A 118,128-nucleotide genomic window follows, 5' to 3' on the forward strand; every position below is an offset into this window, starting at 1 on the left:
TGGTACGGTTTCCCTGCGGTAAACACACACACACTGGTTCCCAGGCTTGACATGTGGCCCCCTCCTCCATCCCCCCCAGCCTCCTCCCTTGGTGTTCCCACACTCTGGGTCGCCGTGCCATAGACCCACCCTCATCACTCCTGCCTCACCCTCACCCATCACAGCACAGCGCTGCGTACACACACACAAACACACTCACACACACACACACACACAAACACACACTCAGAAACCTATAGTTTAGGCTTATTTGTCTTTCTTTAAAAGGTGATTGGAGATGCCAGACTCTGCATTTTAGATAGAGTGAGAGGAGGGGATGTTGTGACACGGGTCCCTAGGGCTACCCACTGAGCCGGGCCCCCAGGGACCAAATGGGGAACCAGGGGCTCCTGAAACCCACTGACAGGGCCATCCTTCATCGCCCTGACAACAACACATAAACAAACCACTAACCTAGTAACTAGGCCTAACTGTTTACAGCATAGAGGTATGGTCACAGTGTCATTAACATCAGAGACCTGGTGGGGTGGGGGTGGGGGTATAGAGAGACCCCCTTCTCTGACACAGTGGGTGAGGAGAGGGGATGGGCGACTCATACAGACGGGGGCGTTGATGGATGAGAGGGGCTCTCTCACTGTCACACTGCACCCGCAGAAACCAATATCTTACCAAATTTAAACATAAGCACACGTACACACATACACACACAGTGATGAAAGTTAGTTTTTTGCACATACCACACAAGCACAAAATATTACTGTTACAACGAGCATAAACTGAGATGACTGAGACAGACAAATACAGTAGCTTACCACTCTTTTCTGGGTTTCTTGCCTATTTCAACATCAACTCAAAGTACATTTTGGAAATGACCGATAAGACTGGTTTGTTCCCTGACATGTGTTTTCCCCAAAAAATGTTAAAAGGTTTTCCTTATGCAACCAAACCATTCAGCTCCCTCTTTGTCCCTAAAAGCCAGCCTACTAAATATGGTTGAGAATGAGAAAGGTCTACATTAAAATCAGGCCTACCTACCGTACGCATTTGGATGAAATATTTTGGCCTACGAATGAACAACTTAATGTATCCCATTTTAGACTTTAGGCCTATGCTTTCAGGAGCTGAAGCGGGAGATAATATAAACATATTATCGCCCACAGCGCACGTGAAAAATGACGAGCTGTGACGGTTCATTGCTCAGGGAGATACCGCACAATTGCTTACCGACGTTTGGATCTAAACGGAGCGGGAGCGCATGCAAAGAGCGCTGCGACAAGACAATGACTATTTAATAGGGTCTCTCAGATCGTGCCCACTCCCTCTCACCTTTTAAATGGTACGATACATTACCCCTTTTAATGAGGTCCGCCAGACAAACGTCAGACGCATGGCCCATTGCACAACGCAAGGAGGAAGCAATCATCGGCAAGGAGGAGGCGCTGACAGGCAGAATGCGCCACGCGCTTTCACACCAACACACACATGCACGTACGAGCGCAGAATTAAAGCCAATTTATGGGCGCGAGTTGATGGTAGGTGAGGGTGGTACGTCCTGTATAAACACAAACTCACTTCCTTGACAACTGTCTTTCACAATAGATCTGCTCCGCTCCGTAAGCGCAAGAAGTATGAAAGCCCTGACATCTGAGGAGGCTGCATTGCAATAAATGCTGTATGCCCACTTCAGACATAGGGTTGACCATGCAGCGCTTTTTACACTCTCTTAAGGGCGCTGCATGGTCAATCTGTCGTCTGCATTGGCCATACAGCATTTACGGTGATATGGCCTCTGCAGAAGTCAGGGCTTTTATACTTCTTGTGGTTCACTGAGCAGAGTAGAGCTGTTGTGAAGGAAGTTGTCAAGGAAGTACGTTTGTGTTTATACAGGACCTCCCACCCTCACCTATGTCAACCAATCATGTCAATACAGAGATATACAGAGCCCTCCGCATTGTTACAACATTTGAGAGGTGCACGAGCTCAATTTGGCCTCTGCGTGCCTCCAGAGGCGCCGCAATTGCGTCACACCATCCATACAGAGCCTCATTTTTGGATCAAGTTTAAATTGGCTTATAGGCCTGCCTACATGCACGCATGCACACACACACACACATAAACACACATATATACATACAGTGCATTCAAAAAGTATTCGTACCCCTTGACTTTTTCCACATTTTGCTACATTACAGCCTTATTTTAAAATGGATTAAATAGTTCCCCCCCTTATTAATCTACACACAATATTCCATAATGACAAACTAAAAACAGGTGTTTAGAAAGTTTTGCAAATGTATAATAAAACATTTAAAAATATCACATTTACATAAGTATTCTGACCCTTTACTCAGTATTTTGTTGAAGCACCTTTGGCAGCGATTACAGCCGCAAGTCTTTTTGGGTATGACGCTACAAGCTTGGCACACCTGTATTTGGGGAGTTTCTCCCATTCTTCTCTGCAGATCCTCTCAAGCTCTGTCAGGTTGGATGGGGAGCGTCGCTGCACCGTTATTTTCAGGTGTCTCCAGAGATGTTTGATCGGGTTCAAGTCCGGGATCTGGCAGGGCCACTCAAGGACATTCAGAGACTTGTCCTGAAGCTACTCCTGCGTTGTCTTGGCTGTGTGCTTAGTGTCATTGTCCTGTTGGAAGGTGAACCTTCGCCCAGTCTGACGTCCTGAGCACTCTGGAGCAGGTTTTCATCAAGGATCTCTCTGTACCTTTCTCTGTTCATCATTCCCTCGATCCTAACTAGTCTCCCAGTCCTTTCAGCTGAAAAGATCCCCACAGCATGATGCTGCCACCACCATGCTTCACTGTAGGGATGGTGCAAGGTTTTGTTCAGACATGGCGCTTGTCATTCATGCCAGAGAATCTTGTTTCTCATGGTCTGAGACTCCTTTAGGTTCCTTTTGGCAAACTCCAAGCGGGCTGTCATGTGCCTTTTACTGAGGAGTGGCTTCCGTCTGGCCACTCTACCATAAAGGCCTGATTGGTGGAGTGCTGCAGAGATGGTTGTCCTTCTGGAAGGTTCTCTTATCTCCACAGAGGAACTCTGGAGCTCTGTCAGAGTGACCATTAGGTTCTTGTTCACCTCCCAATTGAATTTACCACAGGTGGACTCCAATCAAGAATGCACCTGAGATCAATTTCAAGTCTCGTAGCAAAGGGTCTAAATATAAATGTAAAGTATTTCAATGTGTTATTTTTAATAAATGTGTAAACATTTCTAAAAATATGTTTTCACTTCGTCATAATGGGGTATTGTGTGTAGATTGATGAGGATTTTTATTTATTTAATCCATTTTAGAATAAGGCTACAACATAACAAAATGCGAAAAAGGGGAAGGGGTCTGAATACTTTCTGAATGCACTGTATATACACTGCTCAAAAAAATAAAGGGAACACCAAAATAACACATCCTAGATTTGAATGAATGAAATATTCTTATTAAATACTTTTTTCTTTACATAGTTGAATGTGCTGACAACAAAATCACACAAAAATTCTCAATGGAAATCAAATTTATCCACCCATGGAGGTCTGGATTTGGAGTCACACTCAAAATTAAAGTGGAAAACCACACTACAGGCTGATCCAACTTTGGTGTAATGTCCTTAAAACAAGTCAAAATGAGGCTCAGTAGTGTGTGTGGCCTCCACGTGCCTGTATGACCTCCCTACAACGCCTGGGCATGCTCCTGATGAGGTGGCGGATGGTCTTCTGAGGGATCTCCTCCCAGACCTGGACTAAAGCATCCGCCAACTCCTGGACAGTCTGTGGATGGAGCGAGACATGATGTCCCAGATGTGCTCAATTGGATTCAGGTCTGGGGAATGGGCGGGCCAGTCCATAGCATCAATGCCTTCCTCTTGCAGGAACTGCTGACACACTCCAGCCACATGAGGTCTAGCATTGTCTTGCATTAGGAGGAACCCAGGACCAACCGCACCCGCATATGGTCTCACAAGGGGTCTGAGGATCTCATCTCGGTACCTAATGGCAGTCAGGCTACCTCTGGCGGGCACATGGAGGGCTGTGCGGTCCCCCAAAGAAATGCCACCCCACACCATGACTGACCCACCGCCAAACCGGTCATGCTGGAGGATGTTGCAGGTAGCAGAACGTTCTCCACAGCGTCTCCAGACTCTGTCACGTCTGTCACGTGCTCAGTGTGAACCTGCTTTCATCTGTGAAGAGCACAGGGCGCCAGTGGCGAATTTGCCAATCTTGGTGTTCTCATGCCAAACGTCCTGCACGGTGTTGGGCACAACCCCCACCTGTGGACGCCGGGCCCTCATATACCACCCTCATGGAGTCTGTTTCTGACCGTTTGAGCAGACACATGCACATTTGTGGCCTGCTGGAGGTCATTTTGCAGGGCTCTGGCAGTGCTCCTCCTTGCACAAAGGCGGAGGTAGCGGTCCCGCTGCTGGGTTGTTGCCCTCCTACGGCCTCCTCCACGTCTCCTGATGTACTGGCCTGTCTCCTGGTAGCGCCTCCATGGTCTGGACACTACGCTGACAGACACAGCAAACCTTCTTGCCACAGCTCGCATTGATGTTCCATCCTGGATGAGCTGTACTACCTGAGCCACTTGTGTGGGTTGTAGACTCTGTCTCATGCTACCACTAGAGTGAAAGCACCGCCAGCATTCAAAAGTGACCAAAACATCAGCCAGGAAGCATAGGAACTGAGAAGTGGTCTGTGGTCCCACCTGCAGAACCACTCCTTTATTGGGGGTGTCTTGCTAATTGCCTATAATTTCCACCTGTTGTCTATTCCATTTGCACAACAGCATGTGAAATTTATTGTCAATCAGTGTTGCTTCCTAAGTGGACAGTTTCATTTCACAGAAGTGTGATTGACTTGGAGTTACATTGTGTTGTTTAAGTGTTCCCTTAATTATTTTGAGCAGTGTATATTAATATACACATACACACACTTTATATTGATGAGTAGGGCATACTGACTCAATTTCACATAGTTCTTTACAGCAAGTCCTCAACAGAGTTGACCTGCAGTCTTAAAATGATTATAGCTTATAATCAGCTTTAGCTAGACTTCACTCCTGCCTCTGAGGGAATACTAACCCACCAAAGCAATTTGGGAATCAAAAATAACATCATAATAATCATGTTTTTCTACATTTTTATTTAGAAATGTCAAATACATTTAATTTAATTTCAAATTCAGTGCATGGGTCTATGGCGAGAGCAATTGATTTATGGACTGTTCACATGAACTGACACACATTTGCAAGTGTTCAACTCTTGGTGTTAAGGTAAGACGTGTTGTGAGTGTTCTATCTGAGTGTTGATTCTAGTGGGGTTAACATCAGTGGGATTGAAATTGACACCACATGCGATGAATCAACGCAGTGTTATTTAATTCACATTGGAATCAACACTGCGTGGTGTTGTTGTTACTGGACTGCGTGAGTTCATTTATGTTTATTCTCTCAGTGAAAAAGATGTGGGAGGGGCCTCATTATCATTCTTCCCAGAATGCTTTGTTGCAGGTTGATGTTTAGAATAGTTTGTTTGAAAATCTATGTTTCTGCATGCACATTGATTGTTAAATTGATCTTATACTATACAACAATTAATAACTTAGGGTTCACACATTCACATAAGCAGTCACTTGGTGAAGGCTTTAGAACTAAAAATCAATGAACACAACTGTCACTAACAAACACAGTCATGGGTGGGTATTGCTCATGTTCACTTGAAAGGCACGCTGGGAAATATCCAAATAAGGCTTTACAAAACACTCTAGGGGTGCTAGTTTGTGAACACTTTGAAAAGTGTTAGTTTAACACTATTTTGGTGGGTCACACATCATTTCGAAGTGTTCAATTTAACACTGTGAGTGTTAAAAATGTTGATCTCAAATTTGCTGTGCACCTACGGGACAACAGGTGACTATAGGGTGAGCAGACTATGAGCAGACTATGAGCATGTCTAATATCCTCTCATTGTTTCAACCTATGTCTGAAAAGACACGTTCATATATGTGTGAATAAACCAAAAGTATGTTGTTTTAAATACAAGGGGTAGTGCATGAAAAAAATGGAATCCAATTCAGCATTCACATGAGTCTTATCTCTTCTTTTTGAGGACATTACAAGTGGTACACCAAGGGTCAGATATCTCACACTACCCCCTGAGCATTTAGTTGAGAGGCACATTGGTTACTAACGTTAGGCAGACAAGGAGTTAGCTTAGGCCTATAGTCCTAGCTGAAGTATGATATTAGGACAAATCATTTGTTTTATTTTTATTTTGTGTGTGTGTGTGTGGGGGGGGGACTCCCATATGACATCTGAACTAATCTTCCACCACCAATCCCACTTCTATTACCACCTCCCCACCTACCAACTCCCCCTCCATTAACTCACTCCACTGTGTTTTATCATCTGCCTGCCATGCGCACATCAATCGAGCTCGAGCACAAACACTCTCTGTGGCGCGAGGAGACCTACAGGACCAGCCTCTGAACAGAACTTATCAGGACAGGCCGCACACTGAACACATTTACCGGCAGACCTCTTATGGGGAGTCTGGGAATTTAAATATTCACTGTTGACATTGTGCAGTGTTGGCTACAGGCCAGAACGGCCCAGTTCCCTGGGGGAAACTGTGCCGAGCTATCAGAACATTCTCTCCCACTGACTTAATAGGTAGCCTAGAAATCTTCCTCTTACATCTTGAGTAAATAATAATGTTTAAATATACCTCAAATTAGCCCCCTATTCTCAGATTATAAGTAATGATTTAGAACTATGCCTGGAACTGGATGGGCAGACCGGCTGGTGCTGTAGCCTAGCGCATTCCTTCAAGGGACTGTTAATATTTAGGCAGATTGCAGCAGGCGCCAAAACCACTACTAAATGCACTACTAAACCATTATTGCTGTGTGTGTGTGTGTGTGTGCCCTTTGCCTTGTTAGTGATCACAGAATAATATGTATATCGTTTGCTTTTCACACATATTCTGTAAACACTGGGCCATGTTGCCATAAACAACAGTCTATAAGAGATCCTGATGAGAGCTGGCCGTCTGATGGGTTTATTTCATATCGTCACGAAAGATCCTCTGTGCCAAAGGCCAAAGGGCCTGCAATGACACCGAAGCTCATGAGACAAATCCATGAAGCACAGGAAATAAATAATTACAGTGTCCCTGTCTGTTTAACTCTTAAAGTTCTTCCAGACAAACTTTTCACATTAAAAGTAGGCCTATGGTTATAAAGCTCTTCGACTCGTATTGGTGCTGTCAATTCAATGTGATCCATTCAAGTTTATTTTGAACGTCAAATTTCCCTTCGGAAATGTATTTTGGTGAGCAATTTGAAACACACTGAATCTAATAGCCAACCCCCAAAAATAAAACGGATGTGAAAAATGCATCTCATTTGTAAAGTATCTTGCACAGAACAAAATCCACAAATACTTGCATAACCCCGGGGGGTGCTTGTACACAAAGGCAGCACACAACATGTAAACTGGATTTATTTCTACACGTATAACACCTTTATCTTTGTGTCAGGGCCTCCTTCCTCAGAGCCTTCGTAGCGTTGAGATCATCATTAGAACCATCTAACGATGTATTTTTAGTAGCTGAGGTGTTTCCCATAGCATTCGTTAGTAACCTTAAAAAACCTTTGCACATCTACGAGTGATCCAGACCACTCGTAGAGTGCATCAATATATGTTTTTTTGCCCTTCCACATCACTTTATTCACAAAAGATCTTCGCTAAACCTAGCCTAAACATCTTGATTCTATCTGTCTGACTGTGACTGCCAGGGCCGGCTCTAGGCGCGACATAAACGGTCGCTGTGGGCACCCGGCCTATAGTGCCCCAGACCCAAAAATGATTAAATATATATATTAGATATATATACTTTGGGGGGGAATTCAGTTGGGGTCTCAACTTACTGTTGAGAGTTATCTAGATGTCCATCAGAAGTTTCTCTCTTGTTATGTCAGTCACTGACAGTCACTCATTTAGCCTGTGTCAGCTAACAATTTTTAGATTGGTAAATTGAGTCTAGCCAGTTTCTAAACTTGTAGTAATAATGGTTGAATTATTGATTGGGCACAAAGGGCACTTGCTCAGGGGCCCTGACCTCCAGGGGGCCCCCATTGATTTTGTTAGTCACCCTCACTCAGATATCATATTAACATGGCATAAGTCATGTTAAAAAATAGCTTTAAAGCTGCACATTTTTCTCTCCACACCATGGCAAAATGAGTAGAATTGCAAGAAATGTTTTATAAAATGGTAAAATCTTCTCTCTGCCCCATGGCAAAATGTGTAGTATTGCAGCAAAGTTGCTTAAACTGCACCATTTTGTCTGCATCCCATGGCAAAATGTGTAGAATTGGAGGAAATTGAAACAACATTTCCCATAGGGCCCCCAAAAGGCTAGGGCCGGACCTGGTGACTGCGATAACTTCAGAATGAAGTTGACTACACATAAAAAGTTGCCAAAGTATTTGCAATTGCTACAAACAAGTGAAGGGTATAATTATGATTAAAATGAGAACTGAGATGACTGCATTAAAAGATACATAGGTTATAGGTTATATAGGCTAGTTCAATCATATTGAAATCAATTTCATGTACAATACATTTAGTTATATTTTGCGTCTAGGCTACTGTCTGTAATTTTTTGGCTCAATGTTTTTAATGTGTGACAACATGTGCTCAATGACGTGCCCAATCTGTGATTTAGTGCATTATTATTGGGAAAGCATAATTAGCCGCGTCAATAGCCTATTTGCAGCCATAGGTGGCAATATGTCTCTAGGAGCTGATCCATCGTCAGTATTATGGAATAACTTTTATGTTAAGGTATGATTTGAATGGAGAAAGCTGATCCGAGAGCAGCGCTGCTTTTCTTTCCATCCTATCAAGTATCGACAAATGGTCTAACAACTCATATAGCAAACGTCCTCTCTACGTGCTTGTTTGGGAAACACTTAAAAAGTTGGCTCGTAAATAACGATGCATCTGGTACGATTATCGTTAAGTTACATCACAAATGGGAAAAGATGCCCAGTATTGTTTGAACAAATAAAACACTCACAATTCGATTTCAAAATAACACTGCTGGTTGGATGACTGTCATCCACTGAGTTTGTAGGCCTAAATAATTAATATCCTAAAGAGGAAAGGGTTTAAGGTAATTTCTCATCTGTCTGAGCTCCAGAAAGGTCCAGAGAAATGATCAATTTGTAGCAGGAATATATGTTTAAGGCAGAAAGTTACACACACAATAACAAGACTGTCAGGTCTCTCAGACGTTTATTGAAAGAATAACACCCGCGATCCCTGGCTCCAGGATTGCAACCTACCGGTGTTGACCTGTGGCTACACTGTTGTCCAGACATGAGAAAACTATCATTCAAAATATTCAAATGATATGCTTAAAATTTGAAAATGTTTTTTTTTTGTTAATCTCAGAAAATGACTGCAAAAAAATAGCCTACTGGCTATACACATTCATAAAGGTTAAACACAATGGAAAATGTTACTGACTCAGAAAATGCAATTACATTGCAATAGGCCTATACACAATTTGAAATAATTATCGAAAACGTTTACTTCTGTAGCATAAACTACTTGAAGGATTGTACATAATTATTATAGCTATATCATCTGCTTGACTTTTTGATGTGAGAGATAGGCCTACATATTATATAAACATTGTGGTGCATTTTGGGAGATTGCCATAGATCACAATACAATTTTATTGGAGTAAACACCTTTTACCAAAATCAGTGTGTTGCTCCCTTGGGGGTTGAATTGCTTTCAGAAAGAACTCAGACGAATAATTTAACCGTTTCAATCAATTACAGAAATACTGTATTAGGCTACAGAATATTGGCGTTCAAAGCCTCGGTGCCCTTCAATGTGAAGTGGTAAAACACAAACATCATTACATTTCTGTATAACATAAAGATGTAAATACGTTTTGTACACAGACCGTAACATTAATTATATAACATAGATGCTGTACTTGTTGCACAAACGAAATACACCATAATAAAGCTACAATACAGCGTAATAACCCAAGGCTATAACGTAATGATAGGTAGAGCGAACACCCATACGCATTTATTCTAGGCTACATCTAACAAGGCAACAATATATATTTTGGACTTTTGTCAGCAATGGTACCTGATTATATTTAAAATGCATAAGTCCTTCATTCTGGATCTTTCATTTCCGAAGTCTGAATGAGGCAACCTGCCTTTTCAAAGTTGCTTCTGCAAATTGAAGTATACAGAAACCAAGCGCGTGCAACAACAGCGTCGCAGGACCGGACGAGAATTGGCCAACGCTGTAGCGCCCACTATACAAAGCACAACCCAATAACGATAGAAGTTCGTTCCCTGAGAAGTGCCTCTCCCGTTTGCACAACTTTTCATAACTTAAAACGCCAATTGTTTTTTTCTGAATTCGCGAAACGAACTGGCATTGACAGCATTAACTCGAAACCCTTGAACCAACTTCTTCTCCCAACTGTACTGTACCTCTGCTCAGTCGTGAGTGGGGGATATTTTCTACTGACACTCATGTAAGCAAGATACAATATATTGTACCTAATTTTTAGATGCGAAACAGCATTGATAACTGAGATATAGCTACACATTTACAAGATGGCAGTTTCAAAAGGCAAAGAAAGGGATATTGCACCTACTTGTGGCCAGTTTCCGTGCCCTGCCTTTGGACCTCATGATGCCAGTCCTTCGGCGTGGGTTTGTTAGATTTTTTCTTGGATCTTTTCCTCCTTTTTCTTTTTTCTCTGTCCTTTTCTCTGTGTTTCTCAATCCAGACTCGCTATCTCTCCAGCATTGTCAGTTTGGACACCTTCGCACATGCGCATAGCCAAACTGGCAGCACCGCCAAAAAAGTTTGGAACGATTTATCACTTGATATGACTGATCTAGTCAGATGGCAATCGCAGAGATCCCTTCGTGTAAGATCTTTAAAGATCACGGAATATGAAACAGAGCCGACACGACCTCGAATCTACGGAGAGCCGGAGACATTAATTATAATGAACTATTCTCAAACTCTCACCATGCATGCCTACCTTTTGTGTTAAAATGAAATCACATTCATCAATGTTCGGCTAAATTACTAATGTGAAACGTTTTCATTAAATGTTTTATAAGTTTTAATTGTGTTTTGACCATCACAGCGAACACTAGGAAATGAATGAATCCCTCCTCCTCTCCCCTGGCATGTGGGCAGTCGAACTGACAGCTCTAATATGAGGCTGTCCGAGGCTTTTTTGTGAAGTGGTGACAATTATAAATCTGTTTAATACTTTGAATTAAAACCCCTTTCTGCTGGCGTGCATGTATAAATTCCATCGCTTGCTTGCAAATTGATAACCAAAATCGATGTTGTTGAACTCGAATAGTCTATTTTAACTTTTGTGTAAAGCTGATGCACAATTGAACTGTTTTACTTTGTTTCACACTTATCGGATTTTGGGCACTACTGTATCAACTTACGATTGGTCCGATGAACCTAACAATGAAAACCCCAACAATCTTATTGGGCTATTGCACTATAGTCGTAGTGGAGAGATATTAACTGCAAGGTGTATTTGTTTATTAATTAAAACGCAGTATAATTAAGGTAATTGCTCATTAATTAGATCCGCATGAGGTCATGTTGATCTTGCACGTGAACCCTTTAATGGCTTGTGAACTCGATTTATTGATTCCAAAGTATGTTGAAATTGATTTAAGTAATGACATCATGTAAATTGTAAAGAACAAAAATAAGACATCCCTTTGGCCGATGTCCAATATACCTTTCAATACGGCAAGTATACGTCCATAGGTTGGACCCCATTTACGCTAAAATACCTCTCGGGAATATGAATTCAGGTTTAAAGGTGGTGGGTATGTTTTTGATAACTGTGGGCAATTGAGTCAGTACCACATTATCAATAGAACATGCGCGTGGGGTGTGTGTGTTATCCAATTCAGTCAAATACATTCGCTGTCAAACTATATGTTAAATTTTCATAAAGGTGTCATTAAGGAAAATACTATCTCAAGTTATTCATCCAACATACTTACAGTTTAGAGAAATCACCAAGTAAATTTAAGTCACCAAGTCAAGAAAGGTTAATATAGGGACTTTATTGTGGGTATACCTCAGCCTAGCCCCAAAGTAATGATATAAATGGTGCTATTAAGTACACCCGTGTGCTGGAGAGGGTGGCTTGCGGCGCAGGCAGGCATGCAGCCTTTCAGACCCACAGCTACAGCTCGAGGCAGCGCGCTCAATTAGCCTAAATGGAAACAGTTTTCATTCATTGCAATAACTCACTGTTCTCGAGACCACTTTCAGAATACATACTTTATTATGACACGCTGACCCGGAGGCGCGGAATGGCAGGACCAGGGAACGCTGGAGAGATGTGTAGCCCAGTGGGTTGTAATTATTAGACATTCATTGGGTTCAAGACCCTTTGCAAGTATAGCTAAATTATTTGCTTTCTTATGCTATAGTTCGAATTTAATTCCCATCAAAAAACGTGGTTGGGCAGTTCACAACGTTTGGATCCTATTTTAACCTAATTAGATGCGTTACCTTTGGTAATTTCTGCAGAAAATAAGAACTCACGTTAATATCTGGTAATTGATTGTTTATTTCAATGCATTTAGTTATGTTTGGGAGATTGTTTAGGGGTTAAAATAAATACATAATTTGTATAGGAGCTGTCGAAGCCAGACTAAAAGTGAGAAGGGAGCCTCCGGCACAAGGAAATTACCGCGCACCCGCGTGACCTTTGAGCAAGGTAATCAATCAAGTGATCAACAGGGATATTTTATCAATGCTTTGCCCAGCCAAGACGTTTCTGAAATAAAATAAGGAGATGGACAACGACGATAAAGCGTGTAGACTATACCACTAAATACAAATAATAATACGGTATAAATACTCCCATCACATTTGCAAAAACATTAAAATAATATATTGTCAAGTCAATTGTTGTATGTGCATTAGCAGTATTTTGCATGAGCAGTATATTGATTTATAAAACATATACTTTTTATTATAATAACACTAATAACAAAAGCATTTCAAATAGGCCTACAAATAAAACGTCTTTATAAATAAACCACACTAACAACAATAATAATAGCAACACATATTAACAACACCAATAACAATAATAATACTATTAATAATAATAATAATAATAGCCTAATAATAATAGTTATTATTATAACTTGTTTTATAACTCTTATATGTGCAACTGCTTTTGAATCTGATACTGGTGCCTAAACATTTTATGCTTTTGACATAAACGTGTGCTGGGTGTTAGAATCATCATGCCATACTGCTTGTGTTTTTACAACCATTCTTTCACCTTTAACTTCGAGAATATAATCATATTACCATAATTTCCTGCTCTTATTCAATTGTAATAATTAATATAATGCCTTCTGTGAAACATGTTCTAAGGAGTGTGAGCCGGCGAAAAGGACGGGAGTGGAGCACGCTAGTGCCCCGGTGAGCAGTGCCCCTCCGTGGAGAGAAGAGTATTTTATAACCTATACGGACCACTGGGCTCTGGTACCGACACCCATTCAACACAATCTACATTGCCAAAACACCACGGGGAACTCCAACTTTCTGCCTGACTTTTCCGTTCAGTAGAGATACGCAGAAATAATCTGAAACTGTTCGCTCCTGGATTTTTAACTACATCGAAAAGCATCCACTATACCCTTCTACTTTTCGATCAAAGTTAATATTAGGCTACACTGTTGTGGCTATTTGGATATTGAGGTGTTCATATTTCCACCGTTTGGTTATGGGCAGGAGTGTCATGCACCCCAAAAAACTGAGCAGGCACAAAGTATGTGACGATGGCTGGGGGGTGATCCTGGAGGAGGGCTATGCCCCCATCCATAAATTGGAGAATTTAGCATTTTTTGTTGTTGTTGTGTTTAATCCCTTTTTTTCTCCCCAATTGCGATCCAATCTCATCGCTGCAACACCCCAACGGGCTCGGGAGAGGCGAAGGTTGAGTCATTCGTCCTCCAAAACATGACCCACCAATCCGCGCTTCTTAACACCCGCCCACTTAACCTGGAAGCCAGCTGCACCAATGTGAGGAGGAAACACGTTCAACTGATGACCGAAGTCAGCCTGCAGGCGCCCGGCCAACCACAAGAGCGTGATGAGCCGAGTAAAGCCCCCCCGGCAAAAACCTTCTCTAACCCGGAGGGCATTGGGCCAATTGTGTGCCGCCCTATGGGACTTCTGGTCACGGCCGGTTGTGACACAGTCTGGGATCAAACCTGGGTCTTTAGTAACGCCTCAAGCACTGTAATGCAGTGCCTTAGACTGCTGCGCCACTCGGGAGGCCCAATGTAGCATTATTTCAAACTCCTGAAACAGCTTTTTCCTGTGATCTAGAGCCATAATCAGTTTGCTTAATTATATGTAAAGCAATAATGATAATAATTCTGCATGTCTAAGCAAACGTCTTGAGCTGTCTGTATCCTCCTGACAAAACTACATATGCTTCTCTGAATCTCTGCTCAAGGGTAAAATATTGTTATAGTTTTAACCATGTTTTGAGCCTAGTGCTTGTTTACAATTACATCATTTGTAAACAATAGAGTAAAAAATGCGTATATTTTGGGTTCTGAAGGGTTACGACAGTTGAACTAAGGTCATGAGGGATTTATAAATAATATATTTTTTAAATCAATTGGTATACAAATGGTATATTCACGGTCTCTCTCTTCAAGCAGATTTCAGTAAAAACTGTGACTGGGCCACTCAGGGACATTCACTGTCTTCTTGGTATGCAACTCCGATATAGATTTGGCCTTGTGTTTTAGATTATTGTCCTGCTGAAAGGTGAAGCCATCTCCCACTGGCCCCTACTACCATTACATATTTTGTCTTGCCTATTCACACCCGGAATGGTAGACATACACAATCCATGTCTCAATTGTCTTCTCCCCTCCATAATACATTGATGGAAGTAAGATTTAACAAATGACAACAATAGGGGATCTATGTCATGGAAAGAGCAGGTGTTTGTGATGTTTTGTACACTCAGTGTAGATTGAAAACCTAGACCTACAGCCATAGGGCCTGTATATATGCCCACTCCTTATACAAAGTCCACATTCAACCAATTCATTTCATCCTTTTTTTTAATCAGCAATAACCCAGTAACCTCTCCTCATGTGAAGTCAACATCTTTCCCCTGCAAAACCAATTTGTGCTGGAGAATGAAGTAGCTAATAAAGTATTAGTGACTGTGATTACATTAAGTCTTTACGCAAAGGCTTTCATTCGATGTCATGTGATTCAAGCAAGGAGTTCTTGGTTCAATTGAATACTTACTGGTTCAGTCGTGTTTAAGGCTAAATATATTTGATGAGCTTGGTAGAGCTTGGAAGAGCACAACCCTTGCATTTGAACAAATAATCCAAGTCTGCATCTTGGCGACACACTTGAGAAACCCGAAGAAAATGCACCAAGACAAGAGAATCATAACAACGCCCATGGCGCTGTGGAGAACATGTGAGCAAATACAATCTATCTAAGTTATAGTATCAACATATATAGATTCTCCTTTTTTCTACTGTATTATTGACTTGTTAATTGTTTACTCCATGTGTAACTCTGTGTTGTCTGTTCACACTGCTATGCTTTATCTTGGCCAGGTCGCAGTTGCATATGAGAACTTGTTCTCAACTAGCCTACCTAGTTAAATAAAGGTGAAATAAAAATAAAAAATATTTAAAAAATACCGTTGTGTGCTTCAACAAAATAATATGTCTTTGCTCATCAAAGTGTGCATCTCTGCATTAACAGCAAATCAACTAAGAGCTGCTAATAGTTTATAAAACTGCAACCAAATACTCTCCCCAAACCATTTGTCTGTTGACATTGTATTCATTTAATGTCCTTTAGTATTGGTTTCTTTGCAGCAATTCAACCATGAAGGTCTGATTCATGCAGTCGCCTCTGACCAGTTGATGTTGAGATGTGTCTGTTACTTGAACTCTGTGAAGAATTTATTTGGGCTGCAATTTCTGAGGCTGGTAACTCTAATGAACGTATCCTCTGCAGCAGAGGTAACTCTGGGTCTTCCTTTCCTGTGGCGGTCCTCATGAGAGCCAGTTTCATCATAGCGCTTGATGATTTTTGAGACTGCACTTGAAGCTTTCAAAGTTCTTGACATTTTCTGCATTGACTGGCCTTCATGTCTTAAAGTAATGATGGACTGTCATTTGTCTTTGCTTATTTGAGTTATTCTTGTCATAATATTCTTACTTTGAAGAATATCAAATATAAAATATATTTTGATTTTTTTAACACTTTTTTGTTTACTACATGATTTCATGTGTTATTTAATGGTTGATGTCTTCACTATTATTCCAAAATGTAGAAAATAGTCAAAATAAAGGTATTGCTATTTGTCAATCCTGATGCATATCTTTGGTTTGGAGGTGTTACATTTGTTAAAACGCTTTACAACAGCTATATTAAATTACACCCAACCAAACAAGTGGGTGCAGTGATGACAGAATCTTAGACTACAATATTTCTAACAATTGTTGCTCCATAATGTTGTACCGCCATCTAGTGCTCAATAAGCGGCACGGTTTACAATAACGCAATGAAACAAACTATTTTCTAAACGTACCCATAAAAAAATATATTCTACAACAGAGGTATAGATATGTAGATAACACTAGCAATACGATGATGGTAATGTACACATTCACTGCTGGTATTTCAGGAGCAAGCAAACTATTGACATCTTGGTGAGGCAGATAGTTGAGTGCATTTTAACAGTGATTCCCGGTAGACCTATCTAGGGGGCGGATTACTATGCACTCTCGAGACAATCTGGAGAAGTATTTATGGACATGGTGTGGCGGGGATGTCTACGGGCAGTCGTTTATCCTCGAACTCAGCAGCTCGATTAGGTCACAGACAGGGTACAGAGCCGTCCTCATCAATTCTGATTGACTTTTCCATTGCAAAAGTCTCTTCAACTAAGAGACCTGACAAGTAATCAATCCGTCATTCAATCAGCGTTATTTATCTGGGGTTTACCGTAAGGGCAGACTGGAGTGGGATGCTCGTCAGGTTCCCGGTTGCAGTGACATAATGGTTTCTGGAGACCATGCATAGGAATAAGGAATAAGACAGCTGTGTGTGCCACGGTCACACAAAAGTTCCAAAATCCATTCGTTTTTATTAGCACTGAATCAAACTATTTAATTTCAATACCAAACAAGAGCTCTTATTCCCATAGATCATTTTTTTTGTCTCAAATGTAAGCCTATGCCTGCCCTCTTCAGCCTAGGCTATATCCAAGTTATTTTGTGCCTTATCAAATGAACAGTTCATTCTCCTTGGGAAACATTTAGAAAAATACCTTTAATCAGAAGCAGTGTTTCATTGAATCGTCTCTGGTGAGCAGGCCAGGGAAAGGCATCAGACATGACTCAGAAGCACTTGTGATGGATCACGTTGGACCCAATCTCCTGGTACTCCAAGGCACTGATGCACATGTCTCCAAAGATGGAGAGAGAGGACAGAAGGGAGCCCCCCAACCAGGCAGTGTCCATCACAGGGACTTGCCCCACGCGGCATCCTGGCGGTGCCAGAGCCGAGGCCTCCTCCCTCAGTCTGTGGCCCATCCCGGGAAGGAGGCTGGAGCCCCCGGCAAGGACGGCGTTGTCTAGGAGCAGCTGCCACAGGTCTGCATCGCTCTCCAACACAGAGCTCACCAGGAGACTGGGAATGCCTTGTGTTACCATGCGGACAGTCTGAGGAGAGAAGAGGATTTCGGGTGCCCTGAACCTCTCACTGCCAACCCTCAGCATCTGTCCGTCGGGGAGCTGGTAGTCCGCATCGGTGCTGCCGATGATGGTTGTGGCTGTCTCTGAGGAGGGATCAGTGGATACATAACACATCTGCTCCTTGATGATGGTTACGGTGTCATGTTCCTGTGTGGCGCTGGAAAACTGAGCTCCGGACTCCTTCAGCAGCAGAGCCAGGTGGGCCGTGACATCCTGCCCTCCCAGGCCCAGCTGACGCACAGCGTGGGGGAGGCAATGGCCCTCGAAAACTGGGACGGTGTGGGTGACGTCGTAGCCACAGTCCACCACACAGCCGGTCACCCTGCCTGAAGACAGCAGGGCCAGGAGCGACTGAGGGGCCATGTACAATGCAGGGACACCCAGACCCTCGAACATCATCCTGCAGGTCTTTTCCCTGTCCGACTGGGTGGTCAAGGGGAACTCAGTCAGTAAAACCGGGCTCTCACATGAGGGGGTCTTCACGTGCCTGTTGAAAACATAGCTCCATATGGCCTCCATATCAGCCCATGACACCACCCTCCCACGCTTCATGGGACGAATCACAGACAAGTCGTCTCTCCTCCCCCATGCCTCATCTCCAAAGCAGAGCTCTCCTTCACTAGAGTTGCTCTCAGATCTGCCAGTGACATTTTTACAGATCAGACTAGGTTCTGTACTGCCTGAGGTCCCAACTCTCATCTGGTCAGTTCCATTGTCAATCACAATTGCAGTTGGCAAATGTGCCATTTCTCTCTCAATTCTAGCAGCAGAAAGTATGAAGAGAGTGCCCACAAATATGAAATAAAGTTATGCCTTATTTACAGTCCCCCCTTCTCTATTCCTATCACTTTGTGATACATTACCAAGTACCTCGGCAATGAACAAAATTCTGATTTCAGAACAGACTAGAACACTATTATGATGTCACAACCACTTTCTCCTCTAGTTATAATGTGAGTGTATCCGGATCGGTGACAATGGGTGAGTTCATTTTGCATCACCCGGTGTAATTGTCATATATCCTGATTTCGTGGCGCGAGTAAATAGTTGCATTTAACTCAGCAGATAAGATGAAATCGCGAGACTTCTGTTTGTGTCCTGCTTAGGTTTGCAATACTGACAGCATTGTGCGTAAACATTTTATTATTATTTTTGTATGTATTTTTATTCAAGTTTTACAGAATGTACATCAATGTAAGCAAAGATTTTACCATATCCCAACCACCCTCCTTACAACACATCCACCCAACCCCCCTAGTCCCCCCCTACCTCTCCGCCCTACCTCAGTCCACCTACCTCGATTCCCTCCCTCCCAACCACCCAACCCCCTCCCAACCACCCACACTGATCACCCCAAATAGCCAACCCATCCCACACCCTCAATTCGGTCCTAAAAAACAAAAATTCTACAGGGATATCACCAAAAATAAGCAATCAAGAATACAGTGGGGGTATACAAACAACTCAATACAGATTCAAAATACAAAAAAAAACAGAAATAAGTAAATGATCAGTAAACCTTAGACAAACGTGCTTGGACTGGATAGCATTATATTGATGACTGTACCTATTATGTAATGACTACTGGTAATTCCTGCTGGGAAACCTTGAAGCATCTCATCAGAAGAGAGCCTCTGCAAGCCATTAGAGTATAATATCAATGGTTGCTATCTTCTAACAATTGTGTCATTGGAACCCCTAAGAGAATACCTCATTTTCCTCAAGCTTTAGGAAGAACATTACATCGTTGAGCCATTGAGAAGTAGAAGAGGGCTGAGCAGACTTCCACTGGAAAATAATCCTACATCGAGCTAATAAGGATGTAAAAGCAACGATATGGGCATGTTTGGGGTCCAAGCAGAACAAGTCTTCTGGAATACCAAAAACGGCTATCAAGGGACAAGGCTGCAGGTTCATTTTAAGCATCACAGATAAAGTTTGAAAAATAGAATTCCAGTAACTTTGCAGTTTAGAGCATTGAATGAACATGTGACTCGGGTCACATGGTGAGACATGACATCTCTCACTCTCATCATTTACATTTGGATATATGTCAGACAATCTGGACATTTGGAAAAATGCACCCTATGTAAAACCTTAAATTGTATGAGACCAAGATGAGCACAAGATGTAGTGGAGTGTACTCAATCAACCGCATCATCCCACCACTCCTGTGTAAATTCAACACCCAGATTTGGCATGGATCCCCAGATCCTCAAAAGGTCCTACAGCTGCACCATCGAGAGCATCCTGACCGGATGCATCACCAGCTGGTATGGCAACTACTCGGCATCTGACCGTAAGGCACTACAGAGGGTAATGCGAACGGCCCCGTACATCATCAATCTTCCTGCCATCCAGGACCTATATAATAAGCGGTGTCAGAGGAAAACCCATAAAATTGTCAGAGACTCCAGTCACCCAAGTTATAGACTGTTTTCTCTGCTACCGCATGGCAAGCTGTACCGGAGTGCCAAGTCTAGGACCAAAAGCCATAAGATTGTTGAACAATTCATAAAATCGCCACCGAACAATTTACATTGACCCCCCCCCTCCCTTTTGTACACTGTTGATTTGTTACCTATGCATAGTCACTTTGCCCCCACCTACATGTACAGATTACCTCAACTAGCCTGTACCCCTGCACACTGACTCGGTACTGGTGCCCCCTGTATATTGCCTCGTTATGTTATTCTTATTGTATTACTTTTTATTTTAATATACTTGGTAAATATTTTCTTCTTCTTGAACTGCACTGTTGGTTTAAGGGCTTGTAAGTAAAGCATTTCACTGTAAAGTCTACACTTGTTGTATTTATTGTAACGGCGTTCGTCTGTTGAAGGAGAGTCGGACCAAAATGCAGTGTGGCTATTGCAATCCATGTTTATTAAATAATAAAGAAACACGAACTTACAAAAAACAATAAAACGTAATGTGAAAACCGAAACAGCCCTATCTGGTGCAAACACAAAGACAGGAACAATCACCCACAAAATACACAGTGAAACCCAGGCTACCTAAATATGGTTCCCAATCAGAGACAAGGAGAATCACCTGACTCTGATTGAGAACCGCCTCAGGCAGCCAAGCCTATGCTAGACACACCCCTAATCAGCCACAATCCCAATGCCTACAAAAACCCCAATACGACAGGAGGATCAGCGTGTCGGATATGTTGTTACCTACCCTTGCCAACTGGGGACGGCCTATCAGGAAGTCCAGGATCCACTTGCAGAGGGGGGTGTTTAGCCCCAGGGTCCTTATAGCTTATTGATGAGCTTTGAGGAATGAATAGCATTCTCACATAGGTGTTCCTTTTGTCCAGGTGGGAAAGGGCAGTGTGGAGTGCAATAAAGACTGCATCATCTGTGGATCTGTTGGGGCGGTATGCAAATTGGAGTGGGTCTAGGGTTTCTGGGATGATGGTGTTGATGTGAGCCATGACCAGCCTTTAAAAGCATTCTATGGCTACAGATGTGAGTGCTATGGGTCAGTAGTCATTTAGGCAGGTTACCCTAGTGTTCTTGGGCACAGGCACTATGGTGGTCTGCTTGAAACATGTTGATATTACAGACAGGGACAGGGAGAGGTTAAAAATGTGAATGAAGACACTTGTCAGTTGGTCAGCGCATGCTCGGAGTACATGTCCTGGTAATCCATCTAGCCCAGCGGCCTTGCGAATGTTGACCTGTTTAAAGGTCTTACTCACATCGGCTGCGGAGAGTGTAATCACACAGTCGTCCGGAACAGCTGGTGCTCTCATGCATGTTTCAGTGTTACTTGCCTCGAAGTAAGCATAGAAGTAGTTTAGCTCGTCCGGTAGGCTCGTGTCACAGGGCAGCTCTCGGCTGTGCTTCCCTTTGTGGTCCGTAATAGTTTGCAAGCCTTGCCACATAAGACGAGAGTCAGAGCCGTTGTAGTACGATTCGATATTTGTCCTGTATTGACGCTTTGTCTGTCTGATGGTTCGTCAGAGGGCATAGCCGGATTTCTTATAAGCTTCCGGGTTAGAGTTCCGCTCCTTGAAAGCGGCAGCTCTAGCCTTTAGCTCAGTGCGGATGCTGTCTGTAATCCATGGCTTCTGGTTGGGGTATGTACGTACGGTCACTGTGGGGACATCCTCGATCCACTTATTGATGTAGCCAATGACTGATGTGGTGTATTCCTCAATACCATCGGAAGAATCCCAGAACATATTCCAGTCTGTGCTAGCAAAACAGTCCTGTAGCTTAGCATCTGCGTCATCTGACCACTTTTTCAAAAATCTAGTCACTGGTGCTTCCTGCTTGAATTTTTGCTTGTAAGCAGGAATCAGCAGGATATAATTACTGCCAGATTTGTCAAATGGAGGGCGAGGGAGAGCTTTGTATGTGTCTCTGTGTGTGGAGTATAGGTGGTCCAGATGTCTTTTTCCTCTGGTTGCACATTAGGAATCATGTAGTAACCAAAATAATGTTAAACAAATCTAAATATATTTAATATTTTAGATTCTTCAAAGTAGCCACCCTTTGCAGTGACGACAGCTTTGCACACTCTAGACATTATCTCAACCGATCCCTCTCCTTCTTGGTCGAAAATCCCTTACACAGCCTGGAGGTGTGTTGAGTCATTGTCCTGTTGAAAAACTAATGATAGTCCCACTAAGCGCCAACCAGATGGGATGGCATATCGCTGCAGAATGCTGTGGTAGCCATGCTGGTTAAGTGTGCCTTGAATTCTAAATAAATCACAGACAGTTCACCAGCAAAGCACCCCCACATCATCACACCACCTCCTCCATGCTTTACGGTGGAAACCACACATGCGGAGATCATCAGTTCACTTACTCTGCATCTCACAAAGACACGGCGGTTGGAACCAAAAATCTCACATTTTTGACTCATCAGACCAAAGGACAAATTTCCACCGGTCTAATGTCCATGGCTCGTGTTTCTTGGCCCAAGCAAATCTCTTCTTCTTATTGGTGTCCTTTAGTAGTGGTTTCTTCGCAGCAATTTGACCATGAATGCCTGATTCATGCAGTCTCCTCTGAACAGTTGATGTTGATATGTGTCTGTTACTTGAACTCTGTTAAGCATTTATTTGGGCTGCAATTTGAGGCTGGTAACTCTAATGAACCTATCCTCTGCAGCAGAGGTAACTCTGGGTCTTCCTTCCCTGTGGCGGTCCTTATGAGCGCTTGATAGTTTTTGCGACTGCACTTGAAGAAACTTTCAAAGTTCTTGACATTTTCCGATTGACTGACCATGTCTTAAAGTAATGATGGACTGTTTTTTCTCTTTGCTTATTTGAGCTTTTCTTGCTATAATATGGTTGGTCTTTTGTATACCTGTATGCCAATCATACCCTGTCACAACACAACTGATTGGCTCAAATTAATTAAAAAGGAAATAAATTCCACAAATTAACTTTTAACAAGGCACACCTGTTAAAATAAATGCATTCCAGGTGACTACCTCGTGAAGCTGGTTGAGAGAATGCCAAGAGTGTGCAAAGCTTGTCATCAAGGCAAAGGATGGTTACTTTGAAGAATCTAAATTAGGAAATATATTCTGATTTGTTTAACACTTTTTGGTTTCTACATCATTCCATATGTGTTATTTCATAGTGTTAATGTCTTCACTATTATTCTATGAAGTAGAACATAGTAAAAAATAAATAAAAACCCTTGAATGAGTAGATGTGTCCAAATGTTTGACTGGTACTGTATGTATAATGATGTATAAATAAATAAAAAATGTACAGGGTGATGTGCGATAGGGGAAATATATAAAGTGGGCACCAAAATTATTAACACTCCTGATAAAGATGAGAAAAAATGGCTGTATAAAATAAATAACGTCAATACTATACTTGATAAAGGTGAGCCAAAAATGACTGTAAACAATAATTAAAATACTATATTGTATTTTTACTATACTGACATGAAGATAGAGCTCTATGGCCACGCACAAAAGTGATGGGTTTGGTGTCAAAATGAGAATGCAATTAGCAGAAAATAACTCTATACCTACTGTAAAATATGGTGGTGGATCTTTGATGTGATGGGGCTATTTTGCTTCCAATGTTCCTGGTGACCTTGTTAAGGTCAACGGCATCATGAAGTTGTTGCCTCGGCCAGGAGGCTGACATTTGGCCGCAAGTGTATCTTCCAGCAAGACAATAATCCCAAGCTTAGATCACAATCCACTAAGAAATGGTTCATTGGCCCCAAAATTAACATTTTGCATGGCCATCTCAGTCTCCAGACTTGAAACCCATTGAAAACCTGTGGTTTGAAGAGGGCAGACCATACGCGCAGACAAAGGATATCAAGGATCTGGAAGGATTCTAAGATTCTTCCCATTTTAGGAAAAGGCTCAGTGCCATTATCCTCACAAGGTGAGATATTGAAAGATATTGAAAAGGAGGGTGTCAGTAATCCTTACATTTGTTACATTTTTTCCCTCCCTTTTAAATACACAAAATATATTTCTCTGATCAAAAGAAAAGAGTGCATATCAGGATGTGCAGAAAATGCAAAGAGAAGTGTGCAGGGTGTACAGTCCGTGGATGGGTAGTGCAGGGTGTACAGTCCGTGGATGGGTAGTGCAGGGTGTACAGTCCGTGGATGGGTAGTGCAGGGTGTACAGTCCGTGGATGGGTAGTGCAGGGTGTACAGTCCGTGGATGGGTAGTGCAGGGTGTACAGTCCGTGGATGGGTAGTGCAGGGTGTACAGTCCGTGGATGGGTAGTGCAGGGTGCATAGTCCGTGAATGAGAAGATCATCGTCGACCAGGTGGCCGGTGGGTGAGGGCCACAGCCGGGGGAAGAAGCAGATCAGGTTTTGGTAGTGACTAACCAGAACCGTTTGCCAGAGGGGAGTCTTTGGAAGAGGTGGAAGTGGTGGAAGAGGTCGGTAAAGATCTTTCATGCATGCTTCCTTGCCCTGGGTTCATGCAGGACCTCGATGTAGGGCAGGTGGTAGTCGATGACCCTTTGTCTGCTCTGCTGAATCTGTTGCAGCTTGCCCTTTGACCAGGCAGACGCATTCCCTAACCAGACCAGTGATCTAGGAGATAAGGATGTAATAGATGATGGTTGTGTACAACCGAACTAGTATTGCCCGTGAGAGTTTACATTTCTACAGCTGACATAAGAAGTACATCCACTGGTGTGTCTTGTTGGTGATCACTGTGATGTTGTCCTCCCACTTGAGGTTGTGGGAGATGATGGTCCCCAGGATTTGAATATCTCAGCCGTGCTTACAGCTGAGCCATTGATTTCAAGACAGAGATGGCGAGGAACGCTTCCTGAAGTCAATCACCATATCCACAATGGTTTTAAACAATTTTAAACAACATAAAATATCAAAAGTAGCAGTAATTACACTCTATAAGTACTGTACATCAAATTTCCAGAGTGAGTGCTCTGCTACTTTTGAAGTTATGATACATTTTATGAACATCCCCAACACAGTGAATGGGAAAATGGATTCAAAGGGAACTCCCTCTGCTGGTGATTTGCTGAATGTGATTAGTTAATGACTTGTAATGTACATTTCTATATATAAAATGGGTCATATCTTCAAAAGTAGCAGAGCACCCACTGTAATTTGACGTGTTTAAAGAGTACTGTATATTATTCCAAACAATATGTCTAAAAATAAGCTAAAAAGGGTACTTTTGTGATAATCATATACATATTTTTTTACGTAGAATAAATTAATTTGTAAAATTGCATTTCAGAATCTAGACATGTGTTACGAATCCCTTTTGGCCCGACAGTCTAGGGGGGATGGTAATGAGACCCGTAACATAACTCATGCAAATTATAATTGTGACAAAGTAAAAGTGTGAACGAAATAACCACGACAACTGAAATTATACCGTCAAATAAAGGTTACACCTTTCACTGGCAACATAGGACGTACCCTCACTCTGAATGTTCCACTGATTAACTCAGTGTACTTTCACAAAGTGCAATGGCACTGGGACAAAACCCATTTCAATACCCTGCACTAACACACTGGAACCACAGTATGTATCGTCAGATAAGGGCAACACATCAGACAATATAAACGACTGCGCCGCACCAGGATCTAAGGATTTTAACCGGTCGCTGAGACGCTTCGTCATTCGTTACGGACACAAACCCCTCGAAAATGAATGGTTCATAACTGCGGTCGGGGACTGAGACTTTCAAACTGCAGTTACCCTGAGGCACCGGTTTTGTTGCAGACCCGTACGAATTAGAGCAACACCTGTTGGCGGCTTGGCACGAAGAGGCATCCCTTGTTTGCGTTTTAGCAGGAAACAATCATATGTCCCACTTTATGACAATAGAAACAGGGATGCTCATTCTTCTGGCGTGCTTGATATACTACTGCTGGTCGACTAGGGCTAAAAGTAGGAAACTCAGTGGCTCTACTCAGTTTGAGCCGAAAACACACTCGTGCGTCAACACAGACGCTTCTGCCAGGGAGGTTACTTTGTTCGTTTAGGTAAACTACAATGCGTTCGGGTAAGCAATTTTTAAACTCTTCCAACAAGATTAACTCCCGGAGAGAGTTGAAATCAGTTACCTTACTAGCAGCATGCCATTTATCAAACAGATTTCCCTTGTCTCTAGCAAATTCCACATAAGTCTTACTAGAAGACTTTTTATGAGACCTAAATCTCTGTCGGTATGCCTCAGGCACAAGCTCATAGGCACAAACAGTAGCTTTGACCACTTCATAATTCAAACTGTCCTCCAGAGGTAGCGCTGACAAAACCTCTTGGGCTTTACCAGTTAATTTACACTGAAGTAATAGGCACCATACCTCTTCAGGCCATTTCAATGCTACGGCTATACGCTCAAATACACAAAAATAGGAGTCAACCTCTGACTCTCTGAACAAAGGTACTAAGGCAATCTGCCTACTAATGTCAAACGTGTTTGACGACACAGCAGGTGAGGACGGCTCACAAACAGGCATAGTAGGACTGGAGGCTAGCCTCGCTGTCTCTGCCTCCAGTTCCATCTGGCGCATTTTAAACGTCATCTGCCGCTGTTCTCGTTCTTTTTCTGCCTCAATTTTACACATCTCCAAATCTAAATGCCGCTGTTCTCGTTCTGCCTCAATTTTACACATCTCCAACTGGAGAGTCTCTCGCCTAATTTGGGCTCTCTCTTCCGCCTCCAGTTGTAACTGTGCTATACGGACATCCCTCCTGGCATCACCATTTGACAGTGGGGAGAGTGGATCAAAATGGGACAATGTGGCTGGTGTTTTAGCCTCGCCCTCATTATCAGACACCAATGGGCTTACAGGAGCAGCAACATCCACTACAGGGGTAGTAGGCTCAGGCAGCGGTGCCACAAGCACCTGCTCTTCCAACAATACATTTAACACCAGCTGTTTAACCTCCGACTTAACTACATTCTGTGGAATCGATACTGAATAATGGTCAGCCAAGGTCATTAAATCAACTCTACGACATTTATCAAAAACCTCCCACGAAGGGTTATCCAAAAAGGATTTCAAATCAAAAGTAGCCATCTTAAACTACTTCACAAGAGCCAAAGAAAATAGCAAACACTAATGCTACTTCAGCTATGACGCTCAACACTGAACTATACCACTACAACAATCTACATGAGCGGCATGGGTGTTAGTTATGACAGATCCCGGACAGGCCCCCACTTATGTTACGAATCCCTTTTGGCCCGACAGTCTAGGATACTTGTATCCGTAACAACATGCCTCATATTTTAGAGCACACTATAAGGAGTATAATAGGTCTAAAAAGGGGCTAAAATGTCCATTTTCATTATGATTTTAAAAAACTTGTTATACAAATTTAAAAAGCAAAAAACATCCTTCCTCAAAATGAAGTGGAATTGCTCAGCATTCAGTCCAGGCTGCCTCACGATACAGAAACAATCAAACATATTTCTACAGCCCTTTCTACAGCCCTTTCTCACAAAGTCCTTATACAGACACCCAGTCTAACACCCCAAACAGCAATTAATGCAGATGTAAAAGCACCGTGGATAGGAGAAACTCCCTAGAAAGGCAGGAACCTAGGAAGAAACCTAGAGAGGAACCAGGCTCTGAGGGGTGGCCAGTCCTCTTCTGGCTGTGCCGGGTGGAGATTATAAAAGTACATGGCCATTAAGGCCAGATCAGAGAGAGACAGATACAGACATACACATTCTTCCATCTGTTATCATCATGGCCCCCTGAAGTTCTCATCTTTTTTCTTCCTCCATCTGTAATCATCATGGCCCCCTGTAGTTCTCATCTTTTTTCTTCCTCCATCCATCCTCATCTTTTTCTTCCTCCATCTGTTCATCTCATCTTTTTTCTTCCTCCATCTGTAATCATCATGGACCCCCCTGTAGTTCTCATCTTTTTTTCTTCCTCTGTAATCAACTGTTATCATCTGTATCATCATGGACCCCTGTAGTAATAATAAAGGCGTGGTTCTCTTTTATTTCTCATCAGGGAATGGGATCCTGGAAATCCACTCACTCTAAATTCCATCAACAAGGGGATATACTGATCAAACCCATAATGAGTCCTGGCTATAATCTCCATTATGAATTTCTCCTAATAATTTATTGAGCTAATGGTGTGGACAAGGCATGGAAAGATGTAGTTGAAAACACAAATCCATTTAAAGAAAGAGTAACAGAACAATCGAGAACAATCATATAGACCCACAAAACAGATACAATAGAGCCCTGTTGTTGACAACACAGCTCACTAAATATAATAACAAATATATCAAAACATATACAGAGAATTATGAACATGTGAGTATGATGTAAAAAACACTACTTTTAAAGAGCAGCAAAACTCCTCATGACCTAACAATAAGAAGAAAAAAACCACATCCGTATTGCATTGCTCTAGCTAGAACCACGTGAACATCGAAGACAGCCCTGAAATTTCCCACTTGAAATATTGCATTGAAAAAATAAACCTGTTGAACGGAGGAACTATCTTGGATCAGCCTGGTCTCACAGACTAGACGCAACATACTAAAACTAAATCCGGGACATGCAAATGAGTTTGATATGTTACGTTTGGTATGGGTACATAAGACATAAGGTTATTTAAGGTGAAAACTAAAGGAGAGTGGTTGGCCGGGGGGGATGGGTGGGAGTATAACTTAAAAGCTGCGTGTTCGAATCTCGTCACAGACAACTTCAGGATTTTAGCAACTTTGCAACCACTTACTACTTTTTAGATACTTTGCAACTACTTAGTATGTTAGCCAACACTTCACCTTACCCTTTAACCTAAATCCTAACCTTAACCTTAACCTCTAGCCAAGCTAACATTAGCCACCTAGATAACGTTAGTGTTAGCCACCTAGCTACAATACCAATAGCCACAACAAATAGGAATTTGTAAAATACTGTATCATAGGTATTGCAAATTCGTAACATATTGTATTTCATAATATACTAAAGGGAGCATTCATAAGCTGAACGTCATTTAAAGCGGGACCCACTTGCTTTGTAACTGTCACGGCCGAACAGGACCAAGGCGCAGCGTGGTGAGGGTACATACTTTTATTAGTAGATGTCTCCAACAAAACAATAAACATACAGAAACGACCGTGAAGCTCAAGGCTATAGTGCCAACAAACAAAGACAACTACCCACCAAGACAGGTGGGAAAAAGGGCTGCCAAAGTATGGTTCCCAATCAGAGACAACGATAGACAGCTGTCCCTGATTGAGAACCATACCCGCCCAAAACAAAGAAATACAAAACATAGAAAAATGAACATAGAATGCCCACCCAAATCACACCCTGACCAAACCAAAATAGAGACACAAAACTCTCTAAGGTCAGGGTGTGATAGTAACAATGTAAAGAAACAAGTTACTTTTTCCAAATTGGGTAACATTATTACAGCTGCTTTCTCAAGTAATACGTGCATTACCTTTACATTACTTTCAGAAAATATTTTCCCACCGGTGTAACGGCTTTCTTCCTGGGAAAGAGAGGACCAAAGTGCAGCGTGGTGAGTGTTCATCTTCTTTAATAATAAATCCCAACTGAACACTTCAAATTACAAAACAACAAATGTGAAAACCAAAAACAGTCCTATCTGGTGCATAGACACAAAGACAGGAACCAATCACCCACAAACCCTAACACAAAACAAGCTATCTAAATATGGTTTCCAATCAGAGACAATGACTAACACCTGCCTCTGATTGAGAACCATATCAGGCCAAACACAGAAGCAGACAAACTAGACACACAACATAGAATGCCCACCCAGCTCACGTCCTGACCAACACTAAAACAAGGAAAACACACATGGTCAGACTATGCTCAGAACATGACAGTACACCCCCCCCTCTGGGTGGGTCTGGGTGGGCATCTGTCTGCGGTGGCGGCTCTGGCGCTGGACGTGGACCCCACTCCATCATTGTCTTAGTCCACCTCCTTAGCGTCCTTTGAGTGGCGACCCTCGCCGCCGACCTTGGCCTAGGAACCCTAACAAAAGGGCCCCACTGGACTGAGGGTAGCTCAGGACTGAGGTAGCTCAGGACTGAGGGGTAGCTCAGGACTGAAGGGTAGCTCAGGACCGAAGGGTAGCTCAGGACCGAGGGGTAGCTCATTACCGAGGGGTAGCTCAGGACCGAGGGGTAGCTCAGGCCCGAGGGGTAGCTCGGGACTGAGAGGTAGCTCAGGACTGAGAGGTAGCTCAGGCTGGTTGATGGCTCTGGCAGCTTCTGGCTGACTGACGGCTCTGGCAGCTCCTGGCATGGCGGCTCTGGCGGAGCCTGGCTGACTGGCGGCTCTGGCGGATCCTGGCTGACTGGCGGCTCTGGCGGATCCTGGCTGACTGGCGGCTCTGGCGGATCCTGGCTGACTGGCGACTCTGGCGGATCCTGGCTGACTGGCGGCTCTGGCGGCTCCATGCTGACTGGTGGCTCTGGCGGCATCACTGCTGTACCTGGTTTGAATCCAGGCAGCAATACATCCAGCCATGATTGGGAGTCCCGTAGGGCAGTGCAAAATTGGCCCGGGTTTGGCCGGGGTAGGCCGTCATTGTAAATAAGATTTTTTTCTTAACTGACTTGCCTAGTTAAATAAAGGTTAAATAAAAAAAATATAAAAAATAAATTAGCACCTCAAATTTTGGACCCGTTAAAGGGGCAATCTGCTGTTCAAACACTGCTGGTCACCCCGCAACTGGGAAGGGGCTGGAGAAATTTAACCATACTCAAATGAATTAATAGAGCAATGGATACAAGCATTGACCATCCATAATATAAAGAACTTATTGTTTTAATCATGTTTTGAGGCTATAGAGTGTTTGTTTACAATTACATTGTTCACTAACAATGGAGTAAAACAAGCTTATATTTTGGTTTCTGATGAGGCATTTATAAATTAACTTCTTCAAGAATTATCATGAATAGGCTATCATTAATTAAAAATGTCCAAAATAGATGCATCAATCACAGATTTCCACTTCAACCCTTCTCCTATAATTTCCGCGGAATACATATGCACACACCACTTTTCTGATTTAAATTAAAATGTTATTTTTTTAAACAAGTTATTTTTTCATTTCACTTCACTAGTTTTGACTATTTTGTGTATGTCCATTATTTGAAATCCAAATTTTTAAAAAACGTTTCAATTACAGGTTGTAATGCAACAAAATATGAAAAATGCCAAGGGGGGTGAATACTTTTGAAAGGCAGGTAATCTCTCAGAAATCTCTCAAACACGTTTTGACTGTTTTTCCATGTATGAATCTGCTATTCAATGTGTTTCTATGGGCTAATAGCAGTAAGGACAGATTCAATATTTCTTCAAATATTTGTTTAAAATATTTGTTCTTAAATATTTTTTTGTATCTACAGTGGCCCTAAAATTCCAAATCAAATAGCTAAATGATCCTTGGTATGGCCATTTTAAGTTTGTAGAAACCCATCCCTGGGCCCTGAGACTTAACAGCGATTCCCGGTAGGCCTATCTGCAGCTCTATAAGGTCACACACACACTTACGTTACAGAATCGTCCTCATCAATTCTGATTGACTTTTACATTCCACGAGTCTCTTCAACGAAGAGACCTGACGAGTAATCAATCCGACACTCGATCAGCCGTTTTTATCTGGGATTTCCCGTAAGAGCAGAGTGGGATGCCCGTCAGTTTCCCGTGGTTCAGTGTGCTGAATAAAGGTTTCTGGAGACCATGCATAAAGGGATCGGACACCTGTGTGTGCCGTGGTCACATAAAAGTTCCACAACTATTTGCTATTATTAGCACTGAATAAAACCATTATTGAAACCTACAACATTTTATTTCAAAACCAAATAAGAGTTCTTATTCCCATAGACCTTTTCTCTCCGAAGTAAAAATGTACCTGCCCTCTTGCAGCCTATAGGCTATATCCAAGTATTTTTGCCTTGTCGAATGGACCTTTTATTTGCCTTGGTAAAAGTTTAGAAAAATACATTTAATCAAAAGCAGTGTTTTTCTGAACATATTGTCTCAGGTGAGCAGGCCATGGAAAGGCATCAGGGACCCACTTGTGACAGTCCCCAAAGATAGACAGAGAAGCCAGAAAGGGGAACACCTGGTCAGTTGTACAACTGAATGCATCTTTCACATTTAACCTAACCCCTCTCAACCAGAGGTGCGGGGGGCTGCCATAATTGACATCCACACCTTCAGCACCCGGGGAACAGTGGGTGAACTGCCTTGCTCAGGGACAGCTTGGGGACTCGATCCAGCAACCTTTAGGTAACTGGCCAATGCTCTAACCACTAGGCGACCTGCCAGCTAAGGGAGCCCCCCAGCCAGGCAGCATCCACCACAGGGACTGGCGCCACATGGGACCCTGGCAGGGTTTTGATGGCTCTACTACTCTCACAACAAGCATTCAACCTATGATATTCAACATTGTGGAGAGTGCAGAATGTGAAATAGCTGCTATGCACAAGTAGAAAATGTTCACATTGTAGGCTATTTTAACAATTGATGTGCACACCATGGCATGAATTTGGAATAAACATGTCAATGTACAGAGAGGTGGGGTGGAGGGGGGCACTATATTTTCATGTTGCCTGGAGAAAATATGACAGAGAATTAATGAAAGTCATAGTCTTAGATGCTATAGCATCTTTTTCTGCGATACAACTTTTGATTAGGATAGGTTGGGAGCAGGACTCTACTGCTACTAACCCTGAAATTCAATGCTTCCATAGTAGGAGTTGAGTTATTGATTTTTTTAACTAACCTGGTTTTGGCAATACTTTCTTCGTTCTCAATTCATTTTCTCTGTTTTTTGTAGAACCACCTGCAACTGGACATTAAAATTTATAAGAAACCCTTTTTATGAATCTAGAACGAAGAAAGTATCACAAAGACCAGGTTAGTTCAAAAATCTTTTACAAATGAAAGATTGATGGAGGCATTTTCCATTAACCAAGCAGTAACTCAGACTACGGAAGCATCACATATTGGAGTACCTAGCAGTAGTCAGAGTCAAGCAGAATCAGGTGCAAAATGATGGTACAGTTGAAGTCGGAAGTTTACATACACCTTAGCCAAATACATTTAAACTCAGTTTTTCACAATTCCTGACATTTAATCCTAGTAAAAAATCCCTGTCTTAGGTCAGTTAGGATCACCACTATATTTTATGAATGTGAAATGTCAGAACAATAGTAGAGAGAATGACTCATTTCAACTTCTATTTCTTTCATCACATTTCCAGTGGGTCAGAAGTTGACATACACTCAATTAGTATTTGGTAGCATTGCCTTTAAATGGTTTAACTTGGGTCAAACGTTTCGGGTAGCCTTCCACAAGCTTCCCACAATAAGTTGGGTGAATTTTGGCCCATTCCTCCTGACAGAGCTGGTGTAACTGAGTCAGGTTTGTAGGCCTCCTTGCTCGCACATGCTTTTCAGATCTGCCCATACATTTTCTAAAGGATTGAGGTCAGGGCTTTGTGATGGCCACTCCAATACCTTGACTTTGTTGTCCTTAAGCCATTTCACCACAACTTTGGAAGTATGCTTGGGGAAGACCCATTTGCGACCAAGCTTTAACTGACTGATGTCTTGAGATCAATATATCCACATAATTGTCCCTCCTCATGATGCCATCTATTTTGTTTAGTTCACCAGTCCCTCCTGCAGCAAAGCGCCCCCACAACATGATGCTGCCACCCCCGTGCTTCACGGTTGGGATGTGGTTCTTCGGCTTGCAAGCCTCCGCCTTTGTCCTCCAAACATAATGATGGTCATTATGGCCAAACGGTTCTATTTTTGTTTCATCAGACTAGAGGACATTTTTCCAAAAAGTACAATCTTTGTCCCCATGTGCAGTTGCAAAACATTGTCTGGCTTTTTTATGGCGGTTTTGGAGCAGTGGCTTCTTCCTTGCTGAGTGGCTTTTCAGGTTATGTCAATATAGAACTTGTTTTACTGTGGATATAGATACTTTTGTACCTGTTTCCTCCAGCATCTTCACAAGGTCCTTTGCTGTTGTTCTGGGATTGATTTGCACTTTTCGCACCAAAGTACGTTCATCTCTAGGAGACAGAAAGCATCTCCTTCCTGAGCAGTATGATGGCAGCGTGTTCCCATGGTGTTTATACTTGCTTGCTATTGATTGTACAGATGAACTTGGTACCTTCAGGTGTTTTGAAATTTCTCCCAAGGATGAACCAGACTGTGGAGGTCTACAATTGGTTTTCTGAGGTCTTGGCTGATTTCTTAAGATTTTCAAGCAAAGAGGCATTGAGTTTGAAGGTCAGCCTTGAAATACATCCACAGGTACACCTCCAATTAACTCAAATTATGTCAATTAGCCTATCAGAAGCTTTTAAAGCCATTACATAATTTTCTGGAATTTTCCAAGTTGTTTACAGGCACAGTCAACTTAGTGTATGTAGACTTCTGACCCACTGGAATTGTGATACAGTGAATTATAAATGAAATAATCTGTAAACATTTGTTGGAAAAATGACTTGTATCATGCATGGAGTAGATGTCCTAACTGACTTGCCAAAACTATAGTTTGTTAACAAGAAGTTTGTGGAGTGTTTGAAAAACGAGTTTTAATGACTCCAACCTAAGTGTATGTAAACTTTTGACTTCAACTGTACATGTATAGAAGGTGAATGAAGCTGCATCCAAAATGTATAGCCTAGGAGCCTACAAGACATTGTCGAACACTGACATAAGTAGACTATTTCGGAATAATTTCCTAAACAGATAAACTAAATAGCCTATTCACTATGTTTGTTTACGTTGGCTAATGCTAGACGAATCCTCTTGTTGATAAAACATTTAATAACCTGGATTGCATTTGCTACAGCCTATAAAAGATCACACCCGAGTAGAAATGTTAGGCATAACAATGTTATGTTTGTTTCTTACATGCGTATTGTCTTAACATGTTGCCTGGGGTAATCTGTGCACATTTCAGCATGTCTACATAATTTGGCGCATGCATTCCTTGAACTGAACAAAGCTATCCAGCTAGCAAAAGCAACCTGACAAATGGACACGATTGCACCTCAAAACAATTTCCCAAGTAATGTAACGTGTCGTTTGAAGGGTTTGACTGATAGAATGGATCCCTGCTCTATCACTGATGGCAGCGTGGATACTATATTCATGTATCGACAAAAACTGAAGGATCTGCACAGAAGATATTTCAAAGGTACGTAGCCTTTCGTTCTCTGTTTACCTCAAATAGCATGGTGTTTGTATGGTCGACTGTAAAAATGTTCCTTGCGTCATTAGCCTAAATATACATTTGTATTGGTGCTTTGTCCATCCATTACGGTCACTATGTCAGTGTATATCAATCTGTCTATCAATGAATATCAATGTCCTGAATATTTGCATGTCACCAAGAGATTCACTGGACGAATGGACTAAATTTACAAGTAAAGGCAGGCCTAAATGCATTTTCCTTTGCAGTTTGCTGGTTAGGCTACTTTTGAATCATGAGAATTGACAACATCGATTTGAATACATTATATTTATCAAGCTACAATATTTCTCATAATATTATTATTATTATATGTGTATGTCTGCGCATTGGAAGAATTGTAAAATCCATTGTGAAAGGCTATTTGCGTCGCAAATGATTCCAATGAAATGTGCAAATATATTGGTATTTTAGTGCCACCTATCAGTTGTTTCTCTGGATGCTACATCGGTCTATAGCTGAGCTGAGTTGAGCAGTGTGTCATTTGGTTGTAAATATGCCACCATCGAAGGCTATCGCTTGGTATTTACATTTGAAAATTGTTTGTCAATCTGGTTGTTGGAGCTACGGTATCTGTATGGTGATCTTGGGTTTCATCAAAGTTAATTTGTGAGTAAATCTGTCTTTTGATAATAGCCAGTGCTTACCCAGCCACCCACCTCACCGCACGTCACTGTAAATTATATGTAGTGTTTAAAAAACATATTAAAGGGGCAAACCGCAGTTGCTTCATCCATTTTTGGACTTCTGAATTAAATAAATGTACCCATTTATTCTTGAAGAATATAGCTTATAATTGAGCTTAGTTCAACTGTCGTATCCCATCAGAACCCAAAATATAATCTTGTTTCATTCAAGTTTGTAAAAAAATGTAAATGTAAACAAACACTATATAGCATCTAAACATGGATAAACTGTAATGTTGATATCATGGATGGTCAGTCCTTGCATCCATAGCTTTGTCTATGCATTTGAGTGGTTACATTTCTCCAACCCATTCCTCAACTTTTTTACCAAAACAGGGGTAAATCTATTGATTGCCGCTTTAGTAAATAGATTTTTTTATAAATGATGTGTTACATTCAACTGTCAAATGCTGCTATCGAGATCATTTCTTTAGTAGGTGACGTCAGAGGTCAGCATGTGGGATAAATCGGAGTTCAGGGATGAATGACGAGCTTCCCACTAGTAATTACACGTTGGTAAAACCCACCTTCCCACTCGGTTATGAATGCAGAATTAACCACAGGTCAGCGACCGCAGGTTAACTTCTAAATAAAAAATGCATGGTTCTCATTTGGGCAAAATATCTTCCTCTCCTCGACTCCTCCATGCTCTTGCCTCCATGACACGGAAACCAATAAGTGGTCAAGTGGGTAGTGTCAATTCGTTAGTAGGCGAACGAAAGAGTGTACTCCCCTCCTCGATAGCCACCTTTCGATGAGAATAGTCTATGTATCCTACCAGAGTGCTTCACAGAGGAGTTTTTATACAGTATGTGTCATACCCTCTTTGAATCAGCTGTTGTTTTGTCGGAGTAGAAAAGCATGCGCACATTTAAAAACGATATGATACTTATTGTTTTATCTATAAAATGTCTGCCACAACCATCACCATTTATTTTGACCACTTTGTGCATATATTTTGGGATTCTTCCTCTGTCAACGTCATTTGCCTGATGACGCGCTAGTGGACAAGGACCGTCTCATTTCATTCAAGCGCATTTGTTTCCACATTTCTGCATTTGTTTCCACATTTCTTCTCCTGCTCTCCTCAATTACCTTTTGATCTTTTTCAAAAGGAGGAGAGGACGGAGGACCGAGGAGTTAGCAAAACCAAATGAGGACCTCCCATTATTAACATTCCTACACACCTGTGACAAATACAATCCAAAAGGATTTAGCAACAGAATATGCTTGTGCATGCTAACAACATAAACAAACATCAGCAAACATTTGCAATCTGTGCAATGTCCAAAGTGACCGACATTCTTCAGTATGCAGGCCTATACCTACAGCTCTTTTCCTTTCAAGGGATGCTTTGGAATGTTGGCAATGAGCCCCTTTATCTACTTCCCTAGAGTCGGATCAACATGTGGATACCATTTGTATGTCTCTGTGTCCAGTTTGAAGGAAGTTAGAGGTAGTTCAACGGGCCAATGGTAACAAGCGTTAGCACAATGACTGGAAGTCTATGGGTATCTGCTGGCATGTGTGGAAGGACCACCAGAGGGCAGGCTGGGCTCATGGATAGTAGCCCAACAAGGCATGGGAGAGAAGGTAACCAGAGGCAATTAAGCACAGCTGACGGTACTAATGACATACTCTCCTTCCCCTATAAGAGAGAGAATGGAACCAGCAGAGAAGAGGGGAAACTATCTCTGGAAGATGGCCACCGAGAGAGAGGAGCTATCCAGGAAGAACCACTAAGATGGTGACAATCCCGTGACTTTTTGTTGTAGTTTAAAGATAATCCTATTGTGTTCCTGTTTCATCTGGAGAAGATGTATGTTTTTTCCTTAGAAGATTTTCATTGATTATGTTGGAGTGTTTGTGTTGACCAAATGCCCTCAATAGAGAACTGTGTTCAATCAAGAAAACCTACTCCTGACTCGTTTATTCCACCTTCCTGCTTTAGAGTGACGCCCAATTACTTGGTCCGCTCACACATGCTAGCAGATACCATAGACTTCCAGTCATTATGTTAACGCAAGTTAGAAACTCTCTTTAAACTGCACTCAGAGACACAAATGGTATCCACAAATGAATCTGACTCTGGGGAAGTAGGTAAAGGGCCTCGAAGTATGGCTTTAGTTATCTCTGGGTCTGTCCATAGGCTACCTTAGGGAAACTTCACCCCGGAGTATTTTTCCACATTTTGTTATGTTACAGCCTTATTCTCAAGAGGATTAAATTAAAACATTAATCAATCTACACACAATACCCCATAATGACAAAATGAAAACAGGTTTTTAGAAATCCATTATTTCCATAAGTATTCAGATCCTTTGCGATCAGACTCCAAATTGAGCTCAGGTGCATCCTGTTTCCATTGATCATCCTTGAGATGTTTTTACAACTTGATTGGAGTCCACCTGTGGTAAATTCTATTGATTGGACATGATTTGGAAAGGCACACACTGGTCTATGTAAGGTCCCACAGTTGACAGTGCATGTCAGAGCTAAAACCAAGCCATGAGGTTGAAGGAATTGTCTCAGAGATAGCTTTGAGACAGGTACCAAAACATTTCTGCAGCATTGATGATCCCCAAGAACACAGTGGCCTCCATCACTCTTTAAATGGAAGTTTGGAACCCCCAAGACTCTTCCTAGAGCTGAGCAATTGAGGGAAAAGGGCCTTGGTCAGGGAGGTGACCAAGAACCCAATTGACACTCTGACAGAGCTCCAGAGTTCCTCTGTGGAGGTGGGAGAACCTCCCAGAAGGACAACCATCTCTGCAGCACTCCACCAATCAGCCTGTGGCGAAGGATCACCTTCCAACAGGACAATGACCCAAACAATGACCTGGATGCTCCCCATCCAACCTGACAGAGCTTGAGAGGATCTGCATAGAAGAATGGGAGAAACTCCCCAAGTACAGGTGTGCCAATCTTGTAACATCATACCCAAGAAGACTCAAGGTTGTAATCGCTGCCAAAAGTGCTTCAACAAAGTCTTTGTTTTTTATGTTTAATACATTTGCATGAATTTCTGTGGGGTAATGTGTGTAGACTGATGAGGGGGAAAAACGACTTAATCCATTTTAGAATAAGGCTGTAATGTATCCAAAGCAACTCACAATAGCATACGTGATCCCCACAGGAATTGAACCCCCAACCTTGCTGTTGCTAGCAGCATGCTCTTACCAACAGCCACACAGGACCACAGTATAGTATTATATGTTATTGGTACATTAGTTCATCAGTGTGTTGTCCTCTGACTCCCTGACAGGCCCCTCAGGTGGAGAGTGCCAAAGTGCAAAACTTTAAGGTGGAGGTTCGAGGTGAAACGTTTCTATCGACAGAGGAGAGAAAGGTCATGATCAAACCCTACAGTCCGATGACATTCATCCAAACGGATAAACCAATCTACAACCCAGGACAAACAGGTAATTTTACACAGAGCCAGTGACCTACACAATTAGTCTCCTTGCTAAGAAACAGGACAATTAGGTGGGAGCATGTTTCTATGATGGTTTGCTCTGTCATCCCAGATACACTTGAAACAGCACCATCAGGTGCAGATAAAGAACAAATCCGCTGTGGGTTCACTCAGAATATGTACACTGGAACGGAGTTTGAACTGTCATACCATATGTTATAAGATGTTCCTCTCCTGGACATTATCACTGGATATTGATAGTGTAAATATTTTCAGCGAACTCGCAGTGCAGTTTTCCTTTATCTGCAATTGATTGAATTGGGGCCTTAGTACCAATGGTTGAAAATGTTATCGAGTACCTATAAATAGTTTGTCTTCTGAAATTCTCATTGAGTGCTTGTCTTCATTTTGTCATTGCCTTCTTACAGTGAAATTTAGGGTTATCACCTTGGATACCAATTTTAGCCCTGTCAATCAGCTGGTGAGTGTTGAAAATGTGCAACATTGAATATTGAAAACAATGACCTGTATTTGGTCATCCTTTAGATCAGTATCTCAACTACTTAAAAAAAAAGACAAATACAGAATAATCACAAGTATCCCAACATCACACTACTGTGATAGACCTAGCAATCAGGTCTGTATAGCATTGTCCAAACAACCCAGTTCCCTTGTGGTTTACAGTGCCTGCCCTGAGATTGGAAGGTTTTGTGTGGATACCAAAGACTCAAGAAATGAGACCCGATGTCTCACTGTTTGGCACTCACCATTCAGGGCATGGATTGAGGGTTAAACCCAATGATTACACCAGGGATGCCAGAAAATAATTAAAGTATTTCAGATTGTTCTGGTAATTCTAATCCTTGTCACACACAAACTTAATTGGAAGAAAGGACGTCTGATTTACATTTCTATCACATTTACCTCTTTTTTTAATCATGATCAAATGGACCATTTTAGGCCCTTAGGCCTATATGCCTCCTGAAAGGCCTTATGATCCGTGAACCGTACATGATACAGATAACATCTTGATGTCATTATACTCCTTTTAGTGTGCTCTGAAATATGGAGTATGTCTAGATTTTGAAATACACATGTTCACATTAATTTATTAATATCTCAAAAGCATACTTTAAATCACACCTTTATTCGCCAAATACATTTGTATGGACAGGAATGTGACTTGGTGAAATGGTGCTGCCACAATAAGAATATACAGACGATAAACAGTATACACAGACAACATATGTAGAAGAGATCAACATGCGGTACGCAAATCATAGTGTATGCACACTATGTACACCGTAAGCTAAGAACTACAAGTTTCACAATAAAAACTTAGCAACGTTAAAAATTATGTATGTAGAGACTTATAAAGAAAAATTTTACAGGATGATCTGAGTGGGGGGGATTTATGTACAGCGGGGCCCAAAATGAATTTACACCCTTGATAAAGATTAGCAAAAATGACTGCATAAAATACAGAATTCAAATACTATACTTGATAAAGATGAGCAAATATGACTGTATGATATAAATCATTGAAATACTATATTGCATTTATAATATACTGCCATGAAGATAGAGCTCTTTGGCCACATACACCAGTGGTGGGTTTGGCATCAAAATGAGAACGCATAAGCAGAAAAGAACCCCATAACTACTGTAAAATATGCTGGTGGATCTTTGATGTTATGGGGCTATTTTTCCTCCACTGAACCTGGGGCCCTTAAGGTCAACAGCATAGTGAACTTTACCCAGTACCAGGAAATTTCAGCCAAAACATGCAAGTGGAAGTGGATCTTCCAACAAGACAATAACCCCAAGCACACATCAAAATCCACAAAGAAATTGATCATTGGCCACAAAATCAACATTTTGCAATGGCCATCACAGTCTCCGGACTTGAAACCCATTGAAAACATGTGGTTTTAATTGTATAGGGCAGACCATATGCGCAGAGGAAGGATATCAAGGATCTGGAAGATTCTGTATGGAGGAATGGTCTCAGATTCCTCCCAATAAGTTCTTCAACTCATAAAACAAAACAACAAAAAATGTTCGGTGCCGATATCCTCACAAGGTATGGTGATGTTTTCAGACCTCACTGTATTTGAAAAGAATGACCCTTGGACCAGGCAGACACATTCCCACACCAGACAATGATCAAGGAGGTTGAGTATGGACTTTATGATGGTTGTGTAGAACTGAATCAGTATTATCCATGAGAGTTTGAATTTCTTCAGCTGACATAAGAAGTACATCTGCTGGTGTGTCTTATTGGTGATCACTGTGAAGTTGTCCTCCCACTTGAGGTTGTGGGAGATGATGGTCCCCAGGAATTTGAATATCTCTGCCGTGCTTACAGCTGAGCCATTGATTTCAAGGAGGAGAGATAGTGAGGGACGCTTCCTGAAGTCAATCTCCACCTCCATGAAGGTTTTACTTTTTTTTTTAAACAATATACTGTACTAGTAATATACATCAAAATTCCAGAGTGGGTGCACAGCTACTTTTGAAGTTATGATACATTTTATGAGCATCACCAACACAGTGAATGGCAAAAGGGATTTGAAGTGAACACTCTTTTTGCGTGTGATTTACTGAATGTAATCAGTTAATGACCTATAATGTCAATTTATATGTATAAAATGGGTAATATCTTCAAAAGTATCAGAGCAGCCACTGTAATTTAGACGTGTTTGAAGAGTATTTTGTTCCAAACAATATGTTTTTAAAAATGAGCTAAATCAAAAAGGATACTTTTGTGCTATTCATATAAATATTTTTAACGAAGAATAAATTAACAAGAAAAGTTGTACTTTAGAATCTAGACATGCTCCATAGAGCATACTATAGGGAGTATAATGTCACTAAGATGATGTCTTTATCATGTGCTGTTCACAGACGTACAAGCAGTGATGTAAAGTACTTACAGTTGAAGTCTGAAGTTTACATACACCTTAGCTAAATACATTTAAACTCAGTTTTTCACAATTCCTGACATTTAATCCTAGTTAGGATCACCACTTTATTTTAAGAATGTAAAATGTCAGAATAATAGTAGAGTGATTTATTTCAGCTTTAATTTCTTTCACCACATTTCCAGTGGGTCAGAAGCTTACGTACACTCAATTAGTATTTGGTAGCTGTTAGAGGAATTTAATTCCTATATGTTCATTAACCAATTCAATTATAACAAAGTAAAACACTGTCTGTTTCTAAGAATTTGTAAGGTTCTTATTTGCATAAAATAGACAAAGATCAGTCTCAAAATTAATCAATAGCGTTTATTCCCGAGAGCTCTGGTCATAATACCATTTACATTGGTTTATATACCTCACATTTCATCATAAATGTCCCTCCTCTCAGATACAATGGCAATATAGTTCACAAGCCTTCTCACATTGTCTGCCACCTGTTAAACAATCTACTACAAGCCCAAGGTCTCTCCTCCCCTTGGGTAGGGACAGAATGTCCTGTAAGGATCACTGTTGTTCTGGGATTGATTTGCACTTTTTGCACTAAAGCACATTCATCTCTAGGAGACAGAACTCGTCTCCTTCCTGAGTGGTATGACGGCTGTGTGGTCCCATGGTGTTTATACTTGCATACTATTGTCTGTACAGATGAATGTGGTACCTTCAGGCGTTTGGAAATTGCATACATCCACAGGTACACCTCCAATTGACTCAAATTATGTCAATTAGCCTATCAGAAGCTTCTAAAGCCATGACATAATTTTCTGGAATTTTCCAAGCTGTTTAAAGGCACAGTCAATTTAGTGTATGTAAACTTCTGACCCAATGGAATTGTGACTCAGTGAATTATAAGTGAAATAATTGGTCTGTAAACAATTGTTGGAAAAATTACCTGTGTCATGCACAAATTAGATGTCCTAACCGACTTGCCAAAACTATAGTTTGTTAACAAGAAATGTGTGGAGTGGTTGAAAAACGAGTTTTAATTACCCCATCCTAAGTGCATGTAAACTTCCGACTTCAACTTTAAGTAAAAATAGTACGAATTTTTGGGGGTATCTGTACTTTATATTTTGCCAAATTTTACTTTTACTTCACTATATTCCGAAAGAAAGTGCTGTACTTTTTACTCCATACTTTTCCCTGTCACCCAAAAGTACTCGTTACATTTTAACAGGAAATTGGTCCAATTCACACACTTATCAAGAGAACATCCCTGGTCATCCCTACTGCCTCTGATCTGGCGGACTCACTAAACACAAATGCTTTGTTTGTAAATTATGTCTGAGTGTTGGAGCGTGTCCCTGGCTATCTGACAATAAAATTGTGCCATCTGGTTTGCTTATTATAAGGAATTTGAAATGGTTTATACTTGTACTTTTACTTTTGATACTTAAGTACATTTTAAGTATATTTAAAACCAAATACTTTTAGACTTATACTAACATTTTATTTTACTGGTGACTTTCACTTTTACTTGAGTCATTTTCTATTATGGTATTTTTACTTTTACTCAAGTATGACAATTGAGCACTTTTTTCCACCACTCCGTACGAAAAGCATGTATAGGTCTAAAAAGGGCCTAAAATGGCCACTTTCAAAATGGTTTGCGATATAAATGTAAAAAGCATATTAAACATCCTTCCTCCCAATTAAGTTTCTATGTGAGGATGGCCAGAACATTCTGAGATACCAAAAACATTTTCGGACCTAGCTGGCGTGAAATCGCTCCCGGCTGTCCAGGCTGCCTCACGCAACAGAAACAGGAGATAGGCTCCTGCCCTATTGGCCACCCTGGTTCGGACAAGGATTGTTATGTACAGTATACTGTAAATGCTGTAAACTAGCCACCACATATCATACACGTCTCGTCAGTACTCAGTTGACGACAATACTTCTGGGAATGGGAATCTATTGGGCAAAATCCAAATCTCTGAAGGTATGATTTTTAGCATGTGACGTCTCTTTGATCAGACTACACAAACAGTTGAGACACAGACCTGTGAGTTGCAGCCCCCGTACGGACTCGATTCTGTAACTACCAATTGGATACCACGAAATTGGAGAGAAAAAGGATTTTACTTTTTTTGCCCCACTGTAAGTGTACATGATATACCTTTTACTTAAAAAAAAAAAACGTTTTCTGTAAGTCTTCACAAGGTTTTCACACACTGTTGCTGGTATTTTGGCCCATTCCTCCATGCAGATCTCCTCTAGAGCAGTGATGTTTTAGGGCTGTTGCTGGGCAACACAGACTTTCAACTCCCTCAAGATTTTCTATGGGGTTGAGATCTGGAGACTGGCTAGGCCACTCCAGGACCTTGAAATGCTTCTTACAAAGCCACTCCTTCATTTCCCGGGCGGTGTGTTTGGGATCATTGTCATGCTGAAAGACCCAGCCACGTTTCATCTTCAATGCCCTTGCTGATGGAAGGAGGTTTTCACTCAAAATCTCACGATACATGGCCCTATTCATTCTTTCATTTACACGGATCAGTCGTCCTTGTCCCTTTGCAGAAAAACAGCCCCAAAGCATGATGTTTCCACACCCATGCTTCACAGTAGGTATGGTGTTCTTTGGATGCAACTCAGCATTCTTTGTCCTCCAAACACAACGAGTTGAGTTTTTACCAAAAAGTTATATTTTGGTTTCATCTGACCATATGACATTCTCCCAATCTTCTTCTGGATCATCCAAATGCTCTCTAGCAAACTTCAGACGGGCCTGGACATGTCTCCCCCTGCTTAAGCCAGTACGTCTGGCACTGCAGGATTTGAGTCCCTGGTGGCGTAGTATGTTACTGATGGTAGGCTTTGTTACTTTGGTCCCAGCTCTCTGCAGGTCATTCACTAGGTCCCCCCGTGTGGTTCTGGAATTTCTTCTCACCGTTGTTGTGATCATTTTGACCCACCGGGGTGAGATCTTGCGTGGAGCCCCAGATCGAGGGAGATTATCAGTGGTCTTGTATGTCTTCCATTTCCTAATAATTCCATTTCCTAATAATTCCTAATAATAGTTTGGTCCGACTCTCCTTCACACCTAGAAAGCCGTAACAGAATCACCCACCACCAACGGACCAAGCAGCGTGTCAACAGGCAGGAGCAGCCCAAAGAGGAGATGGGAGGAAATCCTAAACGGAGAAGGACCCTGGGCTCAGCCTGGAGAATATCGCCACCCCAAAGAAGAACTGGAGGCGGCGAAAACGGAGAGGCGCCGGTATGAGGAGGCAGCACGGCGACTCGGAAGGAAGCCTGTGAGTCAGCCCCAAAAATGTCTTGGGGGGCTCAGGGAGAGTGTGGCAGAGTCAGGAGTCAGACCTGAGCCAACTCTCCCTGTTTATCGTGGGGAGCCAAGGAGGAGACCAGAACCAGAGCCGGTGTTGGAGGTGAGCGAAACCGAGACTGTGAAGGAGTTAATGGGGAAATTGGAGGAGAGAGAAATGAGGGAGTTGCTGTGTTGGTGCTTTTTGCATGGAATTCGCCCGACGGAACGTGTCGGGGATTTGATGGCACCTGGGTTAGCACTCCATACTTATCCTGAGGTGCGTGAAGTTGGTGCCAGCCTCACGCACCAGGCCTCCTGTGCACATCCCTAGCCTTGCACGTCCTGTGCCAGCACTGCTCTCAAGATCTCCAGTACGCCTTCACGGTCTAGCCCATCCTGTGCCACCTCCACACTCCAGCCCTCCGGTAGCAGCTCCCCGCACCAGGCTTCCTGTGCGTGTTCTCGGTTCAGTACCACCAGTACCAGCACCACACATCAGGCCTACAGTGCGCCTTGCCTCTCCAGCGCTGCCGGAGCCTTTCTCCTCTCCTGCGCTGCCGGAGTCTCCCGTCTGTTCAGCGCAGCCAGAGATGCCAGTCTGCATGGAGCAGCCAGAGCTGTCAGTCTGCATGGAGCAGCCAGAGCTGCCAGTCTGCAAGGAGCTGCCAGTCTGCAAGGAGCTGCCAGTCTGCAAGGAGCTGCCAGTCTGCAAGGAGCCGCCAGAGCTGTCAGCCTACATGGAGCCGCCAGTCTGCAAGGAGCCGCCAGTCTGCAAGGAGCCGCCAGTCTGCAAGGAGCCGCCAGAGCTGTCAGCCTACATGGAGCAGCCAGAGCCGCCAGTCAGCGTGGAGCCGCCAGTCAGCATGGAGCCGCCAGTCAGCATGGAGCAGCCAGATCTTTCAGTCTACCAGGATCTGCCAGTCAGCCAGACTCTTCCAGATCCGCCAGACTCTTCCAGATCCGCCAGACTCTTCCAGATCTGCCAGACTCTTCCAGACTCTTCCAGATCTGCCAGTCGGCCAGACTCTTCCAGATCTGCCAGTCGGCCAGGATCCGCCAGTCGGCCAGGATCCGCCAGGAACCGCCAGTCGGCCAGGATCTGCCAGTCGGCCAGGATCTGGTAGATCTACCTACCTGCCTGAGCTTTCTCTCACTCCCGAGCTTTCTCTCACTCCCGAGCTGCTCCTCAGTCCAGTGGGGTTCTGGGTGAGGACTACTAGGCCATGGTCGGCGGCGAGGTTGGACTATCCAGGGACGCGAGGAGAGGGGACTAAGACATTGACTGAGTGGGTTCCACGTCCCGCGCAGGAGCCGCCACCATGGACAGATGCCCACCCGGACCCTCCCTATTGTTTTGAGGTGCGTTCGGGAGTCCGCACCTTAGGGGGGGGGGGTTCTGTCACGCCCTGGTCTAAGTATTTTGTGTTTTTCTTCATGTATTGGGTCAGGCCAGGGTGTGGCATGGGGTTTTTGTATTGTGGTGTGTTTTGTCTTGGGGTTCTGGTGTGTATGTATTGGGATTGTAGCTAGTGGGGTTATCTAGCAAAGTCTATGGCTGTCTGGAGTGGTTCTCAATCAGAGGCAGGTGTTTATCGTTGTCTCTGATTGGGAACCATATTTAGGCAGCCATATTCTTTGAGTTTGTCGTGGGTGATTGTCCTTAGTGTCCTTGTTCCTGTCTATGTGTTAGGTTACACAAGTATAGGCTGTTTCGGTTTTCGTTACGTTTATTGTTTTTGTAGTGTTTGTTATTTGATTCGTGTTTTACGTTCGTTATTAAACATGGATTGCAATCTACACGCTGCAGTTTGGTCCGACTCTCCTTCACCACACCTAGAAAGCCGTAACACAGGTGTGTTTTATACTGATAACAAGTTCAAACAGGTGCCATTAATACAGGTAACGAGTGGAGGACAGCGGAGCCTCTTAAAGAAGAAGTTACCGGTCTATGAGAGCCAGAAATCTTGCTTGTTTGTAGGTGACCAAATACTTATTTTCCACCATAATTTGCAAATAAATTCATAAAAAATCCTACAATGTGATTTTCTGCATTTTTTTTCCTTCTCATTTTGTCTGTCATAGTTGAAATGTACCTATGATGATAATTACAGGCCTCATCTTTTTAAGTGGGAGAACTTGCACAATTGGTGGCTGACTAAATACTTTTTTGCCCCACTGTATGTATGTCCTGTGTACCAGGTGTTTGTGGAGTTCTCACCCTCAAAAGCAGTCCCAGGGGAGGAGAACACCCTGCAGCTCTCGGCCCAGCCCGGCTTCCTCTGTGGCCTCAGTGCTGTGGACAAGAGTGTTCACATCATGGAACCAGGGAAGAGGTTGGATGCTGACAAGGTAACAGAGCTCACTGAAGTGAATGTCAACAGTCATACCACCATATAAACAAGCTTTTGTGGTGCTGGCCACAACAACCAGATTCAGGGGACTTAGAAGTGACTACAGCAGACGTGGAGTGGGTCTGTTCACAGTGGGCCATTTGGTGTACTTTCATAGGTAATTGGCACTCATTCTCTTCAGTGAGATCCACTTTTTTATAGAATCTCAGTAACTGAAAAGCATATTGGTACTTAATGAGGTAATAGTCTAGGTTTTGTTTATTATTGCCATTTTAACCCTCCTACAGGGAACTCAGTAAAAGGCACATGACAGCCCTCTTGGAGTTTGTCAAAAGGCACCTAAAGACTCTCAAACCATGAGAAACATGATTTTCTTTGGCCTGAATGCCAAGCGTCAAGTCTGGCACCATCTGGCATCATCCCTACAGTGAAGCATGGTGGTGGCAGCATCATGCTGTGGGGATGTTTTTCAGCGAAATTACAGTTAATTAGCATATTCTGTAAAGCGAAAATATAAAATGTTCCCTTAAATAATTTGCTGCTTTTTTCCAATGTACTAAAAAGACAACTTACCATAACTTTATTTCAGCATCATTTCATTTTTAGAATTTTGAAGTAAATAGTACTTTTGTGATAACAACTGCCAGTTATAACCCTCTGAGGATATGTATAACTTTACATTATATCTCCAGAGAAACCTAGATTAAAATATTTTTTTTTTAGATTTGAAGTATTGAATAATCCATCTTTGGGATATGATCAAAAATATGCCTCAGGGGACAAATGGACCCGTTAGTACTATGAGGGTTAACAACGTTTAGCAATGGAAAACTAAATTGAACGTCCAAGTTGTCCTTCCCGATTTCAGTCTGTCTTCTGTTTGATGCCCAGTGAACAAGGTAATTTCACGTCTCCTTAATATCCCATTCCAGATATTTGATTCGTTACCAGTCAAGGAGAGAACATACATTCCCTACGCGCTTCAATACCCAGTAGCATGTTTACGTGTAAGACCAAGAAGATATGTAATGCCATACCCAAATGGACCATCCGAGGAGAAAAATCAACCTTATGAAGTTTTTCAGGTAACTTCTTCCTTGTTTTCTATTTACTTGAAACCTAATTTCTGCTCTTGTAAGAATCAGTCAACATACTGTCACCATCTTCTTAAATTATGAATTGCTAAAATACCCTGTTTGAGGCAACAACAAAAAAAATACATACAGAATAGAAACATAAAACTCAGAGGTATTAATTAATATTGAGCTCTCTTGTTTTTGATTCTGGTATTTCTAGAAACTGGGACTGAAGCTGGCAACTAACCTGGTTTTAAGAGTACCTTCCTGCCTCAGCTACAAGGGGCTGCAGTACCCTTTGCCCGAAGGTGGGATATCCTCCTTAACACCTCTTGCTCTCGTCATTGCCAGACGTATTCGGTGAATCTTGGGAAATGCATGGCTTTTAGTTTGACATGGCTGATGTTAACACCAGAATGACTGTTTTGTTTTATTAGTAGGCTACTATCCCTACCCTGTAACAATGACCAGATTTAACCCGGGTCCAGCGATTCTGGGTTTATGTCAAGCTGGACCTGGTGCAGTACCCGGTGATGGATTTAGTGCCGCTCCAGCTCCACCACCCATACAGACAGTCCGTACGTTCTTCCCCGAGACATGGATATGGGATCTTGTGGAAGAGCACTGCACAGTGAGGCTAACTTCAGGTGAAAGCCCTCTTATCTCTTGCCTAATATCAACACATGCAGTAGTTGTGTAGATTAGGAACCTGTACCTCCTTTAATAATTAAGGTGTATTGTAGGGGAGATTGGGGTAAGTTGAGACATTTTTTACATTCAGTATTACTTCAAAATTATAGTGTTCTTCCTAACAAGGATGTACATATATTTCAGGATGTTGTGTATCCCTGGAAATAATCAGAATTAATGTAAACATTACAGTTTTGAAAACAAAGCTTGTCCATAAAAAATGGTCTCTTGGCACAACTTACCCCACAGTACAGGGTAAGTAAGCTGCCTACAAATTTCTGTACTGAAGAAAATATTACCACTACCTATTTAAAACCATGTCTATATTTATTACTCAAACACAATTCAACACAATCACAATGGCTTATTTATTAAACATATTTTAACACACGCTTAACACCTGACAAAAACGTAGTACTTTTTTAAACACTTTTACCATAGATATTGCCTTGCTTTATGATAACACGTAAATTTCCTTAACTGGCTAAACTTACCCCAAGGCAAATGTTTTGAGTACATTCGCCCACACAGCTAAAAGGAAGCAAGGTCATGGTAGGTTTAGGACGTCAAGTTGAAGCTTATAGAGACCCCAACTGATGTTATGAACGATCTTTAGATACAAGCATCATGAAACCTCTAACACAATAAATTAATTTTTCTTGGTTTTTTGGAACTAAGTTGCTTACCACTTTTTCCATGTGCTTTCTTCCTTTACAGACTCCCATCAAATGATGACCTCTTCCTAAATAATTGGTCAAATTTAATCATTTTGTGTGTGGTTTCCTAGAAACAAAGGTGTCTAAAATTACTCCATTTGGCTCAACTTGCCCCACTCTCCCCTATGCCTGTTTTTTCATAGGGAAATGGTCCTCAGAGCTGTTTAGATTTAAGCTTAAATACATAAAAATACAAATAAATAGTGTTCAAAGAATTTGTAAAGTCATACTCCATTGTTCTCTATGGGACACTTAGATGCATTCTGTTTGAACTCTGACCTCTGTATTACAGGGAGTCTGGATCAGCAGACGTGCCCCTTACAGTCCCAGATACCATTACCATCTGGGAGACAGAGGCATTCTACCTGGCCCCTGGCGGCTTATGTCTGGCTCTTCCTGTGGAGATCACTGTCTTCCAGCCTTTCTTCCTAGAGCTCACCCTGCCCTACTCCATCATCCGTGGAGAGCATTTTGAGCTGAAGGCCACTGTGTTCAACTACCTGTCCAAGTGTATCATGGTACGGCACTGCATCATGATCGTTTCTTGAGTTGTTTCTCGATTGTATAAAATGTTGTGTCTTGTTGCAGTTTGCCTAGCCAGTGTATCAGTCTTGGGTTTTCCATGTTATCTTACAAGTGTTCCTCTTGGGCAGGTTTCTGTGACTCTGGCTCCTTCCTTAAACTACACTCTCACACCCCTGAATGATGTCCAGTATTCATCATGCTTGTGTGCCCGGCCAAACTGAGCAATTGGGGCAGAAGGCTTTGGTCAGGGAGGTGACCAAGCACCCGATGGTCACTCTGACAGAGCTCCGGAGTTTGTCTGTGGAGATGGGAGATACCTTCCAGAAGGACAACCATCTCTGCAGCACTCCTTGGCCTGAATGCCAAGCGTCACGTCTGGAGGAAACCTGGCACCATCCTTACGATGAAGCATGGTGGTGGCAGCATCATACTGTGGGGAAGTTTTTCAGCGGCAGGGACTGGGAGCCTAGTCAGGATTGAGGGAAAGATGAATGGAGAGAGATCCTTGATGAAAACCTGCTCCAGTGCGCTCAGACCTCCGACTAGGGGGAAGGTTCACCTTCCAACAGGACAATGACCCTAAGCACACAGCCAAGACAACGCAGGAGTGGCTTCGGGACAAGTCTCTGAGTCTCCTTCCAACCTGGCAGAGCTTGAGGGGATCTGCAGAGGAGAATGGGAGAAACTCACCAAATACAGGTGTGCCAAGCTTGTAGCATCATACCCAAGAAGATTCGAGGTTGTAATCGCTGCCAAAGGTGCTTCAACAAAGTTCTGAGGAAAGGATCTGAATACTTATGTAAATGTTTTTAATTTTAAAAAAATTGGAAAAACCTGATATTGCTTTGTTATTATAGGCCATTCTGTGTCGATTGATGATGGGGGAAAAAAACATTTAATCAATTTTAGAATAAGGCTATAACATAACAAAATGACAAATGTCAAGGGGTCTGAATACTTTTCGAATGCACTGTATACTCAGGAATGAAAGTAGATTAAATGTCTTCCCATTACGGGACCTGCTATGTACGCACGTGCTTATGGGCCAAATCAAGTGTCGTGTCTTTACTATCATTTAATTGAAGTTTTATATTTATCAAAGATTCTCTGTAATTAGTATTTACGCGATCAACTTATTAATCATTAACTGTAATTAACTAGGAAGTCGGCACCAAGGAAAAATATTCAGATTAAAGTTATCATTTCCTAAAATAACTTTTCAGATATTTTATCTGATCAATTAGTCTTCGAATTAATAAATTATTTACTTTACCTCACGTTAGACTCATTACAAACGTCGTAAATTGTTGGTTATCTGCACGAACCCAGCCTTCACTATGAGTCATCCATACATCAATTGTCTTAGTTAAATTATTTATTTATTACTAAGTAATTCACAGAAATGCATAAACAAACAGTAAATATGGTTACAAGAAATGATAGAATGTTAGACAAAAGGGGAAGTGGGGGTCGACTAAAGTCACTACAGAGTGATAATTATAACAATTGAAATGCTAATCCTTTGCACAAGAACACTCTTATTCGGGAACAATTGCAATCAATATATATATTTACGCTCAGTGTGTCGTCTTGATCGCTGGTGAAAAGTTTTTCTGTTGGAGAGTTTCGTTCTCTCTCTCTCTGTCTTGGTTAGAGGGTATTGTTCAGAGTGACATTAGTTATAGAAAGGATGTTTCGGCGGTTGTCGTTCTTCACGTTCAATGATACCGAATTCCTAGCTGCAGACTAGTAATTAATATCAAAGACTTGTTCTTATTCTGTCGGTATTGATAGTCTAAGAGTTTAACCACGTGGTATGGTTAAAAGATTCAGCAATGGGCTACAACCTTTGCCCTCTCCTAATGGAGAAAAACATGGTCTGGTTGATAATTTCTCAAATTTGGGTTTTATTCGGAATTGCACACAGGGCTGACCCAGGATGCCAGTGTAAAGGATGTGAAACGCTAGCTTAGTTAGCGGTGGTTCGCGCTAAATAGCGTTTCAATCGGTGACGTCACTTTCTCTGAGACCTTGTAGTAGTTACCCTTGCTCTGCTTAATTTCTGTCTGTAGGCAGGGATCAACAAAATGGAGTCGTGGTCAGCTTTTCCGAAAGGGGGGCGGGGAAAAGCTGATCCCTGCCTACAGACAGAAACTAAAACAAGAGGCTCCCACGCTGAGGTCTGTTCAACGCTGGTCTGACCAAGCTGACTCCACACTCCAAGACTGCTTCCATCACGTGGACTGGGAGATGTTTCGTATTGCGTCAGATAACAACATTGACGAATACGCTGATTCGGTGTGCGAGTTCATTAGAACGTGCGTTGAAGATGTCGTTCCCATAGCAACGATTAAAACATTCCCTAACCAGAAACTGTGGATTGATGGCAGCATTCGTGTGAAACTGAAAGCGCGAACCACTGCTTTTAATCAGGGCAAGGTGTCTGGTAACATGACTGAATACAAACAGTGCAGCTATTCCCTCCGCAAGGCTATTAAACAAGCTAAGCGTCAGTACAGAGACAAAGTAGAATCTCAATTCAACGGCTCAGACACAAGAGGCATGTGGCAGGGTCTACAGTCAATCACGGACTACAAGAAGAAATCCAGCCCAGTCACGGACCAGGATGTCTTGCTCCCAGGCAGACTAAATAACTTTTTTGCCCGCTTTGAGGACAATACAGTGCCACTGACACGGCCTGCAATGAAAACATGCTGTCTCTCCTTCACTGCAGCCGAGGTGAGTAAGACATTTAAACGTGTTAACCCTCGCAAGGCTGCAGGCCCAGACGGCATCCCCAGCCGCGCCCTCAGAGCATGCGCAGACCAGCTGGCCGGTGTGTTTACGGACATATTCAATCAATCCCTATACCAGTCTGCTGTTCCCACATGCTTCAAGAGGGCCACCATTGTTCCTGTTCCCAAGAAAGCTAAGATAACTGAGCTAAACGACTACCGCCCCGTAGCACTCACATCCGTCATCATGAAGTGCTTTGAGAGACTAGTCAAGGACCATATCACCTCCACCCTACCTGACACCCTAGACCCACTCCAATTTGCTTACCGCCCAAATAGGTCCACAGACGATGCAACCTCAACCACACTGCACACTGCCCTAACCCATCTGGACAAGAGGAATACCTATGTGAGAATGCTGTTCATCGACTACAGCTCGGCATTCAACACCATAGTACCCTCCAAGCTCGTCATCAAGCTCGAGACCCTGGGTCTCGACCCCGCCCTGTGCAACTGGGTACTGGACTTCCTGACGGGCCGCCCCAGGTGGTGAGGGTAGGCAACAACATCTCCTCCCCGCTGATCCTCAACACTGGGGCCCCACAAGGGTGCATTCTGAGCCCTCTCCTGAACTCCCTGTTCACCCACGACTGCGTGGCCACGCACGCCTCCAACTCAATCATCAAGTTTGCGGACGACACAACAGTGGTAGGCTTGATTACCAACAACGACGAGACGGCCTACAGGGAGGAGGTGAGGGCCCTCGGAGTGTGGTGTCAGGAAAATAACCTCACACTCAACGTCAACAAAACTAAGGAGATGATTGTGGACTTCAGGAAACAGCAGAGGGAACACCCCCCTATCCACATCGATGGAACAGTAGTGGAGAGGGTAGCAAGTTTTAAGTTCCTCGGCATACACATCACAGACAAACTGAATTGGTCCACTCACACAGACAGCATCGTGAAGAAGGCGCAGCAGCACCTCTTTAACCTCAGGAGGCTGAAGAAATTCGGCTTGTCACCAAAAGCACTCACAAACTTCTACAGATGCACAATCGAGAGCATCCTGGCGGGCTGTATCACCGCCTGGTACGGCAACTGCTCCGCCCACACCCGTAAGGCTCTCCAGAGGGTAGTGAGGTCTGCACAACGCATCACCGGGGGCAAACTACCTGCCCTCTAGGACACCTACACCACCCGATGTTACAGGAAGGCCATAAAGATCATCAAGGACATCAACCACCCGAGCCACTGCCTGTTCACCCCGCTATCATCCAGAAGGCGAGGTCAGTACAGGTGCATCAAAGCTGGGACCGAGAGACTGAAAAACAGCTTCTATCTCAAGGCCATCAGACTGTTAAACAGCCACCACTAACATTGAGTGGCTGCTGCCAACACACTGACACTGACACTGACAACTCCAGCCACTTTAATAATGGGAATTGATGGGAAATGATGTAAATATATCACTAGCCACTTTAAACAATGCTACCTTATATAATGTTTACATACCCTACATTATTCATCTCATATGCATACGTATATACTGTACTCTATATCATCGACTGCATCCTTATGTAATACATGTATCACTAGCCACTTTAACTACGCCACTTGGTTTACATACTCATTTCATATGTATATACTGTACTCGATATCAGCTACTGTATCTTGCCTATGCTCCTCTGTACCATCACTCATTCATATATCCTTATGTACATATTCTTTATCCCCTTACACTGTGTATAAGACAGTAGTTTTGGAATTGTTAGTTAGATTACTTGTTGGTTATTACTGCATTGTCGGAACTAGAAGCACAAGCATTTCGCTACACTCGCATTAACATCTGCTAACCATGTGTATGTGACAAATAAAATTTGATTTTAATTGATTTGGGTGGCGCTCGGCGGTCGTCGTCACCGGTCTACTAGCTATCGCCGATCCGTTGTTCTGTGTTCCTTTGGTTTTGTCTGATTGGTATCACCTGTTTCTTGTTTGGTTGTTAGGGTAGGGTTATATAAAGTTTGTTCAGCCCGCTTCTGTTTTGTGCGGGCTTGTTAGTCTGTTTTGTTGTTTGAGTGTATTTTGTTTGTATTTGGGTTTCACGCTGTCCGTTTATATTTCTGATCATTTGTTTTTCTACTTTTGGTTCATGTTATGTTTCCGGGACATTAAAGCGTGTTTTTTTCCCACATCTTTTGCTCTCTGCGCCTGACTCCACACCTCCTCACTCATTTATCGTAACACACCCATGTCACACCCTGACCTAACCAAAATAATAAAGAAAACAAAGAATACTAAGGTCAGGGCGTGACACATCTCTCTCACTAACTTTAAGCATGAGCTGTCAGAGCAGCTTACCGATCATTTTACCGGTACACAGCCCATCTGTAAATAGCCCACCCAACTACCTCATCCCCATATTGTTATTTTTTTTGTCGCTCTTTGCAACCCGGTATCTCTACTTGCTCATCATCTTCTGCACATCTATCACTCCAGTGTTAATGTTAAATTGAAATAATTTCACCAGTATGGCCTATTTATTGCCTTGCCTCCCTAATCTTACTACATTTGCACACACTGAATACAGATTTTTCTAGTGTGTTTTTGACTACGTTTGTTTATCCCATGTGTAACTCTGTTTGTGTCACACTGCTTTGCTTTATCTTGGCCATGTTGCACTGGCCTACTTGGTTAAATAAAGGTGAATTAAAAAGTCTGTTTACTTTACTCACTCTTGTCTCACATAGCCCTGTGCTATCCCACCCAGACCCAGCTACCTCACACTCTCACACTTTAATATTTAAACCCACACATACAAATGGTCTTACACAAACCAATACATACATACATATTTAACCTGAGTGTGTACTAGACAAATAATCACACACACATGTTTAGAATATACATATACAGTACATTATCAATCAACACTCACATTCTTGAGTAAATAAATATACTTTTCACATTCACCTGCTCCTCTATCTCCACCATACACATGTACATATATATCTATAACGTATATGTACGTACAGTTGAAGTCAGAAGTTTAAATGTATTTGGCTAAGGTGTATGTAAACTCAGTTTTTCACAATTCCTGACATTTAATCTTAGTAGAAATTCCGTGTCTTAGGTCAGTTAGGACCACTCTATTTTAAGAATGTGAAATGTCAGAATAATAGTAGAGAGGATGATTTATTTCAGCTTTTATTTCTTTCATCACATTCCCACTGGGTCAGAAGTTTACATACAGTGACACATGGACAGACAGTCATTAGGCCAATAGCTGCAAACAGTTTCTATTGGACAAATTCAGGTTTGTTTATCCCCTGTTTTGGTATGTTGATCCCAGTTTCGTTCCATTTGCTTTTGTTTAAAAAATGTTTTACAACAGAATCGGAGTAATGAATAAACCCCTGGTCACGTGTGAACACAGTTCACATTCATAGCAGCCATGTTATATTCCTTCTTGCATCTATGCGCTCTCCTCTCACCTTTTCCCTTAGTTTGTAGATTTCAATGCACAACAGATCAGCTGTATGTGACCAGGCGAAAAAAGCTTTCCAAGTCAAACCATGTCATAACCACTACACAGCCTACATCGTTGTCCCCATATTAGCTAAAGTAACGTCATAGTCAACATAGCTAATAGAACTAATGTGTTCGTAAACCCGCTACAATCATGCAGTAACTTTACAGTGTATAGTCAGTTATCAGTTCAGCAGTTACACCTGTGCGCTCAAGTGGCAATAAATTAGTAAAACCAAAAGCTTACCTCGACTTGGAAGAGTTCCAGTGTTGTGTTGGATAGTCATAGCCAGCTAGCTACCATAGCATCCCTCTGAGGGTGTTTTGAGTAGGCTATACTAGCTAGCTGCATTTGCTTGCTAAGTAAGTGAAACCTACTTGCTTCTCTTTCATTTGATTAAGTTAATTTCTTCAAAACTGTTCAACTATTGTCTCTCTCTCTCTCTTTAAGTCTCTGATCCTTTGGTTGGGTCGACAACATGTCAGTTCCTGCTGCAAGAGCTCTGATAGGTTGGAGGACGTCCTCTGGAAGTTGTCATAATTACGGTGTAAGTCTATGGAAGGGGGTGAGAACAATGAGCCACCAAGGTTTTGTATTGAAGTCAGTGTACCCAGATGAGGACGGAAGCAAGCTGTCCTGTTGAGGCAACTGTGGACCTTCATTGCAGAACAGTGTGTTTTAATACCTTATTTGGTGACGTGACTATATTTCGTAACATTTTATCTAAACAGGATAACTTTTGTAATGTTTTACCATTTTTATTTGTATGAAATTCCCCTTCCTCCTCTGGGGATTCGCCACTGGTGTATGCGACCTTTGACATTTAGGTCGTAAATCATGGTCATAAACCGTTCGTGTGTAGATTCTGTTACTACTACAGTGGTTCTAAACTTTTTTGTTAACTGTATCACCAATCACATATTGCACTGCCCATGAGTCTTCCCAAGTACCCCCTGTGGATAGGCCAGGTACCCTAGGATGAGACCCACTGTCTTACACAAAGCCTTTCACTATTCACCTTGTCTCCTGAGCCTGGACTTTGGAACTCATTGCTTGCCATAGTGTCACAAAACTGTCTGGAAAAAATGCTCAAGAATAGGGTTATAATGGAAAACTTTAATTCCAGTTACATATTTTACTTTAGATCTTGAAAGATATGTCAAGGTTCGCAGGTGTGACCTCTGTGAATGTCATGTTCTTCTTACATCTGAAGAGGAGTGAATATATACTGTACATGTAAGGAATGAATACTTTAACAAACTGACCAACTTTTTGGTAGAAGGAATATCAACATAGTTAAATCATGTATAGTACATGTATAGTATATGGATCAGTTATTTTAAATCTAATAATTCAACATCAATATTTTCACAATTAAAATAGCTCACCAGTTTGTAACCCCTACTTGCAAGGGAAGACATATTCTGTTTCTGCCTGGTCACCTGAATTAAACCATAAGACAGATAAGTCTCAGTAAATGAATACAAGTAACCAAATGTTACTAAAAAGGAAAAATACATATTGGGGAAGGTTAGATTTAAACTTACTCGGCTGGTAGTAGTCGTAGATCTTGACCACCGCTGGCTTTAGATTTTGTACTGGGAGCTCCTGTATGATGTCCAGGGTGTGTTTCAAAGGCAATAGTGATGGTAACTGTCGAGAGATTAAATTATTTATTTTTAAAACACGAAAAAAACATATTGGTCACAATTATTGAAATGCTCTAAGCAGAAGTTTCCGTTTCAGTAACACTCTACTTGACACCCAGCGTGTTAATAGTATTACCCACAAAACCTACCACATATGGCAAAACATTCCATTACACTATAGCCTCCATGTCAACTGCATGTTTATGTTATATACTTTTTAATTGACAGTATTATTGTAGTTGTAATTGCTCTGTTGCTGATAACTGGGATGAATGCAGGAGTAGGTTTCAAGAGCAAGTTATGTAAAATATGATAAAAGTGGAAGAATTCATTACAACAACAAAGGATTTAAGAAACAAACTTTAAAACGAAAGGAAACATCTTGGCAGGGAAAACACTAATGTGAATAAATGTGTAAGTGTATTCAGACCCTTTACTTGTTGAAGCACCTTTGACAGCGACTACTACCTTGAGTCTTCTTGGGTATGGCGCTACAAGCTTGGCGCACCTGTATTTGGGGAGTTTCTCCCAGCTCCTCTCTGCAGATCCTCTCAAGCCATGTCAGGTTGGATGGAGATCTGTGGCTGCACAGCTATTACCAAGTCTCTCCAGATATGTTTGATTGGCTCCAAGTCCGGGCTCTGGCTGGGCAACTCAAGGACATTCAGAGACTTGTCCCAAAGCCACTTGTCATGACGTTGGCCTCTTTGGGTATAGCAACCCCATCCCCCTCTCCCTGCCTCCTTCAACTAGGCTGCTGTGGTCAGAGGTTGTAAATTCCTGAGAGGATCTCCACATGGACACATAGTCGAGAGAGAGTAAACTTTCATAGAGAACAAAGGAAATCCTTCCACCTCACAGAACTTGAGGTACAAACAAATGTCATGTTCTGGAGAAAGTATAAAAGATCGGTGAAGAATCCAGCTACGAACTGGTCCGTTTGTCACAACTTGGGAAAGCTCATGGGAGATGGTGTGGCCACATTACCATAACGCTGTTTATATAATAGCCTCAGATATGAGGTTTACATCTAATTGTTGTATAAGATGAATGAGTGTGTATGATACTGTTTGTATAATTGTGTTGTATGATTTTGGACTGTTTAATGAAGAAAAATACAATTCCCTTTTGATTTGAACTAAATCAGAGGACCGCCCCTGAGCCCAGTTAGGGTCAGACATCCTGGGACAGCCTTTTCTGCCATTCCCAATAAAAACCCCACTCGGGTTTTCGATCAGCAGACCGAGCTTACCTCAATTACGAGATCGCTAAAGGTTGCAGACCATGTTTTTCTCCATTACGGGGGACAAAGGTTGTAGACCATTGCTGAATCTTTTAACCATACCACGTGGTTAAACTCTTAGACTATCGATACCGACAGAATAAGAACAAGTCTTTGATTTGAATTACTAGTCTGCAGCTAGGAATTCGGTATCATTGAACGTGAAGAACGACAACCGCCGAAACATCCATTCTATAACAAATGTCACTCTGAACAAGACCCTCTAACCACAAACGAAGAGAGAGAGAGAGAGAGAGAGAGAGAGAGATGGACAATTCTACAAAATAAATTAACTTTTCACCAGCAATCAAGACGACACACGTAGCGTAAATATATATATTGATTGCAATTGTTCCCGAATGAGTGAGCATTCATGTGCAAAGGATTAGCATTTCAATTGTTATATTTATCACTTTGTAGTGACTTCTTAGTCTTAGCCAAACAGTTCAATCTTGGTTTCATCAGACCAAAGAATCTTGTTTCTCATGGTCTGAGAGTCTTTAGGTGCCTTTTGGTAAACTCCAAGAGGGCTGAAATGTGCCTTTTACTGAGGAGTGGCTTCTGTCTGGCTACTACCATAAAAGCCTGATTGGTGGAGTGCTGCAGAGGAACTCTGGCGTTCTTTCAGAGTGACCATCGGTTTCTTGGTCACCCCCTGACCAAGGCCCTACTCCCCCGATTGTTCAGTTTGGCCAGGTGGCCAATTAAGAATGATGGAGGTCACTGTGTTCTTGGGGACCTTCAATGCTGCAGACATTTTTGGTACCCAAATCAAATCAAATTTTATTTGTCACATACACATGGTTAGCAGATGTTAATGCGAGTGTAGCGAAATGCTTGTGCTTCTAGTTCCGACAATGCAGTAATAACCAACAAGTAATCTAACTAACAATTCCAAAACTACTGTCTTATACACAGTGTAAGGGGATAAAGAATATGTACATAAGGATATATGAATGAGTGATGGTACAGAGGAGCATAGGCAAGATACAGTAGATGGTATCGAGTACAGTATATACATATGAAATGAGTATGTAAACAAAGTGGCATAGTTAAAGTGGCTAGTGATACATGTATTACATGAGGATGCAGTCGATGATATAGAGTACAGTATATACGTATGCATATGAGATGAATAATGTAGGGTAAGTAACATTATATAAGGTAGCATTGTTTAAAGTGGCTAGTGATATATTTACATCATTTCCCATCAATTCCCATTATTAAAGTGGCTGGAGTTGAGTCAGTGTCAGTGTCAGTGTGTTGGCAGCAGCCACTCAATGTTAGTGGTGGCTGTTTAACAGTCTGATGGCCTTGAGATAGAAGCTGTTTTTCAGTCTCTCGGTCCCAGCTTTGATGCACCTGTACTGACCTCGCCTTCTGGATGATAGCGGGGTGAACAGGCAGTGGCTCGGGTGGTTGATGTCCTTGATGATCTTTATGGCCTTCCTGTAACATCGGGTGGTGTAGGTGTCCTGGAGGGCAGGTAGTTTGCCCCCGGTGATGCGTTGTGCAGACCTCACTACCCTCTGGAGAGCCTTACGGTTGTGGGCGGAGCAGTTGCCGTACCAGGCGGTGATACAGCCCGCCAGGATGCTCTCGATTGTGCATCTGTAGAAGTTTGTGAGTGCTTTTGGTGACAAGCCGAATTTCTTCAGCCTCCTGAGGTTGAAGAGGCGCTGCTGCGCCTTCTTCACGATGCTGTCTGTGTGAGTGGACCAATTCAGTTTGTCTGTGATGTGTATGCCGAGGAACTTAAAACTTGCTACCCTCTCCACTACTGTTCCATCGATGTGGATAGCGGGGTGTTCCCTCTGCTGTTTCCTGAAGTCCACAATCATCTCCTTAGTTTTGTTGACGTTGAGTGTGAGGTTATTTTCCTGACACCACACTCCGAGGGCCCTCACCTCCTCCCTGTAGGCCGTCTCGTCGTTGTTGGTAATCAAGCCTACCACTGTTGTGTCGTCCGCAAACTTGATGATTGAGTTGGAGGCGTGCGTGGCCACGCAGTCGTGGGTGAACAGGGAGTACAGGAGAGGGCTCAGAACGCACCCTTGTGGGGCCCCAGTGTTGAGGATCAGCGGGGTGGAGATGTTGTTGCCTACCCTCACCACCTGGGGGCGGCCCGTCAGGAAGTCCAGTACCCAGTTGCACAGGGCGGGGTCGAGACCCAGGGTCTCGAGCTTGATGACGAGCTTGGAGGGTACTATGGTGTTGAATGCCAAGCTGTAGTCGATGAACAGCATTCTCACATAGGTATTCCTCTTGTCCAGATGGGTTAGGGCAGTGTGCAGTGTGGTTGAGATTGCATCGTCTGTGGACCTATTTGGGCGGTAAGCAAATTGGAGTGGGTCTAGGGTGTCAGGTAGGGTGGAGGTGATATGGTCCTTGACTAGTCTCTCAAAGCACTTCATGATGACGGAAGTGAGTGCTACGGGCGGTAGTCGTTTAGCTCAGTTACCTTAGCTTTCTTGGGAACAGGAACAATGGTGGCCCTCTTGAAGCATGTGGGAACAGCAGACTGGTATAGGGTTTGATTGAATATGTCCGTAAACACACCGGCCAGCTGGTCTGCGCATGCTCTGAGGGCGCGGCTGGGGATGCCGTCTGGGCCTGCAGCCTTGCGAGGGTTAACACGTTTAAATGTCTTACTCACCTCGGCTGCATTGAAGGAGAGTCCGCATGTTTTCGTTGCAGGCCGTGTCAGTGGCACTGTATTGACCTCAAAGCGGGCAAAAAAGTTATTTGGTCTGCCTGGGAGCAAGACATCCTGGTCCGTGACTGGGCTGGATTTCTTCTTGTAGTCCGTGATTGACTGTAGACCCTGCCACATGCCTCTTGTGTCTGAGCCGTTGAATTGAGATTCTACTTTGTCTCTGTACTGACGCTTAGCTTGTTTGATAGCCTTGCGGAGGGAATAGCTGCACTGTTTGTGTTCGGTCATGTTACCAGTCACCTTGCCCTGATTAAAAGCAGTGGTTCGCGCTTTCAGTTTCACGCGAATGCTGCCATCAATCCACGGTTTCTGGTTAGGGAATGTTTTAATCGTTGCTATGGGAACGACATCTTCAACGCACGTTCTAATGAACTCGCACACCGAATCAGCGTATTCGTCAATATTGTTATCTGACGCAATACGAAACATCTCCCAGTCCACGTGATGGAAGCAGTCTTGGAGTGTGGAGTCAGCTTGGTCGGACCAGCGTTGGACAGACCTCAGCGTTGGAGCCTCTTGTTTTAATTTCTGTCTGTAGGCAGGGATCAACAAAATGGAGTCGTGGTCAGCTTTTCCGAAAGGAGGGCGGGGCAGGGCCTTATATGCGTCGCGGAAGTTAGAGTAACAATGATCCAAGGTTTTTCCACCCCTAGTTGGGCAATCGATATGCTGATAAAATTTAGGGAGTCTTGTTTTCAGATTAGCCTTGTTAAAATCCCCAGCTACAATGAATGCAGCCTCCGGATAAATGGATTCCAGTTTGCAAAGAGTCAAATAAAGTTTGTTCAGAGCCATCGATGTGTCTGCTTGGGGGGATATATACGGCTGTGATTATAATCGAAGAGAATTCTCTTGGTAGATAATGCGGTCTACATTTGATTGTGAGGAATTCTAAATCAGGTGAACAGAAGGATTTGAGTTCCTGTATGTTTCTTTCATCACACCATGTCTCGTTAGCCATAAGGCATCTGCCCCCGCCCCTCTTCTTACCAGAAAGATGTTTGTTTCTGTCGGCGCGATACGTGGAGAAACCCGCTGGCTGCACCTCCTCGGATAGCGTCTCTCCAGTGAGCCATGTTTCCGTGAAGCAAAGAACGTTACAGTCTCTGATGTCCCTCTGGAATGCTACCCTTGCTCGGATTTCATCAACCTTGTTGTCAAGAGACTGGACATTGGCGAGAAGAATGCTAGGGAGTGGTGCACGATGTGCCCGTCTCCGGAGTCTGACCAGAAGACCGCCTCGTTTCCCTCTTTTTCGGAGTCGTTTTTTTGGGTCGCCGCATAGGATCCATTCCGTTGTCCCGGTTGAAAGGCAGAACACAGGATCCGCGTCGCGAAAAACATATTCTTGGTCGTACTGATGGTGAGTTGACGCTGATCTTATATTCAGTAGTTCTTCTCAACTGTATGTAATGAAACCTAAGATGATCTGGGGTATTAATGTAAGAAATAACACGTAAAAAAACAACACACTGCATAGTTTCCTAGGAACGCGAAGCGAGGCGGCCATCTCTGTCGGCGCCGGAAGTAACAGATCGGTGCGTCAACACAATCCTGTCTCGGAGCTCTATGGACAATTCCTTCGACCTCATGGCTTGGTTTTTGCTCTGACATGCACTGTCAACTGCGGAACCTACTATAGACAAGTGTGTGCCTTTCCAAATCATGTCCAATCAATTGAATTTACCACAAGTGGACTCCAATCAAGTTGTAGAAACATCTCAAGGATAATCAGTAGAAACAGGATGCACCTGAGCTCAATTTTGAGTCTCAGAGCAAAGGGTCTGAATACTTATGTTAATAAGGTATTTCAGTTTTTAATAAATTAGCAACATTTTCTAAAAACTTGTTTTCTCTTTGTCATTATAGGGTAGGAAAAAAAAAGCCTGTAATAAACTGTGGAAAAAGTCAATACTTTCCAAATACACTGTATGTCACCACAAGTACATCAAAATATATATACAGTCACTGTAACGGTTTTCTAGTGGTGATGAAGGAGAGTCGGACCAAACTGCAGCGTGTCGATTGCGATCCATGTTTAATACAACAAAGAAACACGAACTTACAAAAAACAATAAACAAAACAGCCTATCTGGTGCAAACTAACAGAGAGTACACATAGGACACTAAGGACAATCACCCACGACAAACTCAAAGAATATGGCTGCCTAAATATGGTTCCCAATCAGAGACAACGATAAGCATCTGCCTCTGATTGAGAACCACTCCAGACAGCCATAGACTTTGCTAGACAACCCACTAAGCTACAATCCCAATACCACCACCAAAACCCCAAGACAAACACACCACAATTACAAAAACCCCATGCCACACCCTGGCCTGACCAAATACATAAAGATGAACACAAAATACTTTGACCAGGGCGTGACAGAACCCCCTAAGGTGCGGACTCCCGAACGCACCTCAAAACAATAGGGAGGGTCCGGGTGGGCGTCTGTCCATGGTGGCGGCTCCGGCGCGGGACGTGGACCCCACTCATTTAATGTCTTAGTCCCCTCTCCCTTCGTCCCTGGATAGTCCACCCTCGCCGCCGACCATGGCCTAGTAGTCCTCACCCAGAACCCCACTGGACTGAGGAGCAGATCGGGACTGAAGGACAGCTCGGGACTGAGGCAGCTCGGGACTGAGGGGAAGCTCGGGAGTGAGAGAAAGCTCAGGAGTGAGAGGAAGCTCAGGAGTGAGAGGAAGCTCAGGAGTGAGAGGAAGCTCAGGAGTGAGAGGAAGCTCAGGAGTGAGAGGAAGCTCAGGCAGGTTGATGGATCTACCAGATCCTGGCTGGCTGGTGGTTCCTGCAGATCCTGGCTGACTGGCACTTCTGGCGGATCCTGGCTGACTGGTGGATCCTGGCAGACTGGCGGATCCTGGCTGACTGGCGGATCCTGGCTGACTGGCGGATCCTGGCTGACTGGCGGATCCTGGCGGATCCTGGCAGACTGGCGGATCCTGGCGGATCCTGGCAGACTGGCGGATCCTGGCAGACTGGCGGATCTAACTGATCCTGGCAGACTGGCGGATCCTGGCCGACTGGCAGATCCTGGCCGACTGGCAGATCCTGGCCGACTGGCAGATCCTGGCCGACTGGCAGATCCTGGCCGACTGGCAGATCCTGGCCGACTGGCAGATCCTGGCCGACTGGCAGTTCTGGCGGATCCTGGCAGACTGGCGGATCCTGGCAGACTGGCAGTTCTGGCGGATCCTGGCAGACTGGCGGATCCTGGCAGACTGGCGGATCCTGGCAGACTAGCGGATCCTGGCTGACTGGCGGATCCTGGCTGACTGGCGGATCCTGGTTGACTGGCACTTCTGGCGGATCCTGGAAGACTGGCGGATCCTGGCTGACTGGCGGATCCTGGCTGACTGGTGGATCCTGGCTGACTGACGGATCCTGGCAGACTGGCGGATCCTGGCTGAATGGCGGATCTAACTGATCCTGGCAGACTGGCGGATCCTGGCTGACTGGCAGTTCTGGCAGATCCCGGCTGACTGGCGGATCTGGAAGAGTCTGATTGACTGGCAGATCTGGAAGAGTCTGGCTGACTGGCAGATCTGGAATAGTCTGGCTGACTGGCAGATCTGGAAGAGTCTGGTTGACTGGCAGATCTGGAAGAGTCTGGTTGACTGGCAGATCTGGAAGAGTCTGGTTGACTGGCAGATCTGGAAGAGTCTGGTTGACTGGCAGATCTGGAAGAGTCTGGTTGACTGGCAGATCTGGAAGAGTCTGGTTGACTGGCAGATCTGGAAGAGTCTGGTTGACTGGCAGATCTGGAAGAGTCTGGCTGACTGGCAGATCTGGAAGAGTCTGGCTGACTGGCAGATCTGGAAGAGTCTGGCTGACTGGCAGATCTGGAAGAGTCTGGCTGACTGGCAGATCTGGCGGCGCTGGGCAGCCTGGCGGCGCTGGGCAGACTGGCGACGCTAGGCAGACTGGCAGTGCTGGGCAGACTGGCAGTGCTGGGCAGACTGGCGATGCTGGGCAGACTGGTGGCGCTGGGCAGACTGGCGACGCTGGGCAGACTGACGGCGCTGGGCAGACTGGTGACGCTGGGCAGACGGGGGCACTGGCGGCGCTGGGCAGACTGGCGGCACTAGCTGCTCCATATAGGCTGACAGCTCTGGCGGCTTCTTACAGACTGACAGCTCTGTCGGCTCCGTGCTGACTGGCTGCTCCTTGCAGCCTGGCAGCTCCTTGCAGACTGACAGCTCCGTGCAGACTGACAGCTCCTTGCAGACTGACAGCTCCTTGCAGACTGACAACTCCTTGCAGACTGACAGCTCCTTGCAGACTGACAACTCCTTGCAGACTGACAACTCCTTGCAGACTGCCAGCTCCTTGCAGACTGGCTGCTCCATGCAGACTGGCTGCTCTATGCAGACTGACAGCTCTGGCTGCTCCATGTAGGCTGACAGCTCTGGCGGCTCCGTGCAGACTGGCAGCTCCTTACAGACTGGCAGCTCCTTGCAGACTGGTAGCTCCGTGCAGACTGGCAGCTCCGTGCAGACTGGCAGCTCCGTGCAGACTGGCAGCTCCGTGCAGACTGGCAGCTCCGTGCAGACTGGCAGCTCCTTGCAGACTGACAGCTCCTTGCAGACTGACAGCTCCTTGCAGACTGACAGCTCCTTGCAGACTGGCTGCTCCATGCAGACTGGCTGCTCCATGCAGACTGACATCTCTGGCTGCTTCATGCAGACTGACAGCTCTGGCTGCTCCATGTAGGCTGACAGTTCTGGCGGCTTCTTACAGACTGGCAGCTCTGGCGGCTCTGTGCAGACTGGCAGCTCCGTGCAGACTGGCAGCTCCGTGCAGACTGGCAGCTCCGTGCAGACTGACAGCTCCTTGCAGACTGACAGCTCCGTGCAGACCGGCAGCTCCGTGCAGACCGGCAGCTCCTTACAGACTGGCAGCTCCTTACAGACTGGCAGCTCCTTACAGACTGGCAGCTCCTTGTAGACTGGCTGCGCTGAACAGGCGGGAGACTCCGGCCGCGCAGGAGAGGAGAAAGGCTCTGGCTGCGCTGAACAGGCGGAAGACTCCAGCAGCGCTGTAGAGGAGAAAGGCTCCGGCAGCGCTGAACAGGTGGGACGCACTGTAGGCCTGATGCGTGGTGCTGGCACTGGTATGCCGTGCATGCTATGCCAAGCCCACACCTTTCTTTCTACTCTGTCCAATACATCCTCCACACTCTCAGACTCAGCACTCTGCTTCGCCGACAGCTCCAATTCCATCCATGGCTCTGCCCAGGGTCCTTGTCCGTCAAGGATCTCCTCCCAAGTCCATTTATCCAAAGAGTGCAGCCTCTCCCAATGCTGCTGCTGCCTCTGTTGCTTCTCCTGCTGCTGCCTTTGCTCCTGCTGCTGCCTTTGCTGCTGCTGCTGTTGCTCCTGCTGCACCTGTCGCTTCTCCTGCTGCTGCTGTTGCTGCTGCCTCTGTTTACCACGCCGCTTGGTCCTTGGTTGGTGGGTGATTCTGTAACGGTTTTCTAGTGGTGATGAAGGAGAGTCGGACCAAACTGCAGCGTGTCGATTGCGATCCATGTTTAATACAACAAAGAAACACGAACTTACAAAAAACAATAAACAAAACCGAAACAGCCTATCTGGTGCAAACTAACAGAGAGTACACATAGGACACTAAGGACAATCACCCACGACAAACTCAAAGAATATGGCTGCCTAAATATGGTTCCCAATCAGAGACAACGATAAGCATCTGCCTCTGATTGAGAACCACTCCAGACAGCCATAGACTTTGCTAGACAACCCACTAAGCTACAATCCCAATACCACCACCAAAACCCCAAGACAAACACACCACAATTACAAAAACCCCATGCCACACCCTGGCCTGACCAAATACATAAAGATGAACACAAAATACTTTGACCAGGGCGTGACAGTCACTAGTGAAAGTCTAAACACTCCTTGCACATTTTGCTGCCTTAAATTAGATTTTTTCCTATCCTTGCCAAATTTTCCAAGAGAGAGAAACACATACACTAAAACTAAAACATTAAACTTCTTGTGCAGGTTTAACCTCTTTCTTGCTCTGTATTTTCTTGCTTGAGAATCTGCTATTTTCTAAGAAGCAATTATTTTATTGGCCATTTTAATTGAAAACAATCACATTTCCAAAGTGAAAGAAAATTCACAACCAACTTTACTGATCTTGACCAATTTTGACAAAAACAATGGACATATGTTGCCCTAAGATTTGTGCAAAGTTGATAGAATGGATATTTTGGTTTTACCTCTGTCAAGTACATTAACACATGGTCATCTTCAGTATCAACACGATCCACTTGAAATGACCTCCTCAGCTGTGAAGACAAGCCATACATGTTATTCATCTTGCATTGACAACAAAGTTCATTTTCATGTGAAAAATATTTGTCATGGAAAAAGGCCACAGGTAACACCATAAAAGTATGTTATGACAAAAAAACGTACCCTCTCCAAAGAGTCTGGGTCTGGAGCAAATCCAGACAGCATTTTCAAATCCACAATTATCATATTGGTGGTCAGCTCCTTTCCAGAATATCTGTGCAAGAAAAGAGGCCCCTGACATCAAAGTTAGATTTTGACAAGTGCTTGTAAAAATCAAATGAATGGATACTTTGATTATTTTACCACCAAAAATACCAGGTTTCCTGATATGTTTTCTTACTGTTAGGTCCAAACTAGAAATTAAATAACCTATACATATAGTGCCCTCTAATTATTGGGACAGTGAAGCATTTTTTTAACAAACAATGACTATGAGGTTAAAGTGCAGACTGTCATCTTTCATTTCAGTGTATTTGCATCCATACCGGGTGAACCGTTTGGAAATTACAGCACTTTTTCTACATAGTCCCCCATTTTAGGGGACCAAATGTAGGCTATTAGGAAAAATGTACATATGTGTATTAAAGTAGTATAAAGTTAAGTATTTGGTCCCATATTCAGAGCATATAATGACTACATCAACCTTGTCACAACAAATGTGTTGGATTCATTTGCTGTTTGTTTTAGTTGTTTTGGTTGTGTTCCAAATTATTTTGTGCCTAATAGAAATGTATTGTGTCATTTTAGAGTAACTTTAATTACAAATAAGAATATAATATTTTTCTAAACACATCCATATTACAGACACAAAAGTTACAGATGCTAAAATATCCCCCCATTTTTTCTTTTTTACCAACGTCCCCTGTTATTGTAATGGTGAGAGGTTCGCATGTCTTGGGGGTATAATATATGTGCGTCTGTAACGGTCTCACTCATCATCATTCACAATTCATTCAGGATTATCTGTAATCATGGTAGCATCCACATTAATATACACATTTTTAGAATCATATTATATTCTTATTTACAATAAAAGTGACTCCAAAATGACAATACATTATTTACCATTCATTTCTATTGGGCACAAAATAATCTGAAACCAACAGAAAATGCATCCAACGAATTTGTAGAGTGAATATGGGACCAAGTACTTCATTTTTTACTACTTTAATACACATAAGTGAATTTGTCCCAATACTTTTGGTGTCCTAAAATAGGTGGACTATGTACAAAAAGTGCTGTAAATACCCTGACTTAACCTGTAAATATCCTGACTTCAAATCCACACGTTTGGATTATAGAGCCAAAATAAGAAAAACATGTTTCTTAGTCGCAATAATTACGAAGGGCACTGTAGGTACAAAAACACCAATAGAATTGGGTCAAAAACATTTTTAGACATGCTCTATAATAACACTTTGGAGTGTCATCAATGACCTGATTGAAATAATGCTTCAGTAAACGCAAATGTGTCATTCATTCTTACTGAGACTCGAGGTTCAGCGTGACTCTGGGTCTCAAAGAGTTGCTGTTGCAGTCCACCTCTGTCTTCACCTGGATGCTGAGCGTTGTGCTGTCAGTAGGAGTAGGGATGTTGTAGTGGAGCGCCACCTGGGAAAGAGGGAAGAAGTGGTCAGGGGAACAAGGTTGTCTAAAAATATACATTTTACAAGCTTGATTTTTAAAAACTTTTCATAAACTAGATATCAAGCCAGACAAAGCTTCTTAAATGTTTGGACTTCACAGTAATATATAAATCAGATCTTGCCACAAAGGATTGGGAGGAGTGTCTTCACTGACCTGCACTGAGGCACAAGCACTGCCCTTCACTTCCACCGTGTACTTCCCTTCTGTGTCCTGCAGCGCACGCTCCTGGTAGAGAAGCTTGTTGTTTTGGTTCACATTGAAGAGGTGCTGTCCCCCACTGGGAGACTGTACTGTCACTGTGCTGGTGCCCTCTCTACTGAACACTCTGGTGGAGTAGAGAGCCAGGGCCTGGAGGGCCACCACTGTGTCCTAAACACAAACAACAGACAAATGTGTTCAAAATGAATGGAGCTATCCCATTTTACAGAAAGGTTCATTTTACATTAGTTCAGTTCAAGAGTGGCTATTTCTCATATCTATTCATTATCATTTATTGGCTCCATTTCAGCGGTAGTTAGTTTCACCTGGCTTGACATGACAAGAAGCACATAACATGCCTGTGGTGAAATCAAGGTAATAATGCCTCACTACTAGTGCACAGCACAGATTGCCATTTCGGGCCAAATGTGTTTTGGAAGTATACCTGTGTGGAAGAGAAGCCTCCGTAGGCGTTCTGCTGTCTCACCAGCCACCTGACGATGTGGGAGGCGTAGCCCAGGTCAGTGGTAGACAGAGGGGAGGCACTGAGGGAAGCCAGCAGAACGTAGGAGCTGATCTCCACTGCCAGGGAGGCTGAGGTCTCTGAGGAGGTCTGAGTCCAGTGCAGGAGACCACCTGAGGGATGAGGAACACACAGAGAGAGACAGAGCCTAGCTCATTCATCATTATACAGAATATGACAGACACCTGAGTTCTTTGAAATACTAATTTAATTGAGACTAATGTGCCAGATTTGAGGATGGTTTACACTTTTGTGATTACTACATTGCCCAGGTAAGAACAATCAAGGCAAGACAGCACAAACCTCTCTGGATTACAACCAAATTATGTGTACTATATTACATATTTCATCCCTAAAAAATACAACTTTTACATTACTGGGTAGTTTACCAATAAAATGGTCTGACGATGATGTGGAACTCATTTTTCAGATCAACCTCCAGTAACCACTAAAAAACATATACTCGGTATACATATCCAGAAAGAAATTCTCACTCCAATAAATGTTTATAGAAAGTTTGCAAAAATAGATAAGATCTTGCTACCATCTTGCTACCGTCTATTTGTGGAAAAATAACCCTGATTATCCCAGTTAACCTATTTGCTTATGGTCTTGCCTATACCTAGTGACCTGTCTTTAAAATTATTAGCAAAATAAATTCAATATTATTTGAAATGGCAAGCAAGACTTTGGCTTCGGAAAGTATTCAGACCCCTTGACTTTTTCCAAATTTTGTTACATTACAGCAATCTACACAAAATACCCCATAATGACAAAGCGAAAAACAGGTTTAGACATTTTTGCAAATCTATTAAAAATAAACAGAAATACCTTATGTATGTATTCAGACCCTTTGCTATGAGACTCAAAATTGAGCTCAGATGCATCTTGTTTCCATTGACCGTCCTTGAGATGTTTCTACAACTTGATTGTATTCCACCAGTGGTAAATTCAATTGATTGAACATGATTTGGAAAGGCACACACACTTGTCTATAATAGGTTCCGCAGTTGACAGTGCATGTCAGAGCAAAAACCAAGCCATGATGTCGAAGGAATTGTCTGTAGAGCTCCAAGACATGATTGTGTTGAGGCACCGATCTGGGGAAGGGTGCCAAAAAATGTCTGCAGCATTAAAGGTCCCCAAGAACACAGTGGCCTCCATCATTCTTAAATGGAAGAAGCTTGGAACCACCAAGACCCTTCCTAGAGCTGGCTGCCCGGCCAAACTGAGCAATAGGAGAAGAAGGGCCTTGGTCATGGAGGTGACCAAGAAACCGATGGTCACTCTGAAAGACAACCATCTCTGCAGCACTCCACCAATCAGGCTTTTATGGTAGTGTGGCCAGACGGAAGCCACTCCTCAGTAAAAGTCAGTCATACAAAAGTTATACTTTGTTCCGAACTGGTTCTCTATCAGATTAGTAAGGATGTCTCACCCCATGTTCAATAATGGCCTATTCCCTTTATTCAGATTGCAACCTCTCACTTTCGGTTATTTGAAAATGAAATAATCTCCAAAATATCACCATTTTTAAAACAAGCCATAGAAAGTTGTTTGCAATTTCAGTTTAAACCACCAGAATAGACAGAACATATAATACAACAAATACTGTGGTTAAACTCAAATATACTAATTGATTTAAAAAACTACACATTAAGGAAAGAAATTCCACAAATGTACTTTTTAACAAGGCACACCTGTTAATTGAAATGCATTCCAGGTGATTACCTCATGAAGCTGGTTGAGAGAATGCCAAGAGTGCAAAGCTGTCATGAAGGCAAAGGGTGGCTACTTTGAAGAATCTCAAATATAAAATATATTTAGATTTGTTTAACACTTTTTGGTTACTACATGATTCCATACGTGTTATTTCATAGTTTTGATGTCTTCACGATTATTCTACATTCTACTTAGTATCAACACGATCCACTAGAAGTCAACTCCTCAGCTTTGAAGACGTCTTCACTATTATTGTACAATGTAGAAAATAACAAAAATAAAGAAAACCCCTTGAATGAGTAGGTGTGTCCAAACTTTTGACTGGTACTTTATATATTTACAAAAAAAAAATATGGGGGATTGGAAATAGTGCAGACAATTACATTGATGGAAGCTACAATCTATCTGTAAGCTGATCTACCCCCCCCAAAAAAAAAAAAGGATATGTCTCACTCTCTCGTATTGCGACCGTGTCCAGGTGCTGCAGAAGCTGGGCCCGGGTCTCCATGTCCCCTGCCAGGGTAAAGGTGTAGGCCAGCAGAGCAGTAGTGTAGGTGTTGGACAAATCACTGATGGAGTTCTTCAGGCAAGACAAACTGCCGTACAAAACAGGATTCTGGAGCACAAAATAACAGAGCAGCACATTAAGAGACATGTTAGCCTGGTCTCAGATCTGCTAACGGTAACACCTATTCTTATGCCTATTTCTTTGGCTATTTCCAGATAAAAATATTTTGTGGAGATGCTACTTACCGACACTGACATGTTGAGCTCCAGCATTGAAGCAGTGATGTAGGCCGTCAGTGTGACTTTATCTGTCACCCCACCCTATAAAACAATGTCAAAATACTACAATGTGTATTAAAATACAATTCTGTTGAAAGCATCATTCACAACTTCATGGCTGGTCTGATGAGACACACAACTACATCTTCTTCCATCTTCCTTAAGTTTATTATCAATTATACATTTGATAGCAATAAGTACCTTCATTCTGTTATTAAAGAGTTTCCCCAATCTGACAAAACACCCATGTTTGCCTTGCTGACTTTCCAACCAACTCATGCAATCTTTCATTTGCGCCGGGTCAATATAAATGAAAGACTGTGCTTTGCCAAAGGATCGCAAGACAAAAGCAGTCAGCCTGTGGAAAGAGAACTTGATTTGAATGTCCCGTCATAATACCCACATAAGGTTGTCATAAACATGACTTAGAGCTTGACCTTACATGCAATGACAGCTTATTTTAACTTATGTCACATCCATGGTCTGTCAGAGACAATGCCATTTGATTGGTCAATACTTAATTGAAACAAACAGTTATAATGTGTTTACCAGTAGTTGAAAAACACTATACTCACCAAGTATTCCCCGAGCCTTGTCCAAATGTGCTGTACGCACCATCAAAATGCTTGTAGTTCAGCTGCCTTTGGTAACCTGTCGGTGTGTTTTTAGAGTGAACAATAAAGTGACCAAATGTTTTTTATAGTCACTGAGTGTATGCCCTAAGTAGCACTCTATTCCGTATATAGTACACTACTTTTGCCAGGAAAAAATAAGTGCACTATGTAGGGAATAGGCAGGGTAGGGTAGATTACTTTCTAAAAGGTAATCCGTTACAGTTACTAGTTATCTGTCCATAATTGTCATCAGTAACATAAATTGTCGATTACCCAAACTCAGTAACGTAATCTGATTACTTTGTTACTTTTGGATGACTTTCCCCTTAAGAAGCATAGAAGATAAAGTATCCCTCAAACACATTTGGTGACTTGTGGTCAGAAATGCTCAGGTGAAACAAACTCAAACAGCCTTTTCAATGCTGAATTGAATGTCATTGAGGAAACAGAAAGGTGTCAATGTGTTTTTCAGCAAACATTCTTTCTGAATTTAAATTGGCAATAATCTAGATTTTGAAAAGTACCTGTAATCTGATTACAATATTTTAGCTGGTAGCTGATTACAATGACCCTTTTTTTTGGTCATCAGATTACATGGAACAGATTATAGATGTAATCAGTTACTCCCCAACCCTGGGCGTGCCATTTGGGATGCATCCTCAATATTCTCTGATCAAATTATTTCAGTGGGAAAACATCCCGAAGTCCCTACATGTGCTGGGTCAGTGATGCACTGTCGATAAGACACTGTGATGTCATCTCTGCTGGAGCTCTATCATTTACATGATAGCAGGGTCATAGTCATTAGGGCACACTGTGGTGAAACGTAAAAAAAATGTTATTCAATGAAAAAAAAAAGGTTCTGATTGGACAAATCCTGCCCTGTTTCAGTCAGTTTTCTTCCGTTTGGTGTCTAATCAATACGATCTATATGTTGAGGGACTCTTACCACTAGTGAGGAACGTGTTAGCCTTGTCTCGAATTGCTGGAGTGAGCTGCTCTGTGTTCCTCAGGTACTCGAGTATGTAGATATTGGGGGCGAGGAGGGCCATATTCTGCTCTCCACACCCATACGGCATCTGCAGCAGTCCATCCAGGTTCTTGAGGGCCCGACCCAGGATGTCCCCTACAGAGAAACATGGGACTTCTGTAAGACTGACCTCTTTAGCAAACAGCAGCATTATTGCTGGAGAAGGGTTGCTTTTCCCACCACTATGCCTCAAAAACTCACTACACCTCTAAATGATACAATGGTATATTACCCAGGACTGAGAGAGAAATTCGATCAGACCCATCTACCACATTCTTGGGGAGTTGCAGTTCCACCTCCTCTGTCAGAGTTTCTCCTGTGGACACAGATGATAAGATGAATGGAGATGATCAGTTCAATCAAAGTGAACATTCAACATTACTGACCAGTTGGACACAGCAACCAGTTGTAGGTGTCGGTCTTCTCTGTTCCCTCTGCCTGAGAGGAGAGGAGATTGTTTTCAGTCAAAGGCACTAGATGGTATCTGTACATCAGTAAGTTCCATAACAGCAGTAGACTACATACCTTCACTAGCAGGCTCTTTGTAACTGTGTCGATTCGTCCGCTCTCTGGTACGTTCACGATCTCATTGTCACATGCAGTGTGGGACTGGACAGCCTCTGCACTAACGGACACATTCACATCCCCTACACACACATTGACAGACAGAGCACAACACAGGTTACACAACATCCAATACGCTGACTGAGAATACACAACTCAGATTAACATCCATTCTGCTGTTTGAACAGTTGAATGGAGACTGGTGACTTACCCAGGACAGAGGGTGCCATTGTCCAACTAAAGGTCTTTCGTCCATTGGCACACAAGCATGATGAATACTGGACATCATTCAGGGGTGTGAGAGTGTAGTCTAAGGAAGGAGCCGCAGTCACAGAAACCTGCCCAAGAGGAACAATTGTAAGACAACATGGAAAACCAAAGACTGATACACTGGGTGTAATAAAAAATAAATAAACACTGACTAGGCAAACTGCAACAAAACACAACATTTTATACAACTCAAGAAACTCATGAAACAACTCAAGAAACGATCATGATGCAGTGCCGTACCATGATGCACTTGGACAGGTAGTTGAACACAGTGGCCTTCAGTTCAAAATGCTCTCCACGGATGATGGAGTAGGGCAGGGTGAGCTCTAGGAAGAAAGGCTGGAAGACAGTGATCTCCACAGGAGGAGCCAGACCGAAGCCGCCAGGGGCCAGGCAGAATGCCTCTGTCTCCCAGGTGGTGATGGTGTCTGGGACTGTAAGGGGAATGTCTAGTGTTCCAGATTCCCTGTCATAAAGAAGTCAAAGGTCAAACAGAAAGCCACTAAGTGAAAATAGAAACATTTAGCCAAATGGGTAAATTGAGCCACACTTGTTTCTAGGAACCCATACACAAAATGTATAATTTGACCAAATATTTAGTAAGAGGTAATCATTTGATGGAGTCTGTAAAGGAAGAAACCTCATGGAAAAAGTGGCAAGCAACTTATGTCCAAAAACAGATATTAATTTATTGTGTTTGAGGTTTCATGATCCTTGTATCTAAAGTAGATAATTAAGATTGTTCTATACATAATTTGGGGTCTCTACAAGCTACATCGAATGGATAGCACACTAGTTCCCAATTTGGAAATACTCACATTAATAAATAAAATAATGCTGTATTAGATTAATGTTTTTAAACGTTTTAAAATATCTAGTGTTAGGAGTGAAAGTAATCCAAAAGTAATAAAAGGCAATCGGATTACGTTACTCATTTTGAGTAATCGATTACATTGCTGATGAATTTATTTCTCAAGTACTGTAACGGACTACATTTTTCAAGTAATCCGCCCAACCCTTAATGCAAGAGGTTATCCCTGGGATATGACGTAACAGGCCTGGCCTGTGTTAAAAGTGTTTGTTTTTTTAAAGTACAAAGCGTTTGTTAGGTTTTATACTTGTGTTAAAAAATGCTTAAAACGCTTAAAAGACAAAGCTGTTGTGTTTGTGTTGAATTGTGTTTCGGAAATAGAGAGATATGAACCAAGTTACCATCCAACCGTTTTGCGCGCATAAAGTACGTCGGATAAACATTTTTATGGCCTGATGGAAACAGATCATTTGTCTGTAAAAATGTTCAATTGTTGACCCCAATAAATATGCTAGACAAGGTGGGACCTTTTTGTGTCAGTAAAACAAATTATGTGACAAATGGCGGTAGAAACGCTTTTATGCGCAAATATTGATATAATAACCATCATATCTAAGTAAAACTTGGAATCATGCGGTCCTCCCACTACGACTAGGGAAAGTATTAGGCTACAGATGAAATAAATTATGAAGAACTTCATAAGATGGTGAAAGTGCAAGGTGATGAGGTTGATGCTCTTTTAAAATAAATATTGAGGGTTTTATTCTGGTGACATGATGATGGATGCTTGGCCGTCATTTGACAAATAAAAATAATGTCCATAATAATCTCATCATATAGTAAATTTGATGGAAACATCTCTGGTGGGCAAATATGCATGTTGTGTTTATGCAGATTTAAAAAAATATTTGCATGGATATCTGTCCCCAATCGGATGGAAACCTAGCTATGGTTTAAAAAAGTAGTGGTAATATTTAATTCAGTACAGACATTTGTAGGCAGCTTACTTACCCTGTACTGTGGGGTAAGTTGTGCCAAGAGACTATTTTTTTGGGACAAGCTATGTTTACATTAATTCTGATTATTTCAGGGATACGCAACATCCTGAAATATATGAAGATATCTTTGGTAGAAAGAATACTATATTTCCCTTTACGGAGTGATGTTGACTGTAAAAAATGTATAAATTTACACCACGCACCTCTACTCTGTACTGCAGTTTAATGAGGTACAGGTTCCTAATCTGGACCACTAATGTATGTTTTGATATAGGCGGGTTGGTTGTTTTGCAACAAAACCGACACGTACGCAACTTATGGGGCAAAGCAGACAGGGTTGGCTTAGATTGTTGACAACAAGTAAACTATATTTTGCCTCCAAATGTTTATTGAAAACGTAAATACATTTGTACAATGAGAACTTGTATCTCAAATGCATCGTTACAGTTGTTGGTTAGCTAGCTAAAGAATTTTTGCCATATTAGCATAGACATGACTCAAAACATGGTATCAATAACAAGATACAACGAGCCATCGACTATTCTTCACATGGCAGGATCTTGTCATTGTTGCTAACTATCTGACCGTTCAGAATGATAACATCACACAGCCTTCTGCCTCAACGATGCACAAGCATTATTTTTGTGATGTCCTGCCATCCAATCTATAAGGCAACAGCCTCACTGTGCAGTGCTCTTACCCAACTTCCACAAGATCCCATATCCATGTCTCGGGAAGAACGTACGGAATGTCTGTATGGGTGGTGGAGCTGGAGCGGCACTAAATCCATCACCGGGTACTGCACCAGGTCCAGCTTGAACCATGCTCTTCGCGGCTATAGGTTTGGGTTCTTCTCTGTAGTATACTAAAACAAAACAGTCATTCTCGTGTTAGAATCAGCCTGGTCAAACCAGACTGAATGCCGCTTTCAACGGTGATGCGTGCAGTGTTCGGACTGGTTTAATCAGGTGATGGGTTCTGACTTCTAAACTTGAAAAAATGAAATATCCATATCACTGAGGGAGAGAGGGAATGTAGAACATTTCCATTCTGTGAGAACATGTTATTGTTAGACATCAGGAATCCCATGGGAAGGAGAAGGGCCACAGTCTGGTACAAGTCAACAGGACAGCCGTGAGTTGGGGAGGAGTGAGGTATTTGGGCTGAGATCAGGTCAGATGAATTGAGTAAGAACAGATATCACTAAAGTTCTGTCTAGCAACTGGCTGTTCCGATGTGTAAGGAGGAGACCCAGCATAGGAGGAAGGGTTAAATACCAATGCCTGTGGTGCCGAAGAGGATGTCGACGTTTTACATGCCCTCAATCAGCCCGACGAACCGGTGTCTGTATGTAGCCTCGCTACATTTATTGCCTCGCTACTGTATATAGTCTCACTACTATTATTTTTCACTGTCTTTTTACTGTTGTTTTTATTTCTTTACTCGCCTATTGTTCACCCAATACCTTTTTTGCACTATTGGTTAGAGCCTGTAAGTAAGCATTTCACTGTTCGGCGAACGTGACAAATAAACTTTGATTTGATTGTGCGATTTCGTTCATTTTTTCGCGTTTGTAATTTATACTTTAACTTATTTTGTACATAATGTTGCTGCTACCGTCTCTTATGACCAAAAATAACTTCTAGACATCAGAACTGGGATTACTCTCCACGGACTGGAAGAAGCTTTTTCCTTTAACGAGTCGAACGAGAAAGATATTCTCGTCATTTGCATGAATAAAAGATGGAGGAAAAGAGGACGCAGATCAGGTTGCCTTCTGAGAATCCGTAGGCGAGCGAATAAACTCCCAATTCCATCAATTCTTCTTGCTAACATGTAATCTTTGGAAAATAAAAATGGATGACCTATGATTACGATTATCCTACCAACAGGACATTAAGAACTATAATATATTATGTTTCACTGATGTTTCACTTCTGCACCGGCAGAACAGAGAAGCTACTTTTGGTAAGACAAGGGGTAGGGGTGTGTGTCGTTTTGTCATTAACAGCTGGTGCGCGATGTCTCATATTAAGGTCTTAACGCATTGCTCGCCTGAGGTAGAGTACCTTATGATAAGCTGTAGACCACACTATCTACCAAGAGAGTTCGGATCTGTATTATACGCAGCCATCTATTTACCACCACAGACCGATCTTGGCACTAAGACCACACTCAACCAACTATAAGGCCATAAGCAAGCAAGAAAATGCTCACCCAGAAGCGGTGCTCATAGTGGCCGGGGACTTTAATGCAGGCAAACTTAAATCAGTTTTAACACATTTTTACCAGCATGTCACATGTGCAACCAGAGGGGGAGAAAAACTCTAGACTACCTTTGCTCCACACGCTGAGATGCATACAAAGGATGCACGAGAGCACCAGCTGTTCCGGATGACTGTGTGATAACGCTCTCAGTAGCCGATGCGAGCAAGACCTTTTGAACAGGTCAACATTCACAAAGCAGCGGGTCCAGATGGATTACCAGGACGTGTACTCAAAGCATGCACTGACCAACTGACAAGTGTCATCACTGACATTTTCAACCTCTCCCTAACTGAGTTTGTAATACCAACATGTTTCAAGCAGACCACCATTGTCCCTGTGCCCAAGGAAGCGAAGGTAAGCTGCCTAAATGATTACCACCTGTAGCACTCACGTCGGTAGCCATGAAGTGCTTTGAAAGGCTGGTCATGGCTCACATCAACAGCATCCTCTCGGATACCCTAGACCCACTCCAATTTGCATACCGCCCCAACAGATCCACAGATGAAGCAATCTCAATCGCACTCCACACTGCCCTTTCCCACCTGGAAAAAAAGGAACACCTATGTGAGAATGATGTTCATTGACCACAGCTCAGCGTTCAACACCATAGTGCCCACGAACACGCATCACTAAGCTAAGGACCCTGGGACTAAACACCTCCATCTGTAACTGGATCATGGATTTCCTGACAGGCTATCCCAAGGTGGTAAGGGTAGGCAATAACACATCCACCACGCTGATCCTCAACACTGGGGCCCCTCAGGGGTGTGTACTTAGTCCCCTTCTGTACTCCCTGTTCAGCCACGACTGCGTGGCCAAACACGATTCCAACACCATTATTAAGTTTGCTGATGACACAACAATGATCACAACGATGAGACAGCCTATAGGGAGGTCGTCAGAGAACTGGTGCCAGGACAACAACCTCTCCCTCAATGTGAGCAAGATAAAGGAGCTGATCGTGGACTACAAGAAAAGGGGGTGCCGAACATGCCCCCATTAACATCGACGGGGCTGTAGTGGAGCAGGTCAAGAGTTTCAAGTTCCTTGGTGTCTACATCACCAACGATCGATCATGGTCCAAACACACAATGACAGTCGTGAAGAGGGCACGACAAAACCGTTTCCCCCTCAGGAGACTGAAAAGATTTGGCATGAGTCCCCAGATCCTCAAAAGTTCTACAGCTGCACCATCGAGAGCATCCTGCCTGACTGGTTGCATCACCGCCTGGTATGGCAACTTCTCGGCATCTTCAGTACATCACTGGGGCCAAGCTTCCTGCAATCGAGGACCTATATAATAGGCGGTGTCAGAGGAAAGCCCATAAAATTGTTATTGTGTTACTTTATCATTTTTTATTTTATTTGGTAAATATTTTCTTAACTCTTCTTGAACTGCACTGTTGGTTAAGGACTTGCAAGTAAGCATTTCACGGTAAGGTCTACACTTGTTGTATTCGGCGCATGTGATAAATAAAGTTTGATTTGATTTGTGTGGCTATGTCTTTGTCTGTTCAGCTGTCTGACCCTATGGTTGAATAAACTTGGCTTGAGCTTTTCATAGGTTCTAAACAACAGAGTAAAAACTAACACAAGCTATGTTAGAATAACAAAAACCATACATTTCCCAAGATTCACCAAAGACGTGGTAAGGAGGACATCTCACCATAGGGGCGATGGTACTCTTTCCCCTTGTAACTTAGGCAGGAAGGTACTCTTATAACCAAGTTAGTTGCCAGCTTCAGTCCTAGGTTCTACAAATATCAGAATCACAAACAAGAGAGTTCAAAATTAATGAATGTCTCCGTTTAATTTTTCTATTCTATATGTATTTTTGCCTCAAAAAGGCTATTTTAGAAATGTATAATTTAAGAAGATGAATGCATGGTAACGGAATGGTAACTGATTCTTATGAGAGGTGAAAACAGGCTTCAAGTTAAGAGAAAACAAGGAAGAAGTTACCTGAAAAACTTCAAAAGGTCCATTTCTGTCAGTTAGTCCATCTAGGTATAGTTTTAAATATCTCCTTGGTCTTACACGTAAACATGACACTGGATCTTCAAGCTCGTAGGGAATGTATGTTGTCTCCTTGACTGGTAACAAATCAAATATCTGGAATGAGATAATAAGGAGACGTGAAATGACCTTGTTCATTGGGCACCAAACAGAAGGCAGTGACTACTTGGACTTGTCTAATCAGAAATGCTCAATGTCAACAGTGAAAAGGCAACCCCGGGATGCTGGCCTTCTAGGCAGAGTTGCAAAGAAAAGCCATATCTCAGACTGGCCAATAAAAGTAAAATATTAAGATGGGCAAAAGAATATAGACACTGGACAGAGGAACTCTGCCTAGAAGACCAGCATCCCGGTCGCCAGCATCCCATCCCAGTCGCCTCTTCACTGTTGACATTGAGACTGGTGTTTTGCGGGTAATATTTAATGAAGCTGCCAGTTGAGGACTTGTGATGCGTCTGTTTCTCAAACTAGACACTAATGTACTTGTCCTCTTGCTGTGTACCGGGGCCTCCCACTCCTCTTTCTATTCTGGTTAGAGCCAGTTTGCGCTGTTCTGTGAAGGGAGTAGTACACAGCTTTGTACGAGATCTTCAGTTCCTTGGCAATTTCTCGCATGGAATAGCCTTCATTACCCAGAACAAGAATAGACTGATGAGTTTCAGAAGTCCTTTGTTTCTGGCCATTTTGAGCCTGTAATCAAACCCACAAATGCTGATGCTCCAGATTCTCAATCTCAACTAGTCTAAAGACGATAAGTTTTATTGTTTCTTTTTTTCTACTGTGTTATTGACTTGTTTATTGTTTACTCCATGTATAACTGTGTTGTTGTCTGTTCACACTGCTATGCTTTATCTTGGCCAGGTCGCAGTTGTAAATTAGAACTTGTTCTCAACTAGCCTACCTGGTTAAATAAAGGTGAAATATATATATTTTTTAAATCAGCACAACAGTTTTCAGCTGTGCAAATATAATTGCAAAAGGGTTTTCTAATGATCAATTAGCCTTTTAAAATGATAAACTTGGATTAGCTAACACAACGTGTCATTGGAACACAGGAGTGATGGTTGCTGATAATGGGCCTTTGTACACCTATGTAGATATTCCATTAAAAAATCTGCCATTTCCCGCTACAAGTCATTTACAACATTAACAATGTCTACATTCTATTTCTGATCAATTTGATGTTATTTTAATGGACAAAAAAAGTGATTCTGTCAAAAACAAGGACATTTCTAAGTTACCCCAAACTTTTGAACGGTAGTGTATGCTGCTGACTCATGTGAGTATAGTGTAGAGAATCATTGTACCATCTAAACCACTGTGAAATATTGGTGTTTCAGCTGTTTGAAGATGGTGTACAAAACCAAAAGTAAAATAGAAATAGCACACAGAACAGATATACTGCTTCTTAGACTTGCATTCACGTAGATCTATAACTCACATTTCCACTTTAAGTACCAATATGGATATGCTTTCCAGCACACCAAATGGCCCACTGTGAACAGACCCACTCCATATCTACTGTAGTCACTTCTTATTCCCCTGAAGCTGGTTGTTGTGGCCAGCACCACAAAAGCTGTTTATATGGTGGTATGACTGTTGACATTCACTTCAGTGAGCTCTGTTACCTTGTTAGCATCCAGCCTCTTCCCTGGTTCCATGATGTGAACACTCTTGTCCACAGCACTGAGGCCACAGAGGGAGCCGGGCTGGGCCGAGAGCTGCAGGGTGGTCTCCTCCCCTGGGACTGCTTTTGAGGGTGAGAACTCCACAAACACCTGGCACACAGGACATGCATAGGTGTACATGATACACCTTTAGTGTCTGTTGTAAATATGTACCATTTGTGTTAAAGTGGTCGCTAGCTAGCTCGCGTACTCCCTTTAGCGTCAGCATGAGCATTGTCGTCGGGAATGCATTACTATTTAGCATGCTTATTAGCGATTAGCATGTGTTAGCTTTTGTCTGTGGTGCTAGGCAATTTTCGGTTGTAGGTCGCTCATGCTTATTATGTTTTATAATGTGTTGATCTTTCTACATTGCTCTATTGTTTATTTGTGCATCTAGCATGTGTTTGGGTCCAGTTTAGTTTGTTGACATGCAAATAGGCATATTTTCCCATACTGTGCTATAGCCCAAGTTCTCCTATATTTTCTATTACAAAACCACAATTAACGTTAGTATCAGAGAGGGTGGTGTTGTATTTCTGTGTGTGGATCTTCATTAAACCCTAGAACTAGAACTACTGCTTCCTGCTCGTGTTCTGAACGGACACCTGTGGTGGTTGCTTCCAGTCTAAAATCCAGCACCTACGTTTTTATTGGTTCTTCGAATTCATAAACAACCCATATTTTTCACATACATACACACACACACACACCTTGTGTCTGAAGCATTTCTCAGTGGGAAAATTCATGCTGTGGGCGATTATAGCCTCGCTGGGTAGGATACTGTACACCAGGACCTGTACCAACGGCGTCATCTCTGGAACCACGGCCAACTTCAAGGTGACTTCACCCTCAGTTACTGCAAAGCAAGAGCATATCACACTGAGTACGTTTACATGCACCGTAATAATTCGATATTAAACGGATTATGGCTGAAAACAGATTATGCAATAGTCACCTTACTCTTTATCTTAATCGGTGTAAAGCCAAACTCAAAGAAAGCATACACCGATTAAAACACCAGGGGCATATAAAACGTTGGGTATGCACAAAATATGCCCCTAAACATGAATGCCCAGTTTTCACTCAAAAGTTGGTATTTATAAAAACTGAACTTGAAGTGGGAATGTGCCTATCCTCCTGTAAACTTCAGACCATGCCTACGCACAGTTTCTAGTGGTTGAAGTACTGCATTGCAAGATGGCAAAAGTAGCCTCGTGCAGGAATATATGACTCTTATTCATAACAAAAAACAGGTAGCTAAATATAATAATACTACTAATAATAATAATTTTCCCTTAGCGAGAAGAGCGAAAATCGATGTATTTTATCTTTGCGTTCTAAAAGATGCCCATTTCTAATGATTCATTTCATTACCATGATCATTGCAGAATAAATCCTCACCTTTTCTGGCTGTGATGGTTTCATAGGCTACCCACAAAATAGCCTATAGGCCTACAGCAAGTTAGGATAGGTTACTTGAATTTCTCAAACATAATACATATATCATGCAGAATAAATTCCTCACATTTTCTGGCCATAATGAGTTCATATTCCCGAAGTAGCCACACAAAGAAATTACCATGTGCATCGCACACGTAATTGGGCTTATTAGATGTGAAATTACAGTATAATAGCCTGTTTTTAAAACTTTTCGCATTGGACAGGGAGCGCGGTTTATAACATACAGTATTTAACAGGTGAACAGCAGTTGATTGTTTGTATTGAAGTGTGTAGGCTACCACTAAGTAGGCCTACTGTTTTCATTTTAGACAATGTTTCAGAATTCGTGAGCTGTGCAGCATATTTATGTTTAGAGAAAAATTATGCAAAACATTGCATTCAAACGATATTTTTATTTAAGCTTTATTTAACCAGGTATGCCAGTTGAGAACAAGTTCTCATTTACAACTGCGACCTGTGATCTGTTTAGAGGTCCACAACAATTTTCAATTGGTTTTGTCTTTCAGAAATGGCCTGGTAGATTACAGCAAATGTCACTGCAAAATAAATCATTCTGGCAACACCTCCAAAGACATTTGATCAAGTTCAACATGACTATTTCCTGTAGCTACTGTCTTGGCCTAATTCCAATACCTTAAAAGGTGAACGAGGAGCGTTTTCTAGGAGGAGTTATAATGCTTGTTGATTCGCGCACAGATTTATAACAGGTCTGATGTATAATCAGAAACATGCTTATGTATGGCATGCACCAAGTTTATGTATCTCAATATTTGTGTGTGTATGTGCAGTCTTTTCAGAAATGGTGCACGCAGATATTTAGTGTTAAATTTACGCAACGGTTATGAATGAGGCCCCTGGTTTTCTGTACAATCATTCAAATTATTAGTATTTGTAAATACCTTATTCGGTGATGCAAACATGTAAACACCTTAATGGTGTTCCAGCAGTGTATTTGATCTGCTCATGTGCTAGCACCAGCCGAGCGATCTGCCTTCTTTAGCGCAAGGGAAGTGAGTTTGAATGTATGTCGTTTTCACATACACACTTTAAATGTCTGAACTGAGAATCAAGTATGCTTCCCAAAAATAGCATGGTGGCTGTGGTAAAAGTTTATTTTGAACTTGGCTGAACATTTATTTATCAGTAGCCTGATTTCAGACTTCCATGTTAACAGGATTATTAGGGAAAGTGTTCTTCTTGCAAAGCATGTAAACGTTTTAATCTAAGTGTTACATTAATCTGCCTAGCCACAATAATCGCATTATTGTGCGCATGTAACCTTACACACTGTCATTGTCATCAAGCACCTCCCAGTAGGTCCATAATTACTTAATACATCATCCTCACCAGGACTCCCCTGCTGTACAGTAACCTTCATATGTCCATGCTGAAGTATCGCCCCTCTGGATAAGGCCTGGAGGAGGGAAAAACAGTTTCCCCATCAAGTCAGGATTAAGGAGATGATGAGGAGTATTGGTGTTGTATAGGGACATCCTTCCTTTAAAGGTGAGAGGCTGGGACTATGTCTGAAATGACCCTGTTCAAAATAGTGCACTATGGAATAGGGTGCCATTTCGGATGCACCCTGGGTTTGCAGCTTGTCACAACTTGTTTCTGGTTCTACTCACCAGGTAGATGACATCCACGGAGCCCTTTGGGACGGTCTCCCCTACGATAGCATACTGGATGGTGATTGACACTTCCTCCCCACATGCCAGTGGTTTCTCCACCTTCTGAATAGCCAGAGAGCTGGATGTTTTACTGTGAGGGCAGTGGTCCGGATCAGTGAGAGTACGTGGTGCCCCCTGTTGAAATAGGGGACCCTGTATCTAGTGTTCTCTGCTTCTGGTGTGTTGCTAACCTGGAAAGCAACAGAGGGAAGAGAGAGTATAACGAAAGGCCCAATCCCAAATCAACCCTTAGAGCACCACCTCACCCTCTGATAGGATAGGTGGAAGTTTCACCATATTGCTTATTATACCAATGGAATCTTCTCAGATCTCCACAAGAGCATGATAGACCTCAGGGTGTAGGGTCAATGGGGTGATTTGGGATTGAGCATAAAGAGTCTCAGAATCTTTCAAAACCTTAGAAGGAATCATACTTACTATGAGCTTAATATCCTCTTTGGGCATAGTGGTTGTGTTGAGGGAAAAACTGGCAACACCATGACTGTCCGTGGTTAGGTTCTGGAGACGATGTGAGGACCAGCCTTTCTTCTCCAACAGGTAGACTAACATGTCAGAGATAGGTGTGTTGTTGAAGTGAACAACGTTTATCTGAGGAAAAAAGGAGTAATGTCATGCTCATCTGTTTGTCACTGTTACCTACCATTAGTAGTTAAGTAAACAGGAATGTCAAAGAACAAATGGCATCCACAATTCAACAAAGTACAAGGAACAATAACACTGGATCTGGACTTACCTTGCCCTCGATAATTGATCCATGCTCATAGATTTTGGGTGTGTCGACAAACGTGAGTTTTCCAATCACATAGGAGAGCGCTATGTGTTTTTTCTCTGACCGTGTAATACCTGTCAAAGGAAAACAAATGAGAATAGGATGGTTTATTTAACAAGAACACATGCCACCATGATGCACAATTACAGTTCACAATGCAGAAGTCAATTGCAGTGCAGTTTACACAATATTTTAAAACATGATGAAAAACATGTATACAGTGGGACAAAAAATTTAGTCAGCCACCAATTGTGCAAGTTCTCCCACTTAAAAAGATGAGAGGCCTGTAATTTATCATAGGTACACTTCAACTATGACAGACAAAATGAGAAGAAAAAGAAAAAAATCAAGAAAATCACATTGTAGGATTTTTAATTAATTTATTTGCAAATTATGGTGGAAAATAAGTATTGTCAATAATAAGTTTCTCAATACTTTGTTATATACCTTTTATGGCAATGACAGAGGTCAAACGTTTTCTGTAAGTCTTCACAAGGTTTTCACACACTGTTGCTGGTATTTTGGCCCATTCCTCCATGCAGAGCTCCTCTAGAGCAGTGATGTTTTGGGGCTGTTGCTGGGCAACATGGATTTTCAACTCCCTCCAAAGATTTTCAATAGGGTTGAGATCTGGAGACTGGCTAGGCCACTCCAGGACCTTGAAATGCTTCTTATGAAGCCACTCCTTCGTTGCCCGGGCGGTGTGTTTGGGATCATTGTCATGCTGAAAGACCCAGCCACGTTTCATCTTCAAGGCCCTTGCTGAAGGAAGGAGGTTTTCACTCAAAATCTCACGATACATGGCCCCTTTCATTCTTTCCTTTACACGGGTCAGTCGTCCTGGTCCCTTTGCAGAAAAACAGCCCCAAAGCATGATGTTTCCACCCCCAAGCTTCACAGTAGGTATGGTGTTCTTTGGAAGCAACTCGGCATTCTTTGTTCTCCAAACATGACGAGTTGAGTTTACCAAAAGTTATATTTTGGTTTCATCTGACCATATGACATTCTCCCAATCTTCTTCTGGATCATCCAAATGCTCTCTAGCAAACTTCAGACGGGTCCCCCTGTGTGGTTCTGGGATTTTTGCTCACCGTTCTTGTGATCATTTTGACCCCACGGGGTGAGATCTTGCGTGTAGCCCCAGATCGAGAGAGATTATCAGTGGTCTTGTATGTCTTCCATTTCCTAATAATTGCTCCCACAGTTGATTTCTTCAAACCAAGCTGCTTACCTATTACAGATTCAGTAATCCCAGCCTGGTGCAGGTCTACAATTTTGTTTCTGGTGTCCTTTGACAGCTCTTTGGTCTTGGCCATAGTGGAGTTTGGAGTGTGACTGTTTGAGGTTGTGAACAGGTGCCATTAATACAGGTAACAAGTGAAGGACAGAGGAGCCTCTTAAAGAAGAGGTACACAGGTCTGTGAGAGCCAGAAATCTTGCTTGTTTGTAGGTGACCAAATACTTATTTTCCACCGTAATTTGCAAATAAATTCATTAAAAATCCTACAATGTGATTTCTGTTTTTTTCTCATTTTGTCTGTCATAGTGGAAGTGTACCTATGATGAAAATTACAGGCCTCTCTCATCTTTTTAAGTATGAGAACTTGCACAATTGGTGGCTGACTAAATACTTTTTGCCCCACTGTATATAACATTATGGTGTAGCACCGAAGGTCAAACACAGGTCTCCACAATCTAATTAAACATATTGACATCATGCCTTTCACTCTCAATTCAAAAAATGTGTTGTCATTTGATTGCAGGCAAATGTTGTCATCACTTTTCCCAACTCCAAATTCTTGTGATAAATGACTTGCCTGTCCCCTCCTCTTCTACTTTTGCATTAAAACTAAACCTGTCTATGAGCATTTTCTCTCCACCATTCTTTGTGAAAATGGACATGTTGAAGACATGAGAAGCACAGCCAGTTTGGTCCATCTGGGAAAAGCAAGCAGAACCACAGACATTAAGAACTGATTTAATCACATTAAAATGTAATATGTTGGTAAAGACAATTATACTGATGATAGTTTCTTCAGGAAAGCATACAGACCTCTATTGACTCTTTGTGGCAGGGGGCTGTATAATCAGGAACTACTTGTTGAGTTTCCACATCAAATCTCATTGATATCAATACATTGTTCCTTAAAGGTCGGCACAACTCTACCTCTGCTTTTCCAGGTACAGGCTGTCCATACGTGTATCTGATTTTATTTCATAATGAAAAGCATCAAAAACATCATAGATTTCCTACTTAGAGAGACTTAGTATATTATAAACCTCATATGAGACATTACAAAGGCTCATACATGCTGCTTACAACAAGTTAAAATGCATTATACCTGCAGTCTTTAAGTCAAGTACTTTCAACATTGTCAATGCATCTAGACCTGTATTGATAAAGTTGCCGGCTGCGACAGAGCCTGGGCGCGAACCCAGAGTCTCTGGTGGCACAGCTAATGCTGCAGTGCAGCGCTCTAGACCACCCGAGAGGCCCAAATACATTCATATTTAAGTATTTGTTTCCAAATACACTATTTTAAATACCCCTAGGACCAAACAGACATGGGTTGAAATGTATGGAGTATTAAAGTATTTGGATTTCCAAATAAATTCCAATACTGAATTACTTATATTTTTTATTCAACTAGGCAAGTCAGTTAAGAACAAATTGTTATTTACAATGACTGCCTGCCCTGACCAATTGTGCTCCACGTTATGGGACCAATCACAGGCAGATGTGATGCAAACTGGATTTGTACCAGGTACAGCAGTCACACCTCTTGCACTGACATGCAGTGGCTTAGACCACTGCGCCACTCGGTAAATACTTATTTTGAGATGTATGCAAAAGTAATTAAAATAATTAAATTAGTATTTGACTCAAAGTCTGCATTCGTGTAATGCGATTAATTAGACAGTGACATTAGTGGAGTTACACATAACAACAGTGCATTGCAAAACGACGATAGTGTAGACTCACGTTGCACACACTTCTAATTTATACTCCTCTTGAACAATGCTGATCTCATCGGTGAGGTTCATTTTGATCTCAAACTTTGGCAAAACTAGATATAATAGAACAGCAGTTAACTCATGAATGTTCCTGGATTGTGTTTTAATGATTCATCTGCCAGATCCATAATATTACCGAGCATGAAAGGTAAATAAAGAAGCTCAACTTACCATATTTTTCTACCTTGAAGTTATGGTATATTTTGTTATCACCAATCCACACTACAATAGCATAGGATCCTACGGGTGCTTCAGAGTTCAGGGGGTGAGAAAGCTGCAGAATGTTGCCGCTAGATGATGTATTGACCCACTGTCCAATCCTGTTCTGACGAATATCCTGTTTATTCATAGAACAAGGGACACATTTAGCAGGGCACAAGACTGTGGAACGTTCAGATACAAACATGTTATGTAAGCCAAACATGCCTGTCTGACATGTAGAATAAGGAGTCACGTCAGTTCTATTCATGACATTTCTATCTGCAATGTTCTGAAGTTTGCTTACTGAAGGTGGCCCAGATGTGTTCACATAAAGCTGATATGGAGGCTTCTGGTAACTGCCATGTGGAAATGAATGATGACCTACCTAGCTGGTGGAGTCATCGTCTTATCATGTTGTAGTATTTTTGACAAGACTAATAAGGGTCTTACCTCAAGTTCCACAACATTGTACTGTGAAGGACAAAGACAACAGGTTGGTTAATGTTTTATGAATAACTAAAATTCCCCCAAAATGAACTGAGGAGCAAAGCTGTCTACAACTATAGGAATTAGGCAGGTGCTTGGGTTTGTCTCCTCAACTAAATATCACAAGTAGCATTTGCACTGGGACTTTAATATAAATTCAGTAGATTAATTCAATCTCAGGAAAAAAATCCCATACATTCCAATCTGACCTACAGTAAATTAATTGAAAATCCCATGTCCTGTGGTGAATGTTTAAGGACCTAAAATACACACACGCAGGTTTATTTAGAGAACCTCTGCAGAACCTTTGCACTGAGTGCTATGGGTCTCAAATGTTTGTGGAGCCTTATCAAGCAAACATGGCCTAAAGATTTGGATTTTGCCCCATAGTTGTTCAAAACATTTCCCATTTCCAAAGTCTTATTGTTCATGGAGTACTAACGAGATGTGTATAACATGTTGTGGCTAGTTGATTACTGAATTAAAATAACCATTTACAGTATATTGTCCATCATAAGCCTTGTCCCTGTCCATAAGGCAGGAGCCTATGTCCTGTTTCTGTAGAGTGAAGGAGCCTGGACAGGATGCTAGTCTATTGCTGGGCATTAACCTCAATCCATCTCCTTAATGTTCAGTGCCAAGTAGAGGCATCTGATCCCGTTCTTTGGTAAGGCTCGACACCCTAAATCTTCCATTCTCAAGGAGGACACTAACCACAAGGCCGTAGAGTTGAGTTGGTTGGACAATATCGTACATAGTGTTACATGATACCTGATTGCTACATCTATCAGACAGTAATGTGAAACAATCCTTGAGATTGTTTTACTAGCTCTTAAACGCTAGTAAAACCAAATGCATGCTTTTCAACTGATCGCTGCCTGCACCCGCATGCCCGACTAGCATCACCACCCTGGATGGTTCCGACCTTGAATATGTGGACATCTATAAGTACCTAGGTGTCTGGCTAGACTGCAAACTCTCCTTCCAGACTCATATCAAACATCTCCAAACAAAAATCAAATCAAGAGTCGGCTTTCTATTCCGCAACAAAGCCTCCTTCACTCACGCCGCCAAGCTTACCCTAGTAAAACTGACTATCCTACCAATCCTCGACTTCGGCGATGTCATCTACAAAATGGCTTCCAACACTCTACTCAGCAAACTGGATGCAGTATATCACAGTGCCATCCGTTTTGTCACTAAAGCACCTTATACCACCCACCACTGCGACTTGTATGCTCTAGTCGGCTGGCCCTCGCTACATATTCGTCGCCAGACCCACTGGCTCCAGGTCATCTACAAGTCCATGCTAGGTAAAGCTCCGCCTTATCTCAGTTCACTGGTCACGATGGCAACACCCATCCGTAGCACGCGCTCCAGCAGGTGTCTCACTGATCATCCCTAAAGCCAACACCTCATTTGGCCGCCTTTCGTTCCAGTACTCTGCTGCCTGTGACTGGAACGAATTGCAAAAATCGCTGAAGTTGGAGACTTTTATCTCCCTCACCAACTTCAAACATCAGCTATCTGAGCAGCTAACCGATCGCTGCAGCTGTACATAGTCTATTGGTAAATAGCCCACCCATTTTCACCTACCTCATCCCCATACTGTTTTTATTTATTTACTTTTCTGCTCTTTTGCACACCAATATCTCTACCTGTACATGACCATTTGATCATTTATCACTCCAGTGTTAATCTGCAAAATTGTAACTATTCGTCTACCTCCTCATGCCTTTTGCACACATTGTATATAGACTCCCCCTTTGTTTTCTACTGTGTTATTGACTTGTTAATTGTTTATTCCATGTGTAACTCTGTGTTGTCTGCTCACACTGCTATGCTTTATCTTGGCCAGGTCGCAGTTGTAAATGAGAACTTGTTCTCAACTAGCCTACCTGGTTAAATAAAGGTGAAATAAAAAGATTCTTCTGTATTTGTCTTTTTTTAAGTAGTTGAGATACTGATCTAAATGAAGATGAAATAGACGTCATTGTTTTCAATATTCAATCATTTTCAAGACTCACCAGCTGATTGACAGGGCTAAAATTGGTATCCAAGGTGATCACTCTAAACTGCACTGTAAAAAGACAATGAAAAGACAAAGACAAGCACTCAATGAGAAATTTAGAAGCATAATTTAGCAAGACAAACTTTTGACAGCTACTTTGGATAGTATTTTACACTGTTGGTACTATAAGGCCCCAATTCAATCAATTGCAGTTAAAGGAAAACTGCACGGAGTTCGCTGAAAATATTTACACTATCAATATAAGTTGACTGAGAACACATTCTCATTTACCGCAACGACCTGGGGAATAGTTACAGGGGAGCGTAGGAGTGATGAATGAGTCAATTGGAATCAACGGATAATGTCCAGGAGAAGAACAGTTTGTAACATGTGATATGTTGGCTCAAATGCCAGCGTACATATTCTGAGTGAACCCACAGCGGATTTGTTCTTTATCTGCACCTGATGGTGCTGTTTCAAGTGTCTCTGGGATGACAGAGCAAAACATCATAGAAACATGCTCCCACCTAATTGTCCTGTTTCTTAGCAAGGAGACTAATTGTGTAGGTCACTGGCTCTGTGTAAAATTACCTGTTTGTCCTGGATTGTAGATTGGTTTATCCGTTTGGATGAATGTCATCGGACTGTAGGGTTTGATCATGACCTTTCTCTCCTCTGTCGATAGAAACGTTTCACCTCGAACCTCCACCTTAAAGTTTTGCACTTGGTCATTCTCCACCTGAGGGGCCTGTCAGTGAGACAATGAACCAATGACATATGATCCAGTGTGGCTTAGTTGGTAAGAACGTGCTGCAACAATGTCAAGGTTGTGAAGATTCAATCACTTCTCCTTTCATCAGTGTGTTTTTAAAATTATTTTTCTTTAGTACTTAATGTCATCTTTTTTATGTAAAATTTCAGCCAGAATTCCAGAAAAGCCACCACATTGATATCTCCCATCAAATAAGATAGCATTGCACTAAAATGAAGAGATGCATCACAAAGCTGAGAAGTACTGTATACTCTTATTGGAATGGTTCTGGATGTCGACCAGTGCTGGCTGACCTGAAACTGGAAGCAGCGATGAAACTCTTGGTCAGAACTCTCTTGGAGAAGAATTTTGCTCTGCTCATCAACAATCAGAGATATGGTCATGACCAGGGTCTCGTTGGGCTGCAGAAGACTGGCACAAAGCTTGGCCTCTGAGCCTGCCTGGATCACTGCAGGAATGGCTACCATGTAAACCCTAGAGAGAACATATGCCAGCACAGCAGCAAACATACAGGAAAATCAGTACAAAATGAGAGTGCACCTCTAAACAAGAAACTACAGATGTAGGATCTTAATTTCACAAGTATTGTTATAGCAAAATAATCCTGCAGCAACACGATTTGAATGTTTTGTCCATAATGTTGCTTGATATGTGATTCCGCAATTATCTGGACAAAAGTAGGCTACAGGTTGCATGAAAAGTGCAATGCACTAACACATAATATGTGTATTATTATTATTTAAGTAGTCATAATATTATCATAATATGTGTTAGTGCAGGTTTTCAATTAATTTATGTCAAACACAATGCTCGTCTGCATTTCCTGCGGCGCCATGCAGGTAAAATGTGTGTACAGAGTACATGTAACAACAAAATAAACACGTTTATTTTGTCCTCCAAAGAGGAGGGGTGGGCCAAAAAATAATAATAATACTAATTAAGATAAAAAAATAAAGATTCCTTTTTAAAAGCCTATACTTATAGGTGAAATACACAGAACAAATATCCGCAGAAAGGGTAGATGAAAAACAGTTCTAAATTTGCTCAGGACGAGATCTGATTACTAAATTCTAACTGACTGTGCAGATTTACTTACGGTCTTGGAGTTTCTTGACAGACACAAAACCAGTGAAAGCAGGCAAAGAATATCCATCTCCAAACGTGAAGCCCAGAAGGAACCATGACTCAATGAGAGAAATAAAAAACACCAAGTCAGCCTATGTCCCAGTATTCCTACTGGCAAGACTTCCCTACTGCACTGTGTAGAGTACAAGCAGGGGAACTGGTGTAGCCAGGTTGAATGATTGAAGTTAAAGCCTTGTGAATGTTTGACCAATTTGTGTCAACAACAGTGATTTTCAGTGATTGGCAGATTCTCTGGCATGGAGACTACACATGCACCATCAATATACATACAGTACAGTGCAGGACATTGGCTTGCACTATGACCTGATTACATCTCAATAGTTTGCATGCAATGCCTGTTTTTTACTTTGTCCATATTAAAAATATATATATATTTAACTTGGCAAGTCAGTTGAGAACATCTTATTTACAATGATGGCCTACCAGGGAACAGTGTTTTAACTGCCTTGTTCAGGGAAGAATGACAGATTTGTACCTTATCAGCTCGGGGATTCAATCCTGCTACCTTTCGGTTACTGACCCAACGCTCTATCCACTAGGCTACCTGCCGCCCCTTTATAATATACAGTGGGTTAAAAATTATTGGATCCCTTGATAAAGATGACCAAAAAAGACTATAAATGAAAATAATATAAATACATATTACAAACATTGAGCTACAGTGGCAAGAAAAAGTATGTGAACCCTTTGGAATTACCTGGATTTCTGCATAAATTGGTCATAAAATTTGATCTGATCTTCATCTAAGTCACAACACTAGACAGACAGTCTTTTTAAACTAACAACACACAAACAACTATACGTTTTCATGTCTTTATTGAACACACCGTGTAAACATTCACAGTGCAGGGTTGAAAAAGTATGTGAACCCTTTGGAATTACCTGGATTTCTGCATAAATTGGTCATATAATTTGATCTGATCTTCATCTAAGTCACAACACTAGACAGACAGTCTTTTAAACTAACAACACATAAACAACTATACGTTTTCATGTCTTTATTGAACACACCGTGTAAACATTCACAGTTTAGGGTGGGAAAAGTATGTGAATCCTTGGATTTAAAAACTGGTTGACCCTTCTTTGGCAGCAATAAACTCAACCAGATGGTTTCTGTAGTTGCGGATCAGACCTGCACAACGGTCAGGAGAAATGTTGGACGATCCATCTTTACAAAACTGTTTCAGTTTAGCAGTATTCTTAGGATGTCTGGTGTGAACTGCTCTCGAGGTCATGCCACAGCATTTTAAATCGGGTTGAGGTCAGGACTCTGACTGGGCCACTCCTGAAGGTGTATTTTCTTCTGTTGAAACCATTCTGTTGATGATTTACTTCTGTGTTTTGGGTCGTTGTCATGTTGCATCACCCAACTTCTGTTGAGCTTCAATTGGCGGACAGATAGCCTTACATTCTCCTGCAAAATGTCTTGATAAACTTGGGAATTCATTTTTCCGTCGATGATAGCAAGCTGTCCAGGCCCTGAGGCAGCAAAGCAGCCCCAAACCATGATGCTCCCTCCACCATACTTTACAGTTGGGATGAGGTTTTGATGTTGGAGCGCAGTGTCTTTTTCTCCACACATAGTGTTGTGTGTTCCTTCCAAGCAACACAACTGTAGTTTCATCTGTCCACAGAATATTTTGCCAGAAGCACAGTTGAACATCCAGGTGCTCTTTTGCAAAATTCAGACGTGCAGCAATGTTTTTTTTTGGACAGCAGTGGCTTCTTACGTGGTGTCCTCCCATGAACACCATTCTTGTATAGTGTTTTACGTATCGTAGACTCGTCAACAGAGATGTTAGCATGTTCCAAAGATTTCTGTACGATTTTAGCTGACACGCTAGGATTCTTCTTAACCTCATTGAGCATTCTGCCCGTTGCTCTTGCAGTCATCTTTGCAGGACAGCCACTCCTAGGGAGAGTAGCAACAGTGCTGAACTTTCTCCATTTATAGACAATTTGTCTTACCGTGGACTGATGAACATCAAGGCTTTTAGAGATCATTTTGTAACCCTTTCCAGCTTTATGCAAGTCAACAATTCTTCTGGGATCTCTTTTGTTCGAGGCATGGTTCACATCAGGCAATGCTTCTTGTGAATAGAAAACTCAAATTTTGTGAGTATTTTTTTATAGCACAGGGCAGCTCTAACCAACATCTCCAATCTCTTCTCATTGATAGGACTCACATACTTTTCCCAACCTACACTGTGAACGTTTAAATGATGTACTCAAAGTGCTTTGAAAGGCTGGTAATGGCTCACATCAACACCATTATCCCAGAAACCATAGACCCACTCCAATTTGCATACCGCCCAAACAGATCCACAGATGATGCAATCTCGATTGCACTCCTCACTGCCCTTTCCCACCTGGACAAAAGGAACACTTATATGAGAATGCTATTCATTGACTACAGCTCAGCGTTCAACACCATAGTACCCTCAAAGCTCATCACTAATCTAAGGATCCTGGGACTAAACACCTCCCTCTGCAACTGGATCCTGGACTTCCTGACAGGCCGCCACCAGCTGGTGAGGGTAGGTAGCAACACATCTGCCATGCTGATCCTCAACACTGGAGCTCCCCAGGGGTGCGTGCTCAGTCCCCTACTGTACTCCCTGTTCACCCACGACTGCATGGCCAGGCACGACTCCAACACCATCATTACGTTTGCAGACGACACAACAGATGTAGGCCTGATCAACGACGAGACAGCCTATAGGGAGGAGGTCAGAGACCTGGCCGTGTGGTGCCAGGACAACAACCTTTCCCTCAACGTGATCACGACAAAGGAGATGATTGTGGACTACAGGAAAAAGAGGACCAAGCACGCCCCCATTCTCATCGACGCGGCTGCAGTGGAGCAGGTTGAGAGCTTCAAGTTCCTTGGTGTCCACATCACCAACAAACTAACATGGTCCAAGCACACCAAGACAGTCATGAAGAGGGCATGACAAAACCTATTACCCCTCAGGAGACTGAAAAGATTTGGCATGGGTCCTCAGATCCTCAAAAGGTTCTACAGCTGCACCATCGAGAGTATCCTGACTGGTTGCATCACTGCCTGTTATGGAAACTGCTCGGCCTCTGACCGCAAGGCACTACAGGGGGTAGTGCGAACGGCCCAGTACATCACTGGGACCAAGCTTCCTGCCATCCAGGACCTCTATAGCAGGCGGTGTCAGAGGAAGGCCCTAAAAATTGTCAAATACTCCAACCACCCTAGTCATAGACTGTTCTCTCTGCTACCGCATGGCAAGTGGTACTGGAGCACCAAGTCTAGGTCCAAGAGGCTTCTAAACAGCTTCTACCCCCAAGCCATAAGACTCCTGAACATCTTGTCAAATGGCCATCCAGACTATTTACAGTGCCCCCCACACACACCCTCTTTACACCACTGCTACTCTCTGTTGTCTTCTATGCATAGTCACTTTAATAACTCTACCTACATGTACATACTACCTCAAATAACCGGTGCCCCCGCACATTGACTCTGTAACGGTACCCCCTGTACATAGTCTCGCTATTGTTATTTCACTGCTGCTCTTTAATTACTTGTTACTTTTAGCTCTTATACTTATCTGTATTTTTTTAAACCGCATTGTTGGTTAGGGGCTCGTAAGTAAGCATTTCACTGTAAGGTCTACACCTGTTGTATTTGGCGCATGTGACTAATAGCATTTGATTTGATTTGAACTAGACAAAAACATCAAGAGGACCATGACACAACGTTCTAAGAACATCCTAAAAACATTCTTGGGAACATCCCTGGAACAAACCTGGAACAGCAAAAACTTGGACCATGACTGTTTAAATTGAATTAATGTAAATTATGCATTTTAAAGTAAAGTATTCTCATTGATGTGATCACGTGAATTTCATGTTTTTTTTTTTGTAATAACGGAACCACAGATCAAGCAACATTATGGACTAAACGGTCAAATCCTGTTGCTACAGGATAATTTTTCTATGACAATACTTGTTACGGCTTTCTTCCGTCGAAGGAGAGTCGGACCAAAATGCAGCATGGTTAATTCGATACATCTTTAATGAATGATGAAACGAACAATACAAAAACGTAACGTGAAAACCGAAACAGCCTAAACTGGTGCAAACTAAACACAGAAAGACAGGAACAAACACATAGTGAAACCCAGGCTACCTAAATATGGTTCCCAATCAGAGACAACAAGAATCACCTGACTCTGATTGAGAACCGCCTCAGGCAGCCATAGACTATGCTAGACACCCCTACTCAGCCACAATCCCAATACCTACTAAAACCCCAATACAAAAACACAACACAAAATAAACCCATGTCACACCCTGGCCTGACCAAATAAATATATAAACACAAAATACAAAGACCAGGGCGTGACAATACTGGTCAAATTAAGATCCTACATTACATCTGTAGTTTCTTGTTTAGAGGTGCCCTATCATTTTGTACAGATTTTCCTGTGTGTGTATGGTCTCTGTAGTGTTTACATGGTAGCCATTCTTGCAGTGATCCAGGCAGGCTCAGAGGCCAAGCTTTGTGCCAGTCTTCTGCAGCCCAACGAGACCCTGGTCATGACCATATCTCTGATTGTTGATGAGCAGAGCAAAATTCTTCTCCAAGAGAGTTCTGACCAAGAGTTTCACCGCTGCTTCCAGTTTCAGGTCAGCCAGCACTGGTCGACATCCAGAACCATTCCAATAAGAGTATACAGTACTTCTCAGCTTTGTGATGCATCTCTTCATTTTAGTGCAATGCTATCTTATTTGATGGGAAATATCAATGTGGTGGCCTACCAAAACTTTTCTGGAATTCTGGCTGAAATTTTACATAAAAAAGATGACATTAAGTACTAAAGAAAAATAATTTTAAAAACACACTGATGAAAGGAGAAGTGATTGAATCTTCACAACCTTGACATTGTTGCAGCACGTTCTTACCAACTAAGCCACACTGGATCATATGTCATTGGTTCATTGTCTCACTGACAGGCCCCTCAGGTGGAGAGTGACCAAGTGCAAAACTTTAAGGTGGAGGTTCGAGGTGAAACGTTTCTATCGACAGAGGAGAGAAAGGTCATGATCAAACCCTACAGTCCGATGACATTCATCCAAATGGATAAACCAATCTACAACCCAGGACAAACAGGTCATTTTACACAGAGCCGGTACACAGTCTGCTGGACTGGTTTGCTCTGTCATCACATGTTGCTCCTAAAAGACATTTGAAACAGGACAGTAAAGGTCCAGATAACAAAAAAATCCACTGCAGGTTCACTCAGAATATGTACACTGGAGTTTGTACCAACATACCCAATGTTACAAGCTGTTCCTCTCCTGGACATTATCATTGGATATTGATAGTGTAAATATTTTCAGAAAAACGCAGTGCAGTTTTCCTTCATCTGAATTGGGGTCTTAGTACCAAAGGTGAAAAATATTATCCAGAGTAGCTGTCGAAAGTTTGTCTTAGAAAAATTCTGGTAAAAATCCCAGGTTTTCCAGAAATCCCGGTTGAAAGATTCCTGGAGTCTGGAAATCCTTCAATGGGGATTTCTGGAAAACCAATTAAAGTTAGCAAAATGATGCTTCTAAAACTAAAACACATGCTTTTTCAGTTCTGCCCACAAATGTTCTATAGGATTGAGGTCAGGGCTTTGTGATAGCAACTCCAATACCTTGACTATGTTGTCCTTAAGCCATTTTGCCACAACTTTGGAAGGATGCTTGGGGTCATTGTACATTTGGAAGACCCATTTGCGACCAAGCTTTAACTGATGTCTTGAGGTTTTGCTTCAATATATCCACACAATTGTCCTTCCTCATGTTGCCATCTATTTTGTGAAGTGCACCAGTCCGTCCTGCAGCAAAGCACCCCCATAACATGATGCTGCCGCGCCTGTGCTTCACGGTTGGGATGGTGTTCTTCGGCTTGCAAGCCTCCCCTTTTTCCTCCAAACATAACGATGGTCATTATGGCCAAACAGTTATATTTTCGTTTATTCAGACCAGAGGACATTTGTCCAAAAAGTACAATCTTTTTTCCCCATGTGCAGTTGCAAACCTTAGTCTGGCTTTATTATGGCTGTTTTGGACCAGTGGCTTCTTCCTTGCTGAGTGGCCTTTCAGGTTATGTCGATATACCAATAGTGGATATAGATAGTGGATATAGATACTTTTGTACCCGTTTCCTCCAGCATTTTCACAAGTTCCTTTGCTGCTGTTCTGGGATTGATTTGCACTTTTCGCACCTAAGTACGTTGGTCCCATGGTGTTTATACTTGCGTACTATTGTTTGTACAGATGACCGTGGTACCTTCAGGCGTTTGGAAATTGCTCCCAAGGATGAACCAGACTTGTGGAGGTCTACAATCTGTTTTTGGGGGTCTTGGCTGATTTATTTTTATTTCCCCATGATGTCAAGCAAAGAGACACCGAGTTTGAAGGTAGGCCTTGAAATACATCCACAGGTACACCTCCAATTGACTCAAATGTTATCAATTAGCCTATCTGAAGCTTCTAAAGCCATGACATCATTTTCTGGAATTTTCCAAGCTGTTTAAAGGCACAGTCAACTTAGTGTATGTAGACCTCTGACCCACTGGAATTGTGATACAGTGAATTAGAAGTGAAATAATCTGTCTGTAAACATTTGTTGGAAAAATTACTTGTGTCATGCACAAAGTAGATGTCCTAACCAACTTGCCAAAACTATAGTTTGTTGACAAGAAATTCGTGGAGTGGTTGAAAAACGAGTTTCAATGACTCCAACCTAAGTGTATGTAAACTTCTGACTTCAACTGTATGTAAGCTATACAGTGTATAGCAGATTAAAAATCACCCCCAGACAGACGGACTGTGCGAGAGGCTGACTAAAACCATCATGAGCATGTTAAGATGTGTTGTGGATAAGGACAGGAAAAATTGGGACATGCTTTTGCCCCACCTTATGTTTGCCCTGCGCCAAGTTCCTCAAGCCTCTACCAGGTTCTCCCCTTCGAGTTGTTGTACGGGCGACCATGCAGAGGCATTTTGGATTTAGCAAAAGAAGCCTGGGAGAACCGACCAATTCCCTACCGCTCGTTCATTGAGCACGTAGTCCTAATGTAGAATAGGGTAGTTTTATATGTAGTAAATGTATTATGTAGTAAATACTACAGTAATGTCCACAAAAACACAACAGTTTTTATACCACAGAATTTAATTAGCATTTACCCTGCTCATTCTCCTCCCCCATATCACATTTGTGCCACCCTTAAGTGAGAAACCTACCATATATTGTGTTCCCTACAGGTTATAGTTCAGAGCTTCTGCTCTTCTCTATAACCTATCTGTTCAGACCCCAGTCCTACCGACCTACAGGTTATGGAATATTTGCTCTTGTTGTATTTCTCCCGGAGGGTTCCTGAAGGAGAAAGCCTACACTTTTATATGTTGTGATAATTGCGTTGTTATCTCTATAAGCAGTTAGTTCATATGCCTTGACACTGTGATAGGCCGAGACAATAAGAAATCAATTCAACCACACCTTCATTTGATCACAAAACTGGAGAGCAACCTCTATCCAGTGAAGTCCACAAAGCATATTGCATGTAACAAACAGTTGAATGATCAAGCAACTTAATGTTTCTGACATTTTCTGACTACTAAACAACTATTGATTTCGAATCAGAGTTACAGCAAGTCACAAAGAAAACAGGAGCTGCCTCCACTATTCCAGCACCACTTCAACATTTCAACATCATCAAATCACCTCTGCTTAGTCTCATACAATGACCAATCAAATAAACCAAAAAATGATTTAGTCCAATCAACGTAAGGTAAATATTAAGGTAAATATGATGTGCCTGTCCATGGTTCCGATTTCTGTCTTTGTGTGTGCTCGTCGTCCCTCAGGGGGTCTCCTGCACTGGACTCAGACCTCCTCAGAGACCTCAGCCTCCCTGGCAGTGGAGATCAGCTCCTACGTTCTGCTGGCTTCCCTCAGTGCCTCCCCTCTGTCATTGCCACTGACCTGGGCTAGAAAAAGAAAGAGTATTCAATCACACTCCACTTTAGATGTCAATACAATACATCCTGTTTTTTTGCTCAGAGAAAATGCAACTCAAGCCCACTTGATTGGACAGTAGCTCTTTAAACCCCCCTCCCAAATCCTCTTATTTTTCCTCCTGCTCTCTTCATTTGTGCCCTGCCCAGCCTACAACAGTGATTCTCAGATTTCTGTGCTCTTATATTGCCATTGCTGAAGCAAGAACCACATGAACATCGAAGACAACCCTGAAATACAGTCAACAGTGACAACGGTAAGATAAGACATTTCCCTCTTGAAATATTGCATGGAAATAAACCTGTAAACCTATATTGCCTTGCATTATGCCTAGGAATCAAATCAAATCAAATGTATTTATAAAGCCCTTCGTACATCAGCTGATATCTCAAAGTGCTGTACAGAAACCCAGCCTAAAACTCCAAACAGCAAGCAATGCGGGTGTAGAAGCACGGTGGCTAGGAAAACTCCCTAGAAAGGCCAAAACCAAGGAAGAAACCTAGAGAGGAACCAGGCCATCTGGGGTGGCCAGTCCTCTTCTGGCTGTGCCTGGTGGAGATTATAACAGAACATGGCCAAGATGTTCAAATGTTCATAAATGACCAGCATGGTCGAATAATAATAAGGCAGAACAGTTGAAACTGGAGCAGCAGCATGGCCAGGTGGACTGGGGACAGCAAGGAGTCATCATGTCAGGTAGTCCTGAGGCATGGTCCTAGGGCTCAGGTCCTCCTCCGAGAGAAAGAGAGAATTAGAGAGAGCACACTTAAATTCACACAGGACACTGAATAAGACAGGAGAAGTACTCCAGATATAACAAACTGACCCTAGCCCCCGACACATAAACTACTGCAGCATAAATACTGTAGGCTGAGACAGGAGGGGTCAGGTGACACTGTGGCCCCATCTGAGGACACCCCCGGACAGGGCCAAACAGGAAGGATATAACCCCACCCACTTTGCCAAAGCACAGCCCCCACACCACTAGAGGGATATCTTCAACCACCAACTTACCATCCTGAGACAAGGCTGAGTATAGCCCACAAAGATCTCCACCATGGCACAACCCAAGGGGGGCGCCAACCCAGAGGAACCGGCCAGGCAGAGACAGCAAGGGCGGTTCGTTGCTCCAGAGCCTTTCCGTTCACCTTCCCAGTCCTGGGCCAGACTACACTCAATCATATGACCCACTGAAGAGATGAGTCTTCAGTAAGGACTTAAAGGTTGAGACTCTGACATGGGTAGGCAGACCGTTCCATAAAAATGGAGCTCTATAGGAGAAAGCCCTGACAATTAGGAGGCCTGCGTCTTGTGACCGTAGCATACGTGTAGGTATGTACGGCAGGACCAAATCAGAGAGATAGGTAGGAGCAAGCCCCTGTAATGCTTTGTAGGTTAGCAGTAAAACCTTGAAATCAGCCCTTGCTTTGACAGGAAGCCAGTGTAGGGAGGCTAGCACTGGAATAATATGATCAAATTTTGGGGTTCTAGTCAGGATTCTAGCAGCCGTATTTAGCACTAACTGAAGTTTATTTAGTGCTTTATCCGGGTAGCCGGAAAGTAGAGCATTGCAGTAGTCTAACCTAGAAGGGACAAAAGCATGGATAAATTTTTCTGCATCATTTTTGGACAGAAAGTTTCAGATTTTTGCAATGTTACGTAGATGGAAAAAGCGGTCCTTGAAATGGTCTTGATATGTTCTTCAAAAGAGAGATCAGGGTCCAGAGTAACGCCGAGGTCCTTCACAGTTTTATTTGAGACGACTGTACAACCATTAAGATTAATTGTCAGATTCAACAGAAGATCTCTTTGTTTCTTGGGACCTAGAACAAGCATCTCTGTTTTGTCCGAGTTTAAAAGTAGAAAGTTTGCAGCCATCCACTTCCTTATGTCTGAAACACATGCTTCTAGCGAGGGCAATTTTGGGGCTTCACCATGTTTCATTGAAATGTACAGCTGTGTGTCATCCGCATAGCAGTGAAAGTTAACATTATGTTTTCGAATGACATCCCCAAGAGGTAAAATATATAGTGAAAACAATAGTGGTCCTAAAACGGAACCTTGAGGAACACCGAAATTTACAGTTGATTTGTCAGAGGACAAACCATTCACAGAGACAAACTGATATCTTTCCGACAGATAAGATCTAAACCAGGCCAGAACTTGTCCGTGTAGACCAATTTGGGTTTCCAATCTCTCCAAAAGAATGTGGTGATCGATGGTATCAAAAGCAGCACTAAGGTCTAGGAGCACGAGGACAGATGCAGAGCCTCGGTCTGATGCCATTAAAAGGTCATTTACCACCTTCACAAGTGCAGTCTCAGTGCTATGATGGGGTCTAAAACCAGACTGAAGCATTTCATATACATTGTTTGTCTTCAGGAAGGCAGTGAGTTGCTGCGCAACAGCCTTTTCTAAAATTTTTGAGAGGAATGGAAGATTCGATATAGGCCGATAGTTTTTTATATTTTCTGGGTCAAGGTTTGGCTTTTTCAAGAGAGGCTTGTTTACTGCCACTTTTAGTGAGTTTGGTACACATCCGGTGGATAGAGAGCCGTTTATTATGTTCAACATAGGAGGGCCAAGCACAGGAAGCAGCTCTTTCAGTAGTTTAGTTGGAATAGGGTCCAGTATGCAGCTTGAAGGTTTAGAGGCCATGATTATTTTCATCATTGTGTCAAGTGATATAGTACTAAAACACTTGAGCGTCTCTCTTGATCCTAGGTCCTGGCAGAGTTGTGCAGACTCAGGACAACTGAGCTTTGAAGGAATACGCAGATTTAAAGAGGAGTCCGTAATTTGCTTTCTAATAATCATGATCTTTTCCTCAAAGAAGTTCATGAATTTATCACTGCTAAAGTGAAAGCCATCCTCTCTTGGGGAATGCTGCTTTTTAGTTAACTTTGCGACAGTATCAAAAAGGAATTTCGGATTGTTCTTATTTTCCTCAATTAAGTTAGAAAAATAGGATGATCGAGCAGCAGTAAGGGCTCATCGGTACTGCACGGTACTGTCTTTCCAAGCTAGTCGGAAGACTTCCAGTTTGGTGTGGCGCCATTTCCGTTCCAATTTTCTGGAAGCTTGCTTCAGAGCTCGGGTATTTTCTGTGTACCAGGGAGCTAGTTTCTTATGAGAAATGTTTTTAGGGGCAACTGCATCTAGGGTATTGCACAAGGTTAAATTGAGTTCCTCTGTTAGGTGGTTAACTGATTTTTGTCCTCTGGCGTCCTTGGGTAGACAGAGGGAATCTGGAAGGACATCAAGGAATCTTTGGGGTGTCTGAATTTATAGCACGACTTTTGATGTTCATTGGTTGGGGTCTGAGCAGTTTATTTGTTGCAATTGCAAACGTAATAAAATGGTGGTCCGATAGTCCAGGATTATGAGGAAAACATTACGATCCACAACATTTATTCCATGGGACAAAACTAGGTCGAGAGTATGACTGTGACAGTGAGTAGGTCCAGAGACTTGTTGGACAAAACCCACTCGAGTCGATGATGATGATTCCGAAAGCCTTTTGGAGTGGGTCTGTGGACTTTTCCATGTGAATATTAAAATCACCAAAAATTAGAATAATATCTGCTATGACTACAAGGTCCGATAGGAACTCAGTGAGGAACGCTGTATATTTCCCAGGAGGCCTGTAAACAGTAGCTATAAAAAGTGATTGAGTAGGCTGCATAGATTTCAAGACTAGAAGCTCAAAAGACGAAAACGTCATTTTTTTTTGTAAATTGAAATTTGCTATCGTAAATGTTAGCAACACCTCCGCCTCTGCGGGATGCACGGGGATATGGTCACTAGTGTAGCCAGGAGGTGAGGCCTCATTTAACACAGTAAATTCATCAGGCTTAAGCCATGTTTCAGTCAGGCCAATCACATCAAGATTATGATCAGTGATTAGTTCATTGACTATAATTGCCTTTGAAGTAAGGGATCTAACATTAAGTAGCCCTATTTTGAGATGTGAGGCATCATGATCTCTTTCAATAATGACAGGAATGGAGGAGGTCCTTTTCCTAGTGAGATTGGTAAGGCGAACACCACCATGTTTAGTTTTGCCCAACCTAGGTCGATGCATAGACGGTCTGTCGTGGAAATTTCCTCTATTTACCAAATATGGGAGCAAACCACACACACAAGTCAGAGTTAGTTATAAAAGTCCATCTTTAATTATATAAGCTCTATAGCATTTTGACTTTCAACAGTTCAGTATCTCTAATGAAAAGTTGAGAGTCCCCACACAATGGAAAAATGGGATCCTTTATAGCAAAGATCACACATAGTCAGACAGCATAGACATAATTAATCGTTCAGCTTTGTCTCCTTTCCCAAACCCCAGAACCAAAAACCAATCCTCCATATCAACAGGCATATATCAAATTGTCATTTAGATACAACCCACTCTAAATACAAACTCCTGGACAAACTCACGGAGAGGAGAATGAGGCTATAGGTTAAGATAGAAACAACATTAGAGGGAGCATAGAATGATTCCAGACACTGCCACCCTCCTTTCCCCACTGGGAAAGGTAGGGAGTAAAAGATATGTTTACACATGATGACACTTTGACCTCTCCCCTCTCAGCGGCCCATGCAACTTAGTCTTGACATAGAACAGATAACTGCAACCTCGCCACAGTATTATACAAAAATAAACATTCTGATGAGAAGTAACTTACACACATTAGATAAATATAAAACATCTTACATATGTTACCAACAAATTCTGAATCTTCCCTAACAGGTCTCAATGGTGATAGCTGAGCTGACTACACTGACTGTGCTAGTGGCAGACTCCACTATGCTGGCAGGCTGGCTAACAGCCTCCTGCCTGGCCTGCACCCTATTTCATTGTGAAGCTAGAGGAGTTAGAGCCCTGTCTATGTTGGTAGATAAGATGAGAGCACCCCTCCAGCTAGGATGGAGTCTGTCACTCCTCAGCAGGTCAGGCTTGGTTCTGTTTGTGGGTGAGTCCCAGAAAGAGGGCCAATTATCTACAAATTCTATCTTTTGGGAGGGGCAGGAAAACAGTTTTCAACCAGCGATTGAGTTGTGAGACTCTGCTGTAGAGCTCATCACTCCCCCTAACTGGGAGGGGGCCAGAGACAATTACTCGATGCTGACACATCTTTCTAGCTGATTTACACGCAGAAGCTATGTTGCGCTTGGTGACCTGACTGTTTCATCCTAACATTGTTGGTGCCGACGTGGATAACAATATCTCTATACTCTCTACACTCGCCAGTTTTAGCTTTAGCCAGCACCATCTTCAGATTAGCCTTAACGTCGGTTGCCCTGCCCCCTGGTAAACAGTGTATGATCGCTGGATGATTCGTTTTAAGTCTAATACTGGGGTAATGGAGTCGCCAATGACTAGAGTTTTCAATTTGTCAGAGCTAATGGTGGGAAGCTTCGGCGTCTCAGACCCCGTAACAGGAGGAGTAGAGACAAGAGGAGGCTCGGCCTCTGACTCCCTCTTAATGGGGAAAACCGGTTGAAAGTTTCTGTTTTTGCTGAAAATGAGCGACACTGGTTGAGCAATCCTACAGCATTTCCTTCCAGAAACCGTGAGAAAGTTGTCCGGCTGCGGGGACTGTGCCAGGGGATTTATACTACTATCTGTACTTACTGGTGGCACAGACGCTGTTTCATCCTTTCCTACACTGAAATTACCCTTGCCTAACGATTGCGTCTGAAGCTGGGCTTGTAGCACAGCTATCCTCGCCGGGAGGCGAATCAAAAAATGTATATTATGAGTACAGCGACTGCAATTAGAAGGCATCATGTTAATGTTACTACTTAGCTCCGGCTGTTGGAGGTCCTGACCAACCGTGTCCAGATAAAGCGTCCGGAGTGAAAAAGTTGAGGGAAAAAACAAAAATATAAATGGTAATTAAAAGTAAAAACCGTAAAGTTGTCAGGTAGCAAAATAGTTTGGCAACAAAACGCAAAGCAACACGTAAACAAGTCTGCAAATTGTGACCGTGCAAAAATCAGCTTACCACATGGTGATTTTCAACTTAACCCAAGACAAATATTTTGACTATATTGGCCCACACAGCCACAATGATGCAATTTCATGCTAGGTTTAGGACATCACATTTAAGGCGCTATAGAGATCCCAGCTGATGTATAGAACAATATTGCAATTATCTACTTTGGTTTAGATACCTCTCATAGTGAAACCGCTAACACAATGAATTTGACCTGGTGAAAATCTGTTTTTAATAAACCAACTTTTTCCATGTGGTTTCTTCCTTCACAGACTCCATGAAATGATGTCCTCTTCCTAAAGATTTGGTCAAATGATTCATTTTGTGTATGGTTTCCTAGAAACAAGGGAGGCTCAATTTACCCCTTTTTGCTCAACTTGGCCCACTTTTCCCTCGGCCAGATTTCTCTTAGGAAAGAGGTCCTCAATGGGGCAAGCTTAAATACATTTTAAAAATCTAAAGAAACATTGTTCAAAGAATTTGTAAGTCATACCAATGTTCTCTATGGGACACTTAGTGGCTTTCTGTTTGAACTCTGACCTCTGTTTTACAGGGAGTCTGGATCAGCAGATGTGCCCCTCTAATAATTATCTTCTTAGGGAGGATGTTCCCTCCTAGAGCTCAAATCAGCGGGTAATCAGCGGATATTTTAGAGCGTCACTGATAGTATTAGATAAAATTCAAACTTTCATTAAAACACACATGCAAGGTAGTGAATTAAAGCTACACTCGTTGTGAATCTAGCCACCGAGTCAGATTTGTAAAATGCTTTTCGGCGAAAGCATGAGAAGCTATTATCTGATAGCATGTAACACCCCAAAAGACCCGTAGAGGATGTAAACAAAAATAATTAGCGTAGTCGGCGCTACACAAACCGCACAATAAAATATAAAACATTCATTACCTTTGACCATCTTCTTTCTTGGCACTCCTTGATGTCCCATAATCAATACTGGGTCTTTTTTGGATTAAATCGGTCCATATATAGCCTAGATATCGATCTATGAAGACTGTGTGATAAACGGAAAAAATAGCGTTTCATAACGTAACGTCATTTTTTAAAAGTTAAAAAGTTGACGATAAACTTTCACAAAACACTTCGAAATACCTTTCTAATACAACTTTAGGTATTACTACACGTTAATAAGCTATAAAAATCATCAGGAGGCGATGTAAATCGTTAGCTGGTCGTGTGGAAAAAATGTCCGGAAAAACACAGAGACAATGCCTCGAGTTGGTGGTCGGAGGGAATCGGTTCCCTTTGGTCGGATCTACCAAGAATCAAATCAGAATCAAATGAGAAGACTCTATACATCCTGTGGAAGCTGTAGGTACTGCAAGCTCGGCCTCATTTAATACGGTTCACCTTTAACAATTCATGGAAGTGGCGCATGGATATTTTTTTCCATCTCCAGTGATCAGATTTTCCTGCGCTTTTCGATGAAACAGACGTTCTGTTATAGTCACAGCCGTGATTTAAACAGTTTTAGAAACGTCTGAGTGTTTTCTATCCACACATACTAATCATATGCATATACTATATTCCTGGAATGAGTAGCAGGGCGCTGAAATGTTGCGCGATTTTTAACAAAAAGCTGCGAAAATTCGCAGCCTCCCTAAGAGCCCCTTAAGGTTCCAGACACCATCACCTCCTGGGAGTCAGAGGCATTCTGCCTGGCCCCTGGTGGTTCCGGTCTGGCTGCTCCAGTAAAACTTACAGTTTTACAGCACTTCTTCCCAGAAATCCCCTTGCCTTACGCCATCATCCGTGGAGAGCATTTTGAGCTGAAGGCAACTGTGTTCAACTACCTGTCCAAGTGCATCATGGTACGGCACTGCATCATGATCGTTTCTTGAGTTGTTTCATGAGTTTCTCGAGTTGTATAAAATGTTGTGTTTTGTTGCAGTTTGCCTAGTCAGTGTTTATTTATTTTTTATTACACCCAGTGTATCAGTCTTGGGTTTTCCATGTTATCTTACAAGTGTTCCTCTTGGGCAGGTTTCTGTGACTGCGGCTCCTTCCTTAGACTACACTCTCACACCCCTGAATGATGTCCAGTATTCATCATGCTTGTGTGCCAATGGACAAAAGACCTTCAGTTGGACAATGGCACCCTCAGTGCTGGGTAAGTCACCAGTCTCCATTCAACTGTTCAAACAGCAGAATGGATGTCAATCTGAGTTGTGTACTCTCAGTCAGCGTATTGGATGTTGTGTAACCTGTGCTGCACTCGGTCTGTCAATGTGTGTGTAGGGGATTTTAACATCCAGAGCCTGTCCAGTCCCACGCTGTGTGTGACAATGAGATTGTGAAAGTAAAGGAGAGAGGACGCATCTACAAAGTCACACAGAGCCTGCTGGTGAAGGTATGTAGCCTATTGTTGTGGTGGAACCTAGTGTTAGGTTGTACATATACCATTTTGTGTAACTGCCTCTGACTGAAAAGTATCTCCCTCTCTATTCATCTCCTCCAATTCTCTACATTCTCTCCTCTCTCTGCTCTATCACTCTCTCTCAGGCGGAGGGAACAGAGAAGACCGACACCTACAACTGGTTGCTGTGTAATGCATGAACGTTGAATGTTCACTTTTATTGAACTGATCATCTCCATTCATCTTATCATCTGTGTCCACTGGAGAAACTCTGACAGAGGAGGTGGAACTGCAACTCGCCAAGAATGTGGTGGATGGATCTGATCGAATTTCTCTCTCAGTCCTGGGTAAAATAAACCCTTGTATTGTTTAGAGAGACATAGTGAGTTTAGAGAGGTGTAGTGGTGAGATAAGCCATAAGGTCAAAGGAATTGTACGTTCAGCTCTGAGACAGGATTGTGTCGAGGCAAAGATCTGGGGAAGGGTACCAAAAAATGTCTGCATTATTGAAAGTCCCCATCATTCGTAATACATGGAAGAAGTTTAGAACCACCAAGACTCTTCCTAGAGCTGGCTGCCCGGCCAAACTGAGCAATTGGGGTAGAAAGGGCTTTGGTCAGGGAGGTGACCAAGAACCCGACGGTCACTCTGACAGAGCTCCGGAGTTTGTCTGTGGAGATGGGAGATACCTTCCAGAAGGACAACCATCTCTGCAGCACTCCTTGGCCTGAATGCCAAGCGTCACGTCTGGAGGAAACCTGGCACCATCCTTACGGTGAAGCATGGTGGTGGCAGCATCATACTGTGGGGAAGTTTTTCAGCGGCAGGGACTGGGAGCCTAGTCAGGATTGAGGGAAAGATGAATGGAGAGAGATCCTTGATGAAAACCTGCTCCAGTGCGCTCAGACCTCCGACTAGGGGAAGGTTCACCTTCCAACAGGACAATGACCCTAAGCACACAGCCAAGACAACCAAGGAGTGGCTTCGGGACAAGTCTCGGAGTCTCCTTCCAACCTGGCAGAGCTTGAGGGGATCTGCAGAGGAGAATGGGAGAAACTCACCAAATACAGGTGTGCCAAGCTTGTAGCATCATACCCAAGAAGATTCGAGGTTGTAATCACTGCCAAAGGTGCTTCAACAAAGTTCTGAGTAAAGGATCTGAATACTTATGTTAATGTTTTTAAAATTAAAAACATTTGCAAAAAAAAATCTAAAAACCTGTTATTGCTTTGTTATTATAGGCCATTCTGTGTCGATTGATGATGGGGAAAAAAAAAACATTTAATACATTTTAGAATAAGGCTATAACGTAACAAAATTTACAAATGTCAAGGGGTCTGAATACTTTTCAAATGCACTGTATACTCAGGAATGAAAGTAGATTAAATGTCTTCCCATTATGGGACCTCCTATGTACGCACGTGTTTATGGGCCTAATCAAGTATTGTGTCTTTACTATCATTTAATTTAAGTTTTATATTTATCAAAGATTCTCTGTAATTAGTATTACGCAATCAACTTATTAATCATGTAACTGTAATTAACTAGGAAGTCAGGGCACCAAGGAAAAATATTCAGATTACAAAGTTAATAATTTCCTAATAACTTTTCAGATATTTTATATCTGATCAATTAGTCTTCGAATGAATTATTTACCTCACGTTAGTCTCATTCCAAATGTCGTAAATTGTTGGTTATCTGCACGAACCCAGTCTTCACTATGTCATCCATACATCAATTGTCTTAATAAATAAATTATTTAACTTAGTAATTCACAGAAATGCATAAACAAACAGTAGATTATGGTTACAAGAAATGATAGGAGAATGTTAGACAAAAGGGGAAGTGGGGGTTGACTAAGAAGTCACTACAGAGTGATAATTATAACAATTGAAATGCTAATCCTTTGCACATGAACGCTCTCTTATTCGGGAACAATTGCAATCAATATATATATTTACGCTACGCGTGTCGTCTTGATCGCTGGTGAAAAGTTCATTTCTTTTGTAGAATTGTCCATCTCTCTCCCCTCTCTATCATTTGTGGTTAGAGGGTATTGTTCAGAGTGACATTCGTTATAGAATGGATGTTTCGGCGGTTGTCGTTCTTCACGTTCAATGATACCGAATTCCTAGCTGCAGAATAGTAATTAATATCAAAGACTTGTTCTTATTCTGTCGGTATTGATAGTCTAAGAGTTTAACCACGTGGTATGGTTAAAAGATTCAGCAATGGTCTACAACCTTTGCCCTCTCCTAATGGAGAAAAACATGGTCTGGTTGATAATTTCTCAAAGTTGGGTTTTATTCGGAATTGCAGAAAAGGGGCTGTCCCAGGAGGCCTGACCCTAACTGGGCTCAGGGGCAGTCCTCTGATTTAGTTCAAATCAAACGGGAATTGTATTTTCCTTCATTAAACAGTCCAAAATCATTTTACACAATTTTACAAACAGTATCATACTCACTCATTCATCTTATACAACAATTAGATGTAAACCGCATATCTGAGGCTATTATATAAACAGCGTTATGGTAATGTGGCTACACCGTCTCCCATGAGCTTCCCCAAGTTGTAACAAACGGACCAGTTCTTAGCTGGATTCTTCACCGATCTTTTATACTTTCTCCAGAACATGAAATTCATTCGTACCTCAAATTCTGTGAGGTGGAAGAAATTCCTTTGTTCTCTACGAAAATTTGCTCGCTCTATACTGTGTGGCCATGAGGAGATCCTCAGGAATTTACGACGTCTCTCTGACCACAGCGGTCCGGAGAGAGGTGCTGGGTACCGGTGGGGGACATTCTGGACCCTTCACTCCTGAGAGACTTCCACCGCCTCCACTCTGATCACCCGGCGCATCGCCCTCCAGGCCGGTGGCGGCACGCTGCGGGAGCCGGGGGGTTCTGTCACGACTCCCGAAGTTGGCTCCCCTGCCCGTTCGGGCGGTGCTCGGCGGTCGTCGTCACCGGCCTACTAGCCGCCACCGATCCCTTTTCCTGTTTGTTTTGTCTTATTAGTTGCACCTGTGTCTAATTGTGTTTTCCTGATGTGCTTGCTTATTTAGGCCTAGTAAACCCACCCTTGTTTTGTGCGGGATTAATTCTGTGTTACATGTTGTGTCGTTGGGTGTGTTAGTGCTCCGGACCGTGTACCCTGTGTTTTGGCCGTTGTATTTTGGTGCCAGATTAAAGTGCACTTCTCCCTTTGGAACTCTCTGTGCCTGATTCTTACCTCACACACCCAGTCCCTCGTGACACCTAGAATGTGTGGACAACTACAAATACCTAGGTGTCTGGTTAGACTGTAAACTCTCCTTCCAGACTCACATCTCCAATCCAAAATTAAATCTAGAATCGGCCTCCTATTTCACAACAAAGCCTCCTTCACTCATGCCACCAAACATACCCTCGTAAAACTGACTATCCTACCGATCCTTGACCTCTGCGATGTCATTTACAAAATAACCCCCAACACTCTACTCAGGAAACTGGATGTAGTCTATCACAGTGCCATCCGTTTTATCACCAAAGCCCCACATACTACCCACCATTGCGACCTGTATGCTCTCGTTGGCTGGCCCTCACTACATATTTGTTGCCAAACCCACTGGCTCCAGGTCATTGTAAAGCATTTTCTAGGTAAAGCCCCGCCTTATCTCAGCTCACTGGTCACCATAGCAACACCCACCAGTAGCACACGCTCCAGCAGGTATATTTCACTGGTCATCCCCAAAGCCAACTCCTGCTTTGGCTGTCTTTCCTTCCAGTTCTCTGCTGCCAATGACTGGAACGAATTGCAAAAATCACTGAAGCCAGAGACATCTTGTCACGTTCGTTGAATGGAGGAGACCAAGGCGCAGCGTGATATGAATACATGTTACTTTTAATAAAGACGGACACAAAACAAACTATACAAAATAACAAAACGAACGTGAAGCTATAATATAAAAGGTGCAGACACAGGCAACTAGACAAAGACAATAACCCACGAATTACCCAAAGAATATGGCTGCCTAAATATGGTTCCCAATCAGAGACAACGATAAACAGCTGCCTCTGAGAACCAATCCAGGCAACCATAGACATACAAAACACCTAGATAGTAAACAACCCCATAAACATACAAAACCCCGAGACAGTACAAAAACACATACATCACCCATGTCACACCCTGACCTAACCAAAATAATAAAGAAAACAAAGAATACTAAGGTCAGGTCGTGACACATCTCTCTCTAACTTTAAGCATGAGCTGTCAGAGCACCTTACCGATCATTTTACCGGTACACAGCCCATCTGTAAATAGCCCACCCAACTACCTCATCCCCATATTGTTATTTTTTTGTTGCTCTTTGCAACCCAGTATCTCTACTTGCTCATCATCTTCTGCACATCTATCACTCCAGTGTTAATGTTAAATTGAAATTATTTCACCAGTATGGCCTATTTATTGCCTTACCTCCCTAATCTTACTACATTTGCACACACTGAATACAGATTTTTCTAGTGTGTTTTTGACTCTACGTTTGTTTATCCCATGTGTAACTCTGTTGTTTGTGTCGCACTGCTTTGCTTTATCTTGGCCATGTTGCACTGGCCTACTTGGTTAAATAAAGGTGAATTAAAAAGTCTGTTTACTTTACTCACTCTTGTCTCACATAGCCCTGTGCTATCCCACCCAGACCCAGCTACCTCACACTCTCACAATTTAATATTTAAACCCACACATACAAATGGTCTTACACAAACCAATACATACATACATATTTAACCTGAGTGTGTACTAGACAAATAATCACACACACATTTGTTTAGAATATACATATACAGTACATCATCAATCAACACTCACATTCTTGAGTAAATAAATATACTTTTCACATTCGCCTGCTCCTCTATCTCCACCATACACATGTACATATATATCTATAACGTATATGTACGTACAGTTGAAGTCGGAAGTTTAAATGTATTTGGCTAAGGTGTATGTAAACTCAGTTTTCACAATTCCTGACATTTAATCTTAGTAGAAATTCCCTGTCTTAGGTCAGTTAGGACCACTTTATTTTAAGAATGTGAAATGTCAGAATAATATTAGAGAGGATGATTTATTTCAGCTTTTATTTCTTTCATCACATTCCCACTGGGTCAGAAGTTTACATACACTGACAGTGACACATGGACAGACAGTCATTAGGCCAATAGTTGCAAACAGTTTCTATTGGACAAATTCAGGTATGTTTATCCCCTGTTTTGGTATGTTAATCCCAGTTTCATTCCGTTTGCTTTCGTTTCAAAAACGTTTTACAACAGAATCGGAGGAATGAATACACCCCTGGTCACGCCTGAACACAGTTCAGATTCATAGCGGCCATGTTATATTCCTTCTTGCATCTATGAGCTCTCCTCTCACCTTTTCCCTTAGTTTGTGGATTTCAATGCACAACACATCAG

General features: G+C 42.4%; 6 protein-coding genes across 23 annotated transcripts in view; 3 read left to right on the forward strand and 3 right to left on the reverse strand.

The window, feature by feature from the left end:
* LOC112267385 (histone-lysine N-methyltransferase MECOM) overlaps positions 1 to 11,229 on the reverse strand; it is a 198,385-nt gene extending 187,156 nt beyond the window's left edge. For 6 of the 17 annotated variants that reach the window (XM_042297260.1, XM_042297269.1, XM_042297267.1 and 3 more), the window contains exon 1: positions 10,713 to 11,229. In XM_042297260.1, the coding sequence (XP_042153194.1) occupies positions 10,713 to 10,749 (37 nt within the window). In that variant the 5' untranslated portion in view covers positions 10,750 to 11,229. The remainder of the gene's footprint in view (positions 1 to 10,712) is intronic. The other 11 variants (XM_042297274.1, XM_042297272.1, XM_042297273.1 and 8 more) reach the window with 4 other exon arrangements.
* Positions 11,230 to 17,532: 6,303 nt separating this feature from the next.
* On the reverse strand, positions 17,533 to 18,441 carry LOC112266096 (actin-like). The gene has a single exon (XM_024443578.1). The coding sequence runs from the start codon at positions 18,439 to 18,441 to the stop codon at positions 17,533 to 17,535; it is 909 nt and encodes a 302-aa protein (XP_024299346.1).
* Positions 18,442 to 41,667: 23,226 nt separating this feature from the next.
* LOC112265389 (murinoglobulin-1) lies at positions 41,668 to 51,637 on the forward strand. 2 transcript variants are annotated; one of them, XM_024442639.2, is made up of 7 exons: positions 41,668 to 42,171; positions 48,178 to 48,327; positions 49,262 to 49,414; positions 49,626 to 49,713; positions 49,846 to 50,052; positions 51,104 to 51,329; positions 51,465 to 51,637. In XM_024442639.2, the coding sequence occupies exons 1-6, from the start codon at positions 42,058 to 42,060 to the stop codon at positions 51,241 to 51,243; spliced, it is 852 nt and encodes a 283-aa protein (XP_024298407.2). In that variant the 5' UTR covers positions 41,668 to 42,057; the 3' UTR covers positions 51,244 to 51,329; positions 51,465 to 51,637. The 2 variants fall into 2 exon arrangements, with proteins under 2 accessions (XP_024298407.2, XP_024298406.2); XM_024442638.2 differs by having other exon boundaries at positions 41,669 to 42,171; positions 49,843 to 50,052.
* A 7,061-nt stretch (positions 51,638 to 58,698) lies between these two features.
* LOC121839159 (alpha-2-macroglobulin-like) lies at positions 58,699 to 91,993 on the reverse strand. Its single transcript, XM_042296555.1, is given in 33 exon segments — positions 58,699 to 58,809; positions 58,991 to 59,044; positions 59,150 to 59,255; positions 69,516 to 69,584; positions 69,715 to 69,805; positions 71,078 to 71,202; positions 71,392 to 71,607; positions 71,882 to 72,072; positions 74,135 to 74,297; positions 74,435 to 74,509; positions 74,669 to 74,825; positions 75,043 to 75,118; positions 76,031 to 76,207; positions 76,344 to 76,427; positions 76,498 to 76,549; positions 76,637 to 76,758; positions 76,887 to 77,013; positions 77,186 to 77,411; positions 79,455 to 79,485; positions 79,488 to 79,619; positions 82,689 to 82,776; positions 82,985 to 83,134; positions 84,667 to 84,816; positions 85,419 to 85,564; positions 87,517 to 87,583; positions 87,798 to 87,940; positions 87,943 to 88,030; positions 88,278 to 88,448; positions 88,594 to 88,703; positions 90,447 to 90,567; positions 90,683 to 90,833; positions 91,613 to 91,697; positions 91,816 to 91,993. Coding segments are annotated over 32 exon segments (3,909 nt in total). The 3' UTR covers positions 58,699 to 58,809; positions 58,991 to 59,003.
* Positions 91,994 to 100,748: 8,755 nt separating this feature from the next.
* LOC121839160 (ovostatin homolog 2) lies at positions 100,749 to 104,280 on the forward strand. The gene is made up of 3 exons (XM_042296556.1): positions 100,749 to 100,922; positions 101,250 to 101,425; positions 104,154 to 104,280. Exons 1-3 carry the CDS (start codon positions 100,749 to 100,751, stop codon positions 104,278 to 104,280), a joined length of 477 nt encoding a protein of 158 aa, XP_042152490.1.
* Positions 104,281 to 107,801: 3,521 nt separating this feature from the next.
* LOC121839161 (alpha-2-macroglobulin-like) lies at positions 107,802 to 112,875 on the forward strand. Its single transcript, XM_042296557.1, has 5 exons — positions 107,802 to 107,829; positions 111,925 to 112,130; positions 112,303 to 112,429; positions 112,575 to 112,669; positions 112,822 to 112,875. The coding sequence occupies exons 1-5, from the start codon at positions 107,802 to 107,804 to the stop codon at positions 112,873 to 112,875; spliced, it is 510 nt and encodes a 169-aa protein (XP_042152491.1).
* The last annotated feature ends 5,253 nt before the right edge of the window (positions 112,876 to 118,128 follow it).

Source organism: Oncorhynchus tshawytscha, linkage group LG14 (assembly GCF_018296145.1).
Source record: "Oncorhynchus tshawytscha isolate Ot180627B linkage group LG14, Otsh_v2.0, whole genome shotgun sequence".
Taxonomy (NCBI): Eukaryota; Metazoa; Chordata; class Actinopteri; order Salmoniformes; family Salmonidae; genus Oncorhynchus; species Oncorhynchus tshawytscha.

What these genes read in the sequence shown, in the direction of transcription:
- LOC112266096 (XM_024443578.1), bottom strand. Translation starts at nt 18,441, where the DNA reads ATGAAGCGTGGGAGGGTGGTGTCATGGGCTGATATGGAGGCCATATGG.
- LOC112265389 (XM_024442638.2), top strand. Translation starts at nt 42,058, where the DNA reads ATGATGGTCCCCAGGAATTTGAATATCTCTGCCGTGCTTACAGCTGAG. An exon ending in CAATCTCCACCTCCATGAAG is followed by an intron (nt 42,172 to 48,177) that starts GTTTTACTTTTT and finishes CCTGTGTACCAG; the next exon opens with GTGTTTGTGGAGTTCTCACC. An exon ending in AGAGGTTGGATGCTGACAAG is followed by an intron (nt 48,328 to 49,261) that starts GTAACAGAGCTC and finishes ATCCCATTCCAG; the next exon opens with ATATTTGATTCGTTACCAGT.
- LOC121839160 (XM_042296556.1), top strand. Translation starts at nt 100,749, where the DNA reads ATGGTAGCCATTCTTGCAGTGATCCAGGCAGGCTCAGAGGCCAAGCTT. An exon ending in ACCGCTGCTTCCAGTTTCAG is followed by an intron (nt 100,923 to 101,249) that starts GTCAGCCAGCAC and finishes TCTCACTGACAG; the next exon opens with GCCCCTCAGGTGGAGAGTGA. An exon ending in GGTCATTTTACACAGAGCCG is followed by an intron (nt 101,426 to 104,153) that starts GTACACAGTCTG and finishes GTCGTCCCTCAG; the next exon opens with GGGGTCTCCTGCACTGGACT.
- LOC121839161 (XM_042296557.1), top strand. Translation starts at nt 107,802, where the DNA reads ATGATGATGATTCCGAAAGCCTTTTGGA. An exon ending in AATGGCACCCTCAGTGCTGG is followed by an intron (nt 112,430 to 112,574) that starts GTAAGTCACCAG and finishes TTTAACATCCAG; the next exon opens with AGCCTGTCCAGTCCCACGCT. An exon ending in CACAGAGCCTGCTGGTGAAG is followed by an intron (nt 112,670 to 112,821) that starts GTATGTAGCCTA and finishes ACTCTCTCTCAG; the next exon opens with GCGGAGGGAACAGAGAAGAC.